The following is a 144,179-nucleotide window of genomic DNA, read 5'->3' on the forward strand; positions in this document are numbered from 1 at the left end:
CTACAACAGAACGAAATACAGAACAAGAACTGAAAAAAATGTATTTTTCTTTTTTTCAATTCAAGTCTGTATTTGTGAGTTGACGACTTATCTGATTTCTTACTGAACACAAACAGCACTATTACGATGTCTCTGCTCTTCAATCTGTGACTTAGATTTATGAGATGATACAAAAGTGTGATGGAAATATTCACTTTTTTTTTATAAATATATCAATCAATGAGCCTGAGGGGGAAAAAAAACATTATTAAAATGAGTGTGGAGGGTTTTTTTTTTTCTTGTTTTTTTAAATGTTTGTTTGATTGGATGAGTTTTTTTTCTGTGTGTGTTTACATTCAAAGCTCCTTTAAGGTATCATTCAAATCCAAAGGTTTGCACAAGGCCAGCTCAGATGTAAGAAAAGTACATGCAAATTAGTTTCTACCTAAAATCATCATATATCAAAAATTTCTTGAACAGATTTCTCTCGCTTAAAAGAATTTAGATGTTGTGCATTTACTGTAATATAAAGATTAAACCTAGAGTTTCCTTGTAAAACAAATATGTGCTTACATTGAGTTTTCCTCATTGTTAAAACAATGGTAGGCATTAAATTGTTTGTGATTCAGGTCATTACGCGGGTAAATTGTATTGAACCTGAGCACTGAAAAAACATTCTGGTAAGTTGCAAGCTTGTCCTGATTTGCATTCAAACCTGCATTAATGATTCATTCAAATGTTTGGACCACAAAATATCAGTGGTTGAATGTAGCAATAAGAAGAATCTTAGTAGACGTCCTCGTGCAGCCCTGCGATTTGTGTCAAAGTCTTGATCAAAATTCAAATTATTTTGCAGCATAAATAAATTTTATTTATTTATATTTGTATCAGGATTTTGATTCTACTCAGTTTAAGATTATTGCATTTTTGTTGCAGTTTTTCTTTTTTCTTTTTTTTTTTCAAATCGCAGAAACAAACTTTCAGGTGAGCACAACTTAAAGTTTAACCTCAAGCACAGAGATTGCTTTAACAATCCAAAGGAATGAGGAGATTTGTTAGAAGCTAACTGATGATGCACAGGTGTATCCTCACCTGATGGGTGTGTAAATGATTTGCTGCAGGAACGTACAGACCATAACAGAAGGACCCTACAAACAGTTCTTTAAGATTATTCAACTGCATGATCAAACTTTCCACCTTTGACACACTGTGTGATTAAAAAGTTAAGTTATCTCGTTACATATATTGAAAGTCTGTCTCATGTCAGTGTCTCTAGTTTTGCTTCCCTCGCCTCGTTAGGCCTAATTTCTCCCAGCTGTGTTTCCCTCCTGTGTCTCATTACCTCATTTTCCCTCAGTGTATTTAGCCCTGTGTTTCTCTCTCAGTATCATGTCATACTCCCACCAAACTGTGTGTTCTGTCTGCTTTCACAGTCTAGTTTGTATTTCTCAGTTTAGCTAGTTTATCTCCATGTCCAGCAATAAGGCTGCTTTTTTAGTTCACCTTCTGCCTCTGCATTTGAGTCTGTATTCAGGTCCTTCTTTCCCGTCTCCTGCACACAGCCATGATAAATGCATTAATGCATCAATAAATAAAAAATCAATCTTTAAATTATACCTAAACACTTACAAATTACTCCCCAACTCCATCTCTTCCTTTCTCCAATCCGGAACCTTTAAATGCTGATCTGACCCGTGGAAACAAATTTGCCCAAACACCCTGTAGAGGACACAAGTGAGTGCTCCACCCATGCGTGTCATGTTGGATTTCAACTCCTACACACAATATCTTCACAGGTAGATTCAAACTTTTTGCTAAATTTTGTATATTTCTCACTGAGCATCACAAGTTTGGAACTTTAATTACATCCAGATGTTGAAGGGATGTTGAATTATAAAGTTCCTAATGATTAATATTTCTTGCACCAGGGCACTTACCCCCAAAGCATGGCAGCTCCCTCCACTGGTTTAGAGTACAGTTAATATTAATAGTTAATAAATTAATTTATAATAAATAATAATAAATTTAAATGCACCAAAGCATGCTTAGGGGCAGTGGTGCAATATAATTGCGAATTTAGTCAGTTACTTTGCTAAAGTACAGGTTGTTTGCACCTGTATATGTATGCACATTTATATTTCTATCATGCTGCTTTCTATGTCCATTCAACTGTATTTTCAATGAAAATATTGTAGGGGAGACCGGGGATAGTTGTAACGTGGGTCAGTTGTAACACTTCCAATTTCTCCAATCAGGGCTAAGTTTCAAATGATGTGACTCATCCTGTGCATGCCCAACTCAGTTCTGCTATCACATGTGAAAAATCAGCACATTTTGTCAAACACAGACAATTTAACACGAAAAAAAGTAATTTGTATGCCAAAAAGTAAGTTTTTCTATTTTATTTCAATTTCTAATAGCATTATCTGCTTTGCAGTTAAACTCATCAAACTTGAATTATGTTATTTGTATGTCTATGGGGATATATTCTGTGTAGGTCTTTAGTGCTAGTGTTTTAGCCGTTGGCTGTAATGTTAGCTAGTTCATGGCTATAGTCTGGGTCAGTTGTAACAGCAACAGTCTGGGTTAGTTGTAACAATAATGCAGATGTTACAACTTACCACAATATTGCTTTAACTTATATTAAACAAGTTGGGGCAACGACATCAGCAGAGAGAGGTTCACTGGTCGCATTTGTATATGCGGTTAAGGCCATTGGCAACACAATTCCTCCACTGTTTGTGTTCCCACACATACATTATGCAGACCTCTGTGTCAGAGATGGACCAGTAGGAAGTACTGGTAGTGGAAATAAATCAGGATGGGTGCAAGAAACAGATTCCCTCATCTTTCTGAAGCACTTTGCAAACCACACCAAGGTAAGCCATGATAAAAAAGTAATGGAATTGCGATGCTGGTGAACAACTACATTTTTCAGCTTCATTGTTATGTTCAAAATTGGTGCAAGAGTTGTAGGTTATAATGCCCACTGAGCCAATGAGGCCAAACTCAAGGAAGACCAACCAAAATTAATGAAATATTCAGTTGCAGAAAATTCCATAATTTGTCTTTTTTGGGGGGTTGGAATATGTTCAAAAGCTAGATTTCTGCATTCTGTCACACACACACACAGCTACATAAATGGATGTAAGTGCGTTCATGTGTTGAATAAACAAAGATTACATGTTAATGTTTTGTTAGTACCCTTATTTCATTGTGTTACATTTTACCCCAGGATATGTTACAACTAACCCAGACTATGGGGTTAATTGTAACATTTCACTCTTTGTGTTTGAGACCATACCATGTAATGGGTAATTGTGCTGCAGAGCTGCACTATTTAATAGCAGAGACATGTAAATACTTTGCATTACATTTTGAATCCACTACCTTAAAAGAGCTCCAATTTACAGACAGAAATGTCAAAAATGTCTCCCCTACTTTGTGTTCAAGCGTATTTATTTTTAGTTTCTTAAAAGTCAAAATTTGGCATGTCTACCTTTACTCTTCAAAACAGCCTGAACTCTCTTTACCAGCTTTCTTTAGTTTTCTTTAAGTAGTCTTTCGGAATAGTTCTCCAGGCTTCTTGAAGGACATTCAAAGTTTTTCTTTGAATGTTGGATGTCTTTAGTTCTTTTCTCCACCCCACACTGCTTTAATAATGTTGAGGTCCAGGCTCTTGGGAGGCTAGTAATGGCGATCCATGGTGATTGTTTTCTATCCAGGTAGTCTTTTGGCATTGTGTTTCGGATCTTTGTCATTCTGAAAAATGAAGTTGCTGCCAATCTGGTGCTTTATAGAGGTTTTCCTCTTGTGGATGAAAATCTGACTGTACTTTTCTGGATTCATTAGAAGCCACAGACCAAAATGAAGCCCAGGCCATGACAGGGCCTGGCGGTGGTGACCTACATGAAAGATATAAGAATATTGTTGAGCAAGACATGCTCATTCTCTTCTCAAGCCCTTTTGCAAAAGATCACAACAAGGTCAGCATGAGGTTAGATTAGATAAGTATAGTTTCAGGTGATTTGATTATTATTTTGTGATTACAGTTTTTTCTGAATGCTTAAACCCTAACTGTGATTCTTGTAGGACAATCTCTAAAACTATTCAGACTTATAGCAAAACCACTCACTGAGTTTGCAAAACTAAAAGCACAAAAACTGCTTTGCACTCAGTTTGCAATTTTGTAACACACACTTTGCAAAACTGTAGGCACAATTCACTGCACAACACTCAATTACCAAATTTCCAACACACTCCTAGCAAAAGTATACACATGTATGGCTATCATTAACACTAATTTGCCAACTGTCTGGCACACTTTCACATGTCAAAACTTTCTTAGATAATTAGTTCACTTTGCAATCAGCCTAAGCACTATAATACAGGTAAGCTGTGTGTGCGGAGTACAATGGAGGGAGCAGAAAGAGTGAGAAGTAGAGGAGGCCGAGGAAGAGGACGTGGAGGTGAAGAAGTAGGATGAAGAGGACGACAAGGACAAGGAGGAGCAAGAGGAAGACGAGGAGGGGGAAGAGGAAGATGAGGAGGGGGGAGAGGAAGGGTAGGAAGAGTAAGAAATAGAATTGCTGATGACATCAGAGCTACAATAGTGGACCATGTCATCAACCGTGGAATGACCCTGAGGGCAGCTGGCCAACGGGTCCAGCCTAACACGAGCCGCTACACTGTAGCAAGCATCATAAGGACATCTTGAAATGAGAATCGGTTAGTACAGTCACTTTGCACAAAGATTTGTAGCACTGCCATATGCCAATGAGAAACACACCAATACCATTGATGTAAAAATACTGAAATTGTTACTTTACAGAATTGCTAGATGACCAGATGCTGGGGCAGAGGAAGCATGTTCACTGCAGACCAAGTAACCCATATAGTCATTATGGCGATTGCAAATAATCCTATACTTGGAAATAAACACTTGTGTTTGTTTTGATGTGTTTGAATAAACACCAGTACTTGAAGTTTGGATCCCTCTATGCTTATGGATCTATGACAGCAGTATGAGCTCAAACTGACATGGCCTACCTTGTGCACAGAGAAAGCAAAAGCCAGATGTGTTTTGTATTCATACCATCAGTGTGCAGTTGGCGCATTGTGTGCTTAGTAGATGATGGCTTGTGTGTACTGTTTGATACGGAAACACCATTTTTACGAAGGTGTGAAGAGTTAATCTAGCTGTGTTTGCTTTTGCAAGAGAACTACAATGTTTTGATTATTGGGTGACAGGTTTTCTTATTTGTGTGAAGAGTTTTGCTAAATTAGCCAATAGTTACAAAAAATGTGCTTAAGCAATCAGAAAAAACTGTAATATCAGTTCGTACTGCTTTTGCTCTGCTCCTGTTAAAGTTCTTTATTAAAATATCCTGCAATAAAGTCTAGATTGTCGACATTCCCTTTTTAACCCTTGTGAAAAATCTAAGTATTAATCCTCAGCATGAATAGCTCTTAAAGGTTACTCAAGTCTTTTAAAAATAACAGACTCCTGGGGCCTGATTGATTGATATTTTTCCAAATGTGAGTAAAACATTTTGGATCATAAATGAATGTTTTAGTTTATGTAACTCACATCCATCCATCCATTGAATTAACTGCTTATCCAGTTCGGGGCTGGAAAAGGTACGCAGTCATTTGTACCTGGTGCTGATATAATATATAAGTTTAACCTGTAAACATTTACTTTTACCAAAATAAATTTAATCAGTGGCAAACCTTCACTTGTAGCCTTTTCATCAAACATTTCACTTCAATTTGCATGTATTGAAGTACCCCCAATTTAAGATAGGTAAATAAAAACAAAATTCAATTATTTGCAGTGTAATAAACTCATATTTTATTCACAACAGAACATAGAAACACATCAAATGTTTAAACTGAGACACGTCACTCTTTCATGAAAAATTATGACACATCTCAAAAAAGTTAGCATATGGCATGTTTGCTACCGTGTAGCAAACATGCCATGCAGACCTGATAACCTATTTATGTTTTCATGAGGATAAGTAACAACATTGTTAACTATGGAAAAAATAATGACATCAATATTCAGTGTGACTGGAGAATTTAAATGGAGCACTGGGGTTTTTAACAACTGCGGGGAGAGTGGAGCTGGAAATTGACAGATGTACTGGTGCTGCATCTATAGTGATGTGGACTCTGTTGCTATGAGGAGAGAATAATGTGAAAACAAAGCTGTCAGTTTACCTGATGATCTAAATTTCTACCCTCACAACTGTATGGAACCATACATGCTGAAAGGTTGGGACTGATAACCAAGTCTCAGTAATCCACTAATCAGGCGTGTCACATTTCTCTAAAAGGGCACTTTGTGAACAACTGAGATACCCCAACAGCTTTAACAAAACAGCATTATTTGATGCCTTGGGGGAATGAAAATTGATCCCTGATGTATTACTTCAAAGTTACACATGTGGTGTCAAACATACTAACTTTAAATGCAAAACTAAAATGGTAAAGAGTTAAATGTTTACAATTCAGACTTTATGCACACAAATCATGCAGTTTCATACCTGGACTAATATAATTAACTAATAACAACTTGAAGAGTGAACAATTTAAAGTGATCCCTCTTTGATTGAACAGTGTTGTAGCACAGTCTTCTGGGACTTGATCTCACACGTTCAAACAAGCATCTGAAATGAGACAAACCCATTTAAATATTCAGAGAAATTCTTGGTGTGTGTGTGTGTGTGTGTGTGTGTGTGTGTGTGTGTGTGTGTGTGTGTGTGTGTGTGTGTGTGTGTGTGTGTGTGTGTGTGTGTACCATCAGTTTTCTTCCTGCTCTTCTGCACAGGCTGTTTCGTCCATGTCAGTTTGAAGTCAGTCACACCCTGCTTAGCGAGTGCTGCTTGCAGCTAAATAAGAGGAAAGAAGATAAATTGTGTTACTTTTTATTTCGTAGCTTTTTTGGAGGGGGCACTTTTACGCCTGTCATATTTGTGTTTGACACTCACATTGTTTTCTTATCAGTACCCTTACTATAATTCATGCCACCTCTAAAATACATGATTTCAGGAGTGGAGAAATTCCCCATATAATGCTATTTTTTATCGGTCATTAACAGTAAGAAAGGATCCAAGCTGAATCTTGGTGTTTCAGCTTGGATCCTTTCTTACTGTTGAAACATGTTTAAATTATACAGCTTTCTGAAGTGTGATGGTAGCTGTCCTATTTTACATGGAAGCAAACAGAGGTGAGAACATTTTTCACATTTTCTTTAAAACTAAAATTCATTATGACACATAAATACAAAGGATTTGGGGGTTTTTTTGTACATTTTGAAAGACCTCTATTTTTTCTCTTTTGAATATTTGTTGCTGATCATTAATAGGACAAAACTATTTCTTATCGAATTACTTGATTAAGCAATGACCTAATCGATAGATTACTCGATTACTAAAACACTTTAAAGCTGCACCCTTAGCCTTTAGTTTACAGTGTAAATCACAGTGAGATTGATGCTTTAGTTATCTAGTGGTATTAAATAAAATGGAATTGAATTAAATTTCCCTTAATCCATCTTTCAACAAGTGAGTGATTGTATTCACCTTTCCACTAATTCCATTAAGCTTTTAGCTGAGTAAATGGTGAATAACAGGAAGACTTAAGACTTATAAACATAGATGAAACATTTTGTGTGTGTGTGTGTGTGTGTGTGTGTGTGTGTGTGTGTGTGTGTGTGTGTGTGTGTGTGTGTGTGTGTGTGTGTGTCAAAAAGAAAACGAGAATAAAAACACAGACAGATAAACACAACACTGTTGTGTCTCCATTCTCAAAGTTAATTTGATTGAATTATTTGCGCAAAGTACAAAAATGAATGTAACAAAATCTTATGATCAAGCAGGACTAACGTGTTTTGTTGTTTATGGCACACACACACGGTATACCTGCTCCATCAGCGCAGCCTGGTTATCTGGAGTTTCCAGGTCAACATCAGTTTGGATATTCATGCTCAACACTGTCTTCTTTGATTTGTGAACTACACAAAAACAAATCATTTCAGAATAAATCGGATCAAATTTGACAAATACTTGGTTTAGAGGAAGTTATTAATACTATTTTAGCATATTATTAGATGTTCTTAGACTAAAATAGAATGTCTTCAGCATATACCAAAACCTTGTTAAAATTTCCAGAACAAAAACAAATTCAGTGCACTCCTTTGACCTGAATGAACCGTTAGTCTTTGTGCTAAATTTAGATATTTGAAATATGAAGCTTACGATTTCAAGAATTAAATGAAACAAAGAAGTGTATTATTTTCATTACGTCTTGCTTTAAATATTTTCTGGTCGTACCATCTGTGGTAACTGACTTGAATATTAAAACTAGGGAAATATCATTCATACCTCCATAGCAGAAGAAAGGATGTTGCTCACTACATGGTTCAGTGGTCCAGGTTCCATTTCCCACCAGTACAGCAGCACAATTATTCTTATTGTTAGGTTGTCCAGTTTTCCAGTTCACGAATGTGCTGATTTGTTTGGTTTCTGACCAAAACCAGACTGGAGAAAAACTAAGGCCAATCCACAGTGGTTCATATTCGTCAAGATTATTATTTCGAAATGCACGCCTGACTTTATCAAATGTTAGCAGATCAAGGATTTGTGCCAGAGTTGAATTTTTGTTTTCACAGCTGATTTTGGCGTCATTCCAAGTCACACGTGTCTTATTAACAATGTAATCACTGCCTGTTAAAGAAACAGAAGTTATAGATTCCATTAGTAACATTATACATATATTAATGATTTCATTTATGTTTTTAAAAATAGGCTATGCAGAAAAAAGCTGTGATTTAAATACACCATATAAATCATATGTCAGTACTGCATATATACTTCATTATTATTTTAATGAATATCCATCAGGTTTGAGTTTCACCGTGAGCTTTTTTCCAGTCTCTAACTAGAGTATAAAAAAAGTTGGATTTTTATGTTTTGAGCCTCTTTCTGAAAAATAAGTACCAAGGTCAATTTAATATAGTGGAGTGAAATCTTACAACAAATAATCTTGATTGATACCTACCATTAAAACAAATGAAATACCACTCGTATTCACATATTACACTATGCCACCCATGGTAAGTTGTGAGCCCACAGTACCCAGTGTCAGAAGCCCATGGTTCTTGGTCCCACATGAAATATGTGGCTTGTGTTCCATCCAGCCAGACCCACCCTAAAGGGCCCACGAGTCCTATCCAGGCTTTGCCTGTGTATCCCCCAGCTGAGGTGTTCATCAGTGCAGTGTTGTTCTCTGGGTTAGTAATTTGGGCAAGTCCAGTGTACTCCATGATGCAGTAAGCGTTGGCCTCATCCCAGGTCTTATTCTCACTGATAAAGTAATAGATGTTTGGAAAGGAAGCAGTGGAGACACAGAAACCTGAAGAATAAAATAGATTTTTATTTGACGTTTTACGAAGAAATACTGTTTATATTTATTCAGAATGTTTGTATACTTGGTACTGCAGAAAATGTTACTTTCTACAGTAAATAATTTCCTCAGTAGATCCTATAATAGGAGAAATATGTCAGTGATGGTTCAACTTGTGGTGTGGATAGAAGACACTTTTTAAATTGTACTTATGTTAGTGAATCTGAACATTTCTAAGTTGATACGCGCTCCTGCGGTATGTGGAGTCAGCATTCTATCAAACCATGATTTCTCAAATTAGAAAACACAATTAGCTTTTCATTGAGAAAGAAGTGAAGTTAAGCAAGAAAAACATACAACACTATGAAAAAATACAGGACAGTACTGCAGTTGTAGATATATGAATAATAAATATATTAAGCCAAAATTTCAGTCTACAACTTTTCTGTCCCTGTGTTGTATTATTATTTATTTATTTTTACATTTAGTTAATTCCTTACTTTTTATTCATTTAATTATAGTCATAATGTTGGAGCAACAGCGGTCTTCAAATATCATTTCATAAAACTCTATGCAATATTTGGTCAGTTATTACCTCTCTTTAAAAAAAATCAAGGTAGAAACAATTTCTATTTGGAAAAGAACTGTGAATTATAATTATAATTACATACTGAACAAGAATTTAACAAACAGCACACTCCTGAAATATTACCTGAAAGCATGAGAAGGACTACAAACACATCCATGTTCACTTTGATTAACTGTGGAGAAAAGAAGTTCAGTAGAATTTATAAATTGAAAGCTATAATAAATATACAACATTCACTGTTAGAATGAGAGTGGTTAAAAAACAAAGCGATTAGAAAGGACCGAAATTCTTACAGGTATTTAAACATACCACAAAATGTTTTGTGTCTTGTTTTCTTGAATGTTTAACCTGACACTAACTAACTAGCTTTAAATATATAATATAAAAATCTCCTCTATATTTTTGCATTTAGTTAAGGGCCTCGTGTTAATGTTTATACCTTAATATAAAAATATATTACTACAGCAAATTCAAAAAGAAAGTTGTATATATGTAGATAGATAGATAAAAACTTACCACACTTCTTGAGTTACCAAACATGAACAGCTGCTCGTCACTGTGTGTTCCTTTCTCTCTGAGGTTGCTGTTATAATATAATGCAAATAAGTGGAAAGTTTAAATTTCACTTGTGACACACCCTTGATGACACTGTGAGGCTTTCTCGTGACCCTCCCATATAAACTGTGCTCTCTTTAGAGATTTACAACTTCCATGATTTCTTATGAAAGAATTCTCTTTTTCACATTGGTTATAGTTGATTAATATAAGTATTCACAGCAAGATGTGACGCCGACATAAGTCACATTTTTGTTTGAACTGAGTTTTACCAAAGTAAATTACATCAGTGGTAAAACTCCACATTGTATCTATTTAATAACGTGAAAATTTTATTGAAATTGAGCACTGAAAAAACTTTTAGGAATGTTGCAAGCTTGTGCGGCTGTGCATGCAAACCTCCACTGATTCATTCAAATGTTCAGACCACATAATGTAAAAATCTATTACAAAATCCATTTTACATTACCAAATACGATAGCTGAAATGTAACAATATGAAAAGTCTTCAGAAGCATCACCTGATGTGTGAGGAATTTTGGAGGAAATTAAATTAAATTGGTTTGTAAATAGAGTTTGCATCATTATTTTTTCTTCATTAGGATTTTAAATTGAATCAACTTCAACAATTATTGCTATTATTTGTTTGTTTGTTTTTTAAAATTATTTGGGGGTCACAACCGAGTTTTTTAGTTAACATAAGTAGCATCCGTCCATTGTTTACACATACACGTAAAACTAAGAACTAACAACTAAGAATTTGTTGTAGTTTAAACAAGTTATTATAATAATAACTATGATTATGAACATGTAAATATTACATAAGCTCATAGCTGCTAAACATTAGTATTGTTATTGAGTGACAGTTATATTTCCCTTAAACAAATAAAAGAATAACATCTTTTGATCATATTTGTCATAAAAGAGGCTCACAAGAATAAAAATAAGACTAATGTGATAGGACCATGATTGCACTTAATTTTTTACTTAATTGTAGGTCATGAGAATTATTTAACGAAATTATTTTCTCAATTATCATGAAAGTACAAACTGGAAACTCCAGAATTTTGATCTATTTGGATAGCACAATCTACCAATATTGTTTTTAAGTACAATTTTTTAATACAATTTTTCATATTTGAGCAGTGCAGCATGAAAGTTGAATGACTTTTTTTTTTTTCATTTTTGGGATTATTGATTTCATGCTATAAAGTATTTTGTGCTTTATTTAGCAATTTTGTAAAATGTAACTATATATCATCTAAATGTTTTTTTTTATCAATTTAAACTGTTAAACTATTGAACATTTTTAATGTAATGGTCCCAAAACAGCTCTTGATTTATTTTGATGGCAAGAAAGATCAGGGAAAATTTTAGGCGCTTACATTTAGTTTGTGAAATATTAATTTTCAAACATGGTTTGTGTGGAAACAATGGCTTTAAAGTGGGCTGAAAGACCATTTTTCAAAAGAATGTATGCTAAAGTGTTTTATATGTAAAGCCAAAATTTCACAGCGCTCAGTATAAATGTTGACATTTTGATCATGAAAGGCTTCCTTTTCCTAATCACTTAATTTCAATAAAAAACATCATGACATCCAGAAACTGTGTGGAAAAGACTTTCATAAGCACTCGGGACAGGAGCTTGTGACTGCAGTTAGAGAAGGCTCTTCAATAATGCAATGGAGGATGTTGCTGTCGTGGGTCTACTGCACTGAAACAACATCATGACAAAAAGCCACAAAAAGCTTATGTAGATACTTTGTGTATATATCATGTTGTTGCGTGTGGGTTATAAAAGAAAACCACAGATGAAACCACAGATCTTTTAATTAAGGTTGTAATAAAGGAGCATAGTACCCTGTCAGTATGAGATAAGCAGTTCATCGGTTAATGCACGTTTTTCCTTCCTGCTGGAGTAATGATCCAAGTCAATTCTAAATTTGTATGACTGAACGTGTTAATGAATCCCAGGTTTTCTACAGACACTTTAAGGATAGATTTGGGGGAATGTTTTAGGCCGATTATGAGTGTATGCCAACCTCTCCACACTGAACTAAAGAACTGAACTAACTGTGACCTCTGAAAACAGACTGAAGCTCAGTAATATTTCACAGTAATATTTCTGTGCTTGATCTGAATTAATTTGTCAAAGGTATTTATGTAATTTTTTAAAATATTGCTTCCATATACTAAACATAATGAACTTTTCAGTCAACTAGTACTCTGCAATACAACTAGAGATGTACAATTATCCCCACAGTACTGATTATGCTTCGTCTATTAAATGATAGTAAATACTATGATGATTTGGAGATGTCCTCAAATGTCATTTAAAGGAAAATTCTGCAGTGTTGTGGTCTTATTGGTCAGTTATCGTATCCCTTGAAAGTTCAAGGTGGGAAAGAGCACTGAATTATTACTTGATGAACTAGAATTTAACAAATACCTCACAGCAAGAAAAGTTATGAATGAACACAGAAAATCTTAGACTTGCAAAAGTGTGATGGAAATTTTTACTTTTGAATAAATGCATATCAATGAATGAGCCTGAGGACATAACATCATTAATAAAATGAGTAAAAATGAGTGTGGAGCTTGTTTGTTTTTTCTTAATTCGTTTTTTTATTGTTTGTTTGCTTGGTTGAGCTTTTTTCTGTGTGTGTTTGCATTCAAAGCTCCCTTGAGGTATCATTCAAATCCAAAGGGTTGCACAATGCCAGCTCAGACGTAAGAAAAAAGAAAGCTACAACATTCAAATTAGCTTCAACATAAAATCGCCATATATCTAAGCTCTCTTAAGCATATTTCTCTCTCAAGAATTTAGGTGTTGTGCAATTACTGTACTATATAGATTAAAGCTGGAGTTTCCTTGTAAAAATGTGCGCTTACATTGAGTTTTCCTCATTCCTAAAACATGGTAGATATTTCATTGTTTGTGATTGTCATTACACAGGTACCTGAGCACTGACAAAACATTCAAGCAACTCGAAAGCTTCAAACCTCCATTAATGATTCATTCAAATGTTTGGACCACAAAACGTCAGTGGTTGAATGTAACAATAAGAAAAATCCTGGTAGTTTAGGATAATCAGCTGCACGATCAAACTGTCTGGCCCTGACACACTGCGTTATCTCGTTACATATATTAAATTATTGTAAATGTCTACACAATACCTCATAATAAACAACATATTGATACAATAAAACAATTTAATCTTTAAATTATACCTAAAAACCCACTCAGTTATTTTGCTAAAGTACAGGTTGATTGCACCTCATGTATATTTCTGTCATGCTGCTTTCTACTTCTATTCAACTGTATTTTGAATTAAAGTATCGTACTTTGTGTTCAAGGTTATTTATTTTTAAAACTTTAAGTTTCAGATTTGAAACTACTCAAGCTTAAAAATCCAAATTTGGCAGCCTGAACTCTCTTTGCCAGTTTTCTTGAATTTTCTTTAAGTAGTCTTCAGGAATAGTTCCCCAGGCTTCTTGAAGGACATTCAAAGTTTTTCTTTGAATGTTGGATGTCTTTAGTTCTTTTCTCCACCCCACACTGCTTTAATAATGTTGAGGTCCAGGCTCTTGGGAGGCTAGTAATGGTGATCCATGGTAATTGTTTTCTATCCAGGTATTCTTTTAGCATTGTGTTTTGGATCATTGTCATGCTGAAAAATGAAGTTGCTGCCAGTCTGGTGCTTTCTAGTTGTTTTTGTCTGGTAGATGAAAATCTGACTGTACTTTTCTGCATTCATTAGAAGCCACAGGCTGAAATGAAGCCCAGGCCATGACAGAGCCTCCACTGTCTTTTCCTTCTTTAACAATGGATTCTTGGGTGCCAGTTTATCTCACTAGGTTGATCAGGCGATGTACCAGCCTGGATTTGAGTCTGACCCAAGGCCCTTTGCTGTGTGTTATCCCTGACTCCATGCTTTCCTGTCTAATCTTCACTGTGTGTTATCCAACAAAATCATGAAAAACTGCCTCTTAAAACATGGGTTCTTGACAGCCACACTTCCATAGACTCCATTTTTGATGAGGATTCAGTGGACTGTAGATCAATTAAAGGGCATCTCTAAGGTCCTATGTCGTCTTGATGTAGTGGTTCGCCCCCTTGTGGCTCTAATGTGAAGTTTAAGTTATGAGTCGATGTGGGGTTTAATTAAAAAATTACAATGTTATTTTTTTCTTTGCAACATTCTCTGCTACTTTATGGACCCTTACCTTTATGAATCTAGTGCTTGAGTTCTGAAGCTGCCCTTCAGGCCAGACTTTTTCAGTCAGGGGTGAAGTCTACAATATTTCATTGCTTAATTACTGTCTCCGTTCCTACCTGAGGCACTTTGGCAGCAGTTCCTTTTAGGATAAATAACATTTTGTTTTTCAAGAGTGATGTTTCCATGTTTAAATAGAGACACCATGTGCACATTGCTCCATCTAGTGGTAGATAACAACCATTACATCCCAAAAATTTCTGGACATGTACAGTATAAAAAAAAAAAAAAAAAACCACACACACAAATTATTCTTCCATTGTTTTTATTTATACTATATCATATTTATATTCTATATTCCTCAGATATTTATATTTATTTACAGGTGGCAGTGCTGCCAGTAGAAGAAACATTTTAACAAAACGGCTGACAAAAACAAATTCAAATTGAGTGCTGGGCTGAAAACAGTTTGGTGGAAAAAGGCAAAAACATTTGTGTGCTGAAAGCATACATATATTTAAAAAAAAAAAAAAAAAAAAAAAAATTCCTCTCTCCCAAAAGTGCAAATGTAGTGTTTTTGCTTCAAATAGTCTTATTGACTTTGCCCAGAAATCACTGGAAGGTGAACCAGCAGTTGGCATGGACATGAGTATGACAACCAAATTTAAACACAAAGCATATAACTGTAGATTTAGCGAGTCAATTAACTGAACAGATGCTTTTGGGGGGGGGGGGGGGGGGGGGGGATAATAGTAGTTTTGCATTAATACAGCCATGCATTAGCAGCAATCTTCACACAATTTTCAATATTTTTCTGATAGCTTGTTTTCTTCAACAAACATGTAGCAGTCAAAATGTGTGTAAGGTACAGTATATGTCATATAGATATATATATAAAATCTCTCACATTCACCCGCTCATTAGAGAATACACTTTGGAATTAAATGGCTTTTGGAGGAAACATGTTAAAAAATAATCAATATCATGGACTAATTCGTTTCTATTCTATATTCTCATTAAGCCAGTTAAATACTCTTCGTGCTTTTAAAAATAGAAAACTGCATCGAACTGCAAAACTATAAACCTCTGACACACGAGCACTTGCGTGTGTTTGTGTGCAACAAGCGTAAGCTACGTCGTCTATAAATACAGTACATTTTTAATTGTTCTCTTTTCCACAAAAATAGAATAAAAAAACAAAACAGTTTCATACATTCTAGAAACAAACACACAACTGGGTTGGTCAGTTTGCAGGGAAAGGGGGGGGGCTGAGAGGGCACGGTAAGAGGCAGGTCCAGGTGAAGGTGTGTGTGGAGGAAGTGGAAGTTACACGAGTACCCGCTCAGGAAGCTTTTTAAGGGTGCACTTTGAACGAGAGTAGTTCCTCTGAGTGCATGTTGTTGAGCGAGCGCAGTTCAGGAAGTTTGAGCAGCAGCTTGGTGAATGTGGTGGCCGACTGGTCGCCGTGGTTCTGCATCACCAGGTTCCTCAGTGCTCGGATAAGTTTGTCCTGCAGAGCCTCCACTGATATTAGGTCCTGGATCCCTGAGCGGTCTGAGCCGGAACAAAGACGACAAAGAGAGAGAGGGCATTATTACTGGAGAACTCCTTCCGTTGTGATAATACTGCTAGTTGTGCTGTTAAACTGTTGTCCATATATGTATGGTGTATGTTACTCACCAGCTGAGACAAGCACCACAGCGGTGAAGAGGCTCATTTCGTCTGCACTGAGCCGCAGCGCCGCCAACTTCTCGCTGAACTCGCACATGGAGTTGAGGAGCTCGCCGGCACCCAATGAGCGTAGTGTGTCAAGGCTGTAGCGTTTGCCACTCAGGAAGGTCACCGTCCGCTCGGCGATGTTGAACAGAGAGGCAAATCGAACCATCAGCACCTGGAAGCAAAGACGGGAATTATTTAGACCATGACAAAGACTTTGATCAAGCCAACAGAAATATACGAATAACTGCACTTCTCACTTTATAATGTAATAAATGCCTCATAGTCTCATCCCACTTTAAACCTTTGGCACCATACTTAAGAGCAGGGTCATTTCACTGCATACTGTAGTTGGTATATGACCAAGAATCTGCAACTTTGCACTGTATCAATTTTTTCTTTAAATTAACTGAGGTTCAGCTCCTCGAAGAATCTGACAAGAATTTACTGGTACACAGTTGAAACAGAAGATTCGATAAGCCTCTTTCATTTCTATCCCAACTGTTATCAGAACAAATATTTGCCTGTGTGCACCTGTATTGTGGCTCCTGTATTCCTGGTATTAACGAGCCTGCAGTGTCTGACTTCAAAGCGAGGACAAAATAACACGAGTGTTTGTGTTCAGTCTGTTTGCCTTCTTACCTCAAAGGTTCCAGCCTTCAGCAGGCCGACTTGATCGTGCTCGGGTAGGTCGCGGAAGCCCGGGATCACTTTGGCAAACTCGACCACTTCTCGCACGGCTGGTGTGAAGCTCATGGAGAACTCCTCCCAAACCTCCTGGCTGGGCTTGCTGGGGTCCACGTAAGGTGAGGTGTTCATCGGGCACAGCTGGAAAAACAAACAAGAAAGATGTCAGTGTGATGAAAATTAATCCAGCTTTTCTTTTCATTGGACTCTGAAGATTTTCAAAGAGGGAGAAATGAAATCACTCACCAAGTGTGCCCTGTTATTCACACAGCTGTTTGGTCCATTATAACCATGTGAGGCAGGTTGTGTGTGGAGCTCTGTCTGTTGTCTTTGGCTGTCTTCTGACTGTTCACAGCTAGGGGTGCTGTTGAGCTGCTGCTGGCAACCTCCCCTCTCCTCCCTGTAGGCCGGGTTGGTGACGTGTTGGCCGCTGCTGTAAGGACAGTTCTGGTAATCTCTCACCGCCACGCTGTTGTTCCAGCAGTTCCACCTATCCTGCTGCTCCTCCAATCGTCTTTCACACCCCATCTCCACGGAGACTGTGGCTGGTGAGGTCTGACCTTGCATTGGTGATCTCTGCTGGGTGAACGCTAAGGCATCTTGGTGCTGCCTGTTCAGTGTGACAAGTGCCTCGTCCTCACCGCTGTCCGATGAGCAGGATGAGCTTGAGGTGGTGTCCATAGAAACCACTGACTCTGAGTCCTGAGGGCACTGCGGGGAGGACGGATTGGAACACGATGGCGAATCGGAAGCAGAGGAGGAAGAGGATGGAAAGGAGTTGGAGTCACTTGTCATGGCCTCCATTGGCAGCGGGGGGCTCTGGTGTCCTTGGAGCATGCTGTGCAACTGGCTGTTGTTGCTCATCATGTTGTTCATGGCGTTCTGCATCTCAAGCAGCATCCTCTGTTTTTCTCTTTTTGGGATACGGCCAAATCTAACAGCTGAGAGAGAACCAGTCATTAAGTTTACTAAGCTTTTAGCGTAAACATAAATCACAGGGTGTTTTTTGCTTTCTGAATGTAAATAAATCTTAACTCTCACCATCTCTAGACATCCCAACAGCCAGGCACTTCTTAAAGCGACACTGTTGACAGCGGTTGCGGTTTATCCTCATGATGGTGCAGTTCTCCATCTTTAGACACTTCTTATATTGGATGTTCTGCTGGATGCTCCTCCTGAAGAAGCCCTAAAAACAATTTCCCAAGATCCCCCAGTGTTGAGCATGAGCCATGTGCACAAGAGGATGTGAATTTAATTTTAAATGAATCCTTCTAGGGATGCGTCTCACCTTGCATCCTTCGCAAGCGTGGACACCGTAGTGGAAGCCTGACGCCACATCCCCGCACACTTTGCAGAGCAGCACCATGCCGTTGATTTCTTTAAAGAAAAAGATGAACAGGGGTTCACCACATGTGACACATAAATAAGCGTGCTGATCATAAAATGAAGGCTTTAGTGCTTACTTGTGATGCTGCTCTTTGAAGACGCAGATGAGCGGCCGGCCTTTTCACCGCCGTGTCCCCGCGGGCTGCCGTTCTTGGCTGGTGGAGCAATATCCACTACCATGCCTACGGCCCTGCTAGGCAGCGAGGGGCGGGAAGGAGTTGGTGACATCGACAGGTAGCCGCTGCTGGAGCTGCTGCTCATGCAGGACTCTGGGCTGGGGGCAGACCCGGAGGAAATATAGGCAATTACACCTCCTGCAGACAGAAAGAAAGAGGACAAGAGGGTCACTTTAAAATCAGGGAAAGGCTCTTTACTTATATACTTGCTCCATCCGAAAACCATGAATTTAGTCTTTCTCAACATAGAAATTCAGACGCAACTTACTGCTGTTGTTCTAATACACACATGGGCAAAATATGGCCTGGAAAAATCAACAAGAAGCAACATTATCCTTAGGATTCTCGAGGCAAAATGGCTTTAATGTACTGCTGTTTAAATTCATTCCAATACAATGGCTTTCTTCACTGGCCTGTGCAGAGATGCATATAAAAAAAACTGGCTAATGTAAATGTTCATACGGCATTTGAGGTGGATTTTGCTTTCAGCATTATTTTCACTGTAACCTACAACTTTTGCTTACGTTGCCTGTCAGAATAGCCTTTGGGCGGTGGTGGTCCACCCTAATTCTAACACAAAAGTGAACCAGGGCAAACACACAAGGTAAACACTGCTATCTGTGGACCTGTGATAGCCCGTTTCCATGTAAACCTGATACCAAGAATTATGGTGCATTGCAGCCATATCAGCAGATCCAGATATTTGTCTTTCTGACATACAAAACATCAAGCGTGCCAACTCTTATTGTGAAACAGAAACGGTAACGGGAATAAAACAATAACACAAACATCTACAGTAGAAACAGGTGCCTCTGACACACCCAGGCAGCACAGCAGTCTAGCATGTGCTGTTCCCGGTTGGCTTATTCAACACTGTGATGACCTGTTTTATCACCTCCAATGCTTGCTGGTTGGATAACACTGTTACATAACAAGCCTGGGTCTCTGTGCCATGGGAGCGTGCTCCAATGACTTAACGACTAGACGGGTCAGTGAAGCACCAGAGCAAGGCAACACGTGTAGGAGGCAAGTAACACAAAGGGAAAACATCCACCGTGTGTTACGTAATGACATGTTCAGCAAGAAAATCTCAGCGGGCTGGCCCCGTGTTTCAGCCCCGCAGTTTTTATGCCAACAGATCCACAGACAGGTCTGCTTAAAGTGTTCAGTAGTCTTTCAAATTTCAAATAACCTGTTAATTCCCTCAGGGCAAACGCCAGTTTGTTGAAGTGAATGAATGGGAAGTAGGGTGATGCGGATGTTAAATGCCAAACATGCTTTGTAAGATCAAGTTCAAAAACACGGTTTACTGAGAAAACTGCATCTGCGGGTCTTCTGTAAAAGCTCTAGAGACCCTTCAGTTTGGAAGCCCATGGCCTTTTTATGCCACTAACTTTAAAAGTTTTAAAGTATAAAACTAGTCGCTAGTTAAGAGCCAATATTGTATAATTCTGTGTAACTTCTACTTCTTACTTCATGTACCTTATAAATATACTTTGAAGCTGTGTGTTGTAGTACTGAGTATGACTGGTGGCAGATATTCAAAACGTTTACAAAAAAAAAACAACTAAAAAAAACTTGTGTGTTGTGCTACTTCTCACACAGCACCGTCTGCGCTAAGTCATTCTGGGTCACACCAGTGCCATCCCGTCTATAAACTCCTCGAAACGCCCCTGCCAAACATACTTGGGAAATTTCCACGAATATAACGTGTACGTGTGAAGAGTCGGGGTTTACTGGAATACTTGCGTGAAAGCTAAACTGTTTTTCTTCATTAACCCTTTCTTTAAAAAGCCCCTTAGTGCCAGAGGCCGCGGCAGACGATTACCTAACCCGAGCCATGACTGCTCTCTTTCACGGCCCTCCCACACGTGGACCTGTCATGAATTTCTGTGAAAGCGAAACGCCAAGAAGACAGGAAAAAAAATCTAGGTCAGCTCGCTGCTGTTTCTCCCCGGCTCACGTGTACCCAGCAAGAGAGCCTCGCGCCAGGAGAGCCGCATTCGGAGTGGATTGTGCAACACCCTACGTCACGGGCTTCGTCCCGACCAATCGGAGTAGAGCACCGCCGAAGCGTGCGCCCAAGAAGGGAACGCCCCTCGACCAATCAGAGCAGTGTTCCCTGGGAGCGTGTACACAGAGGCACATGGCCAGGATACGCTGTCCATGTGAGAGGGCTCGGGGAAGTGGAACACTGTTGTTGTGTCAAATGTAAACGACGCAGCGCCTCAGTGGCACTCCTAACCTCGTTTTAAAACACGGTAATACAGCGAAAATACGTCTATTAGCACACTTTAAAACCTGCGACAACTTAACGTAACACAAGTCTATAGAAAAAACACGATGGTGTTCAAACGTTAAGTCTGATTATTGCGTTAAAATACTGTCCACTCGCTAGGACGCCATTCATTCACCTCCTGCTGTTTAAAACACTTTAAATTCCTTATTATTCACTAAATAAGTGCATGACACACAGGTACACACAAGTACAAGTCAATCAAATCAATCACCGTTAATCAAAAAACACAGCAGCAGCAGTAGTAGTAGCAGTAGCGTCTCTGCACAGTGCATGCAATGGTTGTGACAGGCTTAAATATCTATTACTTTAACTATTAAAGAAAAACAAACTTACCAGGCTTGGCTGTCCCAATGTCCTCAGGCATCTCTGATCAATGAATTAAGAAAATTAAAAAAAAAATGTCCAACAGATATCTGACTAACTCGCACAGTCTATCAGGATTTATTCTGCCACTTCACAGATCAACGAATGGTACTGAACTCTGATAGTCAAAGACGGTGCACGAGCTCACATCGAGCTTCTATTTCGGAAAAATTCTGCAGGTCCAACTCGGTGAGTCATGAAGGCGCGTCTGAGAAAGAGCAGGTCGAGTATAGGCAGCTGAATCGGGAGGAACTCCCCCCTCTTTTTTTCGCCGTGTTTGTGACTGCGGGATCGTGGAGAGAACTAAATGTTCTCAATAGTGGGCTCGCCCATGTGACCCATTTGTCAGCCACGCCCCTCCGCCAGGGCTGCTCGAGCCACTTTAACCCAGTGACACACTTTCAGGACACTGGTGAGGGCGGAGCCAAGCGCCCCGTCGACGTAACAGAGGACTGGATAACAGCGGTCACGTTGCAAAGCACAACGTGAAGTGGAGAAGCCCCAAAAAGCTCTGCAGTTCACGCTGCGGCTGCAGGCGAACCGTTGAGTTATTCAGGTTTGATTGAATAACGCCTCTCCTTCCCCTCACAGCCCACCAGACATGCACGGCCCCGTGTTCTGTCCACGGACGCCAACTGCCGAGTTTTTCTAGTCAGTCACCACGACTTTGAAATTGCTTCCTGTCGCCAGCGTGTTTTCTAGACCATTCCGTGGACAGGCGTCATCATGAAAACCAACAAAACAAGCTTTGGAAAAAAGTGGCCACTGTTGCGTCCTAACGCTAATAATTAACGATGTATTTAAAATAAGACAACTATAAGTGTAAACATATGTCCCTCGCATGATTCCAGCTGTGATATCTGCAGTTTATAAATGTGGAATACTTTTTTTTTCTTTTATAACTGTTTCGCTAACTGTTTAAACCTGGGCTGAGGTTTAAACTTTAAAGCTATAGTTGTAAAGTGTAATTGATAGAAATAAACAAATGTTAGTTACAATTTAACTACAATTAGACAAAAAAAGGTCACAATAAAAGTATGTACAGGAGGTTCTATAAGGAAAAAAACTGTAAAAGGAAAGAAGTTTCCTTAACTGTCTCTAAATGTTAATATTTTTGCATAGTTCAGTTGTTTAACACTCAGAAAGAAGGTAATCTTTTTAGAAATGTATATTTTTGTAAAACATGGCTTAAGCAAGCACAGGTGCAGGTTTGTGTTGTCACCTCACAGTGAGAAGGTTCTTTATTTAAGCTTCCTTGTTGGAGTTTGCTCTTCGCCCTCTATCTGCATCGGTCAGGTTCTCAAATTTATCACTACTGCAGAACCTTGTGAAGTGAATGTATGACTGTCTCCATCTTGGACTGGTGTCTAGTGGATTGTACCTTCTGCTTGCCCTGAGAGGTGTGCTGCAACCTTGTCAATGAGGAAAGCAAGGGACAAAATTAACCTGTCCTGGGGTTCAAGGGTGAGCGTCTGCTGTTCAGGCCTAAGCCCACAGAGCTAAGCCAGCCCACCACCCTGAACAGGCCTGTAGAGGTTGGATTGATTGGTTGTCATTGAAGGAGGCCCTGGCAGCCCAATCCCTGTTTGCAAAAGATTGCTAAAAGAATATGGTGGTTAGTAATAGAAAGCTAATTTGAGCTGCTTCCTTGTCACAAGGAGTCTCAGGCAGATAGCTCTTCATGTTTTGATTTTTTTTTTTAACTCTACATTTTCTTCCTGACACAACGTGCAGCTGAACTAGCAAATTTTTTGCAAAGTAACTGTGTAAACCACTAAAATATGGAGCTATGGTAGTAATGTGGAGTGTAAACACAGTATATCGATTAGCACAAGGATAATGGCCCCATGAGGCAGTGTGTTATGCTGTAATTGTATCTCATTTGTTCATTATGCTAATGCACTAGTAATGCATTAGCTGATACACTGTCAGTGTGTATATGTGCTGCTTTCATAGCTCTGACGGTGTGTATACACTCAGTTGTTCTGAAGACTTTTCTCTATCGAGTAAACCTTTCATGAGCTCCAAGTCCACCATATATTTAGCTCAGCATTTCTTATGATGAGGCCCACACAGAAGCATATATGCAAAAAGTGACATCGTCAACAGCAGTGGGGATTCAGAGCAGGGCTGACCACTTCTTGATCCTCCCTTTGCCACGTCCCCATGTAAAGCACCCTGGAAATACCTCTGATTATGGCGCTGGACTCATGCTCACTTTGTAAACGCCTGTAATTCAATCACTGTGTTCTTGCACCAATCTACTTGTCAGTGAACCTAGCTGGTCTCTGTGGGGTTTTTTTGCAGTAGTCTTGGAGTAGCTATTGCAAATTACCTGGGGAAAATGCTCGCTATGAACCAGGATTATTTTTCCTTTTAATTTTTAGTAAAGTGTGAAATAACTTTTTAGATGGAAATGGTTTTGAAATTATATGTAACTTTTTTAAATTGACATGCGTATTTGTGCAGAGAAAAAATAACTGCAGAGGAAATTAGACAAATGATGTTGAAGATGGACCTGATGGTGGGTGAAAAAAGAGATGATGGAGTGAAGGAGGACTTGGAGAGAGTTGTTGAGAGAGAGGGGGGCAGATGATAGTGGCAACCCCTGAACAAGATTTATTATAATATTGTGAAGACAGGTGGTCAAATCAATGAGCAATGTTTACTTACATTCAAACTGAACTCAATCATATATGTGCTTCAGTAATTTACAAACTTCTAATAACACAAACTCAACATTGTAATCGAACTGATCAGTTTTTGCATATTTGGCAACTATTAACAAAACCCTTCGAGGACTGTGTCCTTGATATTCATTATTCATTTCAACGGCATGCAATAAAACCATGTTTAATATGCTTACCATATCATAAATGACTTGTAGCATTGAATGCTACACTGACACGATATCTACAATGAGATTGAGTGAGATGAATGATTAACATTTATACTATACAGTAACATTTATAGCTAGCTCAATGGATTTAGTGTTGCCTGAATTTGGAATTTGTTGTTTGAGCATGTACAAATCCAGCTGTTTTGGAAATTATAACTTTGATTCACTGGTTTCTTGACAAAAAGCCAGTTTATATGAAGTTGTCATGATTTAAAATTTTTCGTGCAAACACATGCACAGTGACTGTGTGACTAAGTGCTCATTGACCAGATTTGTCTTTCTGCCCAGCGTTCAGGCATCCTTGGAATGATTCTCACTCTGCAGGTCGCCAATGCTCCACACCCCATCACCCCAGTATTTTAAGAAGACTGACACACATTTTGTTAACAGCTGAGTGCATAACAAGAGCCTAAAACTACAAATGACTTAAATAAAATCATAATAAAATTAAATAATAAATGCTGAACACATATTGGATTTCCAGTTTCTTATAAGTTCCCTGCTTTGATTTAGTGCATTTACAACATTTAAACAATTGACAGCTCGCCCTCTTGTTACTCATGCATGTATTTAATCTTTTTTTTCCTGCTCATACTGCAACCATGATGATCAGCACTGTTCTTTTTTTCCAAAGTGATGCTGACCCAGTGCAGAAAAATCTGGAACATGGCATCCCCGGTGGTGACCTGGGTTTGACCTGACCTCTGTGATCTACATACTTGACACTCACCTAAAACCCACATCAGAGACCTTCTATATTTGGTAAAAGCCAGCAGCAGTTTCATCTTTAGTTAACTGTCAAAGCTTCTGCACGTTGGCAGAACAAACCACTTTTACCTTTCAGTGCTGTGCAGAAGTCTTCAGCCACTCATTTTCTTTATATTTTACTAGGAAAATGGGAAATAGATTCAGTGATTTGTTGAAAAACATCCAAACATACAATATATAAAGCAAAAGCAGAGTTTCTAGTGAGCTTGAAAATCAATATTTCATATGACTGCCTTTATTTTTAAAGACTGCCTGAACTCTCTGAGGAAGTGTTCTCATACTTTAAGTAGTCTTCAGGAATAGTTCTTGAAGGACCTCTCTGGATGTTTGGGATCACTGTCATGCTGGAAAAATTAAGGCATTAAAAATTAAGCTGTTGCCAATCAGATCCATGGCAGATCAAAATCTGATGGTACTTTTCTGTGTTCATTTGACAAAATCCCAACACCACAGGCTGAAATGCAGCCGAAAATGTGGGCTAGATGAATCATCTGAAGGGCTAAATGCATCTTTCAGTTCTGCATCAGGTATTTTTTGGATGTCTTCCTGTTATTTGAAGGACTTTAAATCATTGTTCATCTGGTATAGACTGTTTTAAGGTTTTTAGGACTTCCACTTCTTTTGTCCCCCACTTGTTCAGTTTCCAGTGACTTTTTTTAAAGACACACTGCACATCATGCTGAAGTTTTCAGCTAATGACTTTAATACCATTTTATGTCTGTCTTCTTTGGGATTTTTCATAGATTCAACTAAATAAATGGGGGAAAAATCGTGTTTTTGAGACAGGCTGCTAACAAAGGTTCTAAAGCTAATTCTTTGTTGTCTGACACAACATGGTTCATTTGAGTTAGGTGCTTTTTTTATGCTTGACATATGATTCATAGGTCAGTGGTAAGAGACTGGATATGCAAAACTCATTCAACTGAAAATAGTCAGGTTTAAAGACTGGTTTGAAAACGAGTGAAAAAGCAGCCAATGTCTAAAAGCAACAACTTTGAAAGACCTTCAGACAGCCTGGAGAATTACTACTCCAGACCGCTTTAAAAACTACAACAAAATCTGGCACCTTGGAAGCAAAATATAAAGGATAAGTGGTAATCAAGACTTTTGCACTGTAGATTCTAATTTCAGTCTGCAGACTTCTGTGTTTAATCCAACACCAGCTCTAAGTGAGAGAGGTCACAAAGAGCAATTATCGTGTCCTGGGAGTTAAAACTACCCGATGCACTTGTTAAGCTAAATTGAATAACCACTTCAAAAATATCACAACTTTCAGGATTCATAGGCTGAATATAACCCTTTATGATAAGTTTCATTTAAACTTATGTGTCTGTTTAAAAAAAAAAAAATACTACTTCATAGAAATGTACTAAAGCAGCTAATGATATGATTTAATACAGGCCTGTAACAGCACATACAGGCTTCAACTGAATTACTCACTGAGTTAATGTAGTTTCGTATTTTCAGATCAGTTTTTCTTCTATTCTGACTTTTTGTTTTGAATTCAGTTTCGGTAGTTTCCCCAAGCATGTCTGCTCACTTCAGTTTAGTTTCCATCTGTTTTCGTGTTTGCTTCAAGAGCAAGATGTAAGAGTTTCAGAACAGGTGTTACAATACAAAGACAACAATTTGTGAAGGCTGCTGGCTCACAGTCATGTAAACGTCCATAATGTCACACATGTCCATCAAAGCCTTGTTGGACAGGTTGGGTTGTCAACTGACAAACACTAAAATTAAGCATGTTCCCTCAGGTATGGAAGGCATGTTTTCTCTTAGGACACTACTTTTCTCTGACACATGGTTAATCCTGCATGTTAGCAGGTGCTCTTCTTACAGTTGTAAAGGTAAACATGACAGGTATAAACAAAAAGAAAAATGTGCATTTTTATGGATAAGCTAAACACTTATTTAGCATATATAAACACTAAATGCATCTACTTTCAACTAAATGACTCCATAAAAGCTAAACAGGGGTGCCTGACTATCAGTCCCCTAATGTACGTTTTCAGTTTTTAAAGAGGGTCGGCACTGCAGTCGTGTATACAGCTTCTCTTTACTACAGTTTATGCTTTGTACTAGTGCTTTTGTTTACTGTACATCTCATTTATTTTGGCAGCTTTTCTTAGGCTATAAATGCCGATGGGTGTGTGGCATGCTTCACGGTGCATTCTTGTGCCTTCACAAATATTTTTACAATGCTTGCAGCGGAAGTTTCAACATGCACAGAGTTGTATGTGGAATTCAGTTTTCAATTAACAATGTTTTGTTTTTTTAAAAAGAAAAGAGGCAGACTCATCACTTCCTTTCCATTGTGTTCCTTTATTACCACGTTTCTGGAGATAACTTAATCAGGAAGCAAAAAATATACCAGACAATAAAGTACTAAAAATCTGAGATAGAAATAGCACCCCCTCCCCCCAAAACAAGCAACCCAGCGACCCTTTGACCCTCCTCCTCCTTTTCCTGCTGCTGCCGTCCTCTGTGGGTTTATGTGGCGTATCGCTTTGTCCACTGTTTGGCTGTTCGGTCATGTTCTGCTCTGTTAGTCGTGTATTGGGTGGCGATGCTTCCCACCAGGGGATCGGCTGGGTGAACAGAAGAAACGGGAATAATCAGAATAAATTGGAATAAATTACTTTAGAAACATTTCGTCTGGAATGCATGTGCAGTACATTCAAATCTGTTCTTCCGATTTGCCATCTAAAACCTCCAAATGACAGTTTAAGTTATAAATTAACATTCCACCATGTTTGGAATTAAAATTCAGAGCTCCCGGAAGCGTCTTCATGGCAGGGTGAAAAGGTTCGATAGTCTCTTTAATACAGATTAAAAACTTCAAATAAAAAAAAGCTCGTAGGCTGCTCGGCAACAATTTAAGACTTGGAAAACATTCATTTCGACACCACTTTTTCATGATCTCTGTGCATGAATGCTACAAAAACAAAAAACTGGAGCAAATTAAAAGGTTTCAATTGTTTAAGAAGTTTTTTGTTTTTTTAAATTATTGAACATTTGGATCTGAGCAGTTTCTCAGTGACACTGACTACTGTACAGTCCTCATGCTCTTATTTTGAAAGATTAGTCATTCTCATACAACTGCAATTTACTTTTTTGGAAAAAATAAAATGATAAAATTGATGGTTTACACAAACTTGAGTCACATGTTTCCATTTTATGAAATCATGTAAATGTTTAGGTGGACCGTCAGCTGGAATTCACATCACATTTCTAAAACTGCACCTCACTTTGAACTCTGCCTTCTTTCTTAATGCTTCATGCTGCATAAAAGCTAAATTACACCCTCTCTTTTACAACACGGCTGCTGTCTTGTCTTTCAGACAGGTTCTCCTCACTGGTGAATGAATCAGAGTAAAACTTTTATGCTAGCTGCCTGCAGCAGCATGCTGAGCACATAAAATCTGACCGCGTTTACAATGTGCAGCTTTGGGGTCATGAGATCAGAGTTCACAGCTGTGGAAGGTATGTGGTAAAAATACGGGGTCATCAATTCGAATGGTTGTCAAAGCAGCGGTGCGACGCGCACACCTGCAGTAAATGTGGAGCAGCAGGCTATTAAATTTGTATCAGTTTCCCACAGTGTGACAGTAACAGCGCATGTCAGTGACTGAGCAGGGTGAGGAAAAGAGGAAAACTTTGCAGCGCCTCATTTTTAGAATCCCTGACCTGAAGCAGCCAACTGGCAACAGTGCTGCTATTCACCAAAGACTCTTCAGTCTCACACTAAGTAAGATACCAATAAAACCAGTGTGACATGCATTAGGGAAGGGCCATTCATCTAATTTTTATTTTTATTTTAATCACTCCTTTGGCTTCCAATGACGATGAACTTTTTTTTTTTTTTTTTTTTTACTGCCTCAGGAGACCTGCACATTGGTGACGGGACAAGTGACAGAGAGCTGACAGCGGCGATCCTGACAATGCCACGATTAACAGGCTCAATCTGAAAAACTTTCACGGCTTTTACTTCTGTCCAGTGAGTCTGCCCTTTTTGGAGGTACAAAAACCCACTGCTGTAAAGAGAAATGATGCAGTTGATTTGATGATGCACTGGAAAGAGTGCGCGTTTCACAATTGTAAACCTGTAAAAAGATCATTAACGACTTGACATCTGAGGGTCTCTCACCTCTCTGCTTTTGGCAGCAATGAGGTTTGTCACATGACGTGATGCAGGCATTGCTCAAGAGTTGTCCGCCATATTGAATGTGACAGTTGGTGGCGAATTGCCATGGTTACCTTTAGTTTTTCAAGTTTGTCTGCAAATACTTGCTAATGATTAGCCGAGTGGTGGTAAAACCTGAAGTTTTACAAACTGGAAATGGAAAAAGTTCAGCTCTCAGCCAACATGTTTTCAAAAAGGGGCAACATTTTATCTTCCCTCCTCCTGTTTGTATCGCACTTCTCATTTTCATTACAGCTCAGCGGGACAGTGTTTTGAGGACCAGTCTGTCTGTAACGCAGCTTCTTCCATTACTCTACACCAGCGGTCCCCAACCTTTTTTGTCCCATGGACCGGTTTAATGTCAGACAATATTTTCACGGACAGGCCTTTAAGGTGTCGCGGATAAATACAACAAAATAAAATGACAGGACCAAAATTACCAAAAAAAAAAAAAAAAAAAAAAGTATTGTGTAAATGTGTAACTTTATTAGCAGCGTCCTCCTGAATTGCACTAACCACATCGAGAGTAACATCCTCCTCTCTGCCCCTTAATGCTCTCTGGTCGCTATGGTAATGCATAATTAATTCTTTCAAAATAAGACAAACAACTACAACACAGGAAAAGACCCAGGGAAACAGAGTTAACGATAAAAACCCTGAAAATCATAAATTTCACGACCGAGCCTCAACTCTCACAGCCCGGTACCGGTCTGTGGCCCAGGGGTTGGGGACCACTGCTGTACCTTACATGAAGACGCTACATATAGGAGTTATACTTTTACATTAAATCTACACCATAAACAATGAATAAAGTTTTTCAATAAAAAACACCAGCTGGCCCAAGCCTAGATGACCCAGTTTTCCCTTCACTGCGTTTGTTTTTCATGGGCATCAGATTACATTGAAATAAATCCATGTTTCTTAATGAGTAATTGTCAGATGTTACAGCTGTTACAAAAATACATCTTTGCTTTCTGAGTACTCAAATGATGCAGCTTTCATCAGCGTGCATGTCTTACCTGGGTTACAGTCAGTGAGCAGGGAGCAGATGGACAGCAGCACCTTGGAGATGGTGAGCGCGGGGCTCCAGTTGTCCTTCAGGATGTCCAGACAGATCACCCCCTGACTGTTGATGTTGCAGTGATAGATCCTGGTACGGAAAGTTACCTGCAGACACAAAGATCCTGCATGAAAAACACTTAAAAAAAAAAAAGTCTGTACTGTGTTCTGCATTTCTCTTCAAACACTCCTGTATTGATCACTTTCACATGTGTTATTAAAAACAAAATTAAGCACTCACACAGCTCAAAATATGACAAAATATTTGTTCTGTGTAGAGAATTTCAGTCAGTGTTGGACTGCAATGAAACCTCTTCAGTAGACAAAAGCCCCCTAGTGGCTGAAAAGAAGTACGTCATCTTAACTGTCTTGGAAGGAAACCTCACTTTTCCTTATCAGTACAACAATCAGCCATAAACAGTGAGTCATTTACAGTAAATGTTCCGTGTCAAAACTGAATGCAAAATTATTGTGGAACAAGTGAAGTGTGGAAAACATTTGGAGGAAATTTGAGTCCTTTTCATCTCAGCGTACAATGTCTAATACTCATTTCCCCCCCAAAGAGACGAAAACACTGAGTTTATGCGCTACTGTAGCGTGACTCAAGATTTCCAAGAATGATAATCTGTTTTTGTCTCAGTTGGTCATCTCTGGTATTTATCATGCTGTATCACTTCTCACAGACATTAAATATAATCTAAGACTAAAAAATAAATTACAGGAAACACACAGAGAACCCCACCAGGGTGATGGTGGGGTTCCCCCAAATCAATTTTACACCCACCTGAAGTGCCACAATCTAAACCCTTAATGTTGCTTTTTTTCATGATTACTTTTGTTCAGTAGCAAAACTGCAATAACTCAATGTGTGTAGCGTGGAGGAGTAGAAACCAGCACTTCTTTTCTATTATAATTCACTGGAAAGCTTTCACAGGTCATGTCACCACGATGAACAGGTGACTGCTCAGAACAGAACTTCTGAGATGTCTCATTTTGATCTACATTTGACACCAGGCTCATCATCTAACCATAAAGAAAGTAATTATTTGTGTACTTTGAGGGCCTGTAACTTCAGTTTTTTCATAGTATGAAAATAAAATATTGCATGATTTTGAAATTGTTATTTAAAAAAAAAATCAAAAAAAAAAAATCTGGGAGTCTGAGGGTTCAGATAAAAGACGATGACCAATTTTTACTGAATGACTCGCATGGTCATAAAATTTTCTCCTCAAATAACTTACTTATGAAAACAGCCAGTATATGTGTTTTCTTTTTACATGAATTTATATTTCCATCATGAACTGAAGCAGCAAAAGCACGAAATTAAAATCTGATTGCGTCAAGTGTCCCTAACCACAAACCCCAAACAAAAACCACCTACACAGACATGAATAGTAAAACGCTGTGATTATCAGAAATGTGCTTACATTTAATCTTCAGTTTTGCTTTTGTTTAACAGAGCAGATTTCCTGTTGATATTTACATAACAAAATAAATTTTACTCAAACATAGAGACCAGATGTTTATTTTATTAAAACTAAATGTAATGAATGGGCCAATTAAGTATAAAGGGCTATGCTTCGGGTTTAAATTAGTCTATTTTTAGCATCATTTAATATTTTGTGGTGGTTTATTACTTAATTTGTAATCCCATCAGAACAGGTTGTTTCCCACTGCTGTTTGGGCTTTTTACCATGTATTTGTTTTGTTTCATTCCACTGGGAAACGGACTTGATGAAACTATACACATCCACTGGGATGAGAGTTTTCACTGTCACCGCTGTGACTCTGTATGTTTAAAAAAAATGCTGCTTAAATCATTCAAATAATCCTCTGGGGGAAAACAAATGAAACACTCGTCCAGTCATTTGTAAACTCTGTAAATGTGTGATGCTGATCCAGAGTAAGCAGCTGAAGCAGTTATATGATGGAAAAAGAAAACGCTTCCATTTAGGAAAAAGAAAACGCTTCCATTTAGGAAACAAAAGGGGCGACCATGGCTCAGGGGGTTGGGAAGCGTATCTGTAACCGGAAGGTCGCCGGTTCGATCCCCGGGCTCTCTGTCCTGGTCGTTGTGTCCTTGGGCAAGACACTTTACCCTACCGCCTACTGGTGTTGGCCAGAGGGGCCGATGGCGCGATATGGCAGCCTCGCTTCTGTCAGTCCGCCCCAGGGCAGCTGTGGCTACAACCGTAGCTGCCTCCACCAGTGTGTGAATGTGAGAGTGAATGAATAGTGGCATTGTAAAGCGCTTTGGGTGCCTTGAAAAGCGCTATATAAATCCAATTCATTATTATTAACATGAAATTGCAAACATTAGCATTAGCACAAAATAAAAAGAATAATGCATAAATGCTTGAATTGGAAAGTAGAAGCACCGATTTCCCAGAAATCTGGACTGAATCCACTTTTTTTTTTTTTTAAACTCTGTTTGGGATAATTAGGCTGTAATTTTAGAGGTTAAATGTGACCATCATGAGCTGCTGTGTTGTTACAAAAGCAAGAGGAGCAGGGTCTCAGTAAAAGCAATCTGGCAAACAAAAGGTTGTACAATGTGTTTGTTTTGTGTGTGGGAGTGGAGCTGGAGGCTTTTTTGTGCTATTTGAACATGTATTCTATAGCATATTTAATACAGTGTGCCTAGAGAGGGCGTGTTTTCTCTTAAGAGATCCATGTTTATAGTCACCGTCGCTAATAAAGAATAAAGCTAAGTTTTACTGAAGCTTGGAGCATCATTTTGTTTTAAAAATAAAATGATCTGGTGATTTTCACATTCACAGGACTGGTTGTCAGAAAATCGTGTGTACTACAGAGCTTCACAATGTTAAAACCTCTCAGCAACATGCAATGAAGCACAAAATCTACAGCTTAAAAAAAACAGACCAACAGATGATTAATACGGTACTCTTGTTTGAGTAATGACTGAAAACCACAGTGCTTATCTGTGTCAAGATTTTTTTTTTTAAAATGAGACAACATATTTTGTGTAAAGTCCTGTATCCTGGTATTATGAAACTGTACAGTCTCAGTGAGAGGTTAGCAAAGGTAACTAAAACTCGATGTGAAAAACATTTTAATTAGACAAAATAAAAATTAAAATTATACTATGTCCAATATATTTCTGAACATGCTCAGTTTTGCCTTGTAAAAACTAAAAACTAAAGTAAAACCACAGGAAAAAATAAAGTGAAAGAACCAAGCCCACACTGGAAGCAATCTGAAACTGAACTGAAAACATAAATAAACACCAACGTGTTTTTGGAACAGTGTGGGGATGGAGATTTAACTGGAAGTCAGTGTGAACAGTTTTTTCTTAATTGTTTGTTTCCCATTTTTCTGGAAATTATTTATGACAAAAAATCCCTTTGGGATATGTGTGTTTATTAAAAGGAGCACACTGTATATTTCTACTTTTCCTGCTGTTTGAAATAAAAATATTCTTGATAAGAAGCGAGCAAATGTGTAGCTAATAAAGCTCCATCTTGGTATCTGATAAAACTGATTCTTCATAAAGTAACACATCTGTTTTCTCAAGTTAACAGATGTACTGACTTGAGAAAACAGACGGGGTTTTTTTTTTTTTCCCCCAACCCTGCACTGTCAAACTTTACACCGTTATGCAGAGCTACTTTTATATCAGGTGACATCTGTTTGTTTTGCTTCATTTAATAACCCAACCTTCCAACTTTTGGGTTAAACATAGTACACCTTGTCTTTTAAATCAAATATAGTCCTTGAACTCGATTTGATGTTGTTATCTAAAACCCTGCAGCTGAAACAGTTTCAGTCTAAACACCTGCTGCCTGCTTCTGAGGTACAGTTAACAGACATGAGGTTCTAGTATTGTGTATCAGTACCTTGGGGGGTTTAAAGGGGTAGTCGGGTGTGAAGGCGATATCTAGGAAGAAGACGCCTCCCTCGTACACAGAGCCCGGCGGTCCCAGGATGGTCGACCTCCACTCATAGATATTGTCTCCTTTTGGACCAGCACTGCAATCAGAAGGATTAAATTCATTTAAACTGGATTTATGTTCTGGTGAAGCCACAAAAATATTCTGAAAACATCAAGGTACACTTAGTTTATTGCACCACCCACATAAGCCTAAAATACAATATTTATTTGCTGCTGTGCCATGAGTCACATTTTAAAGAATGAAAGTTCTAATCTTTGTCGGTCATCTCTGGTGTTTATCATACTACATCAATAATAACGAAGGAGGGGGAAAAAGCTTTGCCGATACAAATCTCATCTGCAAACAGACAACATCCACAGAGCAGACACACCGACGCAAATGAAGTCAGAAAGGGAGGAAAGAAACAAAGAAGAAAAAAAAAAAAAAAGACACCCACACACAGACTGTAGATTACAAGCTGCACAGTGGATGTGCATCAGCGGCAGTGATCAAAGCAGTGTGTACTACAGTATGAAAGTCACATTCATTCACATACTGTGTGTATAAAACACAATGAATCACAATAAAATTCACGTTTACTGGCAGCACGCCGAAGAAGGCGTCAAAAAGGAGCTAAAGCTGATGATAAATGCCGCGTTTGTAATTCGACAGATGAATTCAGTGGGCTGTTAAAGGGAAATCCCACCCAAAGTAACGCCCCCCCCGTAAAAACGACATTTGACAACACCTCCTGTAACCTTAGCGATTAGTTCTAACATCTCAGTAAAGATCTGGTTTTAATAGCCATTAGAATAGTATCCGGATTTTTCTAAAGGTTGCTGCACAGGCAGCGACCTCCCTCGCTAATGTCTGATGCACAGCCAATCATTCTGTTCTATAAGCAGACCTGAAATATGACAGAAACCTCTCAGTTCAGAAAAGAGCTTCAAGAGTCACTCCTAACCATTTTAAAAGCAAATTTTTTGTCTTACTAATGGTCATCTTACTTACAACTTTCCATCTGCTGCCCAGACAGAAGGAGAGAAAAAAAAACTACATGCACATGAACCTGGAAAATAAATATTTAATTCGTCATTGTTGACGCTAATTTACATTGTCCAATTTGAAAAATGTGTAGCTGAAACACTCTGTTACAGAGAAGGAGAAAATGGGAAAGAGGAAAACAAAACTTTTTGTATTTTGGGGTGCAACGATACTCGTATCGATATTGAACCATTTGATACAGTGCTTTTGGTTTGGTACGCATATGTATCGAACAATACAAAATTTTTAATTTATTTTATCAACTTTTCTTCTGACGATGCTGTCTGTGTTGAGAGCTCAGTGGATCTGCGTTCGACTTATCTGCCTAGGCTGCACTGTCGAGCGCAGATCCACTGAGCGCAGCGCAAGCTAGCGAGACAGAAGCTAAGCTCGTTGCAACATGGCAAATTGAACCTCCCCCACCCTCATTCAGGCGTTTGGAACTATTTTGGTTTTCATGTGAAGTATGACCCTGAAGGTAAGCGCGTCATGGACAAATGTAAAACACTATGTCGGATGTGCCACGCAATGCTCAATTACATTGGTGGGAACTAGTGCGTTAGCGCAGTTAGCTTGTTAACGTGTTGACGCCGTCCAGCCGCACGCACGGGGCGATCCGCGGTAGCTCGTTAATGGAGATTTGCCGTGTTGTGGCGTTAACGTAATTTCAACGAGATTAACGCTGACAGCACTAGTGGGAAGACAACGAATATGACTGCACATTTACTCCGACATCATCCTAGTGCAAAGACAAGTGGAAGCAGACAAAAACAACAAGCACACATGCTACAAACTTTACCCGAGTCATTTAGACAGCCGTTAGCACGTGATTCTCCTTATGGGGACCTGATATGTTTAATATGCTGCTGAGAATATAGCCCAGAAGAAGCGTATAGTATAGCTTTTATTTTGGAAAGAGCCATTTCTCTGTAATAAACTCTCTTTTCCAAAGATGAGTGATTTCTCGATCAGATAGTTTTTTATTACTTTGTTGTTTCAGCAACATTACATTTAAAAACTGTACTTTTGAGTTCAAATATATATTTATAATTTTAATAAATGACAAATTAAAAAAGGCATGAACATTTTTTTTGTATCGAAAAAATATCGAACCGTGACACCAAAGTATCGAACACACATTCACCAAATGTATCCGTTTGGCTGTTCTGTCTTGAAAACTGCAACTTCACGACTTCCCTACATGTGACACGTGTGGGAAACATCTGTAAATTCCATTAACAAACACTGGACAAAAAAAAGAGAAGCACTGTACTTGTAGCATATTTTCCTTCAAACATAGAGAGTCGAAGCTTTTTCCCTTGAGCATCATTCAGAAGATGCCAGAGTTGAAAGCAAATCCCCAGTGATGCATCTATGCCTCATGATCTGTAATCTGTATTGATTTTTCCTCAAAGCAGCCCAGCCTTTATCCCTCTGACATGTAGAACATGCGGCTGTGAACCCCTCAGGGTTCATTGCTATGAGCCATAATATCAGTATTGATTGAAAGCTCCTGTGGTGCAGCAGGGACGCTGGGTAGGGTTAGATATTGCGCTCTTCTGTTCGCTTTTAATCAAGGTTAGCACAGAGCTTCACTGCCAACGACAACATGGAATATCGATCCAGGGAGAACCATCTGGACTAATTATCTGGATGTTAAAAGATATAGCAGCAAATGTGATAGATGAAAGGCTCTGACTTTCAAGTGGATGAATTCTAATTATAAGACTCTTTCCACACTGCTAATCAGCTTAAAGTAGCACCCTTATGAGACATTAATGTTGCCGTCATATAGGATATGACTTACTTGAGCTATATTGGTCTAAGATAACTGGACTCCACCTACCTCTTTTATGGGTTAAAACAAGGTGGTGCATAGTTTGAAAACAGCAGGATGGCTATCATGTTTGCACTATAAAGTGTCTTCAAAAAGGACCTTTGAAACAGTCGCAGTACTGTTTAAACTAGAATGACCTTATAGGACAGGAAGTGACAGGGCCAGCTACTCTATCATGAGCTCTAAACTACATTAACCTTTTAAATGATTTTAAATATTCTGATTTTTTTAATGAGGTGGATTTGGCCTGAAAACATGATTTGTAGAATAAGATGTAAACCTGTCACCTGTAGCAGGCAGATAATACTGAATTATTGTTATTGACTCAGATTGTACAGGCCAAAAATCAATCAACCAACAATTCAGCAGGCTGCACCTTGCCTTAAGTCACCTGTTTCAAAAAAAAAAAAAAAAAAAAAGAAAAAAAAAAGACTTTTCTTCACTATGTAAAAGTCATGAGTTAAGACAACAGCTAGATTATCTTCATTTGATGATTCTGTGCCAGGATTGAAACAAACATACAGCTCTTATAATGCTTCCTGCCTTCACAACATAGAAAACATCTGCAGTGGCTTCTAAACTTGTTAAACTACTGAACAACAATTAAAAGAGAAAACAAAAAACAAAAACAACACACCGTAGGGTGACTATTAGATAAACGTTGTGCTGTGTGCATCCCTGTAGCCAACAGTCTGATTTAGTAAACAGGCTGAAACTTTTCTAAACACATGGCACGTCGAGTAATGTGAACATGCCTGAAGGGGACCATTTTCGGCTGTTTGCCACATGTGAGAAAGGAGCATCTGTGGGAAATATCCTGACCTCATTCTCCTGTCTATAAAATGTCTGAAAACAGCTGGACATCTACAAAAGCGAGAATCAGGTAGAGGCAACAACATGAAAGTGGCCAGTTTCTGTCTGATGCCTGAAGGAGCCCGAGAAGCTGCTGTTTTCTGAAAAGTGGCAGCAGTAACAACTGAAGTCAAAGCAGAAACCGCCGTTTCTTTTAGGACTGTGGCTGTGAACTGACACCAATTCCTGTTTCTTTCATTTATCTGCAAACATCCAGACAGCGTTCATTTGTGTGATGGTCTGTAGCCTGAGGTTGTTTGTCTGATCTGCTGAGCCACAGTGGGACAGATTCCTCTCCCTCTCTCCCTCCTTTCAGAGAGAGGTCAAAGGTCAGACGCAGCTGCCGAACAGCCACCTGGAGTGTGGCGGGGCTCAGTGATTTGCCTGAGGACACTGCAGGCAAAGGCTAAACTCAAACATGTCAGTTTTAAGCACAGTCTTTCCGATCACAGTGGTGCATTGCTACTTTTAACATTTAAGGACTAAGTTATTAAATAATCACTACTTTTCCCCGAGAATCTGAAGTGGTATATTTAGTATACTGACTGTTAATGTAAAATACCGCAGAATAAAAAGATTAAAATTGGATTTGTGTGTGTGCAGTTTGTAAAGTGTCTAAAGTGAAGATTTCTAGTTAAAAGTATAAGAAAAAAAAAAAAAAAAAGAGTCCTTATGTATCGTATATGTTTAGAAGTTTTTAGTTAGAAACTAGTATTTAGTAATTACAAACATTTGACATAATTACACTAATCATTACAAGCTCTCTGAAATGTTTGTGTTTAAATATGCAAATACGGAAATGCATGCAAGTATGCATTAAATAGAGCTGTGTGAACACTGGGTAATGTTCAGATATCGCATCGTAAAGTGTTTAAAAAAATAAAAATAAATAAAAATAACTCTGGATATCCCATCTCTGCATAAATCTGACGTCGGTCATCAGTCAGAAAAAAACCATTTCACTTTTTTCAGGAATAAAATGCTCAATAAATCAAGTTGAAGGTGTTAAAAGAACACGCTTTTCAGCCAAAGCTCTGAGTGTATAGGCAGGAATACTACTGCTAAGCCTGGTGGACCTAAGAGCTGCTGAATAGAAGATTTCAGGATCAGAGCATGAGACAATTTGTGAAAACAGCCTTAAAATGTGCACATGATGGAATTCATTTTAACTGGACACTAGTATTCACTGCTTAAAAAAGTAATAAATATCAAACTTCACCAGTTGATTACTTACATAAAGACTTTTTTGCATTAGAGGCCCTAGTTCATTAAATATGCACTAATTTGTCTAACTTTGCATTTCCCCTATTGGTGCTCTAAGTCGGTGAATAAATACGTTTGGTTATGGAGACATACATGACATGCAGCAAAAACCCACATATCTACATTTCATAATATTCTAAGTAAATGATGAAAATGATGTTTCCCAACTAGCCCCAGCATCTTGACCTGACCTTACAAGCTGAGCTCTAAATAAACTCAGTGCAGCAACTTTGTGAATTCTGGAGAAATAACCCTGCAATGCTTTCTAAGAATGTACACAGGTGTTAAATATAAGGAATATCTTGGAAACAGCAGCCAATTATTAGTTTTAGATTAAAAAAAACAAACATATTTTATCTCCACAGCGGACAAATTCTGAAAAAATGTTAACCATTGTAATTATGATCTGGATTTGACCACAGTATTGCTCTGTATTGTATATTACAGCGGCTGGTATCTGAGGAAAAATACAGTGATGGGTTTTATTACCAGTGCAGCTAGGTAGATAATTGACATGTGGTACAGAGTGAAACCCACCTGCAGTTTGGTGGAGGGTCCAGTGTAATGTCAGCCAGCTCTTTTTGAATCCTGCACATCAAAGAAATAGTCAGTTACAGTAATAATTACTCCAGAAATCACAGAATTTACGACTCAGACCCTCTTATTTAAATATGAAATTTACATATTCACTTAGGGATTAATTAATGTAATTTCTGCTACAATTCCTTGTGTAAAAGAACAAGTGTTGGTGAAAGTGAGACTGAAAGTGCAAATATATAGATATAGACAGACACACAGAGACAGACACACACACACGCACGCATGCACGCACACACACACACACACAGAAGAGAAAAGGGAAGTGCTAAAAGACAATCTTGTGGTGTGCTGAAACACATGTCTCTAATGGACTTCTTCTTATAAATTATGTTAAAATTTACCCCTAAAAATAAACCCACAGAATTTTTGTTAACACAGAAACCCCCCAACAATCAAATTCTTGAGATTAAAGAGAATTACGGGGATGTCCTTGAGATACTTCTGATTTATGGTTTAGGTTTTTTACCGTTTAGCGCTGGTGGAAAGCAGCTTGGAGTTCTTGCTCATGCTGGCTTTGCTCTCCCGTTTCTTCTTGCAGAAAGTGTCCTTCTGTCTGGTCTGGCTGGAGGAAGGCGGCGATGACGAAGAGCTGGTGCTGGCACGGGAGTCTTCATCCGACATACCGGTTTGGTTTGGAGAAGAGCCGGAACCTAAAAGGTGGAAAGCCAAAAAGATTCAGAGTCATTTCTAAATGGGGCTTTTGTTAATTTGACCTCCAAGCAGCCATTTAATAAGCCACTTCCATGTTGTGAATGTTTAGAAGCACAGCGGAGGGTTGAGGAAGAAAAATAGAGCTTTAAACCACCTTCATTTGCAGCTGAAGGTTTTTTTATGTGAATGTATGGCAGACTTAACAAGAACTGGCTGAATTCTCCAAATACTGAAGCAGAGGAGACGCCAGAACATCCTTTATGAAAGAAAGAAGCTCATAACCAAGTCTGAACCGAGACTATACATAAAAGTATTACTAGTTCTGGTAAATAGACTGGTTCTTATAGAGCACTTTTCTACTCTGCTGAAGCATTCAAAGCACTTTATACAACATGCCTCGTTCACCTATTCACACCAGCACTTTTTTCTATGCTTAAGTGCTTTCTATCTAACAGAATGTGAACTTGTGTTAATATCTTCTGACCTCTTCTACCCCCTGAGCTACAGCCTCCAACATTTTCTGTTTGAGCTTTTCTTCAACCTCAAAATGATCCAAAGCATATTTGATGTTTGATATTGTACCACAAAATCTCATTGCGGTCCAAAGAATTTGTTCATATTTAATTGACCAATACAACTTATAGAAAATAAAATTAGAAAAAAAGATCACCTAGATGGTGATAAAATATATATGTGTTTTATTTACTGAAGTATAAAAGTGTCTTAAACAGGGGTTTCCTGGCATTTTTTAAAGTCTGTTTCAATATACTCAAACTTAAAATTGTTTTTTAAATGATCAGAATTAACAGAGTCACCGAGCTCTGTCAAGCAAGTTAACGCAGACCCTTTGTCTTTATAAAGGTCAGAGTTGTCCTGGATCACTGATGGGAATTGGTTTCACTTCAGGGGCTATTTATGCATTTTAAAGTCCATCTCCTGGACATTGCAGTTTCGCCACAGAAGGTCGACTTCAGCAATATCCCGGGGGGGGGGGGGGTGTAGGAAAGGTGATCAGCAAAACGAGGTGAAAGTGTTTATTTAACAGCAGCCCCGTGGAGTTTTTTTCACCAAATCCGAAGCGAAAACGAACCGTTCAGCTCCAGCTGCCCTCAGAGGGCGTAATTAAGCTGGTCTTCCGCCTCTGATCGACGGTGGCCTCAGAAGAGCACCAGCTGATCGGTTTTCGAGACGCGGCGATGCGAACGTTTCGCTGCGGCTGAAATCTTTCGATTTAAGCGAACTCGATTTCGCGAAAACGTCGCTTCTACTCGATTAACTGGATGCAGTTGAAGTAATTTAGGTTACGTAATAAGTCAACAAAGACAACACGTAAATGTGAGCAATATTTAGCGACTGTCTGTTCAGGTTGTGGGGGTACGCGTGTGGGAGAGGAGGTAGCGCAAACAAAGCCGTTCGCGAATGCTGATTTAACGTTAGCGTCACGGAAAACGTTAGCTAACGTTAGCAGACGAACAAGCTAGCTAGCTAGCGCTATGTACACTAAAACGAATAATTTCACAGCCAAGAAGCTCAGTGTGCCTGACGAGGGGTCAATGCTAAAAAATTCAGATGATTTTAAGTTTATCCCTGTGGTGACACCCTCCACCAAAGCTAATGCTACCGGCTAACGCCCCCCTTGTCCCCTCAGATCTCCCCACTCTTACCCCAACTTCAACTAGCAAAGACTCTGGCCTTCTGCAGTAATATATATTTAAATGTCGGGTTGTGTAGCACCACACATGGTTGCATCGTATTCTCGTATATCAAACTTGTCGTATGAAGGGTGTCAGTTTGAGAGTGAAACATTAAACGCGTTAGGTACTAGCCGGGAGCAACAGCTGCGCTCCAGCACATAGTCGGAGCCCGTTTTCCGTGCGACTAAGTGATAACCGCGACCTTCTCGTTCGTGTGCTCCTCTCTTTTTAAACCATCGACTTCGACTGAAAAAACACACGCAGAGACGCAGACAGTTCACATGAGTCTGATAAATAAATGCCATTAAGCCATTTTTTATTCGCTAATAAAACTTACCCACTCTATTGTGTCTGGACCTCCGCCACAGTAGAGGCTAGCTGGCTGGTGCTTGTCGCCCTCTGCGGAACGGAAGTAGCCTACCGCGGCTGCAGTGGGCTGAACTGCACCGGTCGTACTCTGGAAACAGTACAGGCCTGCAGCGAGTGCTTCACGCAGGTTACATAATATTAATAATAATTTTTAAAAAAGTTTATTTCGGGCGCTGCAGTCCAATTCAGTACACAAGAAGAAAGAGTAATGATTAGAAAACAAACAGGCAGTTGATTCTGTGTTTCTAGAAACAGGAGGAATATCTTAAAGTTGGCTCAGTTGCAGCTATCATTACTGCACCTTTAATTAATCAGCACATTCATTAAAGCATTTTAAGCTTGAGCAAAATCCCGAACGCAGCATTACACAGTCAGGGCCGTGCATATTTGGACAATGACACTGCTTTTGTCTTTTCTCCTGCACACCAGTAACTGTGCAGTGAAGTGCAGGCTTCCAGGTTGATTTGAAGGGGTTTAACGAAAGTATTGAAGTAAGTGTCTCATACATACCACCGCTTTAGAGGCTTAAAAGCAGTTGACCAAGAAGCCGTTTCATACATGGGCCTTTCCCTTATTATTCCATGAAAGATCTCAAAGACGTCTCTTAGGATATAAATATTAGACCCAACAGCTGAAGGAGGCTGAAGAAGAAAAAAAATCAATAAAGCAATAAGAGCAACAAAAAAAAAAAAAAAATAGCAGTAGCCAAATCAACAATCTAGCACATTATGTGACCTGGAGGATCACAGAAGGCAGCTAAAGTGCATGGGCTAGATTTACCAAACAGTATGTGAGGTGATTATTACACACTGGTCACATTTGCAATACCTAAAGCAGATAATCTGAAAAGTGTGATGTTCTGTCTGCTGTATTCAGGAGGTCTTATTTAACAGATCTTTAGCTATGACTAAGCTGCTGCCTCATCGGCCACAGAAACTGACAAAAAACCCACTTAAACTGACCACATGTCTGTGGACTCATCCAATAATTACTCACAACGTGTTATTGCAGGACCACGAGTTGAAAGTATTGCAACCAAAATTGGCACGAAAGCACATTTTCACAGTTTTGAAAGGTTAATGGCGAATAGTTTGTATTTCTGTGTTAAAGGCGCATCAATTCTCTGCGCTTGTGCCTGCCATTATGTGCAAAAAACAAAACAAACAAACAAAAAATTCAGGCCCTTGTTATTTGGGCTGACCGTGGCTCAATTACTGATAAATTACATATTAATAGATTTGTAAGGGAAACGTGCCTTGCAGCTGTTAAATGACCCACGAAGTACATCATGATGCAGTTACCTGTGGAGGGTGCGCAGGTTTAAGAGGTTAATGGGGTAATTTAGTCAAACGGTGACTACTGCTGTGCTTTGACAGTGGAATACTATTTTCTTTAACCAATTTCAAGTGTTGTTTTCAAGGTTTTTGACTATCTGTTTAGGCACTTCAGTGAAGTTATAAAGTACATCGAGTGGAAAAATTTAGCCTAAAATGCTGTAATGGACTGAAATTGGAATACAATTCTCCTTTATTATCTTGGAAAAAAACATGTACTGTACGCGGGCAATAAGAACAGCATGGGAGCCAGCAAAGGTTAGATTGCTGTTTTAAAAGCAACACATCAACCTAATCCTGTAATCTAATGTGTGGTAAAAAAATGCAGTTGTTTTAAGCACCAATTTAGTCTGAGATGGAGACTTTATCTCGTTTGGCGAGCAGCCTTCTGGCCAGTCTTACAGTCTAATGGCCACATTATTACTTATGCAAAGCACCAGCCAATTGGAGCATTAATCAGGAGAGCAAGCGAAATACCAAAATCTGTAAGAAACAAGGGATCAGTCAGCTCTTGTTCTGTTGAAAAGGCTTAAAAGCTTTTTGCTCTATGACTCATTTATGATTCAAACATGGCACACCGCCAAAATATATTGTGTGAAGTACTACAAAGTTTAGTTTGTGTTTTTTTTTAATCCCCCTTCAGGTCCATTCTTTTGTTTTGAATATTTTAATAGTTCTGGACTCACTGTGGACCCCAGTTCACATACATAAAAAATCCTTTTTAAGGACTGGATATTTATTTTCTTGGAAAACATCATCAATTCTACCAATAAGCAGAAGGGATGTACTGACCGTTTAATGGAGAGAAAAAAAAAGTACATTAACCTTTTTATTAGAACGGTATAAACCAGGGGTATCAAATATAAGGTCCCCAGGCCATAATGGCACACTGAAAGGTCCAATCGGGCCCACTGGAGGCCTTTTCAGAGTGCAGAAATTACAAAGGGCAACTTTTGGCTGTATTTCGCATCAGGAGAGCTTTTTTTTCTGAATGGGTCATTGCAGCTTTATAACTTTTCTACTAAGGTGGTTACACCAAAGAGCCACCGTGATGCGTTTGTGTTTTAAAACAGTAATCTTCCTTTGAAATGACAGTACACGCCACCATTTGCTGGTCCCCCCAGCGGCTCCCTGGCAAGACGGTCCTATGTTGGTAATATGTTAAATAAATGTGAGCACAAGAGAGAGGAGACATCCTACAATGAGCTGAAACATTAAGTCATTTATTTCTGCATATACAACTTCCCCTCACGATTTCCTGTCGCCACCCCCCCCCCTCCCTGTACTGTTCTGTTTTTAGTGACCCCCCCCCCTACATGGCCACCTCTATTCTTAAAAAAATATATATCCGGAAAAAAAAAAAAAAAGACATTTTCAACTCGCACCATTTTCCAGGAATATTTTGTTATATTTTATGTTCTTTTTTTCCTGGCATGAAAGGAAGGAAACATAATGACATTTTGAACATTTCTGGTTCGTCTCTCCACCTTCATGCACTTTATTTTCTTTTGCTGAACAAGTGACAAACCTCATAATAAATCAAGTTAAAGATGAGCTCATGTTTATTATGGTTATTCAACCTTTGGTCTCCATATGAATATGTCCATGTGAATTCCTATGGTTAAATGATGGTGTAATAGTTTTGGTCGTCGTAAACAGGCTAAAAGCACAGGTAACTCAATAAAAGCAAACTTTATTTTTTAAAATAAATTCTAAAGTTGTTTTTAGTTCAGTTGACTAAATTAATTAATTAAGTCACGTCCTCTGGAGCTAAAAAAAGAAAAAGGAAAAAGAAGAAGCCAGTGTGCCAGAAAAACTGCAGTTCCATTAGTGGCCACTTGAGGCTGGTTCCAAAACAGCAGAAATAAATATTTTTACAGTCTGGACTAAAAGGGCTTGGGTCTCTATAGTTAACTTTCCCCTTGATCACACATCCGAGGGAGTGAGGGGGTAATTTATTTGTTTATGTTTTTATACTCATCCATCTGGATAACAGCAATATATTCAGAGTTATTGAACTAGTCTAATGGAAATATTTGATAAGTAACACAACCTGTTATGAGACAAAGACATTCTAAGATCTTTGTCTTTTTCAGTTTTGATGGGTCAAGAGCTCAGATTTTATTAGCCTACAAGCACCCCCCCCCCCCCCCCCCAAAAAAAAAAACAAAAAAACAAAAACAAAACAAAACAAAGTCAGCACAGCAGGAGACAAAATTCTAATGGCTTCAATGACATAAAATGAAAACCAATCGGGGACTACATCCATCTTTTGTATACAGTCTCTGCAATATCTTCAAAAGGTTTGTCTTTCTGTCCACAAACTGAAGGCCCATTTTGAGTTTCTGAGGTGTAAGACTAGCTAACTTAAAAACTTCACATCACATTCATGTGGGTAATAAAATCTACCCCTCACCCAGTGTGTGCCAAGAAGTGCTGTAATGTTTATGACTGTAATGTTTCATAATCAGGCGTGTTCGCGTATGTGAAACATGCAACATCAGCAGTCAGGAGGGTGCGCGACTGAATGAACAAGTGTAAATATTTAAGGGTGAAGAGATTGCAGTTACACACAGAGAGCAGAGCGTTTTCTCACAAGCCAACCACAGTGTGTTTTATTGGGTGCTTCAGTAATACAAGTGCACAACAAACCACTCTGCAATTGCAGAGGTGGCGGGTAGCCAGTAAATATACAAGTCCTGCCTCTTTCACAGGCAGACCTATACTTTTGCGGTCTGCCTCAAAAGCCTTTGAAAAAATACATACAGTACAAACAAAATCAGAGAAAGTTAAAAAGCATGAAGGAGCCACTTTCCTGTTCCATGCAGATATCATACTGGTGACAACCAAAAAAATAAAAACGAGAAAAACAAAGTAAAAGCATACTCTGCATGTTTGTTCCAGGTGCCACTAAGAAAATGAGAATACATAATGTATAGCTGAAGGACAATGCTTATGATAATTATAATATTCTGTGTTTTTTTTTTCTCCAATACAATACTTCCAACATTCAGATATTGGAAAATAAAAATCCCAATCTACTCTTTGTATAAAAAAGAAGCTTTCAAGTCAACAAGGAACAAAGGACTTTTTTTTGTTTTCTTTTGTTTGTTTTTTGTTTTTACACAGAAAAGGTAGATAAAAGAGGGAAGAAGAAGAAGAAGAGGAGAAAGAGGAGGAAGATGGAAGAGGAAGGGTGACAGGAGGGCAGATTTACCGCTGCACTTAGTGAGTGTGCTTTGACAGACTAAGGGGTGAGAGAGGTAGAGAGAGGTTCAGTGAGGGGTGAGGGAGGTGAAGGAGGGGGCGGGTCACGGCAGGGAGTCTATGTGGCGTATCTCTTCGTCCATTGTTTGGCTATTCTGTCATGCTCTGTTCTGTTGGTCAAGTACTGTGTGGCGATGCTTCCCACCAGAGGGTCGGCTGAAACAGAGAGAGAGAGATCAATAAATCTTTATTACAGACTCAAAAGTCCAGATGTAAAACAAACAACACGTCAAATAAAATAAGCAATGGAAATGCAGCATAACAGAAGAATGTAGATCATTATGGTTGAGCGCTCTGGTTGCCAAACAATATCAAACAGAGGCTCATTCAAGCAGTCACTGAAGGAAAACCTGTGGATCTTTATTTTGATGTAACTGATTAATCTTTCTTCATCACTGAACTTTGCCTGCTTTCATTAATTTTAGTGCACGGTTAAAGTTGTTGGATGTATTTAATGCTGACTAGCTGTGCTTTGTGTTACGGCCATTGGGAGTCCTAATGAATAAAGAAATAAACGAACTGTCCTAAAGAAATGGTTTCCAAAGTAACCGTTTTCCCCTAACTGGCCAAGAAAACCAAAAACAGCAATATTTATTCCAGCTCTTGAGATGAGTACACTCTGCTCTCCGGTTTAGACACATCCCTGCATGCTGGAGGGCTGCTGTCAGATGGCAGCAACGTTTACAAGGAAACTGCCTCAATCTTTAAATTTGGCAAACTAAACAAGCTGTTTATCTGCACACACCGACAGACTTTCTTTCTTTTTAATCCTGCGAGTTCTTAATCCTAATCCTATGTTTCGGAGAAAAGCAAAAAGTACTTGTTGGTTAAAAATGTAAATGGGTTTTGACGTGTGTCTTTGGCTTCAGAGAACAAAAGCAACATTATCTGATAGCTCACAGTCAGGGTCCTCACTGATGATGGTTTAGACCTCAGAACCTTAAGTTAGATGCTTTGTAAAAGAAACCCGCTGTGGATGGGAGCAGCTGAAAAGATGTTTTTCCTTTAGCTTTTAAGCTTCTTGATAAGGTGGACTGATAAGATCTTCAGTGGCTTTTTGCCTGCAAAGTTTTGATTGCTTCACTGCTGCTGTTATAAATCTGTTTGTTGAGAAGACTTAAGGCTGCCTGGGCTGGACCTTAATAACTCTGATTCATGAACAAGTTCATGAACAGGTTTCCTGTTTTACACTTTGCACATGTCTATTTTTAGCCGCAAACATCTTCCTGCTGTGCTTAGAATCATTGCCATCGTTGTTACGCTCTGCTACTGTGTGTAACATCACCACAGCCCTATAAACCATTTATCCTGGTGCTCTGTAGGTGTCACCATAAAGAACAAAAAGAACAGAACACAGCCCAACACTGGTACGGTCAAGAAAGCAGTCACACAGATTTTAAAGTTGTTTTTCCCAGAGTGATTCGTCTTTTGAAGATGCTGAAGCGGAGACTCTCTGAGCTTCTGTACGAGAGCAGTGAAACTGCAGTAAAGACCAAGCTGCCCGTACAAAGCAAGGCGTGCACCTGCACTTTGGCTAGTGCTGCCATTCACCAGGGCAACAAAGGCAAGTATAAACTAGGAGTAAGAACAGTCTCTTATTTTGGTAACCGTAAACACTTCCTGTATTTGAAAACAGGATACACTTGAAAAAATATTGATGTCTAAACCTCTGACTTTCGGTACTTTAATTACATTTAGACTTTCCTTGTAATTTTGTTACACAAGTAAAATGTTAAAGTTAATGGAATTGGGTCAAATAAAATTTACTAGACTCATATAGATTGAGTTTATACCAAGCATATTTTCCTTAATGAATAATAAAAAGCTTAAAAAAAAAAATCAATTTGATTTTATTAAAAACTACTGCTGAAGAGGGCCAATAATTATTTTTCTGAGTGTATTAACAGCAAACTAAAATCTCTGTTGTTCACATTCACTTTAGCCTGTGAACTCAAGCTGCTGCTGGAAAAAAAAAGTCACTGGACCAGCAGCTGGCCAAACCTCACCCGAATAACTTTTTTGCAGTATAGCTATGAGGAAGACTCTTTAATAGGGTCTCATCATACACTATACACCCAACAATGACTCAATTTCAAAGCATTAAGCTTAAAATTAGTGTAAATAACGTTAACATTTGATAACCTTACATTTTTCTACATAAAGTCCTGAGTTTCTGCTACTTCCTGTCTCACCTCTTCAAGTGTAGCTGCTTAATGGTTGCAGACACTGTGCAAACATAACATCTTGCTCTGAAGCCACAAAGCTAATAACAGCCCAGTGTTTTTTTTGGTTTGCTTTTTAACATGACATTGTGTTTTTTCTTATAAGACTGTGGGTCAGTTGTTCTTTCCTGGTGCGAAATGTGGTTTTGGTATTTACAACTTTAAGCTTCTAATTGTGCCAAATATCTGTCAGCATCTGACGGCCTTGGGGAAACAATGAGGGCTTGAATTGGCTGTGGTTTCCTTAATACACAGGAATAGTTAGCATTCTGGAAACATAAGACCACATTTCACATCAGAGTTAAGTAAAAACAAACACTGCATTCAAAGGACAGAAAGAAGGAAATGAAGACAGAACAGTTACCTACATTAAAAAGTCTCTGGCCATAACAAACAGCATTAAACAGATACCTGGGTTACAGTCAGTGAGCAGGGAGCAGATGGACAGCAACACCTTGGAGATGGTGAGGGCGGGGCTCCAGTTGTCCTTCAGGATGTCCAGGCAGATCACCCCCTGACTGTTGATGTTGCAGTGATAGATCCTGGTACGGAAAGTTACCTGCAGACACAAAGACAAATGCACTTTAGAGAAGAAGGGCTTTAAAAAAGAAAATAAGAGAAATATTTGAGATTTTCCCATCAGTGTTGTTTATGTTTTTATTTGGTGATCTCTGCATTAAACAAAACATGAGATCCCTTTTTCCCTTTGCCTTGTGGACATCATACCAGGTGAATCCAGAGCTGATTGTCAAGGAAGAGCTGTTGATTTACTGGCTGCTCTATGTAACCACCCTCAAATATCACTGTGAGCTCTGGGGAGAAAAGAATAAGACTCCGGGTACAAGGGGTGGAAATGAGCTACCTATGAAAGAGCTCCCCTTAGAGACAGGACGAGGAGCTCGGTCATGCAAGAGGGACTCTGAGTAGAGCCGCTACTCCTCCAAAAGGATCCAATTAAAATGGTTCCAGCTTCTGATCAGGATGCTTCCTGGATGCCAGCTTGGTGAGATGCTTTGTGCAACACCAACTGGGAGGAGACCCTGGGGCAGAACCAGGACCTTGGCTTCCCTGGGAACACCTCTGTCTCTTCTCCAGAGAAACTAAAAGCAGTGGCATTGGGAAGGCATCTCTGCCTACACAATTAAGATTAAGGCACTGACCTCCCAGCCCATTGTTCCTTCACTGGGCTGGTTTCAGTCATTATGCAAATGTACTGTTTATAAGGTTGGGGAAACCTGCAGTCAGCTGAGACTGAAGAAGTCACTTGGCTGAGTGACGAAACGTTTCTCCCACAAAACGCTACGTCCAGATGAGTAGAATCAACTTTTGGAGATTTACTTACCTGGATGATTGAGCATGCATCAAGACATCTCTGCCTACACTGTTAACCTCCCACCCCCCGGCACCTGGATCCAGATAAGTGGAAGTCCGTTTTAATTCCATAAACACTAACACTCAACCAACACTGAAAGCCACCACCCAGCAGAAGACGAGTAAAAAGGGCAACAAATGATTAAGCCTGTAAAACCAGCATGTTAGCTGTAAGTGGGATAAAATAAAAGATCTTAAAAAAAGAATATGTTACCATGTAGTCTGATACTTTCAGTGATAATAACAGGTGAGACAGAGGAGGGCAGCTTAAAAGCTTTTCTCCGTTACTCACATTAACACCGATGTATCAGCATCAGGCCTAGTATAATGGGTCTGCCTGATTGCTTCACTGAGGGCCATTCTGCACCATTTGTCACAGTTTCTGGATCAATACTGAGCCATAAATACACAGTTAATCTAAAACAGCTGTTTTTTATTATTGTGAACATGATTATTTTTGGTTTTATCCTCTGGAATTTTTCACATTTTTATATTTTTGCTGAAACTGGCTGGCCAACAGAGGGCAGCATGGTGTAAAAACAACCGAGCACATTGAGAGTTGATCAGCTTACCTGTCTCAGCAAACAGGCTCCTGCAACCACAGACTGCATAACACACCCTCTCAGCTAACAGCCTCCAAACACAGAGCTGTCTATGTCTGCCGTCTCGCTCAGATTCGAGCTTGACATCTGTATGGTCCGGACACTTGACACCTCTGCTTCTCCAATCATGAACATCTGGCCCTCCTGACCCTGACCCTCCAGAGGAAACATCTAATGAGCGCTGGCACCCCCCCCAACCTATCCCCTCCTTTGGGGCCAGCGCTGAAAATCACACACAAGGCAGGACGTTATAAATAACCAACCCCTCCCACCCCCACCGCCTCTGCGGACACAGTGCTCCTCTTTCCTGGCTCAGAAACACAAACACATCCACCTGGTGAACTTGTTAGGTTGACTTTTTTTATTTTCTTGTAAAGCCTCAGATGTGAAAGTGTTTCTGCAGTGAGGAGTGTACGGTGGCTAAAGGACGAAGACGTGTGTGTGTGTGGGGGGGGGGGGGGGGGGGGGGGGGGGGGGGGCTGGCTGTAGATCACAGTGTGTTGGAGGGGTTGGCGGTATTGAAGGGGGCGGAAACACTCAAGCTCCCTCTGGCTACAGAAAGCTGGGTTTGTTTGAGTCTGCTGTCAAACACAGAGTTGGTGGTTACATGGCACAAAGAGCGAGGAAGAGGGAGAGAAGAGGGTGAGGGAGCACGGGGAGGGGTGCACGTAACTAACATGGAGAGTGTGTGTGGGGGTGGGGGGGAATGAAGGCCAAGTGAAAGTATAATCGGGAGCACTACAGACTAAAGGAGATCGTCCCCAACAGTCTGCATGTTCAGTAAATGCCGTCAACTTGACATCACTAAAAGTACTCTGCAGACAACGCCACATATTACAAGAATGGGAGTCCTTTATACAGTGAAAACAGGACGGGTCAAATATTCAACTCAACTGCAGCACTTATTCCTCAAACAACATGTTTGATGTTGAACACCAAAGGAAGTCAAATAGAGCAGAAGTTAAGCTCTTACTGGAGAATCAACCAGCGAAAACAAAACAAAGGAAACTTACTTTTCAGATTTGAAAATGGGACGTGGGTGTCTACATTTGGGAATTGCAGGTTCAGATGTTGGTCTTTACCTTACTGCTGTGAAAATATCACACGAATGCGCTTTTATTATGAAAGGAAATATGTGGTCATGCTTTGTGCACTGCTGCAGGCTAATCATTGGTTTCCAGATTAAGAAATGAGCCAGATATATCCTCCACACCCCCACAGTCCGTCCAGAGTCTGTGCAGTGTGTAGTTAATATTTGGCCCGCTGCTAAAAAATCCAAACGACTAAACAATTGCGTCTTCTGACTGCTGACCTTGGGGGGTTTGAAAGGGTAGTCTGGTGTGAAGGCGATGTCCAGGAAGAAGACCCCTCCCTCGTACACTGAGCCCGGTGGCCCCAGGATGGTCGACCTCCACTCGTAGATGTTGTCTCCTTTGGGGCCGGCGCTGGAAAATTGAAACAAAAGATTGGTTAATATGTTAATCAGCACGGAGCATTGAAATCGACATCCTGGTGTTCATACTGCCAGCGGGCTGATAGAGATTTGGGGCGGCAGCTGAGGCGGTGAAATGCCTGCTTCTGACAAGTTAATGATGGAGATTTGGGGAATGCTGAAGCCATGGAGGGTTGAGGGTTTTTTAGTTCAAGGCTATTTTTGAAGGATTTACACCATATTTCAAAATTTTGATCAGAAGATTGGATTTCTTGCCACTGGGGGGTCGAGGAAGTGAAGCATTTCTGAAAAACTGACACACACTAATGATACTGCATGAGCATGAGACCTCAATAAATGAAAGACACACAAAAAGCTAACAGAAGAAGACCAGCAACGCACGTGTACATGGAAATAATTCATCTGCAAAAAGGCTTTAATGCTCCAAAAAACAAAACAAAACAAACAAAAAAACAAAACAGTAATGGCCAGTGTTAGAGAGAGTGCTCTTTGGTTTTGTCCTGTGGTTTCTTCTCACTGGTTGATGTGGTAACAGAGATAAGCTCAATAATCAGCTCACAGATTCATTTTGGTGACACTTTTTTGGAAAATGTGCCAACTGGGCTCTAAAAATAAGACAGATAAAGCAATAACTAAGAAACAGTTGCATAAAGACTCTGCAGCTCTCCCTGAATGGATAAAAATACTTCAGGAAACGTGTGAAATGGAAGAATTGATATTCTCTCAGACTACACAACTACACACATCTGGGGAAAGCTGGGAAAAACACTGGATATCGTATCCGACTGAAATGAAATGCAATGATTTTTTTCTGCAGGTTTAGTTTTATTGTTTAGTTTTATTTTGGTTTTTTTTGTTTTTTTTAGGAAGAACTAATGGAGCAGATCTCTGGATATGAGTGTTACGCACACGGGCCCAGAATATGATTGTTTAGTTCTCCTAAAAGGAAAACTAAACCACCGCTATAATCATCAATAAAACATGAAGCTTGGGCAGGGAGCGCGTGTGTGTGAGCATGAAAGGAGGTGCACCCACACTTAAATACATTAATAAATCATAATATATACACTCTGACAATAAAAAAAAGAGCAGGTTATCGCCTCTCTTCATTTTGTTTCTCTTCCTGTGGACAGACTTGTACTCCACATCTTGAACAGCAGTTTGTGATGGTAGTCCTCGTTCTGCTCTGTAGCCTTGTGGTCACTTCAGCCGCTCTCCACCTGCTGTAAGCTCTGGTTAGAGCGGACCACCAGCTCACAGCAAATCTCCATAACAGAACAAGTAGTGCCGTCACCACAAGTAGCCCAAGACGGTGGAGCTGGAAATGAGCCCACCCGTAGGGAAACATGAAGAGAGAGAAGGGCCGGGGCTGACTGGTTAGCAGACTGAATTTTGAAAATGAGAGTGTGGAGATTTTCTTGATAGTGGGGCCACCCACTCGAGTAAAGCTCATGGGTCATAAAACATATTCTCATAAATAAATGAATATTAGCAGAGTTCGTTTTCTACCATTCATTCGATTTAAACTTTGAGCAAGTGAAAACTGCCTCACTGAGGTACACAGAACAAAAATATTTGTGTTTGATTCTGCATCTGTAAATCTTATATTTAGGTGTATATTCTAATATATAAAGCATTTAATTCCACTACAATCTGGTGTACTTTGTGTCCAGATTTTTTACACATTCCAGCACTTTTTCTGTCACGTTTTCTTTTCCGTTGTTGAATGTGTGCCCTTCACTTTTAGTCCCGACACCATACGCATTTCATTTTACCACTGACGGCCATGATTGTGGGATTTATTTGTTCTATTTTTTGTTGAAAAATGACAAGAAAAAAAAAAAAAAAAAAAAAGACAAATATGACCTTAAAGACTTTTACATGAGATATTTAAAAAGCCCAACTGGTGCAAAATGATTAAATATTCATGCTGTTTTTGTCTTCATTAGAGGAGTATTTATGTCGCGCAGAGATTGAAGGTCACATCTGTTGTATAGGCGCCGTAATTAATACCATTTCCATATTAAGGGCTTCCTTCCCCCCAACCACCATTGTCTACAATAAGACCCTGATCTGGCACAGAGCCATTTAGAGACCAGGACAATGTCCAGATCACAAAGCCCGGGACAATGAACAATCCCTCCTATTTCATGTAATTACCAGGGATGGTGTTTAATGCCAAACCTTAGCGTCTGGCAGATGTGCTAACAAATGTGTGCATATGAAGCGCAGGCACACAGGGCTGTGAGAGCACTTTTATTTAAACCAAGAGCTTGAGAGATATTTCCTGGAAGAGACTCTGCAACAGCCTCCAACGTTAAACTGTTAAAAGCAGCATCTGGCTCCAAGCATGCCCCTGACAATAGATCACTCTCCGTAAATAGAAATCAGACTTGAGACATTTCCTTCTTCCTTCCAGTGTCAACACACACAAATTTCCACTAATCTACTTTTACACTGCCCGTCTCTTAAGCCTTCTTTAATTAGCTCATTATGACTACTTATTCTCTGGGGAATTACAGCAGAATACACTTGATATAATAATAAAACAATCTGACTTTGAAAAGAATCGTGGTTTTAGTCATTTGTATCTGTAAACTTTAAAGTGTGATATCTAAAACAGTGCACGGTGACTGCTGGATGAGTGATTGTCGCATAAAGGACACAGGTGGTGTTAAACAGCACACGGGTGGTAAGAGGGTCCATTTAAACCGTGGAGTGTTACAACACTGGTTTAGTTTGTTTTGGCAGGCACAAACAGTGCTGTCTAAATATGCTGAAAAGACACCAAATAACCCCAAAATTTCAGGCTTCGTTTCGCCTCCAAACAAACGTTCGGACTGAGCACAACAGCTAAAGCCACTGTAGGCAGTGAGCACAAAGAAGAAGGATTTACAGGCACACAGAGACAGATGTTGACATCTGATAGCCAGCAGTTTGGGCCTGTCATAACAATATACAGTGAGGAAAAACACACATTATGAACTGCTCCTCTCATCCAACTATCCCTTCTAAAGAGAAGTTAAATCAGAGCAGAGAACTAGTGGACTAGAGCTTTCAGGACAGCAGATCTGTTTAGTGTAACATGTCAATCATAAGAGTAAGAAATGTCAAACATGGGCAACACTAGAACAAGCGGGTCAATTGAATCCACTGGCATTTTGAAGGAAAAAGTTAAAATCCTACACTGAAACCTGATGAGCACCTCTCAAAATCAATGTAGGAAAGAACAGCTGTGATTGGCTGGTTTGGTACCATCATTTCCTCCTGTGCATTTCCAGTTCCTGCTACTTAAATGCTGTCATTTTGATATGCATGTTATATGATGACCAAATGCTAGCTTGATTTTTTTAACAGATAAATATAAAGAGGGAGGAGTTGTGGTCGGGGATAGCATGTTGAGCCAGAGCAGATAAGTGAAAAAAACAGCAGTGCAGCCTGTACAGAACAGGGAGAATCACAGCTGACTGAGCAGAGTGTCCAGACTGTGAGAATCTAATTCGATTGAGTCATGAGTGAAATCCACCGGCGAGCAGCTGAATTGGACGGGTTTCAGGCCTGAGGAGCAGAAGGCTATGGTTCTCTGGGTTGGGGGAAGAAAGGCTGCCCCAAGCGAGGGAGTTCAAGTATCCTGGGAAGTCCTGCAGTAATGTAGGCGTTGCACCAGACTGTTGTTGTGAAGAGAGAGCTGAGCCAAAAGGCTTTACCATCCCTATTCCAACCCTCCCGTGGTCATGAGATCTAAAAGAGCAAGTTTGCGAAAACAAGCAGCTGAAATGAGTTTCCAGTGTAGGGTAGAGATAGGGAGAACAGCTGAACTGCTACTGCTGGTCTGGCCATCAAGTTAGGATGCACGCTCATCTAGAGGGGGGAACTCAGAAGTTCTGCTGGGAGAAGGATGTCTGAAATACTCCACGTAGCCTGAGACTACGTGGAAGGCTAACATACTACGATGGACTGGAGGTTGGATCTTTTTTGAAAACACGGAAAACTATTTGAAAGGGTTATTCACAAGTGGATTTGAAAATGTATTTGATCTGTAATCAAATGATTTGATTAACTTAAAAACAAAAAAGAATGATAAAATTTAGTTAAAAAATGAAAAATTCTTTGCGTGGCTGCTGATGTTGGAGCAACAAAAACAACTGCAATCTTTATACATCACACACCACTTAGTTTGTCCGCTGAATGTGAACACAAGCTGAGCCACCCTGGAAAAGACTCGGTCCAAATTGGTCCGGACATGTTGTCATAACTGGCACCGCAGTCGTTATGTCAGCGCCTGCCTTTATGTGAACTCATTTTGTGCCTCATTCGCTGTTAACAGCAGGTTTTTACCTCATCCTTTAGTCTGAACAACTGTTCAAAACAACCTTCAGATGTTGTCAAATGATGCTTTATAACATCTAGCTTATTCCAAGCATACACCCACCTTTATCTGTGAGTGGGTATGGCTTTCAAACGCAGGCCTTTTAGTGTAAATCTGACTGATAAATAAATGATTTAGTTCTTTTCAAATGTGGACGAGTGAGCTGAGCCACTCACTGGCTCAACATTACTCTGCATTTCCTGCTGGGAAAGAACCACAAAGACAGCTTATTTTTCTTGCTTGAGGATATCTTCCTTCTGTGACTCTTTAGCTTACATTTCTGTGCTACATACACACAGACACACTCACATATCAAGGTAACACTTTTATCACATCTATTCAAAAGCTTCTGTGTCACCGCGGTGAATAAAAGAGGTGACTATTTCATTCTCTGGCATCCCCAATAGAAGGAGATGCTCACTTCTTTTGAGGGTGATGAGATTGTAGTGGCGATAATAACTCAGACATGAAGGAAAGATAGTGATGATAGGGCACGGCAGAGGTGCGCGCTCAGCAGCGAGATTGCTGTAGGGGAGCTGACAACCGCACAAGGGCTGTGGATAAAGGCTAAGTCAATAGCTGAATGTGCATGCCACCACTGGCTGTTGCTTGGAGACCTCCTCCCCCCACCGGCTCCGGCGCTCCCATGGTGCTTTGTTGCAGCTGGTTGAAGGCCAGCTCATTCAGGATCTGACAGTCTCTCTCTCAGAGGCTATTAGTTTTGGGAGATTTGAGCGCTGCAGCCGTCATAAAGTTCGAGTTGGTTCAGTTCATCTGCAGATGCACGATTTTAAGTGTTTGTAAGAGATTTCCTTCACCAGGCTGTTGTGGTGATCAGTTAAAATGCCTGATTAGTCGACTAATCGCATAAATAATCGGTGACTAGTCGACTATCAAAATAATCGTTTGTGGCAGCCCTATACCTAACTCCTAATGACCACAGAGAGGGTGCGACACACTGAGGAAGGCTCGCCCTCTGCCCACTACATCAGACTGTGGCAGCAACACCACAATATGACTATGTAGTAATTTTAATAGTCCATTTTAAATTAATAGTCAAAAAATGTGTTTGCATAATAATAAGCTCTGCAATTAATCTAGCCTTTAGTCAAACCCCGCAACAAAGAGGGTCTCGCTGCTGCCAGCTTTGAGCAAAATTTACAGGAAAAAATTTAAATAAAGTAAGCTAGCAGTTTATGTACAACCAGGCAGCCTTTATTCAGACTTCTTCTATAGCTTTGTCACTGTGAAAACTAACCCACAGTGCATGCGGGTTTGTTCAAAACGATCACTTTTTCTTCAAATTCTATTGTGATAGCGATTACAGCAGCAAGAGCTGTCACTGTCGCCTCCAAAGCAACTCCATTTTCTTTCACTCCATCCAATCACGAAGCTTCCGCTTTGCTTCTCGCTGTGTGCATATCAGAGAGGCTCCAGCTTCACCATAATTTACCGCAGTGTCATCTTCACTGCTGCTGGGAAAAACCGAAGCTGCCTGGGCTCAGTCTTTTCAATACGCACACATGCTTGTAGATGTGTTTTATGGTCTCCATGCATCCTTGCTTTCTATGTATAAAAGAATTAAAGAAAAGAAAAAACATTTTGATAGCTCAAAGAATTCTTTTGTTTCAAAAAATATATATTAAAAAAAATAAGATCTGTTTGATTGAATTATGTGTTACCAGTCTAAAAACCTGGGACTCCATAATAATTTGATCACAAACAAATTTCAGTGCAATCGTTGTAGTCGGGTGTTTTTTTTCCCCTCCTTGCATTCATCCATGCATGTTCCTCTTATCCTAATGGAGAGGGGTGGGGGCTGGAGCCTATCCCAGCTGCCACTGGGTGAGAGGTGGGGTATACCGTGGACAGGTTTGCAGCATGTCGCAGGACTAACAAAGAGACAGACAACCATTGGCATTCACAATCACACATGCGGGCAATTTAGAATTACTAGTTAACATAACTCCACTAACTGCATGTCTTTGGACTGTGGGAGGAAGCCAGAGCGCCCAGAGAGAGCCCACACATGCACAGGGAGAGCATGTGAACTCCACAACGAAAGGCCCCGGACAGATGGTGGTTCAAACCCAGGAGCTTCTTGCTGTGAGGCTTTTGTTTTAAAGTAAATGTAATTAAAATCTTTTTTGAAAAAACATAATATTTTACATATTTACTTAAGATTTTGGATTCTGTGTGATCATGCTTGGCTGGTGCCTTGGCAAAAAAAATAAAAATAAATAAATAATCAAGTGAAATTGTGAAACTGAAAAAAAGCTAACCCGCAATAATCTTACAACCAACCCTGAAATGGGGAGTGACAGTCATAAATATTCTCCGTCCCTTCTGTCTTTCTCTGCCTCTGTGGGAAAACAATCCTCTCTTCAGGCAGACAGAAGCAGCTCTGCACACTTACATGACGTTCACCACCTTAACAGTGCTGTTTAAAGGCTTTGTTACAGGCTGAAATAACAATAATCTGTGGTCAATAACACGCTACATCTGCAGTGCACTGTCAGCCAAACGCCTCGATGTAGTATTTGGGTCATTTGTTTGAGGGGTCTGGGATGCATTAGTGTGCGGGTGTCTGTGAGAAACTTGCCACTGCCTTGTCCTCAGAGATTATGATCACGGAGGAACCCACTTTGACAGCTGTGCTGCTTCCTACACAGCAGAGCCCCAATATGACGTTTCAACACAGATTCATCCCGCTTCTGCTTTTTGGTTCATTCTTTCTCCGGACATTTATTTTAGGGATGAATGAGGGACTTTCCTGGTGACTAATTTAGTAGTTGATTAAAACAGAACAGAAAAAACAGCACCAAAATCTAATGGATGTGGTTAAATATACATACATGAGTGTTGTGTTATTAAAAACATTTTATTTTACATCAAATTTCTGTCTTCCAGTGACGTGAATTGAAAATGAGGTGTTATATAGGCCGCTTCCACTTTTGGGACACAGCTCTCTTGTTTTGCTTTGGTTACAAAACAAACACACCTCTTTCCTTTACAGGAAACCTAAACTCACTTACTGCTTAGTTCAGCTCCAGACAAAATGAGTAAAACAGAGCCCTTATTCAGTGAGATTCATATACCAAAAAGGTTTCTGTCTTTGTCCTAATTACTCAGGGCCTTTCACCTCTTTTGGTGACATATGACGGATACCACTACCCCACAGTTATTCTGAGGCATCTTTTCTGTGAATTCACCATCTGGCCAAGGCCCATGTCCTCTGACATGGACCTCATGATCAAAAACACAGCCTACCCTGGCCCTAACCCCTTAATAAACAACCCTCTTCACACCATCATTTTTGCTTCTCTTTGCTCCATTTTTAGATATTTGTTTGTTGAAATAAGAAATTTATTTAACCTTCACATAAATCTCCTGTAAAAGGCATACAGGATGATTTGTTGAGCATGGCTAATATTAGCAGCAGAAGGCTGTGTAGTTGACACGATTCAGTCATGTTTTTATGCTGGCAGTGTCTGTGAGAAGGAGCGAGTAATCAAATCTCACACTGACCTCAACAATGAGCACAATACCAAAGCCGTTTTCACACACACACACAAACCTCTGGTCATTTTCTCAGGTCAGGATATTTTCCACAGTTGTCTGTTTTCAGATGTAGCACAGCAGGAAATAGTCTGCTTCAACACTCAATGAGGTTTCCATGGACCTTGTAAGAAAACTCAGTGTTCTCACATTCGCCTCAGCTGGGTGATCTGTAGAAGAGCTTACGACTTCTGCGTGTATGAAACCTGCAACGAATTCATGACAGCGTTGCCTGTGAGGATGTTCAACTTAATGACCCCTCACACCGGCCTTCAGTATTTTGCCTCAACGAAAATCCTCAAGTGAACTGAAAGCTGGGAGAAAATAAAAATGGACAGTTTCCTTTTCCTCTGCAAACCGTCTTGAGGTTTCAGTTTCTTTGTGGCGTATAAAGAGTACACTGTACAACAGGCCTGCCTCGTCATTTTTACCTTTCACTCTCAGTTCCTAAAAACTATCCAAGCTGCGCCACATAATCACAGCCAGCCGTAACATTTCCATATATATTAAATGACCTTTCTTTCCCATGGTACGGCTCGGCCTGCGCAACCAGAGAGTCCTTCACACATTTAATCACCCACACTACCACACCTCATAGACGGAGCAATCTACAGATAGGTGCCAATGGCAAAAGATAACCTTTATCTTAAAGCATGAGAGCAGGACTAATCTTTGCAACATCGCTGACCTATCTCATGGTTATTGTCACCTAGAGCCAACAGGGATCAGGTTAAGTTGATGAAAGACTGTTGGTCATGAGACATGCTTCTGAATTTCTAAGCAGATGTAAAATTATCTGCTCTGATCATGTTTACAGGAAAAAGCTTCTCTTAGACTCTTAAAGAGGGAATTGATAAACATCAGATACCACTTGAGGATGCTCTGGAACAAACTGAAATGTCAGACCAGAATAAACTTAAGTTTTTCTACATCAAAGAAAACACTGCAAGCAACCACTATTAAAGAATGCACGAGTGAAAAGCGCAGCTGCAGGGAAACAGCAAGAACATCCGCCATGTGTGCCAAAAGGACTGCATGGTGGTGATGGAGTCTTTCTGAAACAGACTTTAAGACAAACAATACACAAATTCCCTCTTCACCATCACTGAAACACATCCAACAAATACAGCGCTAAGGCTTCAAAGACGGCTTCTTTACTGGTCTCACCATGTTAAAGCCAGACTGTCCAGTGCATAGGCTGCAGTCAACAGAACATAATCAAATAAATCTGCATGTGAACAGCCATCAGATTAAAGGGGAACTATTATGCTTTAATTTGATCCTGTCATATATACTGTTCATGCTAAACATCCATCATCTGCCACTTATCTGGGTTGTGGGGGTAGCAGTTTAAGCTGAGACTCCTCCTGCAGCTCTTCTGGAGAACAACGAGGCGTTCCCAAGCCGCTGAGACACAGGGCCAGATTTACAAATGGTATGCGCCGGTGCAAACGCCTCTTCTGTTAAAAACCCACCATTGGTATTCTTGTGGCACAAAATTTAACAACAACAACAGAAAGCTTATTTTCTGCCTGCTGTGGTGATGACAGTTGCCACTAGGAGTCTATATTATGTGGAATGAGAAGGGTAGATGTTATCTAAGCAAGTGCATAACTGCTGCAGGTGAGTGGCTCAAAGCTTTAACTATTCTTTTTACCGAGTCCTCACCTGCATGTTTAGGGCCAAGCCCCACACGAATACTGGTATTTTGATAAAACAGAGTGCAGCTGAAGTAAACTGAGCGTCAGAAGGAGGAGAATCCCAACACAAGATGCATCCAAGAAGGCGTCTGGCAATGGAAAGCCATCTTACTTTGTAGTGTCCACGTTTGTTTCTATACACTAACACTACTCTTAATGTAAACATTATTTACTACAAATTTTAAAGGACAGTGGTGACGGGAGCTGTTTAAATTTACACACAAAAACACACACAGAACAAAACTTCAAAGCTCACTACAAAATAAACCATGTGACAATCTGGGATGATTTTTGACTGAATTATGCAAAACTACAACAATAAAAATATGGAGCTGGAAATAGATATAATAATAGAACCCCTTTAACCAACTATGTGAAAAGTTGAGCAATCTGTGAAATTTCTGGGCCTCAGTGCTGGTCTTCAGCTTTTTTCCTCATGAAAGGATGTTTCAACATATTTCGAGAATTTTTTCCCAGCATTTGCAGCTGATTTTTATATTAAAAACACATGGATGAATTTAGCTCCCCAGTCACTAATATCTTCAACAACTCTGGAAATGTTTTTCTGAAAATATGACTGTTTATATACAGAACATATAGACGTACAGCTGTGAGCTGCAGGAATTTTATTAAAGGTTTCTATGGATTTTATTTCCCTCTAACCACTGTATAAACTGGTCTCTACAGGAAGCCGATGACTTCAAGCTAACCACAGCTGGCACTCTCACCGAAACGAGAAACTACACCGCCACCTTTAAAGCGTAAAAAGGGTGAGGGAGTGTGACACTGAAAAGATGCTGTTGGATCCAATATTGCTTGCACATAATCTAAAAGGTCACCGACAGAAACATGCAAACATAATCAAACGTGATGCTGTGTGTGAGCAAAACAAAGAGCAAAAACAGAGAGCTCCAGAAGCAGACTGTCACACACAGAGCTGTTTACAGCGGCAGGTAAATAGCTGTCTGAGCCACAAACTGCACCAAGGGGCTGATAAATAAAACGGGGAGGTAAACTCGTAATTGAATGTGAATCAGTATGTTTTGGAGCTTGTGAATACCGCTAAGCACAAATAAAGCTATTATCTGTATTATTCGCCATTCCAGTTCATTCCCCACAGGCACTTTTTCCCCCCCTAACAGCACCGCCATTCAGTTAAGATCTTCTTTTCTATCAGCGGCTGTGGCGGTTATCAGAAGAGGAACTATAATGAAGCAATCTTCTTTCCCCCCAACCGTGAAAGAGCCCCAAGACCAATTACTGTGCAGCTCGACAGCCGGGGTGACACCTCCTTCCTCTGTTCTCTCGTCTTTATTGTCTCAAATGACATGGTTTGTTTTTTTTAAATCGAGCCTTTTTTTGTTAGTCTGTACAATGAATACTGCAATTACTGACCGGAAGGTTTATACAGCAACAAGGGAAATGGTTGAGTAGGTGGATGCATGCGTTTCCAAGTCGAAGGGAATAATACAGTTTGATTCCCACAGGGAGACGACTGTGTGTGCGCTCGGTTCAATCAATACACACTGTTGTGAGTGTTGAACTGAGGAAGTATACTTTATGAGAGAGGCCTTTTACTTAAAAAGTCTGTCATGTTCATGCAGCTGTATTTCAATTACTGTGAAGAAAAAGGCTATTTAGAATATATCACAAACAGCACTCGCATAGAAATCAAACCTTTAACTTATTGTTTTATTTCGTGTTTTCAAGAGCAAATTTTTTTTTTTTTAATTATTTTTTCCTAAAAGTACAGCTCTGATTGCTAGCAGAGAAACCTCACCCACTGGAAAAACATTTGTGAGCGGCAGCCAATCATAAGCAAGGCTGCTTAAGGGAAATGAGCCAGATCTGGACTAGAAAGCCCGTTTGCTCTACACATGTGCAGCTAGAGCTTCTTCCTGTCTTTTCCTTTACAGTAAAAGCCTTGGGGATATATACTTTGGAAGTAATAGAATAAACACTTAGTGATGATAGGAATTGGTAAAAAAAAACAAAACAACAAAAAAACAAAAAAGGCAATTTACAGCAGATTGCAGGACTTGCATAGAATCTTATCTTTGGTTTTACTAGTCATAAAAACAGATTTATTTTGTTCTTAATAAATGTGCATTTTTCTTCCCATGTTCACAAAGCTGTAAATAAACAGAGGATCTGATCTCTTCACAATGCTTCTGAGGTACGACACAGAATTCAGTGTGGTAAGCATTTTCCCTCTCCATGTTCCTGCTGCTTGCTGCCAGCATCTGGTGCAGTGCAAATGTTTGCCTCAAGCTAAAAATGTATAAAGCAGAGCATATATCATTAGCATAACGCACACATGCTTTGCATAAACGACAGCATAGAGCCATACGAGTCATAAAAATACCACTTAGTCGACAAAGAACATGCTGTGTACCTAAAGTGAAGGGTGACTGATCTATTAAGGAGAAACTTCGGTTCCCTAAAATGAGGCCCGACAAACCAAATGTGCACAATTTGGCAAAAATAAATAAAATTCAAAGAACATGCCGAGATCTAAATCATAACTGGTGTGTACAGAAGCTTTTTATAATTGCTTTATGAGCATGGAACTCTATCATGGGGTAATTATAAACGTTTGCTCTGCTTGAATAAAATAAGCTAGAATTTGTGCTGACATGCAAACTGGTTGCCTGGGCAGGGACTTGCAGGAACACTGCTTCAGGAAAGAAAACTGCCTAAAAAACAGATTTGCCTCCGAGACAAAACTGCACCCTCTTGCAATTTATGAACTAAATTAGTCAAGTGTGCAATGTTAATACTCTTCATTTTACAGCCATCCACTAAAGTCTGTTCAGCTGTAATTGGAGCCGTCTCTTCAGCCTCTCTGCACCCTCCACAAAGCTACTCTGGGCAGCCATTTAGTCTCCTGGCTGAGGGAGTGGACTTATTACCAAAAAGGTCAGTGATCAGAACAAGCTGAGCTGCCACATCTGCTACACAGCCCGATATTTCTCTGGTCTATTCCCCGGACACCGTGTTAGCCCCAAGGTTTGCAGGTAGAGAAACTTATCAAGATTTTTTATTTATTTTTTTTTTTTTTTAAGCTGCACGTTTTTATTCCCTGGTTATTATTCATTTCTTTTCATCACTTACAACAGAACGTTAAGAGTGTTAACATTTCATCCCAGAGACCACAAATATGTCATTAAGACACTTTAAAGCTTCTTGGCAGGAGCTGTGATTTGTGACTTCAGGGGGAAATCTATTACTTTTTAAGATCCCAGTCAGAAGGGTAATGGGATCTAAGAGCAACTGTTTACTTGTGAGTTACAGTATTTGTTCGCTTGCCAAAAGATTCCTTCTGTTTGCTTACTTGCCAGCCTCAGATTACCATTCAGTCATTCTCAATGACCTAAACTGCTTGTGTGAAAGCGGCGCTGTAATGGCAACAATCCACCACAAAATGTCCACACTCCATGCTTCATGCTCGACTTCCCCGCAAACCCATTAATAACACTGCGGACAAATGTTTGCCAGAAAACTACCTCACAAATGAGGACATTGAGAATTCAATGACACACATGAATCAAGGCGGACCATGTTCACTGTCAAACAAGTGCCGTATTGGAAAACATTAAGGATGAATTAAACTGTGGCTTGTGTCAGAGGGAGAGCATATGTTAGCTGCAATCTATAGGAAACAACTTATTACCTTTGCACATTAAACTTTTTGTGAGGAGAAAAAAAAAACAGGACAGATTTGTTTGGCTGGAAAAACTATTCGTTTCAGGAGCTTTTATGTAGGGACATGAAAACGGATGCACACTTAAGATATCTTTCATTTTTCTGATAGTCTTTGAGAGCACTTGGTTCATTTGTGCATATGAGCAACAGATTATACAGTCTGGACCACATGATGTTCAGTTTGTGTCAACATGATGTACATGTAGGTGCATACACACTCCCTTAAATAAATAATCAAACCGCACAGATTATGAGGCAAGTGGTTCTCATCCCTGCAGGTTAAGGTTCTCATCCTGTAGACAGCCTACAACTGAACTGCCATGCAGGCATCACCAGCTGTACTCCAAGACCACTGACCCGGAGTCTGCCCGAGCTGGTACGAGATGAAAAACGCTTGTGCTCGATGGTTAACGGTCAATGAACTTTTCCACTAGGAAACTGATAACAGAAGATTATTCTCTCAGACAGAAAACAATAAAAAGATGAAACATCTACCAAGACTGCCACTAACCAGTGTTTTGGAGGTGTAATTACAGAGCTGACATATGAAAGGAGATTGCTCCAACATTTCAGAAAGCGATTTATTTAGACATTCAGTTAAGTGAAAGAAAAGTTTGTTTTTTAACTGCCAATGTTTTATTAAAAACATAAATTGTGACTACTGTCAGTGACTGTTATTGGAAAAGAAACCGAATAAAAAACAAAGCAGAAGTGGAGAATCTACAGCTGTGTTCGCACAGAAAACACGATGACCAGAGGACATAAAGTCGATAACATTTGGTGACATATAAAAATAAACTTTTTCAGTTTGCTGTGCATTAAATAGCCTTTTATTCAAGACTGCTGGTTAGACAGAAAGGAAAAACACCCGAAGACAGAACTGTGGAAAACTGTGCTCTATATTTTTCTAAACAACAAATTCCATCAATCGCGATACTTTTAACTGACACTTGAGCTCGAGATGTCTCCCATTTCACAGACAAGCCTATTTTCAGTGTACCTATTTTCACGTGCATCACACCAGTATAAATGGCAGATGAAGGTGAGAAATTCAGCACGTGCATCAGTTTCCACAGTGAAGTGAACATCAAAGAAAACCCGCAAAAAGGATGATGTATTTTTTTTTGACCGGAGGATGCAAATAACGCAAGTGTATCTACATAAAAAAAACAAAACACTCTGCATGCAAAATTAGCACAGAAATACAACAAATCCATCACAGAGTGAATGACTGACCCCAGTGACAGATGGTGTGTGTGTGTATATGTCTTTTTTCCTCGGTCATCCAGCCTGTCTCTGTATTTGGGCGGCTGACACAGTGAAGAAACACTTCATAAAGGTAAGCAGTGGAAACACCTTGAAGCACAGAAAAGGTGCTTGTTTATCTGCTGCACATCATAGCACTAAAATCACACCAATAATAATTCACTGATGCTTCCAGACACAATACGTTTATCAGTTCAAACACCCGGGAGGTATTCCTGGAGCCCACCCCGGTCTCTTTTCCTCTGGTCCCTCCGCCCCTTAATGAATATTGATAAGCCCTCCCTGCTGTGCTTAATGTTAACGCCATGAAAAATTATGCTGGCTGTGTCACTCACACATAATCCCCCGAGGGGCACGGCACAAAACCAATGCACAGCCACCTCAGACACCAAGACGAGAAGAGAATTAGAGGTCAGAACCTACAAGAACAGCAGCCTCATTTCTGTGAGAGTCTTGATGATGATGGAGGTGCGTACTCGTGTTAAGGCTGTGAGCCAGCAAGCATGTGATGCAGTGCGAAAGGGACATTTTTCTAACAGCTTGCCCGATATCGTCAAGCAGTGACAGCTTAGTTCTGGAATCATGTCAACACAAAAGGAAATGCATAGACCAAAGAAGACCATTTGCTCCAAAGGTCAGCCATGTAATACATCTGTAATTCAAACCCAAACAAAAGGAAGAAAGACGTGAGGCAGCTAGCTGACGCTCCAAGCAAGCAGCAAACAAGGCCTGCAAGACGGGATTTTTTTTTTTTTTTACTAACCTAGTGATAACCTTTTCGTTAATCTAGTCTTGAATGTGTCAGAAAACAGTGTAAAACCTGCATAACAAGAAAGTAGCTGAAGTTTTAACATTTAAGAATAGCAGATGTTTTGTTATAATTATCAGTTATACTTGTTGGTATAATTGGAAACAAAGCTGCAGCAAGAATATTAATCCGAATATAAAAGGAGTAATTTAAGATTCCATGACATTCCACCTTTCACAGAAGGAAAATTATCAGGATTTATTCATTTTTAACATTTTGTTTATAACAAAAAAAAAAAAAAAAAAAAAAAAAAGTGAAGAAACATGAGGGACATACCGTATTTCCCGGACTACAGAGCGCACCTGAATATTAGCCGCACAAGCTAAAATCAGGGGAAAATCCTGTTTTGTACATACATTAGCCGCACCTGACTAAAAGCCGCAGGTGTTTCAATGTTGACTTATCATATGTAATTGTCAGGAAAAGAGACAGCTGTTTGGAGACACACCCCTTTTATTAATATTTTGAAAAACAAGTTATGGGTACATATTTGCATAACTTTTTAGGTATATGTACAAGTACCGGTAATTACAAGTACAAAACATGTACTGTGCTTCATAAATGAGTAACAAATGTAGTACATAACAATAACCTACAGCACACCAGAAAAATAGATTCGGACTACCTTTTAGGCTGAGGTGCAGTGACACAGCTTTAACAAGAAGAAAAGTCAGTCATTCACCACCATCTTTCTCTTCTTCCTGCGCACTAAAACCACCAAAGTCCTCTTCTCCAGGAAACGAACAGGTTCAGGATGGCTTCGTCATCCACTCTCCGCTTCTCTCCTTCGTTGTCACTTTCAAAACAAACCAAAGAAATCCTCGTTGTCAGTGTCGGAGTCGAACACCCTCAGAAGGGCCGTAGCGGTGTCCTCCTCTCCATCATGTAGCAGTCCAGCCCTTCGAAATCCGTTGGTGATTGTGGATGTTTTCACACTTTTCCACGCTGTCAGAATCCACCGGTGGAGTTGAGCATAACTTGCTTTTCGCAAGTTTATCGCCGCTCATCATCCACGCCTCCAGCTGAACGCGTAGCGCTACTTTGAAGTTTGTTTTTCGCGCTACTTCGTACGGCACTACGTTGCCTGGCGGATGGACATGTGATCAAAATACCACTCTTGAACCCCGATCCTTCCGCCAGGCAACGTAGTGCCGTACAACAGCGGAACAAACAAAACAAATCCGCTCATGGACGATCCATAGAAAAGCCGCACCTGACTAAAAGCCGCAGGGTTCAAAGCTTGTGCAAAAAGTAGCGGCTTATAGCCTGACAATTACGGTACATAAACTTTTCTTAAGTAAGCAAGCAGGAAAAGCCAGGAAAACTTTGCTTTAGTGTCTTTGTTTGCTTAACATAACAAACTGTGTAAACCATATATTTTTATTATCTTTATAGACAGTCCTACCTCCTATGTTGCACAGCTGGCTCTACAGAAAGATTCTGTTGAGACTGAAGGACGACATTAATTTTAATCGTTCATTTGAGTGTATTTTAAAGTCTTCCTCTAATAGTAAAGACATCTGATGTAGTGAATCAACAACAGCTGCTGAGGTAGCGAGCATATAACTGATGTGTTTGCCGGTGTAGAGAACACACACAGACACACACACAGACCCCTTGAATCAGGGTGTGCATTGCCAGGTTGCGCTGAGAGATTATTTGTAATTATGTGCAGTGCGGTGACTTTCATAGATAAACACGTGCACCTATTTTTGTAAGTTAAGTTACTCATAAAAATACTCCTAATAAGGCTTTATGGCCAAACAAATTTTGAGAGTTTACCATGAGAAAGAGCAAAGTGCAGGGAGATGATCTGAAAATATAGGAGGGACCTGGTCATAGCAGGTATGGTTCTTTATGCCCAGGCCTACGTTGGGGTCGGTTGTGTGCGACTAGTCTACTCCATCAGCATTTTAAATACATAATGAAACTGTAAATCACAATAGGGGTGGCAAGGAGCTCTAGGAATAGGTTAGCAATCTCTAGCTGTTGGACTGGCAGTGGCTCTCAGTCTCTAACCTAGCCCGCCGTCTGGTTAACAAATGGTTTCCTAGATTTTGCTTTTATGACGTCTTTTATGATGTACTGCATAAACACAGACATACTGTTAAACTGATACTTAAGCAGCAAGAACATTTTAAGAAATCTGGTTAAAAGAATAATTACTAAACAGTACTAATGTGTACTAACTGTGGGTGTTTTTACACTGTTTAAGTGCTCTTAGTTTATAATCGGCAAAATCGGCACAGAAGCTGTTCTGTTTTAAACTACTTTTTAATTAAGCTTCCCTCAACCTTATCTACTTCAGTTAGTGGTTTCCTACATTTCCCTGAATGCGTCCTGACAGAAAAGAGAGCTGAACTTGTTACTCAAAGTGCACCGTAGGTTGTGGCTGCCCTGCTTTTAATCTATTCGATTTGCTTCAGGAGGAGAAATTGGTATGTCTAGCTCTTCAGCAACGGATTATTCAGCCGTGATTGCTGAACAATAGCAGCTGTTTCTGAGTGTGGATGAGCTAACACAAAAAGCTGGCTTTTAATATTAACGTTTCAAGCAGCTGAGCATTATTTGGCTATCACTCCTCCGAGGGTGTAATGGAAGTTTTTGTTTGACTGACTGTGAGATGAAATGGCACAGTGTCCAGACCAGCAGGTTTTGGACCCCGGTTGGATTTTTCTTTGAAATGTTGCTGTGCTGAGTAGTAACAACTCATGATTTGATAGAAATGAAGAAGGGATCGGTCAGGGAATAAGCTGAGAAGCAGAACAGAGTGTTTTTGGCCAGAGTATTTTAAAGAAACAGAGCAGAAGAGGAAGATGGGGGATGATGATGAAAAGGGATTTAGCAGATAAAGCTGATAAAAATGATTCCACTTTGTTCCTGCAGCCTTGGACGGGCATTATGTTTTAACGTCTTTAGCTGTAGCTCAAACTTGTAATATTCAGGCAGAGATGGAAAACAATTCACGCTTTTTAGTTCTTAGTCACACAGTCCATTGAAAATGACAGGTATTCATTGGTTTTCACTTCTTAAGATTGTGGGGATTCCTATATTTTCTGTGTTTTGTGCCAAAAGCCATTTTCGCACATGAATTTCGGACAGTTTATGGAGAATTAAGTCAGGATATTTTCCACATTTGCCATTTTTTCACAAAGCAGGAAATAGCCTGCCTCAGATGAGTTTGCACTGCTGAAAATACTCTGTGGTTTGGATGAGGTAATTACCTGGACTGAGCGTGCAGGAGGCAGGACACGTGACACCCACTCTAGGGCTGCCACAAACGATTATTTTGATAGTCGACTAGTCACCGATTATTTATGCGATTAGTCGACTAATCAGATCATCATCCACTGGACGTAAAACTACAGCTTATTGCACCAGCAGCATCTGCTCTTATATAACTATCATTAGCTTACAGCTTTAAGCTTTTAAGGTGCTAACTAAAAATAAAGACAAGATGATAGTTTATTCAATTTTAATGAAATTTGCAGATTGTTTCGGTAAAGTTTAATAAACTCCTTGCTATCTAAAATATAACAGGACACCGGAGTATATTCTCCAGCATCTCACACTTCTGATAATCAGCTGTCTGCTTGATGTTTATTCAGCTGTGTAAAAACTATAACTTTAATCTCAGCCAAACCGATTTACTCAGGAACAAAAAAAAAAAAAAAAAAAAAAAAAAAAAAAAAAAAGCCAAACAACAACATTTTTAATTTATCTAAGTGACTCATATATATTTAACCTGAGTCGCGAAAGACGGCGGTGGGTTTGAAAACAATTTGCCGGGAGTCCGGTGTTCTCACGGCGCTAGTGACCTAGACCCCGGCTAGCTATCGAGCTAGTGGGTAACAGAGGTCTCCGAAAACGTCGGAGCGCTTTTGAAAATATGTGGTGTCCTGATAAACTGAGCCGATATTTGAGGTTTACACAGCTACATTCTCACCTGAAAATATGTTAAACGTTTATTTTGTGACCCAGAAAGAATAATAAGAGTAATATTAAAACTAACTAGCTACCGCCATTGTTGGAAACTAAGCTGGGCCGCGCTATGAATTCTGGGACACAGCTGCTTCTTCTTCTTCGGGGTTTAACGGCAGCTGGCATCCTTGTACATGCTGTGCTGCCATCTTCTGTTTCAGTCCGTTATTACACTCTTAAATCCTGCTATTATTCCTGCGTCTTTTGCGATCTTACAAAGCTTCAAACGACACGTCGACTATTAAATCAGTCGTCGACGATTTTGATAGTCGACGTAATCGTGACTAGTCGACAAATCGTGGCAGCCCTAACCCACTCACTAGTAAAGCTGCTGATCATAAGCAAAATAATGATCACCTTCTCATTAGCTTAAAAGACATGCAGTTATTTCATGTTAAAAACACATGTTTCTACTGTATGTTTCCTTGAACGTTAAAATATAATTCAGTTGAAGAAAAAAGAAAAAAAAGGAGGCAGGCGTGGAGGACACAGGTTTGTCCTAAAAGGGAGTTGACTAGTGGGTGTTTTTCACAGAAAATCCCCTATTGCAAGGGCAAATGCTGATCCCTGCCAGCCTGTCTCCACTGTGGGAGCAGATGAGGGCGAACAGAGCCTAAGGCAGCAATGGGCTTGAGTGCCTTGGGGGAAAAGAGTGACAACAAGCTGAAGCCAAGCTAAGTATCGTGTACTACCAAAAGTGGACTGGGTAAGAGACGCCGAAAGATCCAGAAACAAAGACAGCTGCAGGCAGACGACAGTCCTTCCAAGGGTTCAACTGCAAAAACTTTACTACTTGGATCTTGTTGACAAATGCTTCACTTGGCTATAATTTCCATGTTCATGAGTATGCTAGTGTGTGCTTGGGCTCACATGATGTAAATTTTGTCAGATGGCAAGTGCAGTGATTTCTGCAGATGTCTGCACACCTGCCCATTTTTTATGACTCGTCGTAGTGTAGTCCCGTGGAGTCTACACTACGACGACGATTGACCAACTCCACATGCGTCCTTACAGCCTTAGAAGGAGCGCAACACAAATGACTACTCGTCCGTGGTGGGTGCAGCTGTCCACGCTCGCGCCGCAGTATAATCCCCGCCTCGAGCCTAATGCAGAGCCTATGATGTAACCATCACAACGCCTGTGTTGTTCTGGATTTTCTGTGCCAAAACACTAGCTGGGGGTGGAATATCTTTCCTTGAGTTTATAAATTCTCTTAGCGGATTTAAAAAAGAAAAAAAATGGCAGCAGCAGAAGAAGTGTGCTGGAGGACACTACGGTACCGAACAGGCCAATCACAAATCACAGTCGGACGGATGTTATTTGGCTACGATGGAGGATTTCTGAAGGGTTTAAAGCTGAAGTATAAATCCCACATTACTCACCTTGGCTTCAGCTTAGCCAAACAGCAAATGAATCTGGGCTTTCAGGGAGCAGCAAAAACACACCGCTGTAAGGGAGAGGTGTGCGCTTGATTCATGACACACCTTTTCACTCAATTAAAGTGAAATCAAGTCAGTAATCACTTTATACCAATTATTTTGCTTGCATAATCGTTGGAAGCCAGAATCACAATTGAGATTAAAATCTGATTAAGCACTAAATGCACCAGAATATTAGTGGTACCTTTTGCACATCACACGAAATGTGTGCTACAGGGGGATTTAGGAAATGATGAGACCTTTTCTTGCTGTTTTAAAGAATCAAATAATGGGGAAAATAATCTGTATTGTTACTGGAGAGTAAAGGGCTTATGAAAAATAAAATGCCTTCAGTGGGTCAGCAGCCTTTGTAAACCTGATTAACTGTCTGAAGATGTGCAACACTTTCAGATGATGGCAGCATACATTTGAATCTCTGTGGCTTTGAAAATCTGGTATTAGTGATAAGCCTTTCATGCTTCGCTTTAAGCCCATCTAATCAAAACTTCATCCTAGTAAGATCAATGCAATATTTGCACATGTTGATGGAAAGAGAGGGACCCCCCCCCAAAAAAAAAAACAAAAAAACAATTCGTCGCAAAAGCTGCTTTATACGCTTCAATAGGTGTAAAAGCACAAGCTGCCTGTACAATATACTTGAAGTGTATGACAGTGAGAATAATTGCCATGTCAAATCCTCTTGGGCTTTCAACATGTTCCTGTTCGTTTGATGCATGACAACTGCCAAGGTGACAAGCAGACTGTCACAAAGCCGAGGGTGAGATAAAGCTTGGAGACACATTTAAATACCGGCTTGCGATTTCCAAGTGGTGACATTGCACTGAAGGTATGACAGTTTTGTTCACACTGCATAGGAATTGATTTTTTGGTTTTAAAACAACTTAAGCATTAATATTGCAGCCTCTCTACAGCCAGAGAAAGACAGGAAACATTAGTAAGAGAGATTTATCAAGACAGGCAGCTCATTTAAACAACACATTTTGAGGGTTATCACAGGAACGTGGAATGAAGAAAATGTGTGGGTGTTTTATTATATTTATCTAGTGGGAACCTCCTGCCATAGATGCTTCACTAAATTAGATCTTCAACACCTCCCAAGATGTGAAAGGTAAATTTGGACTCTTAGCACACATCTTCACTGATGAGCCATTTTTACACATGAACTCGATAATTTCAGGAGAATCAGGTGGGAATATTTTTCACAGTTTTCTGCACACACAGCACCAGAAACATGGAAAGCAAAAAAAACTCTTCATCCATCTGTTGATTTTCTACTCCAACTAAACATGGTATTCCAAATTCCATGGTATTCGCCCTCCCTAGCACTGCTTTCCAATTCCTCATGGGGGAATCCTGAAGTGGTTCCAGTGCAGGCAAAAGATATAATGTGTCCAGTGAGTTCTAGGTTTACCCCGAAGTGTCCTCTCACTTAGACATGCCTGGAAAACCCTTTAAGGGAGGCCATCCTGATCAGATGCCCAGACCACCTCAAATACACTACAGCATAGGCCCTACTCAATGAGGTACTATTAATTAATCTTAAGTCCTAAAAAGTTCAAAGCTGCTGTGCATGTTTAAAAAAAAAGGAAGGCTAAATATGCAAAGACGGGCTCTCCATTTTGCAGGCAGCAAAGCTGCGGGATCCCTTCCACTGCCCTGAAGGTGAAAAGACTGTCGGTGAAACAAAGGAGACTGCAGATTTTTAGCTGTACGATAGAAAAAGAGAAATTCTCTCTGACCGTTGACACAAATGGAGGAATAATCTGGATGGTTCCTGAGTTGATGGCCACCAACGCTGCATTTACTGAAAGTACAAAAGTGAATCTCTTTGACACAAGTCTCTATCTGCCTCATGAAAGGGGGGGCAACAGTCTGTGCCTCCATTTGTCGCGGGGGGAATGAATTGAATAACCTCTCAGGCTAACCTGGCCAGGAGGAGCGATGAGTGTGTGGCATACAAATGATGACGACATAAACGCAGCGGCTGGGTGCTCAGTCGTGCGAGAATATAAACTGTGCTGTGATCGTCTGCTTTTCTGATGCACCTGACCCCCCCGTCATTGTTAACACAGGGCTAATCTAGTTCACTACATCAGACGTGAAAAAAAAACAACAACAACAAAAAACACATTATTAGGTTTTTGGTGTCATCTTAAATACAGAAAGGCAACACACACACACACACGCGCACACGCGCACACACACACACACACACACACACACACACACACACAGGATTATCTTGAAGAAGCTTAATTGTTTCCCAGGCAACTAGTTCCCCCACTAAGACGATGACTGTGAAATTTCCGCTAGCGATTATTTTACTTTCAAATGACTTAGCTGTGTCCTCAAGCTAAATCCTTCATGTGAGCCAACCTAGTTTTAAGACGGAGGGGGGTGGGGGTGAAATAGATTAGAGACCTCGAGGAAAAAAACAACATCTCTTTTAGCCCCCGGTACAATAACAAAACCGAGCCGTGAGCTGAAATGAAAAGGTTAGCTCAATGTTTATCGTTAATGATGGTGGGCTTCTGATGAGACCCAGCAGGGGTGATTAATTCATGCAATAAACAAGGCCGTCTAGGGTGTAGTAATTTCAAATTGCCAGATGAGTCACACAAAGCGGTTTTCCTTAATCATTTTAAGCAGGTGCCTGAACGGATATAGCCAATCACAGTGGTCAGAAAACATCAGCATCTCCCACAAGTGTCAACAAACACTGGCGTCCATTTTCTTTCTTAATTTGCAGTCGAGTGCTGATTCAGAGAGTAATTATTGTGCAGTAATAAACACAGGCACAATCAATGACAGTGTCACTTTGTGTGGTTTGGGTTAATAAAAGCTGGCTTCCTCCCAAAGGTATGCCTTTTGTCATGTCCGCAGAGACCGATGCACATGTGGCCTGCCGCTCGCTCGCGACCGTATCTCTTCCTCAAAGGGCTCAGAGCCGCGACAGTGGCACATAATAACCATTGTCTGTGGTAAATCCCCAGCGCAGCGAGCTGGGGGGGGGGGGGGGGGGGGGGACCCACACGAGAATCGAAACAGGTTTTAAAGTCACACCGCACACTTGTTTTCCACCATTTCAGAGGACCAGAATACTGTCATCTAAAGAAAAAAAAAAGGCAGCATGCATTATGCAGCAGCAGCAACAACAACTCCACAGTGGCCTTAAGTCACTCGAATACACCAAACAAAAAATACAAACAAACAGCAGCAGTATGCGGTGAGTTACAAAAACACAACTGCATTACATCTCCTTTTTTTTTTCCCAGAGAAAAGCCATGAAAACAGCACATTGCTGCTGCTGCCCATATCAGCTTTACCATCTACACTCAGGGTTATGAGTCATTACAGCAATGCTCCGAATGTGTAACATCTTACCTGCAGTTGGGAGGTGGGTCTAGTGTTATTTCCGCAAGCTCTTTTTGAATCCTGCAAAAGAAAGATTTGCAAATTAAAATTCATCTGAAAGAGTGGAGATTTCCTTGGTGCATTTATTCAGTGATACAAAAGCTTTCAAAGAGGTGTGGTTGCCTTTAACCCAAATCTCTAACGGAAAAAGAGATGCAGACGACCTCCAAAGAGGTTCTGGCCTTTCCCCTAAAAGAAAGTTTTTCTTGTAATTAGGATTCCGTTTACTCAACTAGAAAACACCTTTTTTTCCCCTATTAAATGGCTTATAAATGAGATTCTAAAAACTCAATATGATACTACAGTACTGATGTCGAGTCTGCTTAAATCATAATCAAGTGTCCACGCCTGTGGTCGACTACGCAATTAGACATTGCTGCCCTCGATAGTCTGCACCTAAAATACTAACTGTTTATATTAATTGTCTTTATTTTATTAAATGCCAACACCAGGGAACAGTTTTCTGTGATTTTACAATCGTGCCCACCACTAATCGGGGCTGCGGTGCTCCTCACCCTCCCTGTCAGGGGAAGATGTGAACTTCCCCTCAAGTTAGGTGGAAAGTTCTGCAATAGGTTCATATAGACAATGACTGGCTGTATGTCAGCCCTGATATTTAACCTGCTGACATGTAATATGTGTAATAACAGTGTGGCTTTGCAATACAGTTCTCCACACTGATGATGATATAATTATTGATGCTTTAATATGATCATTTTCATGAGAGTCATACTAAACTGAACATGCTTCACTATAGTTTCATTCAGAAGCTCCACAAACAACCAACATTGACATGACAAGCTCATGCTTGTGTGTGTGTGGGAAGCGGTTACACTGATTTATCAGCATCATGGGAGAAAACAGAAGGATATTTCTGACAGTTTGATTGATTTTTGAGTTACAGAGTAATAAGATTGTACTTGGAGAGACGCTTGCTTTGTCAGTGGAAAGCTGCTGTGTGTTGTTTGGCATGATGAAGAGTGGAGGACAGGCAGGTGCAACATTTTAAACATCTAAAAACAGGCTGAAGGAGTTAGTAGAACTGTGAAGAAGGTAAGGAAGCAAAGAGCCAAAATATGTCATGATGTAATTCCACCTTTTCACTTTCACCTAATATCCACCCACTTTTCTTTTCAGCCATAATTGTATGTCAGCATGTAAAAGTCTCTTCATGCTGGAAGTTAGAAATAGTCTAACTTCCAGCATCCACCCACTTGGGCCACACGTGCATTATGGAGGGTGGACAGTGCTACAATAGTAGGTGCACATTAACCTCCTCTCCTTCCGCTCCTGCAGTGATACTACTGGTTATTGCCAAGTGCAGCCTTATTCGGCACATCCGCGCGAGGAAAGAAGTAATTACTAATTTGTGCCACACATTTTAGTGATATTAAAAATATGATTTGGTTTCTTAAGAATACAATTAACTGTTTCAAATAGCTCATAATAAAAATGCAATACGTCTATGGAGAGCATGTAATTTTGTCCATTAGCTTGTGCTCAGCTTTGATTGCCAAATGTTTTCTTACTTTTAGACTAGTCCGTTGGTGTGATTTCTTTCCACCCTCCTGTTTAAAACAAGTCAATTATTGGCCAGCAGCTTCCACATCAGCCACACCACCAAGAAAAAAAGAAACTGAGAAGTGAACAGAAGTTGCGGTTTTGGACAATTGTTGATAGTTGCCTTAAATATATGCAAATCAGTCATGCTTGCTTGGGTAAAAGTAAAACTACTTACAGTTTATAACAGTGCAGATTTCAAGTGTTAGATCGCAAATATAACCAGATTAAGTACTCCTATTATCTGTTTATTAAGCACGAGGATAAATTAGACAGCTTTGATCATTTGCTACAGATAACCAGAAAATTGGGATTCAGGCACTGCTGCACAAAAACAACGCTGAAGTCCGCCCATGTTTTGGCTTTTTCTGCTTACAAACCCCCCCCAGAGATGTTCATAATGTCAGTCTCTGTTATAAAAAGACTCAGTGGCCTAAGCCAAGTGGTTGCATAATTCTCTCATCGGCTGTCTTTTTTGGGAATAAGTGCGAAGACTGGTTGGAGGTAAGTGTTGGTGGTGGTGTAGGCTGTGGAGCACGAGGCGCATCCAGTCGAACAAACAGGCTGGAACGAGAATCTCTCTTTATAAATGACAGCAGTGACACCTCAGCGCAGAGCTGGGTGAGTTTCTTCCTTTCTGTGGGTTAAGCGGCACACTGAATCGCGTGGATGTTTGAAATGACAATGCCTGTGGGACTGCAGTCTTTTTATATTACTTCACACCCCTGGGGCACAAGAAGGGGGAGAGGCCTTCAGTTTAACAAACAACTCCTGTGTAAACGCTCGGCTCTCAAAGCCAGATTCAAGCCCTCTCTTCTTTTCTTACCTCTTGGCACTAGTTGAAAGTTTAGCAGCGGTTTTACTCGAGATCTTAGTCTCCTTCTTTTTGGGCTGTGCTTGCTCTCGCTCCTGTTCAGCAGGTACCGATTCCCGTTGCTCAATATCCGAGCTTCCCCCGCTTGTGCTGGGGCTGTCGTCTGGTCTCTGCACTTCGCTGGACATCGTGGGCCCTAAAGCAATAAATGAACATGCAAATATTAATAGGTTGCAAGTTTCCACAATGTCTGATAGTTGGGTAGACTTGGGGACAGCAAAATGTACTTAATCTAAATCAAAAGCTGGGTGTGGGCGAGGGTTAAAATTGTGCAGAGTGAAAGCTGATGAAAAGACATTTGTCAAAGCTTACAGTGCAGCAGATTACACATGTATAAGGCCCCTGTTAAGAATATAATGAGACATTCACCCAATCATCTGCTAGGGGTTACAGACAGAGCAGTCATTAGGTAGACTCCACTGGCCTAGATTTCTAAAACAAACTAGAGGTCCTGTCACTGCTCTGTGTCATACTCTCTCCTCTTCTTTACTGGATAATGTGGTAGTAGTTTGAGACACAGAAAGCTCTTTGTGGATGAAAAATATAAATATCAATACACTACCCTGGTTCTGTTGCTCATTTGTTTACAAACGACAAAGACAACGCAGGAACAGGGGTGTGTCCAGAGTGGGGGCCGTGGGGTGGCTTCAGCCCCGACTGAAAATTATTTACATATTCTTTTGCAGATTTTAAACAAATAAATCTACTTTTCCTATGCTATGTTACGTTTTGTAAGTTATCTAAAACCTTACCACCAGGGGGCATCATTTTACCTCTGGGCAACTTAAAATGTTTTGTTCTTTTTACTTTTGGCAATTCTTTGTACCTCTAGTCTCCATTTCCTCAAGAAACTTGCCTGTGCTTTTGCCAGGAAATCTTTATAATTAAGAATTTCCTACAATGCTTCATCTAGTGGCAATAGCTGGTATTTCATGAAAGTGCTGCCCAGTGCTTGCCGAACTTCAGATGATTCAGCTGATAACTTGAGCTCACCTTGGGAGGTTTTAAACCATTTAAAAAAACCCAAACTGATAATAATAATGACCTTTTAGATTAAATTCATGTTAAAAGTTACACGCAGTAAAGCTAGTGATGTAAGTTTTGCATTACTTGCATGAATACATTTGCGTTAAAAACCCATGAGTGTTCACCCCAAGGAGTCAAAAGGATAAGGAGTAAGGCCGATAGCGCGAGTCAAATTACAGTAACATGAAGTCCTGCAGAGGCCCTATGCTTCTTTTCTTTTCTTCATCTAAAAAGCATCAAAGAAAGAGTCCGAGCTAGTTGCCTTCAAATGATCTCAGTAAACTTTCCCTCCATTTCTGATCATCAGTGATGTCAGGAGAATACCAGCTGATGGGTTTTCACAGTGCACAGTGAAGCTAATTTTCTATTCTATATCCACCTCTATTCAAGCCCTTACTTTTTCATGTAATTATGTTGCATTAAAAGTTATGAAATTGGCGGGCATGCACCAGGGGGTGCCCAAAAAAGAAAGGGGGAAAAAAAAAGAACATAACTGGCAGCAACATGGCAAATGAAAACCATATCCAGTGATTTAGACGGGGTGGTGCGAAGTGGACATTCTAAGGTAGAGGTGACTGACCAGAGATGGGAATGTCCAATAGCAACAAACCATCAGTGACAAAGCAACGGACAACGAGCAAATACTGCAATTTGGCAAAATGCTTTGTAGCAAGGTAATCCTCTAATGCATTTACCACATTCAAATGTCAATCTCAAGCCTCACAGTTGCATCTGTCCTCTTGAAGTTACTGAATGCAGCTGATTGTCAGCAGTGTCTGGTTGCTGTTAGTTGCTACCCTTTGACTGTGTTGCCACTTTACAAAAAAATTTAAAATAAATCCCAATCTGTGGTTAAGCACCATTTTTCATGTCACACCATGAGCCTGAAATTGGTACCCAACATGTTTTTCTCAACGTTTTTCTGATTCAGATTTTTTCTGCCCCCCCCCCAATATGCTACCTGTTTTTTGTTTTGTTTTTCTAAATCCTGGAAACGCCCCTGGGCTTGAATAAATACCATGAACTTATTTTTTAAAAGCAAAACTGATAGATTTAAGCTCTCTGATAGGCACGAAATGAATAAAAGCGATCAACTGAAGCGGGGGATAGGTCGTCTTTCTATGAGGGGGGGGGGGCGTTTCACGGTGACGGTAAGGACACCAACGGCTGAAACGTACCCGGTTTCGAGATGCCAGGGTCCGTATATCCCCTCAAAAATAACAACGGACACAAGTTAAGAGGTGTGTGTGGCATAAGACATCACTTCATTGCTTTGTCAGAGCAAGGAGGTCAACATTTGTGGGGGTGAAGCACACAAAAGGGGCCGGCTAAAACAAAAGCGACCATAAACATAATTGGGAGCTAGCTAACGTTAAAAGGCCGGGGGGAGGAGGAGAAGGGTGCGTTATATTACCGCTGAGGGGGGTATTTAAAGGGAAAAAAAGAAGCAGAAGCAGGCCTCGGTGTTTTAAACTCAATGAAAATGCGCATAGGAGAAGGCGTTAATGCCGGACTCGTCCGACGGCGAGGCTGATGGAGGACGGTGAGCGGCGGCAGTGCCAGCGGAGCGGTGTGCGGTGGCGGTGCGGGGGGTAAACGTGTGGCTCCTCGCCGTTTCTGGAGTGTCCACATTGTGCGGTGAAGAGCAGTGACCCTGCCTCGGCACAAAGGGAGGCTCGTCCCACACATCCACCACCACCACCACCACCACCTCCCCCTTCTTTTCCTCCTCCTCCTCCCTTCTTCTTCACTGGAAAATGACACTTTTTACGGGACATTTAGTTACTTTTCGCGGATCTACGGCGGCTGAACGCGTGTGTCGACCTTACCTGACAGCTGGCCGTCGATGCTGCAATTCCGCGTCGTAATCCCAAGGTACCGAAAAAAGTATATCCTCTCACGGCCGCCTGCTCGCTCCCGTGTCCTTGCTATTTAACTGGAGGTAGCAGCAGCAGAAAAGCGATTACAGAAAACTGAGGAAGCCCCGGACCGCCTCCGCGCGCGCTCCCGGTCTGCGCACACCGCTCGTGCACGTGCGCCGCATTGGTGAGAGAAGTAGCCTACGCGAGGCCAAAGCAGTAAAGGGCCTAATGAGTAAGTTTTTTCTTTTTTTAATACGAGGAATAAAATACGTTAGTCGTGTAACAATAAGTCACCATATAAAATGTCTTTATCAGCCTGTGCAGGAGCGTAGCCAGAAATTATGAGCCCCATGTGTGCAAGAAATACCCCGCAGCCCCACTACCTCCCCTCCCAACTCCACCCTATTGCAATGTACACAGCTCACGGGTATTTAAGCCCAATTGCAGCATATGTACACACATTGTAGCGCATGATGTGTTTGCTTATTCTGGTAGACACTTGTAAGACTGCAAAGTTGGTTTGAAATCGTGTGTATCACAATAAAGCTGGATTTAAAGCTGCAGTAGGGAACATGTTTTGGTGTCTCTGGGGGGAAAATCTGAATAAGGTTTCAGTATGTTGTAAAGGAACATATAAAATGTCTTTATCAGATTTTACTGAGTGTGTTCAGGAGCGGAGCCACAAATTACGAGCCCCGTGTGTGCAGGAAATGTTTTTCCTTTATATTTTTCCTACTCTACCCTATTGAATTGCACACAGCTTAAAGCCCCAACTCCTGCAACTCTGTGCACACACAGAGTATTTATTATACATTTGTTTGGTATAATCAACACTTTTATGAGTGTAAAGTAGTTCAGAAATGGTGGACATTGATAACTCAGTTTAAAGCTACAGGGGTTTTGGCTCCTCAGGACAAACCCCCCCAAACAAACTAAAAAAAAAAAACCCTACAGTTTGTCAGGATGTTGTAACTTAAGCTAGGATTCGTGGCATTGACCATAATTAATAGTTCAGACCTTTTTTACACAGTATGTATTTCCCCCACCTCCCATCTGTGGAAAATCACCAGTTATTGACATTCACATGGATACTTTTCCCTTTTTTTGCTGGAGATTTACAAATAAGTAAATAAATAGCTAAAACATGTCTATTTATTTATTATTGAGCATCTCACCCGTCCAACTTACAGTCCTGTCGTCCTGCAGCCTCCACTGTAGGATGTTTGCAGCTGCTTACAGTCACAGCCTGTGTGCACATGGGGTCTTTACCTTACAAATGACTCCTGTTGTTGTGAACTGGCACTATATAAATACATTTAAATGTAATTAGTTGCATAAATATACACTTCCCTGTTTAGTGGCGCTTAGGACAGAAAGGGGACGGTTTGTTTTTAATCCATACACATTTAAATGTCTTGAAAAATAGGCTTTGGCTGATGTGAATTTCTTTATCATTAAGTGCAAAACTCAGATATATTCATCTTTAGGAAGATGTGATAGTTTTGCCTCTGCTGAAAGCAGTCATTCCTCTGAAATACATACCTATTTTTAAACCATGCAGTGGAAGAAAATCCAATTGCACCTCACATTTTAATATGTTGTGGAAATGAAAGCCACAGTTGACAGGTGTTCATTATTACACAACATTTTATGGAAACTCTTTGTTTGACGTTTCGATCTTTCGCATTGTTAACTCTGTGTAAACATGTTTCAGTCAGAATGAGGGATTGCTGTAACGGTGGCTGAGAGGCCTGTTTCCAGTGCTCTCCCTTTACGCGCTCACAGGCTTTGATACATGCACGTGTGAGAGGACGGCGCCGTCCCACTGTGAAACCAGTATGTAGTCGAGGTCTTTCTGATTGAATTTTTTGTCCCTTTATATACACTTTCCATTTAGTCTGCTTGAGAGAATGCGTAGCCCACAGCACTCTAGCGCTGTACAGTGATGACTGTGTGAGTCCACACAGAGGAAGTTTTGATGTTAAATAAAAACATGTGTTACTAATCTTATGATATTGCTGTTTTTAGAACTGAGAGGTGTTTCATAATGGTGGTTTGAATGAGCCTTGCACCGAACGGGATTATCTGGTTCAGTAAAACAGCCTGCAGCATGCATGCGTGTGGTTTTATTTACGTGAACCGAGTCATCAACCAGTGACCACACAAATTTACACTGAAGAAATCTGACGTGTTTAGACACAGCTATAAGATTCTCAGTCACACAGCAGCTTACACGAGTCAGACTTGTTCTGGGAGAAACCGCTACTGCTGCCCTTAGTTACAGATTCTGTTCATTGCTTTTATGAAAGGAATTTCTAGGTGAATCCAAGAGATGGGGGGTGGCATGTCTGTGGTCTCAGGATCATCGTCTCTGCTTTTTGCAGATCCTGTTGGCCTCATTGAGTGAAAACCTCCAGCTTTCATGGTGGTGGTTTGCAGCTAAGTGTTAAATGGCTGGGATGAAAAGTTTGAGGCTATGGTTCTTGAAACTGTGGAGGGCCCACTCTTGGTTTGGGAATCATTTGGGGTCTCAAGTGGAGAAGTTCAAGTTTCTCGGTTCTTATTCATGAGTGGGGGGAGAGTGGAGCCACAGATTGATGGATGAATTGGAGTGATGGGGATGCTGCACCAGTCTGTGGTAAAGAGAGAAGTAAGCATGAAGGCAGGCAGATTTACTGGTCGATCTACATTCCTGTGTTATGGCCATGAGCTGTGGGAAGTGACAGCTCATTTCTGTTGATCGCTGATACGATCAACAGAAATGAGGTTCCTCAAAAGGGTGTCTGGGTTAGGAGCTTGTCATCCACCTGTTGAGGTGGTGCAGGGTTCTGACCAGGATGCCTCCTTGACGCCTCGTAGGCGAGGTGGTTAGAGCATGCCCCTGCAACCTCGACCTGGGTAAGAGCCAGAAAACAGAGGAATATGGGAAGTAAACAATAAAGTAAAGTAAACCTTTTGAGTGCATGGTGTAGTCCTGTTAGCACAGTCTGATCCAGTGCTCTTATGCATCAAGTTTGCCTGTTATTTTTCTTTTAATCACAGTCTAAAAGCATGAGTACTGATTGGAATACTTTGCAGAAACCTTCAAGTGAAAAAGATCTGCTTTTGAATGTCAAATTCCTAATAAATTAACGTGACGAATTGAATCTCAAGCCTGGCAAACTGGTGTTTCATCACCGATCGTGGCACGACAGCAGCGGTGACGTCAGTTGAAGTCTGTGAACATTCAGCGCTTAGAGCTTAGAGGGGACATTGGGCTTCAGCTTGAACACAGAGCCGTGACTGTGCTTTCACATCCAACTAAGAGTGGAAATCTGTGGCTTTGAAGATGCATGCAAGCAAACAATAACAGATTCGCCCTGCTCTGTGCCAATTGATGTGAAAATCATGATTTTACATAAGCAGCAGGGGCACATGCAAAAGACAGTGAAGACGAAAAAAAGAAGAGAATTGAAGCGTAACAACAAAATCTGAGCTCATACATTCACCTACCAGCATTTTTAATGGAGCTTTCAACTACATGATTCAATGGTGATTTCCACAATGAAATTGCATATCCAAATAGATAGTAAGTGGGTATTTGAGATTAAAGAGTTACAAATGCTGTACCCAAAGATCTAACACACATACCCCCCCTCCGTGAGAAGAGAAGAGAGCCACTTACATCAGTAAATGTCACATCTTTTGTCTAAAGCTGCTTTCAAATGTGCACTCCTCTCCATTAATCCAGAAACATCTCTGTTCCTTTGTTCTATGTTTGCTGCATGTCTGATTGAGTACCCTGGTCAATTTCTGTAAAACAGCAGAAACAGAAATCTTTAAATGTTGGACCTAACAGGACTGACGTGTCACTTGCAAGCCAGCACACGTTTAAACGTGTGCAGTTGCGATAACAGATAGCTATGCACATGTTTATGACTATGCATTACTTTGGTAGTCCTTGTGAATTGTTTAGCTTACTAGAAAACTAAGCAAAAACTAAGAAATCTAAGCAAAAATAACACGTTTAAGAAGTCCTGGGTCTGAATCCCAGATGAGTGTTCATTTGTTACGCTCTCCAGAGAGTCCACGCTTCAGATGTGGAGAAGGAACAATAAACGTATACGAGGAAAAGGAGGCAGGGAGTTAAAAAAGGGTTTAATTGATCATTTAGCTTAAAGGGACAGCCGAGCACCTGTTTTCAACAAAAAAAAAAAAACAGAGCAAAAATGCTGAAATAAAACTGGGAAACAATGATGAGAATTAACGCGCACTCTCCCTCAAGCAAGAATAAACACATAGATTAAGCACTCTCAGGGTTAATTACTAAGACATTTCCTGGTTATACAGGAAAATGGGTGGCACCTAAGGCTGGGAAGACAGCAACACAACACGCCCACACAGCAAAGTCAAAGTAGGCCTCGTTGGCCTGCAACATACATAATAACTGTCTAATTTCCAAAGAGATTAAGACCTTTGTCCAAGATGCTTTTTCCCTGTTCGCATTTCAGCTGAGAGGTCTCTCTCGCTCTTTCTTAGTCTGTGTACAAGCATCCATCAGTCACCGCAGCACAGTGAAGGAATCACACAAACAGAGTCTGCACAAAAGGCAGATTACGCTTCACTGGAGTCAGAGAGGACAATGTAAGAGCAACAAGTTTGTTTCATGTTTAACAAATATTGCTGTGGGTCTCTCATTGTTGTGAGTCTGTCTACAAGAAACTGTGAGAAGCGTTAATTTAAAAGAGCCCCACTGCCCGAATGATTGTCAGTGCAGCCTGAAATGTTGTGTGTCTTATAAACACAAACTGAAGGGGAAAAAAGAGGGAATTCAAATTTAATTTGTACAAAAAGCTGGGCTGTGAATGGTCAGTGTGAACTTCCAAAATTACAGCGTGACCGTGCTCATTAGACTCCAGCTGGTACAGTATCGCCTTAAGATAAGTAACTGAAACAGAGAGGTGATTTTTCATTCTTTTTATAGGCTGTGGAGAAATTAATTTCCTCACAGTGCCCGTGTAACGCTGGAATTATCGCCCTCACAGCTGTTGCAAGAAGTTGGAAAATCAACCAAAAAAAGCATCATTTTGAGGCAGCGTGTGAATCACGACGTAGCCACGGGGAATCGCTTACATGAAGCTTTCACCCACCTAAATTTAACCACGCACTGACTCCGGTGGTGGCGGATGACATTTAGTGGCATCTTTTTGGATAGAGTTCTTTGTGACACTCTCATTGCACTCCATTAACCCGTGATATCCATCAATATCTGGAGCTGTGACATCACCGTTTTTGGTGAAACAAATGCGGACAGGACCCGAGGCTCTGCATCAGGCAGCACGATAATATCGACTAAACCCAACGCTGCTGAGCTGAACAACCACACCCCAAAGAAATAGCTCTGTGATGTTTTAACTGTAGTGGAAAAGTCAATGCATGAATTAAATACTTTGTTCAGTGATTCACTCCGTTCAAACAACACTGTGCTCGTGCAGCACTTTCATGAAATATTGAAAGTAAGTGTGGTGCACTCGCTGTGAAACCGTGCAAACTCTCCCATCCACACAGCTGAGCATCCGTGAAGCACTAAAGCACTTCTTCAGTCTCAAACAGCAGTTCCAATCCCCATTTCACTTCAGGTTAAATAACTGCCAACTGGTCAGATAAAATAAGAATGAATTCATTTTGCAGACACTACTCTTGCTATTTGCCATCTTTAAATAGCCTTAATTCCATATAGATGGTAGATAATTGCAGTCTTCACAATATCTGCGTCTCATAGTGTAAATATGAACACACCTCCACACAATAATTGACTACTGAATTAGCGGGCATATTTATCATTATTAAAATCACAGCTTTGGTGCTACTAGATAGTGTTAACTGCTTGTTATAGCCACACATGGTAAAACCCTCAGCTTAGCAGCTGAAGCATGATTAAAGAATTTTATGGCTGCATTAAGGCACTTACACACTGCTTGTGCTGAAGGCTGGGGTAAAATAGTAGTTTCATTGGAACATTAAGTTATTAAAAGGGACCTCGTATGAATATTTCCACATTTTTATTCATGCACTCTCATCCCTGCTCATCTTCTGTTTTACACAAGCAGTTCTACCTCACCTTTTAAACCAATTTTCTCTTAATTGTCTGTCCCACATAAGCAGAGGGTTTGAGCAGCATTCGGGCCACACAGGTCTACAGACCTCTTGGCAACCACCTGGTAACCACTGCTCATGGGGAAAAAGTTAGTATTCCCTGACAGGTTAAAAGGGGATTTCTAGAGGTTATTGGCAGTTGCTGTGAAATGTATTGCTAAAGCCAGGCTAAATGCCTGATTTAGGCTTCTGTGGGAGATCTTTGTGGAGTCTAGGATGTAACCTATGTAGGTGGCTGATGTTGTGGCCAGCACTTATGCCTATGCTGTGCTGGCACAGCATAGGCAATTACCATGTGGTCGTGTCCCAGCGTTTTATACACCGGCCAAACGACAGAAACAAATAAAATACTGGCACTTTTTTCCCTCCTCAGTCTTTGTTGTGGTCGTGTTTTTTTCAGGTGTAAACATATTTTTCCACATCCCCTCAAATCCGTTACGATAGTTTCAGAAATCTCCAAGAGTTTGCTGGCATTTGTGAATCCTTACACTGCTGGTATGATTGTTATTTCTTATACTTATGTAATTATTATTTTTTCTCATCCCCTTTGTGATTGATTTTATTTACATATAGCCAGCAGCATCCAGCAACTGCTCGGAACTTGGTTGGGGAATACAGATTTTTTTCCCCCAAGTGGCTGAATGTTGCCAGGGTGTGGTGGACTGGTCTCTAGGTCTATATGACTGAGGCTTTTAGTGGGAAGATGACCCAGTTAGAAATATCTATAAAGAGTCAAGTGCAGAAAAAAACTGTCTGAAACTGAGTTTTTTAAAGCAGTCTCACGGGGATTACTTGTACATACTCTGACCTCATTATTTAAAACTGTATCCGTGTTTAATATGAGTACCAACCATTGTAATAAACAGACGGTTTGAAAGAGTCCACTCTCTGTGAACGGCCATCTTTGAACAGAGGCGGTGGTTTACGACACCAACTGTCTGCCATCTATAATCCAGTTTTGAGATCCCTTCCCAGACGCCTTAACGCCCACTCACATCCTGGGCCATCTGACCTCACAAAATCACATGATAGGGTGGGGCCAGGTTTCACAATGAGCTCACCCGAAACCCTGGCTGATTGTGACCTGTTTTCACACCTTGGCTCATGTGATTTTGTAGAGGATCATTAGGGGGTCCATTGTCCCTCTTAGGGGGACCCTCCCACAGGGCTTAAATCTGAGACTCTGCGCCATTTGATCCTAGAACTGAAGAAGCTTCTCGGATGAGAGGTGAAACGTCTTTAAGCAACTTAAAGAAGTTCAAACGCTTTTCTTTCGAGGCTCTTTAGACTACGACGACCTGGATGACTGAGAACCTTCACAGACAGCCATTGTAATAGTATCTGTACGCAAATTACAGAAAATAACTAAAAGGATATTAAATCACCTTTTAAAAACTGGATTAAAGCTTGAAATGAAGTAGGAACAGAAAATCATAAGAAAAATATTTGCCTTACTTCATCAGGTTTAGTTATTTATCTGATTTAACATCTTTTCTTCTTTCTGGCTCAAATGCTGCTAAAATAACCAAACTCCTTCCCAACATCCATTAAAGTTTCATCTGCTCTCATCCATCTCTTTTGTTTCAACTTTTTAAAATTCCAGCCTGCTGGTCTGATTTACATGTAATTGTTACCGTGGCACATTTGAAAAGTCCTCAGCGGAGGGTCTTTGAGGAGTGTCTCGCATTTACCGGAGTTTGATGGCTCTCATTATGCTTAACACAAAACAGCTTAAGCAAGGTAACTGCAACCATATGACTGCCAAGTCAGATTAAGTCGTCCATGTGTTAGGGTGAGTGAACATAAACGTTGTCTGTAGTAAAGTACTATTATATAGTTTCATAGAGGATAAAAGGTAAACCCGGAGAATGCGGTGCCTTATGTAAGAAAAGTGATCGCTGGAAATGAAAGTCAAACTTACATTTCTAAAGAGTCTTTAATGCCTGAACTTGCACTAGTATTTTCATGTAATACCAGTTTATATGCAACAATTTAGAGAGAAATATTCTGCTCTAAAAGCCATTATATTTATATTACAGCATTCTACTATTTTTCAAATTGAACACAAACACATGCTTATAAAATCTGGAAGACAGATGTCGTTTTAAACCAGCTTTAGAAAGTAAGTGCTTATTAACGATTAATTCATCAGTAGCGATAGCCTTATTAGAGGACATAATAAGAAAACAAAAGGTGACAATTTTCTTTCCTTTTCAATTGAGTGACATTTTATATGCAGGTGTTTTATGAGATTTAATTGACGGCAGTAACGACACAGTGCATATAAATGCAAACTTACTATACAATTATAGCACACACTGTGTAGAATGACCTATTTCAGCATGGTGTATTTTATATTACTTATTGATTTAATAATATGTGCAACTTCGAGTTAGACAGTTGATATGAATATGATATGAACAAAGGTCTTAATCTCTTTAAGGAATATTTAGCACATAGCAGGCAGTACTTAAACTCAGCCTCATTCTCACTGCTGTAAAGTTGTTTGGTTTGGCCATAATCACTGTAACTCTCTCTCTGGGTTGCTGAGAGCTAAAACCTTTATTGTGTGGATTAATAACCCCATAGGCAGAGGTAATGGCTTACTTGGAAGCACTGTTCTTTTCTTCTGCCTCCCCAAGAGTCAATCCACAGTGATCTGTGGGCACGCCTGAGGGCAAGCTCGGTCGTAAACTACGAGAAATAAATTGTTTGATAACCAGTGCCTGATGGGAACTCACTGAGTGAAATGTCAGTTAATTACATTTATGCATATTTTGGCAGCATTTCTTCACATGCAGAAAAATAATAAATCATGATTTATCCAATATGCTTTGCAGACTCATATCCCCGTGGGATGACTGTTCAAGAATCAATAAAACACGTAAAGGCTCAGTCTGTGATTGCAGCAGGCTTTTCATGTTTTGTTTACACAGAGATTTATCAGATTCAGATTGTTTACTTTCACTGGAAAATGTATAGCCTGAGAATTTGCCACGTGCACTGAAGGTGTGTACTGGCATAATAGCTTTTATATTATTCGGTTGTAAAAGGTGTGCAATAATTAAACAAACTAGAATATGAACTTTTACAAGGAAGGAACGATCGTGGCTCAAGAGTTGGCAGTTCGTCTTGTAATCGGAAGGTTGCCGGTTCGAGCCCCGGCTCAGACAGTCTCGGTCGTTGTGTCCTTGGGCAAGACACTTCACCTACCGCCTACTGGTGTTGGCCGGAGGGGCCGATGGTGCAATATGGCAGCCTCGGCTCTATCAGCCTGCCCCAGGGCAGTTGTGGCTACAACTGTAGCTTGCCTTCACCAGTGTGTGAATGTGAGAGTGAATGAATAGTGGTATTGTAAAGCGTTTTGAGGGGTCCCGAAAAGCGCTATGTAAATGCAATCCATTATTATAAAAATATTAGATTTTCCATGTAGGATCAAATTCAACAACTTGGGAAGCTGTATGAAATATAAATAAATTAAATGGTTTACTAATCATGGAAGCCTGCATTTAACCATAACTGTACTGAGATGATGGACAAAACAAAGAAAAGTGATTATTTTGAATTTACTGCCAGCACCAAACATTCTGCCTGTGTTTGCAACTTTCTCTGGAGTGTTTTTATGGTGTTGATGGCTTCCTGTTGCTTTAAAGGATCTTAAAGAGGACGTTTAAATCGACTTCTTACACCAGTTTGTCTCCAATCCTCATAAAAATCACACTGTGTAGATGCTTTACATTCTTTGCTTGTAGGGAAGGACAAAAAAAAACAGCGTTTTATTTGCTTAAGCTCCGATTTTTTTTTTTAAACCAGAGAATGACTCATTTGTTTGACCCATAAACATGAACCCTGAAAAGGGGCCCCGGGGCGAACAGTTTCTTTGCAGTCCCTGATTACCCGCTATTTATGGTAATTTGTTGAAACATAAATTCATTTGGGAATATGCAACGTGCACATCAGAGCAAAGGTAAAATGGCTGTGTGGAAATGAAGATGCCTTATCAGAGAGCTTTATCATTTGAGCTGACACTATAATTTAATGGTCAGTTGGTTTATGGAATATAATGGTGCATTTTTCATAAAGCGACTGACACAGAGTGAATATGGGGCCCGGGGGAGCTGGAGCCCTGAGGCTGTAACCTTGTTGGTAAGGCAACACATTAGGCTTTATTGCATCTTTTATTCCCATGTCTCTTTGACTTGAAAAAAGAAAAACACTCTCCACAGTTAGAAAACAGCACACACACATATATATATATATATATATTTAGATTTTGCATCATTTAATGAAGCTGTATTAAACTTCTGTGTAATTTGAGGGAATATTTTTATGACTGCAGCATTTCATTACGTGGATTCTTTTTAGGCTTCTGCTGCACTGTTTTCACTGCACTACCCTGTAATTCACTTTAACATATTTGGTGTCCTGGGAAACTCTGGGATCTAGGCTAGAATTAAAAATTGTGCTCTGGGTTTGAATAATCTCACACGAGTTTGCAGGCAGGGACACACCAAATCGTCTGCTGGGCTGAAGAGGGTTGGCTCCAAGTCTGAGAAAATACTTATTTATGAAGTTCACTGTGCTGAGCATTAATTAAAGAAGACTGGGAGTCTGCATCTCTCTCAGCAGCTCTCTGAGTTATAAATTCTCATGAGTGAAAAATATAAATCTGAAATAAAAACAGTTTTGTTTTTACTTAATGAGTAAATCGGATCAACACCTTCACTTAGACCAATGACCTTGTGGTACAGCAGCACTGATGATCGTTTACAAACTGAAAGATGTTCATAACTTGTAAAAACTTGTACATTTTTTTATATTTTTTGTGCATTGTGGTTAATCTTCACCAGAATTTCAAATACTTTTATTTTCCCTGCACTTCAAGAGCCAAAAATGAGCACACAATGAATAAAGTTAGCGATGTATTTGACTGAATACCAAAAGGTAAACAGGTTGTACGTCACAAATTTAAATCTCATCAATTTATTTTGACCATGTCAGCAATCATGGTAATGGCAAACATCGCATCCAGTACCGTCTTTTCCCCTCTCCAAAACACCAGAGTGGTTAATAGTCGTTTCGTCTTTAGCACTTTGTCTATTTGTTGAACATGTAACTGTGAAACACATATTCTACTCCCTTAAAGCAGGAAATAAAAGGTCTACACTGTGACTCAGTTATGGAAAAAAATATTTGTTTCTTTTTATTTTTTGGTATCATTTCTGGTTGTTTGGCACCTTCTCAGTAAAATGAGTTATAAGTAATAAAATTCAAAACCACAGTGTGCAAATGTAAAAAAAACCTGCAGTTCCTTAAGTGGCCACTTGAGGTCGGCTATATACTCCCATATTAAAGTACCCAACTTTACAGAAGAAATAAAGGCGTTTTAATTCCTGTGGCTGATACCTCATTCATGGCTGTTCTACTTTGCGTATTCTTTTAATGTGTATAACTCCTCTAATTTGTATTAAGGGTTAAAGTTTTGCATTATTAGAGATGTGATCAATTCGAGTGACAGGCAGGTTCTGTCTGGTCTTCTTCAGTGTATTAAAAGGCAAAAAACATTTAAAGGTTTACACATAGGTGGCAGTTGTTCCATCTGTCTGATAGTTTTAAGTTTGTTCTGTTTAGCCTGTTTTCTTGCTCGCCCAGCTTAGCAATATGTTTAATGTCTTGTCTCCACTAATACAACTATGGTCCAAAAAAGGGAAAAAAACCCCCACAATGATGACAGTGAAGTTCAAGACTTCAGAATTGTTGTTCTACGTTAATTAAATATATGCACTCTATGATCGTACTGGATTATTCTCCAAAATTAGTTCTTGTGATTTTGGTCACAATACGGAGTATTACAACTACGCATTCCTGCTATAGCTATGACAATAATATCATTATTAGAGATTCTTTTGCCCATGATAATTGTGTATTAAAAATTCGATAACCCCAATCTTGAGTTCCAGGAATCCCCGACCATGAGGAAGGGGAAGGGCAGGAGCTTTCCAGAGCAAAAGTGCGAAGTGTAGCTAAAAGTGTAACCATACAGTCGGCTATTTATCATGATAAGAAAGTTATAGGGATCACAGAGGTGAGCTGGTGAAGTCGATATTCTTGAAACTAAATCATTAGGGTTAGTATCAAGACAAATATTTCTATAAATAATTTGTATTTTGTTGTCAAACTGGACTCACTGAGATATTTTCTATTACTGTTCAAACAAGACAGATCCTTCCAGCAATATCATATCTCTGCAGCACACGTTCTACCACTGCTTTCTTTGTGTGCAGGTATTTGTTTTTTTGCATCAAGAGATTTTACTATGAGATCAGAATAAACGAATGCACAAATTGTAGAAGGATAAATTTGTTTTGGTACTGCAACGGCTGACTTTAACGCTCACCCAAGTTGGCAGGTATGGGGCCCAGTGTCAGTTCAAATCTGGCTGAGTGCGTAACACATCACCCTGATTCAAATGAAGGTCCTTGGGATTACCCTCCACAGTCATTAGATCAGCATAATAAAGGGACTCTGACCAGTGTAAGAGGAGGAGGTGTGCCTAGGGTCGGGTACTTGGTGTGATAGACAGCGACCTATTAGGCCTACACGTGAATGGAGGACGCTTCATTGAATTCACTTCCTCAGTTTGTCCCTGGCAGGCCCCAAGGTCACGTCTGCTCACTGCTGAGGAGGCTTTTGTGATGGAAATCCAGTGGATAAAGTTTAACCCCTAGAACAATCCAAAACCTGGTCCTGCATGTTCACTAGCTTCCCTCGTTCACCCCTCGTGCTCCAATCCAGAAGCAGTAGGCTGCAAGTCCTGTGGCAGAGCCTTGTTATCGGACCCTCCTGCAGATTGGATGCATGAGTGTTAAGTGAGCTTAAGTGGGTTTTCATTGTATTCTTTATATTTGTCACAGATGTTGCTGTGAGCGAAAAAGGCACGGGGGTGGAGGAACAGAGGGGGAACGAAATCCATCTGTAATAATCTGCATTCATCTGCAGAAATAAGTCGACAATCAAAAAACAAGTCTGTAAAACTGATAAGATTCAGTGGTTTTGATGGCAAGAGGCCACTGTCAACATTTCGGAATCACACCGTCCCCCTTAGGCCAAGCTGCTTTTCTTCTCATTCCCCTTTTCTGAGAGCTGTGCTTAGACTGAATATTAAATTATGAGATTAATGCTGGTTCAGCCTATGTGAGCTCAGCTAGTAGCCACGTCTTTTATAGTGCAGAGAGAGAGAGAGAAATCATACCATCAATGCTGAATATGCCCATCTACCAGCTCCATACGTTCTCATTATTCATCTAAACGCTAATCTGCTCCATGTCAGTTGACTGCCTTTAATATTTTTCATGCCAACAAGCAGGATTCATCTGTTGTGTCGTTCTGCTGCTTCATCGTGATCTTCTTCTCTGTTCTGCAATCAGCATTCAATCAGAGATTCAGGCTGCGTGTCTGTAAAAGTGACAGTTTACTGTTTAATGACACGTTTGAAAACTGGGATATGATCTGCTTCAGAAACGGGCAGCAGAAAACAAGAGACTATCAGCTCTGTCAGGCTTCACTTAGCCATAGCGGTGCTTTTAACTGAATGCTAATGTGGCTAATAAGCATGCAAAATGGGAACTGCACATATTTTACATGCAGGCTCTGAGGCGTACTACAACATATATTTAATGTATGCTGCTTTTAAAAAGAGAGATTTCTAAAAAAACAACAACCCTGGGGTGTTTCTGAATTACTGGTAACAGGCTGATTTGCACTATTGATTTCTGTTACTTCATATTAGGCTATTATTGATTGATTGTACTGATCACATGCACAGTATTCTTATAGTGGATCCAATTTAAAAGTCTGTTTTCTCTATTGCTAGTATTTTGTGAGTCTGTGTGAAAGTTCTTGTGGATAAGCGCCGACTTTCTGCAAGAGGAACAACCATGAAGGTAGTTTTGATTGCCCATTTTTGAGATGAAAGATACTGTTGCAAATCTTTACGGATGAAGTCTCGATCCATTAAGTAACTGGTCTTTATGGCACTGTTAGTCTTGGATTTTCAAACATGAACATTAGATCAAGCAGACAACCAGTTAGTTTCTGTCCACAATCCCAGAATTTCCATTGATTGTCATACACGGTGCCCTGTTTAAGCTCCTCTAGCTTCCCTTAAGTTGTTCTTCGAGGTCCTGCTTTTACTGCTCTGTCTGACTTAATTTCTGTCTCCATGTTGAAGGATTAAATTAGCCATGTGGTCAAATAAAATTAAGCTTATGCCACTGGAAATATTTTTCTGATGAATAAATAATAAAATATAACTTGAAAAGCACTTTACATATAGGTTGATTAACAGTGAAATAAAATATGTACCTTCAAGTAATTGCAAATCAGCTTGTGAGAAACAGAACTGGATGGTTATCCCTCGATTAGTTACTAGTTAGTTTCATTCAGACCTCATGATTCAGCAGAGGTAAAATCAAAGGGATTCTTTATTTTCAGATTGTTTGCAATGTTTATTTCATTTTTTATGTGCACTGTAAGGATGATGAGTCCATTTCTTGAGCCAAAAATGAGAATTATTGTATAAAACAGGTTGCAGCAGCATAACACGTGCACCAGTGCGTCAGTGACAACAGTGTAGCAATTCCAGCACAGCCTAACCTGATTCCAGTTCTCTACAGCAAACTGTAGCTCCACTGTCTTTATGTCCATCTGCTTATGAGGACTCTATTTTAATGTGTTCAGCAACTGAATAATCTTTATTTCATCCCTATTATGTGTCTGTATGTGTGTCACTTCCTGCCTTTGAACACAAGGTGGGGCTGTGAGACCTGCACTAATCACCCGACCTCCCACTCTCATGTTTCTCATTTCCTCTTGGTGCTGCTGTCATCTTAATGTCACGGTGGTGAAGTGAAGAAGGTGTGACCGGGTTGGGAGATTGTGTGTGTGCATGTGCGTGTGTGTATTCCTGAGGGTCTTGTTTTCTCTCTCTTGCTCAGGCATGGCAGTGCTTGATTTGCTTGGAATTGCAGCTCAGTGATGAGACAAAGCAAAGCGTGTCAAGGTCATTCAAAGCTATCATCTCTCTTTTTCAGAAGTGAGAGCCGCTCGGCAGCAGAGCATGGGAAGGATAGGTTCTTTAAAAGCTTTCCTTATAGTCCCATAAACATGGAAAAATGAACTCCTGGTCCAGAATCGTTTGATGCTCAATGATCCTTTGAGGCTTTAAATTGTTTTACCAGGTGTAATCATCCTCCTGAAATGTCACAGAAAGGCATTTGGTCCTAATGGACTTTTATAGCGTTTCTTTGATAGGATTGAGTCCTTAAAACCAGCTATAAGTTGGTATGAAAGTGGATTTTAGCTGGAAGAGAAGAAAAGGTACACCTCTCAGGTAATAGCTGAAGCAAGAAGCATGTCTTTACTGTGAAATGAAAACCTTGTGTCAGCAGAAAAAAAGAAATCTCACTGAGCTGGAGGTTGGAAAATTGAGTCTAGTCTGCCTGCGTGACTTCCATTCTGATATTTGTGAGTTCAAAACAGAGATGATGATGTTGATTTCTCTCTTCAGAATAAAGTACTCACATAATGCTATGAAGCTGACTTTTCCCCACAACAGCACCAAAACAAATCAAATTCAAGGCTGCAGGGGAGGTCTTTATTGCTGTCTTGTTCTGTTTGAGGATCAGTCCCGTGCAAGTCTATTTTCAAGCAGAGCTGGATGCATTCCAGTCTGAGTCAGAGCTGAAGACTTTGCTGCAAAAAATGAGCATGAGGTTTGTTTTAACATCATTGAACAACACATTGTTTACCTATATGTATTTAGTGAGCAGGTTTATGTTGCACACAATAGAAAATGATTTTCATTTATGTGCTCAGCATATAAGCACACCTGGGTGTTCCTCAGCCCTGGAAGCCAGTCTGTGTCTTTCCTGAGAGCAGCTGGGCTTTGGATGCAAACCAGTGACCCTCCCTTTGATGTCCCACATCTGTTGTGTCACATCACAGCAATTTAACACGCACACATACGCATGTACACTGACACATACTTGCACTCACCCCCCCAACCCCTCCAAACGCCTTCGAAGCTTATGTCTTCTATGTTGTGAGATGTGATGATTCATGTGCTGAGGTGGTTTTTTCCTGTTCTCAAACTGATCTCCCTGCTGAAGCTCAGTCTGGGGGGAGTTCTTTTTTTTTCTCCTCGTCTTTCCTCATGCTGTGCATTTTCTATGGTTTCGGTTCGGGGTCGCTGCTCATGTGGTCGACCGGCCAGTGCTACCTAGCCTGACCTGTCTCCCCAATGTGATGTTTGTGTATTGTATGTATGGTCGGCAAGGTGTCATCTATCTGAATTGCCCCTTGGGGATAAATAAAGTCTCTTTGACTTTAGCCTCAAGAATATGAAAATATTTCAAAAGCCCAGTAAAACTTAATCTAGAAAGAACTACCACAACCCTCAGAGCTGCCTGACTGAACCCTTTATACCGTCCTTCACTTATTTTAAACCAGCTCTTCACTGCGTGCAGGGATGATCGTGGCTCAAGAGTTGGGCGTTCGTCTTGTAATCAGAAAGTTGCCGGTTCAAGCCCCGGCTTGGACAGTCTCGGTCGTTGTGTCCTTGGGCAAGACACTTCACCTGTTGCCTACTAGTGGTGGTCAGAGGGCCCAGTGGCGTCAGTGTCCGGCAGCCTCGCCTCTGTTAGGGCGGCTGTGGCTACAATGTAGCTTTCCATCACCAATGTGTGTGTGGATGATTGTATATAGTGTAAAGTGCTTTGGGGTCCTTAGGACCAAGTAAAGTGCTATACAAATACAGACCATTTACCATTCAGTGGTCTTTTTATCAGTTACTGGACTACCTCCTCTTTGGTGTCATGCTGAAGAGGCAGACCCCAAATATGACTCAGATGAGAGCCCTCCTGAAGATTCCTGCTCCAATCAAAACTACTTATCTTTCAGTTATTTCAAAGAAAAGTCCACAGATGTCTAGACCGTCACCTCCCCAAAGTGGTCGATGACATCGGTTTTCTTGTAAACCAAGTGGCAATCTTCTTGGCTGAAAAATGAAGTCAAACAACTGCAGCTTCTCTAGTTTGAGGGTGGCTTGAAAAGCATTTTAAGTATTTCCTCAGAGTCCCACATTAAAGCGTCCAATTCTTGGCATGAAATTAAGATTTTTTTTAATAGCCTGATCCGTCTCTGTAGCTGATTCATAACAACTGACAAATTACAAAACCATTTGGTTTGGTTGAAGCCTGAGGCTAGGGATGTGCCTGCTTTAGTTAGGAATGTTACAGGTACAGGCTGTGCAAATAAATCTGTTGTTTTTGCCACGTGTTGCACAATGCAGGTTGCTAACCAGGCTTGCTAACTCTAAAAGATAAGTTACTGCTCCATCCTGCCAAATATGGAAACATCAGCAACAACAGCTGAGTCTAAAACACAATCACTGATGTTTCAAAATAAGGAGCATAGCAACTAACGGGTGCTGTCACCGTGGCCATTTCTGTTAACGTTACAGGTCTGGAGTGGCGAACTGAAGCAGAGAAGTATAGAAACATGAAATGACTAAAGCAGAGAGATAGTGAGGACAGGGAGCAGGCAGAGGGAACGGAGGCAGGGTGGCTGGTGGCATACATGAGAAGGTCAGAGTAAAGGCAGAAAACCCAGAGTTATGTCCAGAGGGAAAAGCTCTGGTCTTAGTTAAACTCTCCAGAAAGATTACAGTGCAAATACTAGCAACCCTGCATGGTACCTCTACTTAGCCAGCAGAGCAATCTGGCAAAATTGGATGGATGGGCGAGGGATTAAATGCAGAGGGAGACTGATTAAAGATTGAGTGCAGGTGTGCAAACCAGCGAGCCAGGTGAGACCAGTCACAGTCATGGCTCCATGGAGGGAACACAGACAATAGCAGAAACGGGGAGAGGAGAAAAAAGATAGAGGGCAGATCATCACTGAAAGGGAAAGGAGACCACAGCGATGCCCTGCTGTGCTGTAAACACAGACCTTTGTCTTGCTGGGTACAGTTACAACCATAAAGGAGATATTTGTAACAGTCTATGAAAAATAAACATAAATTGTTTTTGGGATACTGAAAATAGACTTCAGTGGATTTAATTTCAGAAAAAAGTTATTTCAAATTGAACATATGATTTTATTATGATGCATAATTTTTTAGTTATGTTTCTTTACTGAGGTAAATTAACCGTCTCCACTCCATTTATCTAACATTTTACCAAAACCAACCAAACAGCAACTGGTGAGGTTACAACTGAACGAGCTGTTTGAAACTGATGTCAGAAACAACGGAAGGATCTCTTTCAACGAAAGAAACATTTGCCATTTTGATCTCCTCTACAAGATACTTTGTACAATTTCCAGCCATTGAACAAAATGTCTGTTTTATTTTGCAACCAGAATTGCTGCCACCTGCTGGCTGTTATTAAGAATGCATGTTTAAGACAACATTGATTGCACTTTTAAGACCTTTGCCCATACTATGAAATAAGTCTTCCTGTTATCTGGATTCACTTACCCCAACATTGGTCAGAATAAGAGGACGCACAAAGCTGGTTACGAGTTAACAGTATTACAACTGTATCATTTAATGAAATGAATGGATGGGTTATCATTGAGTATTCCATTAAATTAATATTTAACAGCCTCAGTGATGTTTCACATGTAACAACAGAAATGGTAAAATGGTAAATGGCCTGTATTTATATAGCGCTTTACTAGTCCCTAAGGACCCCAAAGTGCTTTACATATCCAGTCATCCACACACACATTCACACACTGGTGATGGCAGCTACATTGTAGCCACTGCCACCCTGGGACGCACTGACAGAGGTGAGGCTGCCGGACACTGGCGCCACTGGGCTCTCTGACCACCACCAGTAGGCAACGGGTGAAGTGTCTTGCCCAAGGACACAACGACTGAGACTGTCCAAGCCGGGGCTCAAACCGGCAACCTTCCGATTGCAAGGCAAACTCCCAACTCTTGAGCCACGATCGTTTGAACAGAATTCAAACCTAAGGTTAGTCTATGTGCAAATTTGATATAAGGTCAGCAGCATAGATGTCATGTTTGCTTATAGAAAAATAGTTTTAGTAAAATTGTTTGTATCAGCAGGGAAAAATTCAAGGAATAAAGTTGCACCTCAGAATCTCTTTATTACTGATAAACCTCCCACTACCTGCACACAGAGGTCTGAGGGCTCTTCCAGGAATGGTGATGATTTTTTCTGAAGAGCAGATTTCATACATGCTGATATCTTAGATATCTTAGCTTTGCAGCATAGGTTTGTAGCCTAACCATAAAGTTATCTGGATAAGACTCAATCGTGCTTCATAGCGCAGGCCTCTGGAAGCTCTGCCCATCTTTTATATACAGTCTGTGAGGGCTCTCATTTTTTATTGAGACAGCTTGAGTTCACCAGAGGTTTCTGCTGGACTTGAAGGCAGATCTACAATTCCTCCACTTTTTTTCCACTTTATTTATTCTTTCTCGATGTGATGATGATGCAGATGTAGGATGAAGTGTTGTGAGTCACACAAAATTTCTGGTACAACATAATTTTGTCCCAGGCTTTCATTGGTTACAATATTATTATAACACCCACTTTGTGTCTCTGTAACTGTGACCGAAATTTTACTGTGATTCTTCCATCGTGGTTGTCTTTAATCTGAAATTTCACAGTGTTTACCTGCCTTTACACTCCTCTTTTGTGTAGTTGTCTTCAGACATACCCAGTCTAAACTCTTTTAATCTGACTGCTAAACCGTGGAGCTACAATTTGATTGAGATTATGTGATATTATTGCATGTGAGATTATTTATTGTTCAGGAAACTTCCAGAAATGTGGCATGTACAATCCCAAAAATGACTCGTATTTCTAAGAATATTATTTTTATGAAAGACAATAATTACCTCTCCACAAGAGTAGCACTTTTGAATACTTCTGTGTTATTTCCCACACAGCACGGCGCTTTGCCTCACCCAGCTTGTTAATTTTTCATTACAAAACCCATCCTTGCACATTTCTTTCCAGTGGCGACTCTTCACCAGAGTTATTTCAGTCCAGCAGTCAGGCTGAATTTGTGACCTAAGGAGCAATATGATTGCACGGGGAATAAATGGTTAACTCCTTAGTTTACGAAGCAATTTTCAAGTTCCTTTTTTTTTTAAAAGAAAAAGAAAACTATTGGACACATAGTGTGAACAGCTTGGCTGCAGCAGAGCTACAGTCAATCAGCAACTATTCAAACACAATCAACCATGTTCTGCTATGGAGCCGCACAGAACTCCTCTCCAATTACAAACACAATCACATCTGATTGCTTTTCATGTCTGCATTGGTCACTTTCCAAAAAAAAAAAAAATGCTCGCTCTGTGTGTGGGAGACAGATTTCAGCGTCATAACTCGGAGAGAAATATCCAATGCATTTTAACAAAGGAAAACACATGCGTTTATTGTAAGGCCCCTGTGTATTTTCCCTGAGTATAATCACAATTTTTCATGTGTTTTTTTTTTTAACTGTTCCCACCAGATGTTCTCTTTTTGCATTTCTATTTATTATTTCCTCTTGTGTACTTTGGCAGCAGGTATTCAGAGAGAGCGAGGGAGACAAAGTGCCGCAGCTACTTCCAGTTATTTACTCATACGCCGCACAAACACACACAGGGCCGTTTAAAAACTATCAAAAGCTGACTCCAGACGTCCTCTTTGTCGCTCTCCGCTCTCCACAGTAAAATATTCATAAACGGTTTTGCTTCCAGTTCCTTTTTAAAGCAAACACACCGCTGTCTCATTGTTTGCATCATCCTCGCAGCCTTAATAGTGCAGTGTAAATAAGCAGGAGTTGGTTATTTAGGAAATGTTTGCGGTGTGGGTTGTTTTTCTGTTGGCAGAAGGAGATTAATGGTTTGTTTGCATTCCCTGCATGCTGTTTATCACAGTGTTGTGATGGTGATACATGCAGGACATATTATGAAAGATAAAGTGGCAGGGAGGAGGAAGTTGTGTAAATGTGATTTACCATTTACATGGGTCATAAAATTAGAGTTTATGTTCACATTACAGTTATTTTTCTTTCATTTGTGTGTTTAGCTTCTGACCTCTGGACATTTGGGTGACGAACTGAGCAGACTGCGATAATCAGCAGGTGATGAAGAGCACAGAAGCTAGTGAAGCGGTCCCTCAGGGGAGGAACTGAAAATGTGAACTCTGACTGAATTTCTCTTCTCACATTTTCAGAGCTGTTCAGCCCCTGACTCTGCTGCTGGGAGCTGGGAAGACTTGACGAGGATGCGATAAAGAGATTTTAAATATAAAAAAAAACCTGGCATTTCTTTATTCAGAGCTGAAGCTGAATAAAGAAAGTTGGAAACCACTGTTTGTGTATTTAGCCTGTCTGCAGCCGGATCCATTGGGATCATAAAATATTCTTGAGTTTCCTTGTTAAATCTTGTAAAACTGATCGTGGTAAGTTCTGAGTTTGAGTCCTCTCAGTGTGCCGTGACAAAATCGTGCTTGATCCCAACCCAAATTTGAATGTTGGGCCTCAGTCGTGCAGGCCTGGAAAGGGGTGGGGTACTGAATACTCCTGGACTGGTTGGTGAGCCATTGCTGGATGTTGTTCATCAGATGAAAACACCCCAAAAATATTGCAACACTAAAAACGTCCTTACGATTACTTTGATCTCTAGCAGGTTGCAGTGGATGCCGTTAGACGATGCATAGACGACGGCATCTTTTCTGCAAACACTTGAGACAAAACCTGCAAAAACCCTGAAACCTTCAGATTAAATGGCCTGCTTTACTGCTGCAATCAACATATTTCAAGAAGCATAATGTTTACTTTAAATATAAATGGTCTTTGTTTCTCACCACCTTTCAGTTTCACTACCTTTTGAACTGTTAGTGAGTGTTTGCAGACAAGTCGGCGTCTTCCATGCAAACTACTGGCGACTGCAGCAACCTGCTTACAACTAAACAGTCACAGGGAGACTTTTGGTGCAGCACTATACCCGACTACCCGACCTTCCAACCGTCAACCGTCATCAGTTTTCCAAAAGTTTTTTTTTTTTGCTTGTCAATTTTCATTTTCTCTAGCACAAAAACTGCATATAGTTATTATGTGGTTTTATATTATGCATTATATTACAGTATGCAGTACAGTGTGTTTCACAGAGATGATGCTGCACTTTGTAGGCTACAGCATCTGGCTTTGGGACTTTTAGGGAGACAGGGATGATAATCTGAGTCTGACACTGAGGTCATCAAAACAACTGCAGCTGTGGTGAATATGGACTCCCACGGAGTCCCACTTTCGTTCCCTGATGAAGGCTTCTGTGCTTGTTTTTTTAGGCTAAATTTAAAGAGATAAGAATAAAGGAATTCAAGTGGTTATTTGGAAAAAGACAGCATTTGAAGTTTTTTTTTAATATTTTAACTGCATACGGATGATTGAATGAATATTTATTATCAATAAACATAGTAAAAAGGCTTTATTATAAAAACAATAAGTAAATAGAATGAATAAAAACAACCAAAAGAGGAGGGAAACAGCAGCATTATGCACATATTATATGTGTTTGTATTGAAGTGTGTATTTCAGTGCCATGTTTACAGTAAAGTGTGTAGTGTGGTGGAAGTTGTCATTTTAGAGTAAAAACTGTTCCTGTTTCTGTCTTGATTGTTCAGAACTGTTCGAGACTGATCAGGGTGTACTGTCCTTGCTGATACTGTCTGCCTTCGTCAAACTGATGGCAGAGATGGAGTCCAGATGTGCGAGCTCCGTCCCAACAATGCTCTTTGATGCTCTCACCACTCGGTGCAGCTCTTTCCTCTCTGCAGCAGCACAGCTGGCATACCACACTGTTGCTATTTGTCAGGATGGATTTCACTGCACTCCTGCACACTTTCTGTAAAGGTTTGGCTTGTTTTAACTTTCTGAGGATAAAGAGTCTTTGTTGTGCCTTCTTGACCAGCTGGGAGATGTTAGTGGACCATGTCAGCTGCACTGTGAGGGTGACTCCCAGGTACTTAAGGCTCTCTACAGTCTCCACTATTTCACCATGAATGTGGAGTGGGAGATTTTGTTTCCTGACCCCAGATCCCTTGAAGTCAATAATCATCTCTTTTGTTTTTGAGGTGTTTAGGGCCAGATCATTGTCTCTACAGCACTCAGTCAGATGGTCCACTGCCAGACTGTAGCTGTTTTCATCCTAAAAAGAAATTAAGCCAATGATTAATTATGGAATCAGAGGTGCAGATGGTGCGTTGGGCTCAACATACATCCACTGGGAATACCAGTGTTTTTGATTGATGATATTTATTGTGTTTTTTATTGTATTATATCTATATTGTATTTATTTTTATTGAGCTTATTTAATGTGTCTAAGCTTTATTTGTTATAGGGTGTATTCAATGTTTTAACTGTTGTGCGCTGTGTGAATAATTTCTGGTCTTTTGGGATAAATAAACTGTATTTTATCTTATCCTCTTTTATGTCTCTGTCCTCTCGTCCAACTGTGGTCTCGTCTGGATAGAAAAAAACTTGAGTTGACAACAGGAAATACCCCCAAAAGTACCCACGTGAGGTCTTAATGATGCCTACATCCATCTTTTATATGCAATCTATGTTTAAAGAGAAACAGATAGCTGAGTGATAAATAAAACAGCCAGTAGAGCCCGGAGCTCTGGCCTCGCCTTCACTAGATGGCCGGTCACCATCTGAGGTGGATATAAATGTTAGAGCGGTAGTTTCAGAAATGGAGCACCGTCATGGGGAAGGTGGTTCTGGGAAGCAGTTTTCACAGAGATTTCTGTCCCATTATTATATTTTTGGATTATAGCAAAAATTATTTGGTTGGCAATAAAACAAACTGAGCCACATGAAAGTATTTACTTTCAAAACGTGTGGTTTGGCAGGATAATAAATCATATTCAGCTGTGCTATTTTTGGGATATGGCACTGAAATAAAGTTTCATGACTGTGGGGCTGTCTTGAGCCCCCCCCCCCCTTCCAAATCCTGCTCCAGACTCTGCTCCGCTGGTCTCTTTGGGAGAGCCTGGTAGGTGAGCAGAAGCTGTTCAGTATCATTTCAAATGATGTTATTTTTGAAACCAAGCAAAATGTCTGGCAGGAGAAGATGTGGAAATGTTTGTTTATTCATTGCTGAAAGCTGGTTAGTTTGCACATTAGCCCCCGAGGACAGAGTGACATCAACCTTTGAAGCCCAACAACATGATCATAATCCCCTTTTGAATTCGAACATAATTGGTATCAGTTGTTGAAAGAGGCGATGAATGAAAAAAAGATGACTGAGAGAACGGTCTTGATGTAGCTTTACATGCTAATTATTTGGCTTATCTGCGTAATGAAAGAACAGATCAGTGAATAAATGTGTTTGGAAAAGGGAAAGGTTTAATTTCTACAATCTAAAATTCATCAGTCCGTATTTCAAAAGGAAATTATTTTTTCATCATCAAAACATCGTTTAATTGGAAGCAAAGACCCAGAAGAAGATGATAAGTTATAATCGCAATCTGCTTTATATTCACGGAGAAGAAACACCGCAACTTGTTTGGATAAAAGTTTGAAATAAAACAGGGCGATACAATCAGGTGCATGCGAGTTTCTCAGCCGCGCTGCCTGACAGATCGTCTTATCGAGTAATGGCAGCGATATCTGCACACTAAACAATCTGGTGTTTGCGTTCACTGTCAAGCAAACGTGTTTCTGTCAGAAGGTGGATTCAGATGTGTTTCATCATCATCAGCAGCCTCAGCAGCAGCTGTCTAATCCAGTCAGTTACAGATATTTAAATGTTAGAGCTGCTTAACAAAACAAACAAACTCAAAGACTGTAACACAAGTGGAGCAGCCCAAAGTCAAAATGCCACAATCCACCTGGATCTAAATTTATTTTACCTTCGTCCTGATTAACTGGGATCAGTGAGGATATTCGTGCGTCTTAATTTTCCTGATTAACATCTAAAGTCTGCCTTCTGCTGCATTTTGCATTACTAAAGCCGTACAGCCTGTTCTTTGCAGTAAATTTGTTTTCTGGGAACCCATCAGGGAAACTTGAATTTGTTGCTGACTTGTCATTAACAAGCCGCTGGATGTTATTTGCGGAGAGAAATCTGTGCAAACATAATTCGTGACAGAGGAGAAGATGTTTGCTCTTTTCCAGCCCCATCTATTTTTAATGAATTTGACTTTTTTCTGGTACAGGAAAACAAATCGACACCCAGAGAGGATGACATGCAGTGCTATGTTTGCCCTGCAGGTGACAGCAGTAGCATAGCATATTTATAATGCAAACACGTGCACCGTGAAGAATAAGGAGAACCGAATCATCTTTATTGTAATGTGATGAAAATTCAACAGGCCAGTTTTTAGCTCATTTCCAGACTTCCACAAACAAAACTTTGATTAGCTTTGGTGCAAGCTGTTTCCAGAAACCAGCGGTGTTTCAGCCAGCTTAGTGCTCTGTGCTTTCTTCTGTGCCCTTTTTGTTGAACCTGCAGCACCGAGGTTTTTGTCAGAATGAACGTCACCATGAAAAACAAATTTACAGCAGATCTGGGAAAAGTACAAAGGGGGGAAAAATCCATCTCAATCAAAATAGACGACATTTCGTTCACTGCTCTGCGTAACCCCATTGATGTCTTTTGAGATTTGAAATGCTGAAGGGAGCAACTAACCCCCCTGACTGTTGCTGTTCTCACCAGACTCCAGCTGTGTTTTTCTCCGCTGCAGGAAAGCAGTGAAATTGCTGACTTCCCCCTTGGGTTTAAAACAGCGACATGTAAAATTAGGTCCTCTCTGTTCTCTGTGTACAAGCTCATGGAGATGTTTTCTGACAGGTTCATTGGCTCAAAAGGGGGAGAAACAAAGGGAAAAACAGAGGTTTGCATCAAGTAACTGGGATACTGGGGAGTTTTCTGCGATTTTGCTCACAGAGCAATGCATTCAAGTGCAGATAATCTGATATAATTGGTAGAAACCTCCGGCACAGAACAAGGTTCCTTCATGACTTTGCTCTGGGAAGCTGTGAGGTTTTATTAACCTTACCTCACCCGGCCAGGACTTATGCTGAGCGTGCATGTTGTTTTCCAGTGACAGCCTGCCTTACATTCATGCGTACCGGCTCCACCTCTGGAGCAGCTGGCTGTTATTTTCCTCTCTCCACGGCAACAGCAGCAGCCATGTAAGGTAACTCAGCAGACAAAAAGATTACTTACAGCAGTTCAATTTACAGCTACACTCTTAGAAGTAGGGGTAAAGGCCATTCCTCTCCTTAAGGGTACAATCTACAGAAATGTATGTTTTTACAACTGGAAGTTTAATTGATTAGCCCAATTGGACCTTTTTGAGGCCCAAAATGGTACATAAGTGTTCCCAAGCATTAAAAAGTGAACATTTGTGCATGTTTCTTCTTCTTCTTCTTCTTCTTCTTTTTAAGTGCTTGACAAGGTAGACTGTGTTTAAGCAAACAGGAAATAAAATAAGATAAAAGTACAGTTTTACTGTCTTGTTATTCTGTGATCTGTCCAAGGTGCACCAGCGACAGCTGAGGTACCTTTGAATTTCATAAGAACTGAAGAAAACTAATAAATGGATGTTCTTTTATTTTATTAAATTGAATGAATAACTATGAATCTGTCACATCAACTAGGCTGTAGATTTAAATGTACTCCTGTGCCTGGTGAGCTCTCTCTGGTTGCTCTGTTTTCTTCCCAGATGTGCAAATTTTCAATTCACTTCAAATTTTAATTCAGTTTCATTTCTATAGTGCTGAATCACAACAACAGTTGCCTCAGCTAAAGCCCCGACAGTCAGATGGCCCCAAATGAGCAATATAAATATAACTGGTGTTTCTAAGGTAGCTGTAGGTGCAGATGTGAGACAGATAAGGCTTTGAGCGGTCAGTAAGGCTAGAAATGTGTTATTTCTGAGCAGCTGAATGATAACAAATATGCATAATAACAATACAATATTTTATATTTATTCTAGTGTGTTAATCTAGTTAAAATGACATTAACGGCATAACCGCATTAACGCCGCAAATCTCCATTAGCGAGTTAGCGCAGATCACCCAGTGCGTGGGGCTGCATGGTGTTAACGCATTAGCACAGTTAGCTCGTTAATGCAGTTAAGGCGTTAACGTCATTTTAACGAGATTAACGCTGACAGCACTACACCAGGTCAGTTTTTGTATCACAGAAGGCACAAACTAATACACATAAGTGCACCCTGTCAAAGGGATAACGGCTATACCACAAAGGATAGTACCACAGTGACAAGCTGTTATACCTCTAAGGGTACAACAAGGTACTTTATTTGCTGAGTGTAAGAGGTTTTTAAGGGGGCCTTTTAAAAGCCAGAGGTCACACACATCACCCACTTTAGTTTACTTTTATTGGGCTGGCTGAAGTGGAAGCCATCTGATGAAGCCATGTTTTATTACTTGAAAGTATTCAGGAAAGAGAGACAAGTTCTGTGATTTTTTTTGTTGAAAACCTCAGCTGCCTTTAAAACACCTCCCACAGAGAGAATCGTGCGCCCTCGGCTGTGCGAGAATGCTAATCATAACCTAAGTAGACGCCCATGTGTTAGATTTAACATTGTGTAAAATCCTGTGTGGATAAGCCTCCTGCTGCTAAAGATCACAGTGTAAGTTTGTCTCCTTCTGTAATAACCTTTACTGAGGGCATTCTCCAGTGTTGTGGCCAGAGGCGGAGCCGTGGCCAGGCAGCGATGGGCGGAGGAAGAAAATGATGAGGTGATGGTGGGGAAATTAAGTGGAAGAGATGTGAGTTAATTGTATTATATGTAGAGAGGGGCATCTGGCAGAGAAACCCGTTTGCTTTATTTGTCAGGCAAAATAATGAGTAGGTCCAGTGACACTTGTGCTCTTCGTCTCTGGCTTCTGGTGAGTCGGCTGTGAGAGGAACATTAATCATCACATCAAAACTATTTCGTACTGCAAAGATTCTCGTTTCTTTGTGTGTGTGTGTTCCACTTTTAAATAGCTGCAGAAAGGCCACACAGAGAGCCCCGCAGTGCACAGTGGGCCTTATCGCCAGGCATGCTGCAATAATGTGACTGTTGTCAGTTACGCCACTCGGCATTTATTTGCAATGCTTTGTAATCCCCAGAGGAAGATAAGTAGTAGAGGCATTTAGGTGGAGCACTTTGTGACAGAGCATGCAGAGATGCTGAGATCTTACTGCCCACGCAACAACTGAAACAGCTCGCAGATGCAGCGCTAATCAGAAAGCGTATAAACATTTAGACACTCTTCCGTGCATATTCAGACAACGGCATAATCTACACATGACTGCTGTCAGGAGGGAAAGGCTTAAAAGAGGTAGGCATACAGTTGTTCTGATTCTTGGGCATTAAATAATGAATTCATTCACAGCCTAACTCTGATTGTGGAATTGTGGTATTTATAAGGGAGACCTCCATCAATTTTCCATGTCAAAGCCAGTTAACCAGTAATGGGAAGTGCTACTTTTAGAGTGAATCGTCTCCTGTGGCTTGAGTCGGAATTCATCAGGATCTGTAAAGGAAGGCTGTTACATGGCAGGCATGCTGTTTGAAGGGTTATATGTATGCTGCCGTATGATTGATGGTGATGTTGGAAAAATGCACCCCAAAATAATTCCTAAAATAATTATTCACCCCTTTAAGTTTAAGATGTTCTAGATTTGAGTGTTTATGTTTAAAATATGTAGGTTCAGCTGATGGAGGTTTGCGTTGGTATATATTAGGCTGTTTTTTTAAACAGTGAGGATATTATTATTAATATTATTATTTCACACCAGCTGTTTAACGGCAATATTTAAAAATGTTTAGTTGATACTAATGTCTACAACACACCACAGCCGTATCAAAGAACTAAACAATGAATAAATATAATTAGCTGTACAAACGCAAGAATCCAAAAATACTTTAAAAACACTCAGCAGCAACATCTCTTTACAAGTCAGCATCTTCCAAACAAGCTGAGGGTGACCATAGCAACCCAAAGGAGATTTTTGTTGTAACATCCACTTTACAAGTGATTTTACCAAGCACCAGCCATCAACCTCCAGCAACCACTGACCAACCGTTTGGGGAACACACATTTTCCCCATCAACATTTTCCCCTTACAGAGCTTTCCCAATGTCCTCTAGGCCTGAATGACTTTGGCGTTAGGGAGTGATGTTATCGGTATTTACTTCCTGGCATGTTGTCACAAGCATCTGCAGAGTGATAGGATTAATGAGTGCAGTTCAGTAAAATAGAAAATAGTTCTTACGTGAAACTACTCGCATCAAAGCCTGCGGATGTTTTTTTTTTGTCACTATGAAGCAAAATAATCGAGATGCATATCATCATAGAAGCAAGAAAAAGCATTACGATTTCTTTTGGGTTGAACTGCAGCTTTAAACTCAGCAGCTCGAGCTCAAACAGAAGGCACAAAGACTGAAACAACACCTCAGCATGCAGAGTGGCTGTGGTTTAAACCTCTAACCCTGGGATTAGTACACAGCCTGCTCTCAATACCGCTGAGTTTTACTATGCAAAGTGATCTTAGTTTTGGGCTAAAATTTATAAGAACTTATAAAAGTGGAGAAAAGATTACTCAAACCCTTCTTTTAATACTGCCAGGCAGCTGAATTACGATACAGTGAGAACCCACAAGTGGTCGCATGAAAATGACAGAAAATAAAGGACCTGGCACAGCTTGGAGGATAATCCTTGTCTACTTCCTGGTGTATTGCTCATTAATCAGGCTATTGTGGCTGTGTGGGTCAAGGCCAGGGTTGCTTAGCACTTTCTGATTCTGTTCTAGAGATTGTAGGAAATGAGGAGTCACACAAAACAGCAAATATCAGGGTAACAAGAGCAGGCTAAAGCACTCAAAAGCAGAGGCATAATTAACGTTACACTAAAGTGGCTTTTAACAACTTCAAAGCCTCATGCTTCACATGTTTTCAGGAAAGTGCAAAAACACTCAAGTGCTAAATGTCAGTACACCTTTCAGATACTTGAGCTTTTCTAGAGTAGTTACATCTTTCAGTACGTCCATGTTAGACAGCCAGCAGTATACAGAGAAAATTACCTCCACCTGTATGACCTGCAACATCAAAGGGGGCCTGTGCTCATTTAAAGCTCCGTATCTTTATGATTGGTCTGCACTAGAGTAGCTTTGCAAGTTCATTATAATTTTTGCCTTATACTGGGGCTTTCTGCACTCCACCCGTTCATCTGCTGCCTGCAACAAGCCTGCTCCTTTGTCTTTCAGGTCACATCCCTTGTAAACCAACTTTCTTGTGATTGGCTGCCCCTCCCAATTAGAAGATCAGCACGTGGATGGGCCTTCTGAGCTGATAGCCAGAGAATATGAATGATATCCCCTCTCTTTGGCATCAGTTTTCTCTCATTCATTTGTGGAGACTATTCAAACTTTATGCTTAATTGACTGGTAGTTTTCTTTGACTGCAGGTAGAAAGAGAAACCTCAAAGACTGCAAACATATTTTCTCATATTCCAGGTCAGTAGCAACAACACAGTATGATGTGAATCTCAAGTGGTGGGGAAAGGGCGAGGGTGCTTCAGTGTGGGGAACATGAGTTTCGCCCATAATAATGGTATAGGGTTGTGCCTTTGCAGGAATTTTCTGCCTTTTGAGATTTTTTGGTTTTACAAATTCAAGTCTTAACAAATCTACATGTAGATCTGCTCTGTCTACACAAACATCCACCCAAAAAACAACATTGTGCAGCTCTCAAGTACACATAAAAGCAACGAGTTTGACATGACCCTCTCTCAAGAAATGTAGGCCAATCAGAAGCCTACAAATAAAATCACATTACACATTATTGACAGTCGGAAGCAAATTTGTTTTCCTTGTCCACGTTTAAATGCAGAAATAACAGAGCCTTTTCTGAATATCTTTACTCTGGAAGGACCTTTTCAAAATATCAGGTTTTGCTCAGAAAAACCTACGTTTACCAAAATTCTCACATCAACACGCATGAGTAAAAGTTTCAAGGTGTTTTCTCCTGATCATGAAATGTTCCCATGTGCATGCTAACTTTCCCAAGCCCTCCCATCTCATGGCTGTCTGGATTTGCTGCCATTCAATTTACTGAATTGCATTTGTTTTGAAGGGTTTGTTCATTTCAGGAGATAAAGTGCATGATAATGGACAACTACAGCCCCGTTTTCCCCTCCCTCCAGCTTAAATTGCAGTGAAAAGCAAGAGTGGAATTGTAAAACACATTTATCTGCCTCCGACAACCGTCTCCTTTCTGAATAATTAATGCTCCGGGCTTTATGTGTCTTGCGTGGTTTGTCCTTGAGGGCCTGTTGAATCGGGACATTGAGAGACCGGGCTGCTGGTGACACACACGGCCGTACATCAGACTTCCCGAGCGCCTTTACATTCAGAGGACTGACGCGACCAAACTTTTCTTTAGTAACAGAAACAAATGATTGCATTAAAAGCCGCTGCAGCGTCTGTCAAGAACTGTTAATGGAGGTGAAGTCATGCAGAAAGGGAAGCAATGAGTGTTTAAATGTAACAGTAAATAAACTCTCATATAACAGCAATAACATAGAGTTTATTCACAATAATGCAGAATAAAATAAGGATAAAACTGAATAGCAAGCTAGAACTCGTCGTAGTGTGATCTTCAGCTTGGAAATGGCAAAAGTGGGCCGACAGTAATAGTTCAAGCTTATTTTTTGAGTTTGTTCTCCCAGCATGTGGTTAATATGATTTGAAACAGTAAATTATTTATTCCATGTTTTGTGCCATTATGAGAAACAGATTTTGTCTTTTTTAATAGCTGCTGTGTTTTGTGTTTTGAATCCAATTTTGAGTTATAATGTTTGTCGGACGTGCAGTGATTCCACTGGAGTATTACTCAGCCTGTGTTATCTACATTGTCTGTATAAAGATTTTTATTCAATTGTAGGTTACAATTTAAATAACTGGCCAGGAGCTGCAGAAAAAACCAAACCCCAAGAGCTAACCTAGACTCACTCAGGGTTATTTTTTCTGTTCACAATTATAATTTACAACTGAGGAATGCAAGGAGGTCCTACTTCTCTGACATCATCACTAAAAACAGCCATAATGCTCGGGTCTTATTTTCTACAGTTGACAGGCTAACAAACCCTCCTGTGCCAGTGGCAGCTGAACTTCATTCGACCATGGCCTGCAATGACTTTGCCAAATTCTTCACTGAAAAAATCCAAAAAATTAGACAAGCAATTGGTACATCAACAGCAGATCCAGGATATGTACTGTGTCCACCGAAAAACTGTTTAAACACCATGAAACAGTTTCAACCTATTAACAGCAAAGACCTGGAGGACATCTTAGGTCAACTGAACTCCTCCTCCTGCTGTTTAGATGTCCTGCCAACAAGTTTTTTCAAAAAGGTCTCAAAGAGTTTAGAGTCAGACCTGTTACAGATCGTCAACTTTTCTTTATTATCAGGTGTGTTTCCAGAATCACTAAAAACTGCTGTAATCAAACCTATACTGAAAAAGGACAATCTTGACAAGACACAAATGAACAACTACAGGCCGATCTCAAATCTCCCGTTTTTAAGTAAGATCATTGAAAAAGCAGTTTCTCAACAGCTCAGTTACTTCTTAAAACAGAATAATTGCTACGATGCCTTCCAGTCAGGTTTTAGACAGAACCACAACACTGAAACCGCTCTGACCAAAGTGTTTAATGACATATGTCTGAATACAGACAGTGGAAAAATGTCAGTCCTAGTTTTACTGGATCTCAGTGCAGCATTTGATACAGTTGACCACAACATATTACTCAAACGACTGGAGAACTGGGCAGGTCTTTCAGGAACTGTACTAAACTGGTTCAAAACATACTTAGAAAACAGGAAATACTTTGTATCGATAGGTAACTTCACATCTGAGCAGACAAGTATCACATGTGGAGTTCCCCAAGGTTCCATCTTGGGACCCCTTCTGTTTAACATCTACATGCTCCCACTGGCACAGATTATAAAGAACAACAAAATAAACTATCACAGCTATGCAGATGACACACAAATATATATCACAATGTCACTAGGAGACCGAGGCCCTGTACAGGCTCTTGGTAAATGCATTGAGGAAATCAATGACTGGTTGTGCCACAATTTTCTCCAGCTAAACAAAAACAAAACTGAGGTAATAGTCTTTGGCGCCAAAGAAAAACGATTACAGGTCACCAGAGAACTTCAATCTATACATCTAAAAACCACAAACCAGGCGAGAAATTTGGGTGTAGTGATGGATGCAGACCTAAACTTAGAAAAACACATTAAGACAATAACAAAGTCAGCTTACTATCACCTCAAGAATATATCAAGGATAAAAGATCTGATGTCTCAACAGGACCTGGAAAAACTAGTCCATGCATTCATCTTTAGTAGGCTTGATTACTGTAACAGCATCTTTACAGGTCTACCTAAAAAATCAGTCAGACAACTACAGCTCATTCAGAACTCTGCTGCTCGAGTCCTCACTAAGACCAAAAAAGTGGACCACATCAGTCCAGCTCTGAGGTCCTTACACTGGCTGCCTGTCCGTCAGAGGATAGACTTTAAAGTTCTGATGCTGGCCTATAAAGCTCTGAATTGTTTAGGACCAAAATACATCAGTGACCTCCTGACCCAGTATGAACCTTCCAGATCCCTCGGTCATCTGGATCCGGTCTTTTATCAGTTCCCAGAGTCAGAACCAGACACGGAGAAGCTGCATTCAGCTTTTATGCTCCTTATATCTGGAACAAACTCCCAGAAAGCCTCAGATCAGCTGAAACACTCAGTTTATTTAAATCCAGGTTGAAGACTCACCTGTTCTCAGCTGCATTTGAATAAAGCACCAAATCCACACTTTAAGCTTAAATTTCAAAACTTACATTTAACTACTGATTTTATCTACTGTTCTGATTTTATCTGTTTTGATTTTATATACTGTTGTTTGTTTGTTTGTTTGTTAATTAGTTAGTTTATTTGCTTGTTTTATTCAATTTTAAATCATGCTTTTTATTTGTTCTTGTTTCTAATGTCTCTGTAAAGCACTTTGAATCACCTTGTTGTTGAATTGTGCTATACAAATAAACTTGCCTTGCCTTGCCTATCAGTGAGCACTGTAATAAAGGTTTTGCTGTATTACTGAAATGGAAAGAAGGTGACTCTGGGACAAGCTATGACTGTAAGACATCATCAGTGTCTTTGAACAATATAGCCCTGACAGTCCTCTCAAGTGTGAGAGGACTGTTGATGCTGTTGCTTTGCTTGAGCAAAATCAAAGGCAGGAGCAGCAGCTCTTAGTCATGATGCAGCGCAATGCTTGAATGAACTGCTGGATGGTCTTTGAAATGTTCCAACAGTTTACTGTTACAAATTACTGTAAAAATATGGTACTTTTTGTACTGCAATGTGCCGTTCTTTGTGAATACAGCTGGATATCATAAACTTTGATGCCTTCGAGGAAAAGCAAGCTACTGTATAGCAATCTTGCTATAAAGCAGCATTTGTTTTCAATTAAACCAGACTTGAGTCTTGCTCTGTCGCTTGAATCCAACCAAAATTCAGCATCTGACCAAAATCATTTTATATAAAACTCCATCATTTGGTGTAGAGTAAATGTAAAGAAACGCAACATATCGTAGCAACCTGGGGGTGGGCAGTCGCTCTGATCATTAAACATTTTCCTGCTGTCGAAAACAAAGACTCAAACGGAATGTTTGCAGTTAAAAATATTAATTTAGCAGTGAGAGTGAGATTGTTGTTAATATACAGTATGCGGAGTTTCTAGCGTTTTTGGTACTGAGAACAAGTGTTCATCTTTATGGTATTAAAACATGCACTCCTTGCAATTGGAGGGAGCAAGTCAGTTCAGTTCGGCTAAATTAAATAGAATTTTACGGGGCTCAAATTGTGGTCATAAATGTTTTGTACTTGTAAATCAAAAGTGTAGCTGAGAACTAAGTTTTGTAACCTTGTAAACCAAAATGTCTGAAAATTTTATGTTTGTGCATCTATAGATGAGAATTTGTGTGTTTGATAAAAAAAATGTTTTTACACAAGTTACAATTTTCTTTTGTTATGTGCAAAACTCTGCGCTCAAGTTCCCTGACTGTGTGTGAGTTTCAACTTACAAGTACGAATTTTAACCAAATTTTTCTTCCTTCAGCTGACTGGTCAATGTAATGTCAATCACAAATTTCACAATCCAGTCAGAGAACAGATGGGTTTGGCTGTCGGTGGGGCGCTTTACTGAGCTTCAGGTCCTGAAAACTCAGTTCACAACTATGCATTTAATTTACAAGTACAAAATATTTATGACCACAATTTGAGCCCATAGAATTTCATTTATGTGACAACAATTCACAAAAACAGTCATCCTAGGGTGCTTTATACTGCGAAGTAATACAATACCTACAATATTAGAGTGAAACTCTGAACAATCAGACAATCCCTTGTTGGCAACACTTGTCAAAGGTGGGAAGGAAGAACTCACTTTTAACAGGAAGAGACCTTATGCAGAACTAGGCTCCGGGAGGGGCAGCCATCTGACATGAGACACAGGGGGGAGGGTGGGGGGAAGCAAAGGGAGACAGGGACCTAATCTTAACTATAGCAGAGATAAGACAAAGATAATGGCATTTGTTAGTTGAGTGAAAAAAAGGAGGCGAGCAGATAAGAAATGCTCAGTGCATCATCGGAAGTCCCCCAGCACTATGAGGCTATAGCAGTATAATTAAGGGATGCTATAGTTAGGAATGATCCAGCTCTAAATATAAGATTTATTGAAAGGAAAGTTTAAAATCTAATCTTAAAGTTAGGGAGCGTGTCTGAGACCTGGAAGCTTTGCCTTTAATTTGGAGACTCTTGGACTCACAAATCTAAAAGTGAAGCTCTCTAGTGGCAGAATATGGCATGATAAGGTACCACAGAGAAGCTGCATCAATAGATAAATTATTTTTATTAGAATCTTTAACATAATGAGGTCTATGACAGGCGTTCAGTTAGCAAACACTTTCATTAAGGGGCAACAAAGCATGATCTATAAACCAGGTAAAATGTCATACACGAGAGGAACTACAGGGAAATGATGGCAGTTAAGGAAAAACAATATTTGTAGAAATCGCTTGACTGTTTGATTGCAGAAAGTAACAAGACAATCTGGTAACCGGTGTGTGCCACACAGACTGAGACCTCTCCAGGGTGTACCCTCCTCACGCCTGGGGAAAACTGCTCCAGCTTCCTCCAAGACACTAAATTGAATAAATGGTCAAAGAAAAATAAATAGCTGGTCTCTGATTGGCAAACAGAACGCATATGGCAATAAAACAAAAACAGAAACGTCCTATTCTGTACAGCTGACGGGGATAATAGTTTTTACTATTTACAGTTTGACAGATTTTGTAGATTACAGAAACTAAACTGGGAAATAACAGCTACTGTACATGCTGCTTACTGTAATTTAAATGAGAAATTATATATTACAAAATATAACACAGATATATGAATTATTCTGAAACATGTGTTGCTACTATGCACTGGAGTTTAAGTCCACCTTTATAGCCAGACATCTCTCAAATGCCTTTAACTAACTTAGAAGGTTTTAAGGTAACATTTTGCATTCCTGACAATTTTAATTAATTTTCATTCTTTTATCCTTTTTTCATACTACAGATTTAGCTTTTCTGTTTTCTTTTCTCTGTACCTTGAACCTACCTCTGTGTAGGAAACACGCTTTGGAAATAAAATTGCCTCGTCTCATTCCCCTCTTATCTTGCAAGAGGAAAATCTGAACATCGGAAATGACTGCAGGCTAATGCTGGTTGGAGTTCAGTCTGAGATCGTGGCTGCTGAAAGGAAAGGCACAGATGCTGATTTTGGCTGCAGAATCATGCTGGAAATTTTGTACTTACACATCTCATGCTTTGAGTGTTTTTCTTAACAATACATGTGAGCAAGCCCGTCTGCTTTTACAGTTTATTTAAGAATAAAATTGCATTGTATAAACATTAAAATGTTATCTTGAGGACTGATCTTACTGCTGAGGTAATTTCTTTCCACTGGCAAGTGAAGCCCAAGAGCGATTATTATTATTGCGTAACACAGATGATATTCTTATTTACATGAGACTTTTACGTAAGGATGCAAATGCAAGGCTCATAAATATTGTGCGGTACAATAATGTAGAACGCAAGTCTGATTTGTGAAAACAACATGCAGTGAACTTGAATTCATGCAGTGATTATCTCTGCCCTGATAAACGTGACGTGTATAACTCGGTCCAACATGGATAAAAGTTTTAATTTATTTCAAATTGTTTTTCTGCTCCTCTTGGAATAAAATGTTATTATAACACATAATCACGGCAGCAAATATTAAAAACAGGTCATGAAACGTGAAGTTTTCAATGACTGCTGGCAAATTGTGTGATTAAAAATGAAAAAAATCTAGTTATGATGGCTGCATTTATTTAAGGTAAACTGTACCTTAAATTGAGTGAGGCATTGGTGCTCTGCTGAGAAAAGACTTATTATATTTACATCCCACAGGCACTAATTACAGTGATTTGCTCACAAACTGGCAATCCTCACTGGAGCCAGAATTCATGAGACAGAGATGTGTCATATATACGGAGCTGCTTTAATTCCTTTCAGATTGGTAGTGTGACTGACAAAGACATGGATTTTGAGGTGTCAAGTGTGTCTTTTCCCCTAAGGTCAAGTGTCTGCAGGAAGAACGAGGAACACCACGTCTGAGTGCCTCATACAACACGGCCGGCTGAGATAATCCTGCAGACGAGGAAACGCCGCTCTGCTGATTCTCATTTCTCACATTTTTCTCTATACAGCGAGTGGAATAGAATGAACCTTAATCCTCTGCTCAGTCGCCTGCAGCTACAGCTCTCAATTTCCCTCCTTCACATTCTGCCATTTTGATACTCGGAAAAAAAAAAAAAAAAAAAAAAATCAGCAGCATTGATTACTGGCAAGTAAGAAAGTGGAGAAATTTTAGTAGAATTAAATTCACAGATACCCTGTCTCTATATCAGCAAACATACATTAAATAATGATGCCCTTCCACATTATAGAGGTCAAATGAACCAAGCGCTATAATAAATTTACCAGCCGTATTTTGGGAATGTTTTTTTTTTCTTTTGAAACATCTGTTGAACATTTAGTTGTGCAATGATTTTGCATCAGATGTTTGTGGGATTAAAGCTACACATTTCAAAAGCACGCAAATTCAAATGTTTTTGAATCACATGTAAGAGGACAGCTTTGAAGGGCGAAAATGTTCCAACAAGCCGGAAACTTCTGGCTCCTTACTGCTGATTGGTCAAAACTTCCACATTAAACTGCTGCCACTTTGGGCGTTTTTCCCTTTCTGACATTTTCAGCCCAAGTGTCCTGGGAATCATTTCCATATTGGCCAACACAGGAAGTGGTGTGCCCTTTACGTAGTTACTTCAACCTTCAGCCGAATAGCTGCTGTCTTGTCACAGACATCAAATTAGCATTTGACTTTTTATCGTTTTAGTTGTAATCATTATCTTCCTCTAACCTTAACCTTAGCCATAGTTTATTTGCTTTTAAAATATGTTTTATAATAACAGCAACATCATATGAGTTAATCCATGCACTGTTTAATTATTATGAGAATTTGAAAGTTTTTGAGCTGCGTCCAGGATTTATTCAACTTTATTGCAAGATTTAACCCACTATACTGTGAGTTTACTGTACTGGTCACTGCACTAAGAAAAGTAGCTCCTTTCAGCAAAAAAAAAGAAAGATAAATGAAATGATAAATCAAGTCTACGCTGCCAGCTCAGCACCAAATAGCAGAAAGACAGCAAAAGCAACTCCATGGTGAACGTAATGGGAGATTTAGCAGCTATAGCATCAGATGTTCTGCAGAAACAGAGCTAAAAGAAGAGTCAATATTCAGCCTGTCCTCCTCCCTGAGGTGTAAAATTATGCATTTTTTTCTTCAAAGTTGGTGGAGTGTCACACCGACACACAAGGTGTCCTTTGGCAGCGATGTGTGACGCACTACACAGCATGTAGCTGCGTATCTCCCAACTTGTCATTTTTCAGCTGGTAGGGTTACTGCTGTAAGGTGGCATTTTGTAGCATGAACATAACCCAGCCAGAGAAAGTACAAGCAAAACAAAATGACTAAAAAAGAAAAAGCAAAACACAAAGAAGACAAAGAAGACTGAACGCATGATCGGGTCACCTGATTCATAAACCTGTAGGTTATTCCACCGTCACCCCTCTGACCTCCTCAGGTCCTGTTCTTTAGATCTCTTAAACAGCAAATATTGGTGAGACCAATATGTGTTAGAATGCTGGTATTTACACTATCGCTACACAACAACTGCTGGATGTGCAAACGAGAAATTGCTTTATAACAACATTATTCATTTAAAAATTGATAATATGCTAGCTTTGTCTTCATAACTTGTTTACAGCCACAAAGTGGTTTAATAAATAAATAAAAAAAATCTCCAATTGTTAAAAGTTAATGAAAACCTACTTGAAACTTGATGACTTTACAGCATTTAAAAGCATCTGTGTTTATTTTTTAAATAACTCAGCTATTTAGATACTGTTAAGGCTTAAAGGGATATGACTACTGTGACTGACAGATCAAATCATCTGACACATATTATGGTTCATTGTGAGACGCTAATTGCTTCAGTTTTAGTAAATGAAATTCTATTATTTTACTAGTATGTAAATCGGCAGTTATATGTGTTACATCCATACATTATACGTGCAGCTAACCAAGACAGAAAGACGTATCTCGTAACTAAGCACCTTACTATTGGTTCAACCCCCACTCCACCCACCCACCACCCCCAAGCATGGTGTAGCAGCCAAAATACTAACAATTAGGGTTCAAAATGATGTCAAAACAGCTATGTCACAGTCTACCTATGGGGACACAAATGGTAAACATTTAATAACAAACGTCATTTTATTTTATGTAAAAGTTTACAGTGCAGTTTGTCAGATTACATCGCTTTGAACATAGACTTTCATATGCGTTACATTTGCTTGTAAACATCTTACAGTGTTGTGTTGTTCTCTATTCTGTTTCACGTACAGGAGTCAGCTGAGTTAAATCATACTATTTGGACCTTTAAATGGTTTGCACAGGTCAGCGTGTTTCTGCAAGAACACTGCATGAATTTGTCTGTGCAAAGAAAAAGATGGCAGACATCTCTTGCACACAAGATATTATATTAGTTTTCCTCTGGCTGAGCCTCCCTAAAAGATCTAAAGCCAAGTGAACACAGGAGAGAGAATAATTTGGTGTGAAAGCATAATAAGGAGTGTCTGAACAAAGAAATAAATTAAAAGAATTTTCTTAAAAAAAATAAGTACTCCTCAACTTGTTCTGGTCTTGTTAATAATTTTGAAGTAACTCCTGCTGACAGCCAGCAACGCTGATTATCACTCACAAGTTGTTCGTGAAAGAATCTCATTGGCTTACTGAAGCCATACTTTAAAATCTGCAGGAAAGGAAGGCAACAAAAATGTGACAACTAGATCTGATTCACATGGTGCTGCTGGCTACTCACACACTTTTTGGCAGAAGTTGTCGGGGTTCTCTCTGCATTATTGTAGGGTCTGGTCTTTGCCTTACAATATACAGTAATGCACCTTGAGACGATTGTTGTTATGATTTGGCGCTGTATAAATAAATACAGTTCAACTAACTTGAATTAGCAGACAAATGATGTGGAAGATTTTTTATTTTATTAAATTGAAAACTGTGGAAATGGATGTCCTCCTCTCTAGATTTCAATGCTAAAGAGCTGAAGAAGTTGAATGAATGCAGAGCCAAAAGCAGCTTGTATTGTACGCTGGTCTTCTGTCAGTCTCATGTATGAGAGGTTTACCTGCACTGCACATGTCCAACGAATCAGGAAAAGGTGCTGGCCTCTCAGCTTGTGCAAATCCAGACTTTGTTAACAAATTCGAAACTGAAGATCCCAGTTGAACAGCAGAGTTAAACCTGCTTCCAGAGACAAGATCCAACTGCAGCCACAAGATGGCAGTAATTTACCAACAGGCAACAGGAGAAGCTTCAGAGGACAAGAGTGCTGTTTTAGATGCAAAATGCCCAATGTGGTCGTTGAATTGGTCGTGTAACGAGTCATCTGTGATGCCACCAAAACTGAATCATAATTTATATTAGTGCTGAGGACAATGCATCTTTTTAGGCTTTGCCAACACGAATTCTGCATAATCTTAAAAGCTCTGAGTTCCTGCCCTGACATATCCATAAAAATGGTGATCAAAAACCAACACGATAATACATTCATATAAAAGCACAACCACCTAAAATTGCAGATCCACAGATTTTAAAGGGTAAGCATCGATTGCCTCGTTTCCCCCGATGCAAGGTCACTGATATAAAGGATAGACACAGCCACCTTGACGCATTCAGTAGTTTGTCGCCTTTTTAAGCCTTGGGTTTGTCTAGTATTTTTTTTTAAATAAATATATAAAAAGAAATTCACTAATCTTTAAGTCAGATAGCTGAACTAAAAATGCATCAAAGGAAATCAAGCCCACAAAATTATTCACTTAACGAAGGCACTAGTGTCAACTTAGTCTGCTGTTGTTCAAAACATTTAAAGAGGTGAAATATATGACAAATGACTGTTGTACAGTCGTCATAAAGGAGAAAATTATCTATAGAGGCCCTATTCATGCTTTTTAAAAAAACATTTAGATTAAATGCATTAATAATAATAATAATAAAAAAAACAACAGAAAATGAGAAACTTTGCATTGTCTTAGGCTGACCCTACTACTGCTGTATTTTCCAACCTGTTGTCAGCATGTCATGTTGTGAAGACCATATTCTTTTGATAAGATTAACATAGTTTCGCCAGCTAGTTTAATTTGACTCTATACCATAACACCATATTGTGAGAATCTGGTGTTTGTTTGTACTAACAGTTAAGCGGCACCCTGCATGTTTTTATTTATTCAAGCTTATTTTATTCAGACAATCTCTGGTGGAAATTATGAGGTTTAACCACGTTTGCTCACTCATAAAATCTGGATTTAAATATATTGCACATTATTAAATCCTGCTCTCGTTCTTTAACCCGACTCTCGTGTATAGCACAACAGCAGGGCCGTCCATCTGTAGTCTTTTCCCTTGTTTGAATGCTCAGTAGCCGAGTGCTTATTGAAGCAATAGCATTTAAGTGCTTTACTCAAGGACAGCTGCACTGTCCTCTTGAGGAAAACACATTAATGAAACAATGATCTAACTGCCAAAATAACTGGCCTGCTCTGTGCTACGTAGCTCAGTTAATGCACTGTGTCTCTGCCCACTGCACGCTGATTAAAACCTTAATGGTGTTTTTGTTGCAGGTCCAAACTTTCATCTGGCAGTACCTTTCTTCTCAACGGTTTTTATTGATGTAATATACAAAGAACTGTATTTCTGAGAAATTATACACCACATAAACATCTATTTTGATAAAAATAAATAGCTAAGGTTTATCACTGCTATAACTCCTCAAGACTTTATGGCACCATTTGTGAGAGGGGGTTTCATTTTCTTTCCAATTTTCCAGATCTTAAATCGATACCTTTCGCATCCTAAATTCCACCCCCTCAAAAAATCTATAGGAATATTTTCAGTTTGTTATTTAACAATATTATATTGTTTAAAAAGTCTGGGGATCTAGATTTATTAGGTCTTGATGCATTCTCAATCATCCAGGTAAGTAAATCTCCAAAAGTTGATTCTGTTCATCTGGACGTAGCGTTTTCAGTGGGAAAACGTTTCGTCACTCATCCAAGTGACTTTTTCAGTCTCAGCTGACTGCAGCTGATCTTATAAACAGTACATTTGCATAATGACTGAAACCAGCCCACTGAAGGAACAATGGACTGGGAGGTCACCTTCATCATAATCATGCAAATTCTCATGTCTGTTTATAAGACTGGGGAAACCTGCAGTCAGCTGAGACTGAAAAAGTCACTTGGATGAGTGACGAAACGTTTTCCCACTGAAAACGCTACGTCCAGATGAACAGAATCAACTTTTGGAGATTTATTAGGCTTCTCTGTGAAAAACAATACAGCGCAGTGTCATCTGAGTGTGTGAAGTACAGTTCTGTGCGATGCTGCTGGCATTGCAGAGATATGCACAGGGTGTCCTTTGTTGTCTGTGCAGCTGCAGTATTGTATACAAGGAGAGATAAAGAGTGTCAAAGTCTGCCTTTGGATGGTGGATCGGCAGCTGTGGAGCAACTCAGACGTTTGTCAGCATGTTCTGTTTCTAAGCTGTTTTGAACTTAGATATTTTTCTTGCAGTATCTGGTTAGGTTTAGAAAGTCAACAGACTGTAACAGCAACAGACTTTGGTTTTGGTTTGAGTCCTCAATGTCAGCATTTTGATTAAAGCCGTGTCGCCTGATTGCCTATTAGAACTAAGACTAATAAAAACAAACAAACTAGAACTTCTGAAAACTAAAGTCTTCATTGTCAGCCTACACCACTCACCACATCATATTATTCTTCAGGTTCTTCTGTTAAAAATTTTCCAAAATTTTCCAAAACCACAAACATGATTGGAGGGTTCCAGTTTAATGACTCCAGTTGGTGGAGGTGAGACTTAGCAGACAGCTATCAATCAGCTACAGCTGCCTGTGCGGGCACACCCACCAATTAAAGTCTCCAAGCCCCTAACCTTACAAGTGTCCAAATGGATGAAAATGAACAATAATAAACCAGCTGTCACAGCTGTTATGAAGAGGCAAACTATCACTGACTTGTGGCACGTCCACGGTGGCTTTATTTTTAGTTCCAGAGGTTGCTGTTTGAAAGAGACTCTCAGTGATATAGCTACAAGAGACCATGCAATCTCAGTGAAACGCAGCTCCATGTACTGATGACAGGCAAATAACAGTGATATGAAGAGAGAAGTACTGAGTTGAAAAAATTCTCAACTTCAGGGCAGCTGAAGCAGAGAACATCAGTGATTGATATGGCGGTGTGGAAAATATCTATAAATATATAAAAGAGGGTTACTTATGCATCTTGTGTCCACTGGCAACCAAAAAAAAAAAAGGTTTTATATAGTTTTTTGTGCATTTTTGTGGTTAGATCCCCAACATAATGTACACAGTTTGGTTACTTACTAGTCAAAAGATATTCTTAGGTTTCCTCTAAAGGGAAGTGTGACCTAAATATTCATAAAATCCAGTCTATGGGCCTCTTTCAGCAGGAATCTTTGCTTTATTTTCTGACTTGGATGATCTTCTAAGCAGTATATTAAAAGAGCATCTTGTTTTTATTAAACTCTGGCTGCTATCTTTTGCAGCGTATGGCAGGATAGCATCCGTGCGAAAATCTTTTTTCCCAGTTCAAACTTGTCATGCTGTTACAAATATAGGGTGAAAATGAACAGGAGCCAACCCAACACACACACACACACACACACACACACACACACACACACACACACACACACACACACACACACACACACACACACACACACACACACACACACACACACACGAGCTGTGAGCGAAAGGGCGTGTTTTAAAGCGGCATTTCTCAATCCATCACCGCTGCTTTTTTTTATCTGTCCTGCAAGGTGGTTAATGGAAATTAATTGCATTCACTTGGCATCCCAAGAGTAAAATAGTCTGTGATTAAACAGCTAAAATGAAATCCGGCAGAGCTCTGGGCAGTGATGACCTGGCTGGGTAACAGCTGCTTTCAGACAGACAGCATCACAGATTGCTGGCTATATTGCCAATACAGACTTCCAGTATGAGGTTCATCTTCCTTACTGCACAGCCAGACAGCCAGTATAATTAGATATTGATAGAAGGGCAGTAATTAATGATTAGTCTGCCAGCAACATTATCTGCCCTGCAATTTCATCCACATGTGCTGCGCTGATTGGCCTGGAGGGTCACCAAAACACAGCCAATCATTTGTCATGTTCCTTGACCTGAATCTGTTGTAATGGGTTGGAGCAGAGCAGTGATGGAAACCAACAAAATTCCCGGCCCCTTCCACGGTCAATAGATTCAAGAAGGCAGCGAGCTCCAGGCGTGTATGAGATAGATTATCTTAATGATCACAGCAGTCTGGTTTGATCAGCTTTCAAATAAAAAGATCTTTGTTTAAAATGTTGAAGTCCCCTTAAGGACTTTAATAATACTGAGCTGATGAGTATGCACCATGGTCACAAAAATGATACAAACCACCAGAAAATCCTTAATAAATAGCCCACTTAGATTTCCATAGCACAATCTGAATTGTTTAAAATGTATAAAACATCAAACAATTAGCTGTTTATCTTTAGTAAAGGACACATTGTTGCAGTTCTTTACATTGCATAGAGTACATTTTTCTTGAAAAACTGCAGTTTTATTAATATTAGTTAGCGACATTGGGAATAAGGCAGTACTGGAATGGGCCAGATGCTCTATTTAAACATGCTGGAAAGCTTTGTTTTTTCCACTGTGCAGGGTTAATGTGTAGCAGCATACTATAATTCAAACCAAACACTTTCCCACAACTAAACAGGCTTTTAGTGAGTCAAAAGCTAATGTCACATGCAAAGAGCGGACACGTTAACAAAACCCATTTTATAAATAGTTTTATATTAAAAAAATGTTTGCTGATTTTTCTAAAATAAACTCAGATTAAACTAAGAAATTTATCTGCAGCTGAGTGGAAAAACTGGGGGGAGATGTTTCTCCTTTCGACCACATATCATTAGTTACAATAAACTCCATCCTATCATCCAGCCCTCCCTTGGTCCGCTGTCAGTTAATGTTAAATCAATTGTCAGGAAGCTGCGTGGGCTATTTGATATGAGCTTCACTTTTCAGAAAAAACACATAAACAAGGTTGTCCAGCTCTGCTACTATCATCTGAGGAATATTGCCAGGACACGATCAATACTGAGTTTTACCAAGACTCAAATGGTCATTCATGCTTTTATGTCCTCTCTGTTAGATGGCTGCAGTGGTCTTTTAGCAGGCATTAAGAAATCAATCAACAGACTTTAAATTGTTCAAAATGCATCAGTTTGTATGAGAACCAGGAAGAGTGAGAACATTCAGCACTGGCTGGTCATTTGTTTTAGAATTGATTTGATGTTTCTGGAGTTACGTAAAGAAGTGAAGTACAAAAGGTGTCTCCTCTATCTGGCTGAAACTGCACAGTGAACACAGTCCAACATAAAACTGAATCCAGCTCAGACACACGGAAGATCAACACAGCACGAGGAGTAAAAAGTAACACAAACGGAGAAGCAGAACAGACAGCAGAGAGATTTATGCACACAGACGACAAAACACACCTGAGGGTCAGCAGGTGGAAACAGTTAACTCAGGTGAAGACAATTATCTCAAAGTAAGAGGTAAAACCAAAAGATGAAAAAGACAACTCCAAAAATAAAACAGAAAACAACCAAAATTCAACTAACACTCAGACGACTGAACAAGTTCTCAGGCACCTACTCATAAATGGGACAGAGGGAGCAAAGACGAGAGACTAGAATAGTAAAATCAACACAGAAAGCAAAACACAAAAACAGTGAAATCCAAACAGGAAGCTGAGATGAAGGATATCAGAAGAACTGAAGCTTAACGTGATTATAAAAGAATGAAATCAAAACAGGAACTCAACAGTGATTCACCAGAATCTAAAACTCAAAAACTCTTTCTTTTTTTCTTCTCCAGTATATATATATATATTAGAGTCTTTCTTTCTTTCTTTCTTTCTTTCTTTCTTTCTTTCTTTCTTAACTTTTGAGACATGTTTTTCTTTTATTGTTGGCGCTGCAATCCAGTTTTTGTATTTCATTTTTTTAACTTAACAGCTGTTTTTGAGATCTATTCTTGGTGTTTTTGATATTATAATATTCTGTCAATGGTATGGAAATCCCAAAATTGCTGTTTATCTGGACGTAGAGTTTTCAGATAAAGACCCTGAAGTCACAGTAGCTGAGTCCATTAATTGCATTACTTTTACTTGTTTTTGGAGCATTTAATGTCTAAGAGAAACCCAACGGGCCCACTCGCTCTATAAAACCAAAGAAGGAGTCATACAGGCCTGGTGTGCTTTTCACAAAACTTTTGTTTTTACAAGCTGCTCACTGCAAATTAAATAATTGCACTCACAGCATTTTTTTTTTTTTTTTTTTGGGGGGGGGGGGGTCCAAAAGAAATCATTAATTTTGACTGATGTTTTACCTCAGGACTCATGTGACTGTTTCTGAAGAAGGAGAGGGTCAGAGAAGAAAAGGAATGGATGAAGCTGCACATTTGCAGTTCCATGAAAGAAAGAAGGTAAGGCAGGGTTGAATTCCTGTTTGTCTCTGTGAGGTGAGTGTGACAGGAAGTTTGTCGTGTCTGCCTGCAGGAATATCTGTAATGTGTGTGTGTGTGTGGCCAGTTTGTATTCGTGTGTGTGTGTGTGTGTGTGTGTGAATGATGGCTGTGTGTCTCAGCCAGGGTTATGCGTGTGCACCAGTGCGTGTAATGAACGTCACCATCAGCCCAATTCCCCTCCTCCGTTCCCTCAGCCACACTGCATCCTGTTTATGACCACACCATGAGCAGCACCCCCACCCCTTCTCCACCTAACACACACACACACGCACAAATATACAGTATTTCCTTTTAATCGCAGTTACATTTGGAAACAATCACTTTTTAAGAGAATCAGATTCGGTTTCTCCACTGACTCCATCAGAGTGAGTCTGAACCCACACGAGGAGTCTGTTCTTCGCCGTCCTCATTTGAATAATTGCTGGAGGCTGTTCGCAGAAATGCATAACAATGATAAATTGGACTTTAAGAACCTATCAGGCTATCCAAGGACAGTGTGCTGTAAAACAGGAAGGGACAGGAACAGATGGGGGGACAGAGTGGCGATGTGGCGGCGTGCAACTGCTGCTCAAAGAGAAATGTGAGCAGAAATCTGGGACTCATATCAGCCTTTGAAATCTGAGGTACTTTTAGGTGCTGAAAATGCTTCTGAGAGGCACGAAGGGCTCCACCATCCAGGTCATCTTGCAGATTTATGCAGTGGAGTCAGTGGTTGAAAAAAAAAGAATTTTCTTTAATCTTTGTTGCCGTGTTTACATGATATCTAACAAGCTATAAATATGAGCATCGGGTGCAAAAACACACATCTGCAGCAGCATCATTATCCCCCTGTTGGTGGAAAGAACTGTAACCGTGTTTACAAACAGTGTTGACAGTTCAGTAAGTAAAATACATAAAATATAAAAGCTAAATAGCTACATCTAAGAGAACTTAGAACTATGCAAATACACATTTGGAAAAAAAACAAAACCCAAAACAAATAATAATGCCACTGCTGTCTCAAGACAAAGCTGTGATGCAGCTGTGAAACTTTACAGTTTTCAATTAGCAAATGAACCTTGTCAAAAGTTGATGATGAATGAATTTTTGCCCATCTGGTGTGCACAAGTAGTGCTGTTACACTTCCAAAAGGCCCATTAGATTACTGCAGTAACACATCTTGTGGCCAAAAATAAACTAAAGAGAACCAGAATCAGTATTTTAAGACATGAAGGCCAGGGACCAGTAGGTTTAGCCTGGGATGTTAACTCTTACCTCCATACTAGGGTCCTTTGTACCATCTAGGCTTAAAGGTCCGTTTGTCCATCCATCCATCCACTGCTTGTCCTGCTGTCACTGGGCGAAGGACTCCCTGTATACCTTGTCCATCTCAGGGCTAATACACAGACACAGACACACACAACAACTCACACTCACGTTGACTTACACTTAAGAATCACCAGCTAACCTAATGTGAAAAGGGGAATTCCAAAAAAGCTCCTTTCTGGACCCACCCTGCATCCACTGGCTCTATACGGAGCTTTACAGATGGACATCTACATGTTTTAGCTGTGAACTGTTACCAGAGGGCAGTGTCAAAAATATGCGGAAGACCTGGTAATGTGGGCTGTTCATGTTTATGTTTGTGCTGCTGCTGATCCTTTAGCTTTATTACTTTGATGGAAAGGATAGAAGTCAGAGCTAATAAAGAATTTATCTGGTTAAAAACAATTTAAAAACAAAAATCAACACCTTACCTACAGCAAGTATCGTCGCCATCGGGCTATGTGCTGCTGGCTTTTTGGAGGACTCCATAGCCTCTGAACAGGCTGAGTTTCCACAGTCCCTCTCTCTGCAAATTGTTAAGCTGACAGACACCAGTGCAGGACCAGGACTAAAAAAATACTAAACAAGCTTCCTCATTCAGGCGAGGTGTGAATCCCACTCAGAAGCACGGGGAAAGTTGAAATCTTGGCCAGTCATGTTTTAGATCGTGCCTACAAGAAGAAGCCTTTTAGACAGGAGCGTTAAAAAGGACAGACATGCAGTATTTAACTGAAAAGACAATGAGGAGCTGAAGAGCTTTTAAAAGAGTTGCATTTTTTTCCTGTGTGAGCATCCTTTCAGCGTACACAGACCTCAATCACTCTCTGGCACAAATGTGCACAATCAGTTTTGCTTGGGTCTCATTTGGCTGCGACTGACGCTGAAGGTCCGTATTATACAGGCTGAATGTCAGGTGTGTTGTGGAATTTGGGCCAAACCCATGTCAAGTCCAGTTAATGATTTCTGGGCCACATCTGGCTCATACCACATTTGGCATTGCTACAACCAACCTTGTTCTGCTCGTTGATATTGATAGTTTTAAAACCCTTTCTCTTGATCCCCACAATAGGACTGATATGTACCGTCTGCGCCAAAGTCTTTTACATTGTAATGATTAATAGCATTATGTTAAATCTGTGAGCTAGGCTACAGTGTAGCTTTATGCTGTATGCCTCAGACTACAGGCTTCCTGCCACAAATGTAAACACCCGTTGCCTTTTTGCTGATCTTTATTACTACTTTTTTGGCAGTAAAAACCAGTGTATATTGATCAGTAATACTGCAGATAAGTAAGATATAATTGATTTAGTCATTATGCTATGCATTAGCTTGTGTTTTAGCAGTGCTGACATGCTCCATTTTTGCAAAACATTCAAAAGATCAATTTTCAAAGCTCTGACAGTCTCTGTATGGATCAGTGTTGATTCTTAAGTCTGTTTTCATTCTTATATTGCACTGAAAGTAACTCTTGTTCAACATTTATTAGCTAAAAGTGCAGCATAAAATCAATTTCCCTCATGATGGCAAGGCATTCCAGATATTCAAGCACACATGCTTGTGGTTGCACGTATACCTGCAAACAACAATGTTACCTTTTAGAGCTGGAATACAACACAGCACTATAAAGCTTAACAGCCAGCATGCATGTCCTTCCTAGACTGTGTGATGGCCTTGTGGCTCCATCGTCTTTCTGCTTTGAATTTGGCAAACAGGAAGTTTGAGGAGTAGTTACACATATTTCTTTTGTACTCGAGATCCTGATAAGCTTTTCCTGTATTTACCTGTTACTCCAATTGGACGTCCTCTATTAATTACATTTTGTAAACAACTATACCCCCACCTACAGATGCACATGTGCCATGGTAATACAAAGATATTTTTAGCCTTAGTCTCAACTGTACTGCGAAGCTAACGTGACAAGTATGTCAACATAAAGAGATCAGGATTAACAGTGAACTACAGGCAGCAGGCCAGATGGAAAGAGAGCAGTTACTGAGTTTAAACTCTATGTTCCAGGTGAGAGAGTTTTCATGCAGCATACCAGGCTGGTGCAGCAGACGTTCTCTAAATGAACCATTAGTTTTTGAAGCGGGGGCCAGTGGATGTCCAGCAGAGCCCGGGTGCATACTTGTCTTCTTCATGCTTAGATCATCTGAATAATTGATTGGATACATCTCATACTGCCGTAGGACTGGAGAGACGTGTTGGTGAAATGTCAACACATTTCCACCCAATTAGCCCATTCTGCTGCGCATGAACTCTTTTGAAGAGTTATAAGGGCAACGAGACTGCGGTGTGGAAAGCAGAGTGGTTTTTCCATGCAAAACTAATGGCCACGGAGGAGCATCACACCAACATAAACGCTATTTGTAAGGTCCCAAATGTACAATATAGCTAAGTGCAATACACACACTGCACTTTGCATTACAGTCAGATTGAGGAAACAAACACAGGACTGTGGAGCAAAATGAACCAAAAAGCGAGCTGTAGTTTTAAGCTGGTGATTACTTAAAGGGAAGCAGGAAGCATGCGCAACAGATATATAAATGATATTTATGATGTGTCCAAAATGTTAAATTTCGTTTTCTTTGCAGATGATACAATTTTTTATTGTGCTGGGGAAAAATTGAAAGAATTGGCTGAATTAATGGTTTCTGAAATGGAAAAACTAAAAGAAATGGTTTGATGTAAACAAATTATCTTTGAACTTGACAAAAACAAAATTTATGATTTTTGGAAATCGGGTAACAGAGGATGAAGTAACTCTGTCCATTGATGGAATTCCGATTGAGAGAGTTACTGAACTCCGTTTTTTTGGGGTAGTATTGGATGATAAATTAACATGGAAATCTAATATTAAACATGTTAGAAAAAAGATGGTTAAAAATATTTATATTTTGGGTAATGTCAGAGATATACTAGATTATAAGGCAATGCGTATTTTATATTTCTCACTAATTTTCTCCTATCTCAGTTATTGTGCTGAAGTGTGGGGGAATACATATGCGACTAATATAAATCCTTTATACTTGTTACAGAAGAAAGTGGTACGAATGGTTCATAATGTTAAATACAGAGAACATACAAATAATCTGTTTATAAAATCGAAATTGTTGAAATTTGAAGACTTAGTGAAATTACAGACATTATTATTCATGTTCAAGGCAAGAAGTAATGCATTACCTCTTAAGTTACAAAGTTTGTTTGTATTGTGTTCAGGAAGTGGGCACAGTAGAAGGAAGTTTGACTTTAAGCATCAGTTTGCTAAGACCACACAAAGGCCAATGTGTCCGACAGTTAAAGGTATAAGAATATGGAATTCTCTTCAAAATAATCTCAAGAGTTGTACAAATATGCACCGTTTTAAAATGTGTTACATACTTAAAAGGATAAATCAATATGAAGAACATGAAAGTAATTTGGGCTAAATGTGGAAGGAATAATTTTCATTGCCATGTAGTAGTGCTGTATATTGTTGATCATACTGATTTGTTGTTTAGTTTTGCATTGTTACATATTGATACATGTTAGAGGGTATTTTTGGGTTGTTGGTGCCCTCTTGTAAGAATAATTAGATTGCAGATAGGGGGCAGGAAGTGGTAATAAGAATTAATTCTTCTTCCTGCTCCTTTTCACCCATGGGTGCAGTGTTATATTAATGAGAAAGAGGATTTGAATGTAGGAAATGAAACACTGTTGAACCATGTGTGTGAAATAAATAAATAAATAAAGAAAGAAAGAAAGAAAGAAAGAAAGAAAGAAAGAAAGAAAGAAAGAAAGAAAGAAAGAAAGAAAGTCCAGTGGAGGACTAACAATCGAAAAACAAAAAATGCTGTGAAGAAAGAAAAAAAGAGCTCCTATTTCTTTTTCTTGACACTTCTATTTTTCCTAAATGGAAGAAATGTAAAACAAACAAAAAACAAACAAACAAAAAAAAATTACATATACATATATATATATATACATATATATATATATATACACACACATATATATATATATATATATACACACACACACACATATATATATATATATATATATATATATATATATATATATATATATATATATATATATATATATATATATATATATATATATATATATATATATATATATATATATAAATAAAGAGAGAGAGAGAGAGAGAGAGAGAGAGAGAGAGAGAGAGAGAGAGAGAGAGAGAGAGAATAAGGAGAAGAGCTGTTCAAGGAACCATGAGGCTACTTAATGGTGTCATTTTAGATATTTCACCCCAAGTGCTTTCCCTGGCTTGTTTTATGCAGGTGGTATAAATGTGAAAAACCCAAAGAATAACGCAACTTATTTCCCAGGAACAAAGCGAGTGTTGTCCGCTTGTAGTTTTGTTCCCGCTGAAAAAATGACGTTTAAGAAACGACTTCACTTTAACTCCTGGATTTATGAAGGACTTCGGAATTGAATAATTTTATGATAATCCCAAAAGCTGGCAATACATCAATGCCCCAAATCAGAACATAGTCAGTGCAAAGTGAGCTACACTACAGCCTTCGGTTTACTTATATATTTTTTTATTTAATTATAGCCAATTATCTTTATTTACAGAGCATAAAAACTGTCACAGAGTGCTTCACCAGGGGAACAACTCCATTAAAAAAGATCTTTAATAAAGCTGTGTAATGTTAATGTGGAGATTGCTGAAAATAAGATAGTTATGAGATGAAAAAAGCAGCAGTAACTTACAAGATGATCTGTGTCGTTTGTCAGTTATGTTGGGTGTTTTTTTTTTTTTTGGTTCTTTGAATTGTGGGATGTCATTAACTAATTTACTTGTAAAGGGTGTTCCAGTTTTCTTAACTGGAAGAAAGACAGGAAATAGTGAAGCACCTTTCCAAAGTATTTAGAGGATTTGATTTGTCCTTTATTTTGTCCACAAAGAAAGTTCTGGGTGACGTCACTCAGTTAGGAACTGTCCTAAGCAAAATTGACTATTCAACCACAGTCACTCTCAGTGTAGGTGAACAGACAAAAACATCTGAAACGTGAAAGTAAAGTGACTAAAACAGAGACATGAAAAAACAGAAAAAGCCATACAGAGACAAAGAGAAAAACTACAAGAATGGGAAAAAAAACTACAAAAATGCTTGTAAGATCAAAACTTAAAGACCAAAACATCTCAACAACCTCCAAAATAAAAAAAAACTTTAGGCAGTTATCTTTGGCCTTTAGTGTGCGGGGAGATTTCCTCTCAAAGCCAAGAACATAAAAGAAACACAATGCCTCCAAGATCACAGCTTGAAGCTCTGAACATACCTCAGATGTTCCAGGAAAGGGTTTGTCTGACGGATTCCCGGCGGCTGTGCTGTTAAGCCAAAAGCTGCTCCATCAAAGCCTCTTTGCCTCTGAAGTATGACAACCTGGCCATGACCAGCATAAACCCATTGAGAGTAATGCCGGCCATGCATATGGATTCCATATGGGTGATTCTGTGTGCTGTAACAAGCTGAGGTGATGGAAAGCCGGGCAGTACCAGCACTCTCTCGTTTTTACCCGCTGTGCCAAAGCCAGGCTGAAGCACGGGGCCAAACCACCAGTATAATGCTCTGCTACGACTGACTACGGGTCAGCTCTAATTGTTCAGGTTGAGTGAATCTGGCAAAGTGTTCCTAGCTTGGAACAATGCAAAGAGAAAACAGGCCCAGATTGATTTTTATAGCCTCGGTGCAAAAACTGGCAACATGAGGCGAGCAACTGTATTTATTTTTATTTTGTCATGTTTGTGTTTTTTTTAATTATCAAGTGGTGAACACTGACAATGCAGATAATTTTGTTTGAATTTTGATAATTAACACATTTATTATTTTTTTGTAAGGCAACAATTTTTTACCCTCTTTTGTTCCAGGGGGGTGTATTTGATGTCAGCGGTGAATGATTGCATACCAGTTATAGCCTGCAGCTTCACTCGACTTTCATTGCTTCCACTCGTATTCAAACACTGCTGCAGGGGCCAAAGGTCTTCCCCCCCATTCATCAGGCGATGCATGCCATCCAACAAAGTGCTGCATATGGAGGAAAAATCTGCAAGCGAGGCAAATCAAGAGTCGAGGCAGCGGAGGAGGTAGTGAGGCTGCAAACATGGTATGTGATCTACAATCAGTAGTGCTGTCAGAAATCTGATGATCAAAACAGATAGCATGGTGTGTTCCAACCAGCAGCCTTGGAAACATTCATCTGTGCATGGTGAGGGATGATGGGAAGACGGGAGGCATTTTCCTCAGGGAAAGTTACATCTGCCCCGATTAGTTTTTACCTCCATCATTCAAATTTCCCCTTCACTTTTTAATGCTGCATCCTCAGATCTTGGTTCTGAGATATGCTCCGAGACAATGTTGATGTTTATTTTCCTACACGGGTAAAAACACGCTGTTTTGATGTTTAGTGCTAATCACAAAGCCCCTCTGGTAGACTTTCACAGGAAAAGTTCAGTGTTCTGTCTCTTTTTTTCTGTAAATAAAATCCTTGTGAGGTTGAAACTGTTGACATTAAACAGATTATAAATAAACTAAAAGTTGTGTTGTGTTTAATCACATAGAAAAACAGCACCAGCTTGCAACAGTTGTTGTTGTCAAGGAGTTTCATGATTGAATATAAAGACCCTGCAATATTAGAAACCTCCAGCAGAACCATCATCAGGCAAGGGCAGCAATCTCCATCAGCTGGTTTTGGACAGAAGACAGAAAACAGGAAGAGCACAGAAAGCAAACAGGAAATCACTGGCTCTGATATGAGGTACCTCCCAAACACATTCAAAAACAGTCTTGCATTAAAACCTCCTCATTAGGCATTTTCTTTTTGATGATACAAAAATTAAACATTTACTATGTCTTACTATGTCAGAACCACATGGACATTAACCACTACGGATTTAGTAGGAAAGAAAGTCACACACCTGCTTATTTGTAGGAAAGTAGTTTCCCATAGTTAACTTGAAAGAAAGAAACTTGAAAGAAGTCTTCGAAAAAGTCAAAGATTTCCTAAAATAAACAGGAAAAATGTAGGTTGGATCTATAAGTTACCTAGAAAGCTAGCACTTAACCTAAGTTGAACTGGCTCGGCTTGGGGGTGATTCTGGCGTATGAGGCCTTTTGTGCGTGTCCAACTCGGAGGAAGCCTTGGAGTAAACCCAGGACACACTGGACATATATTACATCTCTTGGCCTGGCATTCCTGTGAAGACCTACAGGAGTTAGCTGGTATGAGTGATCCCTGGTGCCCCTGAACTCCAGAGTAGGAAAAGATGGATGGATTCAGTTTAATTTCAGGATAAATGCTGTGGCTACAGTGCTGTGTTTTGTTTTGAAAATTCTAAGCTATTTAATCTGCTGTCTTTGATTAATGCCCCAGGCTCGTTTTTCCCCACAGTAACCAAAAACACAGTTTTATGAAATAATGATTATGGGAAATTCTGGTGGTTCTATGTTAATAAACATTGAAGATGATGTTTAAAGGGTGGCTTTTATGCTCATTGTCAATGCTGCATTTTTTATTTTTCGACTGAAAATGAGGAAAAGTAGAATATGTCCACTCTAAAGAACAAATAGAGACTAGTTGAAATATTTCCGGCTCCAGCTTGCCCTCCAGATTTGCACTTTTATGTGAGACAAACGAGCAGTGGAATCAAAAAGTTCAACACCCTATAAAAAAGCAAACACTGTGTCTGATTAAAAATTGGCAAATCACTCCTCAAGTTTGTCTCTTGGGGCACCGCTGCAACACTTCCAGCACTGCTACTCTGTGAAAGTCCCGCTCTGAACGCTTGCACTCACATCTGTTTGAATTAGATCAGAAAATGGAGATCGCTGAACTTGAAGCAGACAAAGTTGCAGACAAATGTGGCATGTAGGGTTGGTTGTGAGCGAAAGTCGTGTTTGTGTCTTTTCAAAGTGTTGTGAGGGGCACAGTTCAAGTCGTTTGCGGCCACAACGCTTTCTCTTAGGACGCTACAGTAGAGCTTGGCATTGACAGTCTGACCCTGGGGGATAAAATCACAGCCATGGCAGTGTTTAAAAAAGCTCACTGAGTATCCTCGTGGCCATGGCCCTGACCCGATCCACCGCCATCAGGCTTAGACACTGTGGACTCCTCTAGTCTACTATTGGCTCTCAGGATAAAAGCCAGAGACCCTGCTCTCATCACTAGTGATCCTTGTCATAAAGTCAGGTCAGTTTGACACTGATGTTGATGTTTTCTCCAGGGAGTGATCCAAATGTAGCAGCAGACTGGAACGCTTTCATAAGAAAGATGATTTTTACGGGGACAGCGGCCAAAACCGCCTTTTGCTTTTTATAGGTGGAGTCACAAGGCTTTGTGATCAGCTCCTCGTATGTAAGGGAAATTTCTGAATCTTTTGCAAAGCCTTCAATGTTGCATTTCTTATACTCTACATGTGAGTATTTTTAGATTAATGTCAAATATCCTGAATGAGCATGGAATTCAAGTTTCAAGTCAAAAACTAAAGGTTTGATCATTTTTAAAGGAGGAAAAGATACAAACTGCAGATGCACTGCAACATCTGTTCTAGTCAGAGTGATACCCTCCACAGCTTCTCCAGTTCATTCTGATTGTTGCCATTATTGTCAGCGAGCTAAACATATGGCTCATGCAACATGACTAATGACGGCACATTGTGTAGTCTTTATAGAGAACAGATCGTTGTCAGATATTAGTCACGAGGCTCACTGCTTCCCTCTCTGTCTCAGGGCAATGCCACTATCAAAGAGCAGAATCTGCTAATGGAGGCCAGCTCCAGCTTCTGGGAAGTCTTTCAGTCTTCGATTGTTTTTGTCCTCATAAATGCCCGTTCAAAATTAAATTATTGTGCGATGAGTCATGTCACCCATTTGGGCGAGTCACTGTTGCCTGATTGCCATCCCCTCCCTTACTCAAAGATTATTTATTATAGCTGTAGCTTAATTAAATGTGTTTACATTTTAATTTTATCTGTGATTTAATCTTCTCGGGATGAGAGAAGAAAACTGCTTTCCATGACGGACTTGTTTGAAAATATGCATGCAGACAATGGAAGTTTTGTAGGGATAATATATTCGATTTTGCTCTCGATTGTGTGCGCTCATGCATCCGTCCCCGCAGCATAATGATTTGTTTATGTTTGTCTGTGCTTGTGGTGTGATGACAGCTCGGGAATGTGCTGTCTTTTATGAGACACGGGCATTGCACTTTTTTGTCAACGTTCCTTTGGAATAGGGCGAAAGGTAGAACGAGTACTTTCTTGTCTTGTCATATTGAAGAATGACTCTCATTTGTAGTTGATAATGTGCCTTCAAAATCTTTATAAATCACTGAATTTTCACATCCCTCCGGAGTCACGTAGGTCTCCTTTATGTGAAAGTGAGACCTACACTTTCACTGACACACTTATAAAAATGACTTTCAGACCTTCGTTGAGCACCTGCACTGATGTAAACAATAATATTGTGATTTTATCAATGATCTGCCACCTAAAATAATCCCAAAAATGTATTTCTTGATCACTTTTGCACTTTTCAAAATGCACATGTAAATTTAGGTGCAACTAACCACAGTTTTAAAGGAAAGCTACTTTGTACATAGCATATATGTATATTTTCTTGGATCTGAAAACTCATTTAAAACATTCTTGTGGCCTTCATATGTCAAAATAATTATAATAAATAACATATAAAAAGAGCAGTCTGCGATTATTTTCCCCAGGGCTGAAAAGTTTCTCCATGCAAAGCATTTACTGAGTCCCTGGATGCAGAAGGATATCTGGATCCGACTGAGATATTTTCAGATCAGGTTTAGATCTCCCAATATTTATTTTTTCAATCTGATTTGATTTGATTATGTTTTGGAAACTATGCTACTGTTGACTGAAGACAGTAGGAGAGGGTGAAGACATATTTGGAGGCAATAAGAGAGAAGGAAAGGCAAGCGTGAAGAGGGGGGAGAATGGAATTTAAAGCCCTTTGGTTGGTTGCCTCAACATCCACCTTTGCTTTAGCGTTAATTAATTATGTCACAGGAGGTGCAGACATGTTGCTATGACGACAAGTACGGGGTTCTAATGGAAACCCAGTCGATCTGAGTTAAGTCGTGGCGTTAAGTTGATCTGAGTAGGTACTGATAGAAAAGGGACTTAAATGTAGTGAGTATGACTGGTAAGGGTTACAGAGGAGGGATGGTGGATATACTGGACAAAGGATGTTGAAGACAGAGGTGCCGGGGAAAAGAAAATGAGGAAGACAACAGAGAATATGAATGGATGAAGTGATGGTGTGACAGAGGAAGGTGCTTGGGATAAGGTGAGATGGAGGTAGATGACCTGCAGTGGTGATGTCTAAAGGGAGAAGCCAAAAGCAAAATTTGCCCGGGTAAACAATCCATCAAAACATGGGTCGAGATTTTAACCCAATACCAAAGTCACACAGGCCCAGCAAGCAACCATTAGGCAACTACAGGTTGCTAGAGAAAAATGTTTTTGCCCAACTGGTCGGTGAGTGGTTGCTGGAGATTGGTGCCAATCATTATCTGATATTAGTTGCACAGAGGTATTCACTGCTGTGTTTACAAACTTGCAGTTGCTTTGGTTACCAGCAGATTACCACTGTCACCTGTAGCTTGCACGGAAGATCATTAAAAGACATTGAAACTGTGAAAAATGTGACACAAACCGGAAACAATGTTTAAGGTACAAAGGCTCAGGCAGAGAGGTAGTCAGTGTTACATTTGTGTCTACAACTGAAACAGCTCTACGATGAGAGGTCTCTACAGATGAGAAGCCACGCCCCTTTGGAGGTGGTCCATTGTTAATCATGTGAGTTGTCACATGAGCCAAGGAATGAAAAAAGGTGTCGGTCATTATCATCACTCGGTCATCAACCAATCTTCATGTGAGCTACTGAGGTCATCGAGGGCGGGTAAGCTGACGGTTGGGGTCGAAGTGGTTAAGATAGGATCACTGCAAACAGTGATGATTTCAGCCATTTATGGGACTTGAGCTGCCTCGCACACACATGTTTAGATGTGTGGAAGTCTCAATGTCACCCTGCCTGTTTAGCTCATTACATGATAGCACATTATCCAGCGTCTCATCTCTACTCTTGCCCTAAATTGTAGTGTTATTCAGCTTAAACATCCAAGAACAATGACAAAGACTTCCTATTGAAATCCTGCCACCTCCCATTGACTCTGCCATTACTCAACCTTCAGATAAGGATCACTAGTCAGGATAAGCTCAGATAAAGACGGAGACCGACATTATTCAACAGTGTGAATAATTGAAAAGCCTGCAGTCAATTTCCGGAAGAGAGGAGGAATACAGTGCCAGTGACGGTCCTTATTGGCGGTGGTGTAGGTCTCCACACCGCGACAGAGACACTTGCCTCAGTGCTGTTGTGGGGTGTCCATCACCCATGCAGAGAGGACAGAGAAACCTTTAAGTCAGCAGGATTCATTGTTCAAGGAAGGTCAGTGACAAGGTAGAAATGAAATAGGGTGAGTGGCGAGAGTGATAATAGCTCATCACAGTGGAGGTCTCTGATTCGTTTCCATGCACTTCATCATGATCTCCCAACAATGACTTCAATTCTGCTTAAGACAAGGTCGCACTGTTCAAACGTGGCAGCGCACAGTCTCTGAAAAATAATGTAAAGGTTACGGCGGGTGGACGAGAGTGACTTTGACAAGTCATGCCGTAGTTATCAGACCTAACGGCAGATGTGGGCAGACATTCTTCCACCTCCACCGAAAACTTTCCACACAGTCATTTTCCACCAACCTGTTTCCAACATCATTCTTCTGTGTTTCCAGTCAAATCTTTTAGCAAAACTGACTATGATAAGATCAAACAGGAGGTGGAGGTCAGATGTTACTCCTACAGTGTGTATTGGGGCACATGTAGGCATTTCTGTTTGTTGAAATATTCTCTTGTGATTCCAGTTTTGTGTTTAATCCTTTTAAACAAGCTTAAAATGAGTCAGAAACAGTTCTGGGAGCAGTTCAGAAACTACGTCCTTGGTAAAACCAGGGACTTCCCAACACTTACTGTAAAGGGAAAATGCTCTCGTGTTTTCTGAAATGCTGTTTTTCTTTTCGCTATTGTGTTTATCTCCCCAGGCCCACTGTAATTTACTGCACATTTTTCACTCTTTAATCACAGTAAAGTACTCACGCCTGGATTTACTGGCACAGAGGTTATAGTGTGCCTACTGTGAACTTTAAACTGTAATACTATCAGCTTAATAATTGCCATTATGTTGTTATTTGCACTCACCAACCACTTTATTAGGTGTTCTACTGTTAGATAATGCAAGTCAGCCAATAATACAGCAGCAGCTCCAAGCATTTAGGCATGTAGACATAGCCAAGATAACCTGCTGAAGTTCAAACCCATCTTTAGAATGGAGAGGAAAGGTAAGTTTAAGTGACTGTTGCTGGTTTGGTGAGTCTTGATTTCTGCTGTGAATTCAGATGATAGGGTGAGAATTTGGGACAAACATGAAAGCATGGCATCCTGATTTTATCAGTCGTTCAGGCTCATTGTGGTAGTAAAATAGTGTGGGGCATAATTTCCTGGCACACTTTGGGCACTTCCTGACAGTTTTCATCGCTTTATGACCATAACGTATCCATCTTCTAATGCCTGCTTCCAGCAGGATATGCACCATATCACAAAGTTCGGATCATCCCAAGATGCTTTCTTGAACATGGCAGCGAGTTCACTGCATTCAAATGAACTCCAGAGTCATCATATCCCAGTCTAACAGAGCACCTTTGAGATGTGATGCAATGGGAGAGTCACATCATGGATATGCAGCTGACAAATCTGCAGTCTGATGCTATCATATCAGTTTGGACCAAAATCTCTGAGGACTGTTTCCAGCACCTTATAAATCTGTTGCTTTGAGGAGTTAAAGCAGTTCTGAATGCAAAAAGGAGTCTAATTCACCACGAG

General features: G+C 40.0%; 3 protein-coding genes and 1 long non-coding RNA gene across 6 annotated transcripts; 1 reads left to right on the plus strand and 3 right to left on the minus strand.

The window, feature by feature from the left end:
* Positions 1-15,486: 15,486 nt before the first annotated feature.
* nr1d2a (nuclear receptor subfamily 1, group D, member 2a) lies at positions 15,487-21,749 on the minus strand. Its single transcript, XM_026183562.1, has 8 exons — positions 21,348-21,749; positions 18,617-18,853; positions 18,442-18,530; positions 18,195-18,339; positions 17,400-18,094; positions 17,109-17,294; positions 16,431-16,641; positions 15,487-16,304 (listed from the first exon to the last, which is right to left on the minus strand). Exons 1-8 carry the CDS (start codon positions 21,376-21,378, stop codon positions 16,105-16,107), a joined length of 1,794 nt encoding a protein of 597 aa, XP_026039347.1. The 5' UTR covers positions 21,379-21,749; the 3' UTR covers positions 15,487-16,104.
* Positions 21,750-27,343: 5,594 nt separating this feature from the next.
* LOC113031464 (ubiquitin-conjugating enzyme E2 E1-like) lies at positions 27,344-42,591 on the minus strand. Of its 2 annotated transcripts, none has more exons than XM_026183564.1 (6): positions 42,459-42,591; positions 40,239-40,422; positions 39,710-39,760; positions 34,141-34,273; positions 30,244-30,391; positions 27,344-27,629 (listed from the first exon to the last, which is right to left on the minus strand). In XM_026183564.1, the coding sequence occupies exons 2-6, from the start codon at positions 40,391-40,393 to the stop codon at positions 27,532-27,534; spliced, it is 585 nt and encodes a 194-aa protein (XP_026039349.1). In that variant the 5' UTR covers positions 40,394-40,422; positions 42,459-42,591; the 3' UTR covers positions 27,344-27,531. The 2 variants fall into 2 exon arrangements, with proteins under 2 accessions (XP_026039349.1, XP_026039348.1); XM_026183563.1 differs by having other exon boundaries at positions 42,455-42,590.
* Positions 42,592-46,962: 4,371 nt separating this feature from the next.
* Positions 46,963-82,391, minus strand: LOC113031613 (ubiquitin-conjugating enzyme E2 E2). Of its 2 annotated transcripts, XM_026183846.1 has the most exons (6): positions 82,265-82,385; positions 79,362-79,545; positions 76,946-76,996; positions 52,595-52,727; positions 49,721-49,868; positions 46,963-47,243 (listed from the first exon to the last, which is right to left on the minus strand). In XM_026183846.1, exons 2-6 carry the CDS (start codon positions 79,535-79,537, stop codon positions 47,146-47,148), a joined length of 606 nt encoding a protein of 201 aa, XP_026039631.1. In that variant the 5' UTR covers positions 79,538-79,545; positions 82,265-82,385; the 3' UTR covers positions 46,963-47,145. The 2 variants fall into 2 exon arrangements, with proteins under 2 accessions (XP_026039631.1, XP_026039632.1); XM_026183847.1 differs by lacking the exons at positions 46,963-47,243; positions 49,721-49,868 and adding an exon at positions 51,260-51,432 and having other exon boundaries at positions 82,265-82,391.
* A 79-nt stretch (positions 82,392-82,470) lies between these two features.
* On the plus strand, positions 82,471-104,492 carry LOC113031614 (uncharacterized). Its single transcript, XR_003273759.1, has 3 exons — positions 82,471-82,529; positions 103,546-103,600; positions 103,693-104,492. It is a non-coding gene; the product is annotated as an uncharacterized LOC113031614 (long non-coding RNA).
* The last annotated feature ends 39,687 nt before the right edge of the window (positions 104,493-144,179 follow it).

The sequence above is a fragment of the Astatotilapia calliptera genome, chromosome 11 (assembly GCF_900246225.1).
Source record: "Astatotilapia calliptera chromosome 11, fAstCal1.2, whole genome shotgun sequence".
NCBI classification, from domain to species: Eukaryota; Metazoa; Chordata; class Actinopteri; order Cichliformes; family Cichlidae; genus Astatotilapia; species Astatotilapia calliptera.

Coding starts and splice junctions, on each gene's coding strand:
- nr1d2a (XM_026183562.1), bottom strand. CDS start 21,378: ATGCCTGAGGACATTGGGACAGCCAAGCCTG. Junction 18,531..18,616: donor TTCAAAGAGCAGCATCACAA/GTAAGCACTAAA, acceptor TTTTCTTTAAAG/AAATCAACGGCATGGTGCTG. Junction 17,295..17,399: donor TGAATAACAGGGCACACTTG/GTGAGTGATTTC, acceptor TTGTTTTTCCAG/CTGTGCCCGATGAACACCTC.
- LOC113031464 (XM_026183564.1), bottom strand. CDS start 40,393: ATGTCGGATGAAGACTCCCGTGCCAGCACCAGCTCTTCGTCATCGCCG. Junction 39,761..40,238: donor CTTTCCACCAGCGCTAAACG/GTAAAAAACCTA, acceptor TTTGATGTGCAG/GATTCAAAAAGAGCTGGCTG. Junction 30,392..34,140: donor ACCCCTTTAAACCCCCCAAG/GTACTGATACAC, acceptor TTGTGTCTGCAG/GTAACTTTCCGTACCAGGAT.
- LOC113031613 (XM_026183846.1), bottom strand. CDS start 79,537: ATGTCCAGCGAAGTGCAGAGACCAGACGACAGCCCCAGCACAAGCGGG. Junction 49,869..52,594: donor ACCCTTTCAAACCCCCCAAG/GTCAGCAGTCAG, acceptor TTGTGTCTGCAG/GTAACTTTCCGTACCAGGAT. Junction 47,244..49,720: donor GCTCACTGACTGTAACCCAG/GTATCTGTTTAA, acceptor TCTCTGTTTCAG/CCGACCCTCTGGTGGGAAGC.